Consider the following 144179-nt stretch of genomic DNA (forward strand, 5'->3'; position numbering starts at 1 on the left):
TAGTATGGTAACTGTTTCTGTGAACCTAACCTGGTTGGGAGCAGGTTTTCTTCAGGAAACTCAGAGTTTGGCTCTGTCTCCTCCCTCTAGGCTATAAAACCCTCATTCGACATACATAAATTATAATGTATGTGAAGTCAGCATCATGTTAGGGATATAGCTAATGCACATTAAAAAAGCCACTGAATGATCTTTCATTAGTTTAATATTTAAAATATGATTGAAGTGAGGTTCAGCCATGAGCCTGTTCTGCCTGAGCCGCACCTTTGAATGATGTTCTGGTATTTTATTTTTAACTGCTTCCATGTACGTTTTTCTCCCGTTGGATTGCTCCTAAATTAATATACATTTTAGCTTCGGGTCCTGATTAAGTATTAAATAGACCAGTTCAAACCAGTTCAAGCATTTACTCGAGCAGCAGTTTCTTCCCACGCCGCTTCTCTCTCTTTTGCAGCTGCAGCCGTGTTACTTTATTTTTCTTAAAACATGCTCATATTCGCTTAACGTCCGCATGAGGATTTCGAACTCCACTGGTGTGACGTAGGAGGACCTCTTTTTGTGTACCGTTGCCATGGTGAATCGTGGTATCGGGGCTCCATTAATGCTGGCTTTTTATAGTCAGCGTGCACGCACTTAACTCCGGCTGAACCTACTCAGAGTTGATTGAACTAACTCTGATCAGCTGTTCTGGAACCTAAAACTCAGAGTTTCCTATTTCAGAGTAGATCAACTCAGAGTTCAGGGTTAGACTGAGGGTTTGTTGAACCTCCTTTGTGAAATGGACCCCAGGTCTGTCTCAGAAATCTAGTAAATCTCACATGTTGGACAGAAGGGTTAGTCATTAAGATCCTTTAACCACAGAGACCTTCTTTATAAAATTCTCTCTGTCACAGACAATAAATACTGATTAACCTAACTGATAAACATTTAACCTCAGAAATCTGCTGTACTTCAATAAAGATATCTCAGCACAGAGTTTTTGTTGTTGATTGAATTCATATGGTGCTCTCAGCTACGTTTTTATGCATGACATAATATTTATTTTATTTCAATTACTTGGCAATTGCCGTTAAAGGGATAGTTCGGATTTTTTGACCCCCAGTTGTATGATATACATGCCAGTAGTGTAGCAGTTGCAAAGCTATTTGCTCACTCACCGAGTCCCGTGGTCGGACTTCTGTCCGGTTCCGAACGTAAAAAAAGTAGTTCCGGTGAGATGCCAGGGTCATGAAACCAAAAAGTTTTACCCTAAAAAAACAACACGGAGGCAAAGGTGATCCATTTTCAACACAAAACCACCCTCCGCGGATTTCATATACCGCGCCGTTTTTTTGGCACTATTTTCTCTCTCGAACAATCCAGTATCACTACGCCTGCGGCAGGCCGGTCTCTCAGGTGACGTGATCCATCAGCTGTTTTGGAGAGAACACGCTGGAATTGTAACTTGGCAGAGGACGTTTGTTGTCACAGAGGAGATACTAGTCAAAATGGTGCAAATTTGTGATTTTCCAGGCTGCAGTAACAAAAATATTCCACCGCACGTATTTCATCGTTTTCCCGAGGATCGTGCCCTACGAGAACTTTGGCTTGTTGCAGTCGGGTTGAGCATACGTACCAAGGCGATGAGGGTAAAAAACACTTCGCGTGCAGCAGCGCGCACTTCACCGAAGAAGATTATGTCCCTCCACGCCCAGGACAGAAGAAAATGCATATCTTGAAGAGCACGGCGGTGCCCACACCCCAGGTAAGAGAAACTAGGTAATACTAACGTGTGTTTGTGCGTGTGTATAAGTAAACATATTTGCATATGTGTATTAACAAGTTACATTCTATCTTATAATATTCCGTACAATCATTGTTTTAAAAGGTATGCACTTCTGTTGTTCTTGATAAGAATCTCTTGAGGGACCTGAGTCAAATTACTTTATTCAAGCACACTGGTAAGTTGGAATAAGCTTATGAATATTGTGTGGACCGTGCCTGACGTATTTATTCCCAAAACGATTAGCTCTCCCAGTGACATCGAGACTAAAAAGCTAAGAGCTGGAATCATTTCCAAACATTCCAATGCTTCAATCAGAGAAGGACATGTCAGAGAAATGTCACATACACTGCAGGAGAAAACGCAGATTATGTTGCCTGGTCTTTGAGCCAACAATTGATCAGCAAATGTACTGTATAAAACTAAAAGATTTTGGAGGCTTTGAAATGTTATGTGTGAGGCTGTTATAGAAATGTGCATGACAAATGTCTAAATAAAATCTGTTGTTTCAGGGGATCTTCAGGTTTTCCACAGCGCTATGCTGAAGTATGCTGAGAAGAGGAGGCACTTCCAATACATCACCATGCAGGCACGAATGCAACTGAGTGTTATTGACCACAGGATACTACTCGGGCTGGTAAGCATGAAAGATGAAGCAAAAAAGGTAGCTTCAATTTGTATGGTTTTTTTGTATAATGGACTTGGATTACATCTAGTCAGTTATCAGTTGTACTAACTTCCAACTGATGGTTATTTTTATTCCCCCAGGGAAAGAAAAATACAATGTGTTTCACTCCAAGCAATCAAGTCAATGGGTTGCAAGGAAGCTCTATGTGCCAACCTCTCAGAGTTTCAGGAAAGACTTGGTGCAGCGTGTCATCCAACAGCGACTTGACAAGAACATCAAGCTTGGAGATAAGCAGTTCAACATCCATCCTCCTGTCAACATACCGGCCAATATAGCTCCAACTCCAAAGCCAGACAAGGATGATCTGGTGGCACACCATGCAACACGATTTCGAGGCAAATAGGGACCTGTTTGAGACTTTTTAGCTCACAGAAAGTAAGCCCAAACCAAAGTTTTGCTGCTCTCTTCTGTCAGAGACGTCTCACTTCAGTTGTTGTTTGTGAATAACAAATTGCCCATTTGGATGCTGCTTATTTATATATGTTTATACATATAGAAATTATATATATTTATATATTTGTTTTTTAATAATTGTGTACTTTTGTACAAAAGCAGCATGCACTATAGTTATATAGTTATGGGAGAGAATGTTTGAAACTCAGAGATGTAAATAGTTATATTCTTTATTTTTGTCTGCAATTTTATTTACAAAAACTTTTTTGTCCAACCATTAGTCTTCCAGGCTTACATTTGGTTCACAATGCCTGAAAATTATTTTTTAACAATTGAAAATATATAGATAGGTGCTTTCAATTTGTGTGTTTCTTAAAAATAAAATTAAATATATTCTAAAGAAAAAGGAAACATGCGTCTTTCAGGCTAACACTCAACTTTTAAAAATGAACTTGCCAAATCAGATTTCAACACAACTAAAACAAACCCAGTGCTTCCTCTGACTCTTTGAAGCCTACATATTGTCCATTTGGTGATGGATATGTCTGTCTTATGGTGTCCACCACACATGAAGGAAGAACTCTCCTATTGCCTTTTCCCAGCTGTTCTCCTTTTAGGGCCCATTCAAGCACGATCCGATAGCCAACCAGCCTGTATTGTCTGAAAAATAAAACAACATAACATGTTTAGTCTGAGCATACTGTATGTAAAATGCTAAATGGTCAGTTACAAGCATATGTAAGACGTATTTATGATTGACAGGTTGAGTTGAGTTGAGTTGTAGTATAGATAGATAGATATCTATAGATATATAGATATATTGAAGTATAGATAGATAATGTACTTTATTTATCCCCAAACTGGGAAATTGTGGGTAGTATTAGGATTATATAGCCTACTTAGTGATCAATTCATATTGACAGAAAATAAGTTACATTATAACAGAACAATAAGTTACATCATAATATTATATTCTATTATATCATAATCACAAAGACAAACAAGCCAACACAATTGTATAATATTCTATATCAGTATTCAATAACAGTGTAGTAAATATTCACCACCTAAGACTCAGCCTCCACGAATACCCTCATGGATACTAACGAATTCCATGATTGTTGTCATAAGAGATGATCATAACAACACTTACTCTAAAGACAGCTGTCCGTCGGGTCCAGCTGGCCTGGGACGCCTCTTCCAGTTCATTTTGGGTATGTGGAAAAAGGTCTGCAAAACGCCAGCATTCAGGAGCGAGGTGGTTTGTGATACAGGTAGAAGCAGATGCGCTGGCTTCCTCTGAGATTGAGAGATCTTTCTGCGGCATGACCAGCTCCCATTCCCGACAGCAGTAGCTCTCCAACTCGGTGGGCATTGGCTGGCACTTCCCACAGGTGCACCACCAGTTTTCATGCAGTCTATCTCTCGTTTCAGCGGGCCCCTCATCTGCTTGCACAGCTTCTGTCTCTCTCCTTTCTCTCTCTGCCCGTTCTAAGTCCATCTGACGAAGTTCAGCATCCGTATATCCAGGTTCATACAGATATCCCTTTGGATCCGTAGTAAAAGGTAAATCTTCTTCATCACTTTCATAGTCCGACATGTTTACTACTTACGTGAATGGGTCAGAATCAACGTGAAATAGCTGTTAGGTCGGCTTACCTGAGAGACCGGCCTGCCGCAGGCGTAGTGATACTGGATTGTTCGAGAGAGAAAATAGTGCCAAAAAAACGGCGCGGTATATGAAATCCGCGGAGGGTGGTTTTGTGTTGAAAATGGATCACCTTTGCCTCCGTGTTGTTTTTTTAGGGTAAAACTTTTTGGTTTCATGACCCTGGCATCTCACCGGAACTACTTTTTTTACGTTCGGAACCGGACAGAAGTCCGACCACGGGACTCGGTGAGTGAGCAAATAGCTTTGCATCTGCTACACTACTGGCATGTATATCATACAACTGGGGGTCATAAAATCCGAACTATCCCTTTAATGTTGACATGAGCTGTTTAAATTGAAATGGATAGGTTTATTTTGAAAGAGACCGGAAGTGAGTTACAGTGCGGCGGCAGCAGCATCTTGATGGTCCGGTTTCCAGTCATTCGCCCTCTGACGAGGACAGAAGCTACTAGCTGTTAGCCTTTAGCTGTTAGGTAGCGGTGTGAAGAAGTCCACAAGGAAACCAGACGTCCGTGTACAGTCTGAGGTACTGTCACTATGTGTGTGTGTGTGTGTGTGTGTGTGTGTGTAGTTTTATAATGAATGATGAAGCTAAGTTAGCTAAGTTAGCTAAGTTGAACTTTGGACAGCAGGCTCATATTGGTTTTATTTCCTCTCTCAGGTGTTCTTTTTGCTCTCACCTCTCAAACATGTGACTTAATGTGACATTAGTTCCTTTTTTTCATTTAAACAGTTAATTTATTGATTTATTATCAGTTAATATTAACTCTGTATTATTTTTTAGTAACGTTTTATGGTTTAAGACAAGTAATGATACTGAATTCAAACTTGAATGTGACTGAAATTGTTTTTGGCTCCTATTACCAATAGTCAGGAACAATTAATTTTTTTTCTGTAATATATTTCAGAGATGTGTGAATTTATACTGTCACTCTGTACATGCTCTCTGCTCTTGTATATGGACTGTACTGATATAGCGCTTTTCTAGTCACAAAGCGCTTTTACACTATGGGACTTTCTCAAACCGGACCCTCCCAACTCACTCCATCCCAAAGTGAACTCTGTGTGACGTCACACTCACAGCTGAACGGAGCACCCTTCGTTTAGGTGAAGGGATTAAATACAGCGCAGAGCTTTGAGACAAACTCCCCTCACTCAGATGGAGACAGGAAATGCGTGTAATCATGGTTTCATGTCACACGGAGAATAAATGCTGTGTAAATACCAGAGAGGCAGAGTCATGAAAATTCAGGAGGAACATAAACTTAGAGCTTCCTTGGTGATATTTCTTATCTATAAATAAATATTTAATCTGATGTTGATGACCTGCTGAGTTTTTACAGCCTGTTAAAACACTTTAAACTTTTCACTTGGGTCATTTCTAGAAAAGGGTTTATTAGATCCTGAATATAACGTTCACTGTAAGATGCTGAAGTCAGTTTATTATTTCATGTTCATCTTATCTAAAGTAGTTATCATTTGTACGGGTGATAACACAGAACTTTAGTTTACGTCTCTCATTTCATGACCATCATAACACAGCGTTGCACCTGGTCAGTAAGTCAGCATCGGTGCAGACTTGCTGGTAGAGAGTTTAACAGCCCACTCCACACTCAGAGGTTTGGGACAGCACTCAATGTCGCAGTGCCTCCATGCGAGCGGGCAAACGGAGTGGAAGTGTGTAGGGAGTGGTTTGAGAAAGGCCCCACATGTCACATGCTCCCTTTTACACCCACATTCACACACTGATGGGAAACTCCTATAAGGATCTATGATTGATACACCAAGGCATAGCCTGTGGTGTATGAATGTCCATGCCTATCCATACTTATGGCTTCAAGAGTGTCTTGCCCATAGACACTTCAACATACGACTGTAGCAGTCAGGGATCGAACCCCCAACCTTCCGATTGAGAGATGACCGACTACCACTGAGCCACTGGTGGACTCAGCTGACTGTGTTCAGTCAGTCCACTAATAATCCAGAATAAAATCACATTATGTATAAAACATTACATCACTGACTACATGATACAGATAGCATGTTATTTATGTACTATAGACTCTAAACATTTTCTGTAGCCTGAATAAAAAAAAATAGAATCATAAACATGATAAAATGCCTGTTAACAGATGCTCATGTCTGACAGAGAACCCGTCTAACAGAGAACCCGTCTGACAGAAGAAACTGTCTGACAGAGAACAAGTCTGACAGAGAACCCATCTGACAGGAGAACCCGTCTGACAGAGAAGCTGTCTGACAGAGAACCTGTCTGACAGAAGAACCGGTCTGACAGAGATCCCACCTGACAGAGAACCTGTCTGACAGAAGAAACCATCTGACAGAGAACCCATCTGACAGGAGAACCCGTCTGACAGAGAAGCTGTCTGACAGAGAACCTGTCTGACAGAAGAACCGGTCTGACAGAGATCCCACCTGACAGAGAACCTGTCTGACAGAAGAAACCATCTGACAGAGAACCCATCTGACAGAGAACCCATCTGACGGAGAACCCGTGTGTGACCTGTGTATGTGTGTGTGTTCGGTGTAGATGCCAGGTGCTGGTCCATGGGTGTGAGCAGACTGGATATATTCTACAGACGGCTGCTCCTCACCAAACTCTTCATCGGAGGATGGGGGAAGCCTGAAGACCTGAAAAGGCAAAGAACCAGAAAACATGTTATTGACAGAATAACGCTAATGTACAGAACAGAAAACGTGTTACAGAATAACTCTAATGTACAGAACCGAAAACATGTTATAGACAGAAAAACGCTAATGTACAGAACAGAAAACATGTCATATATAGAATAACATAACACTAGTGTACAGAACCAGAGAACATATTATAGACAGAATTACACTAAAGTACAGAACAGAAAACATGTTCTAGACAGAATAATGCTAATGTACAGAACAGAAAAGATGTAATTTACAGAATAACGTAACACTAGTGTACAGAACCAGAGAACATATTATAGACAGAATCACACTAATGTACAGAACAGAAAACATGTTCTAGACAGAATAATGCTAATGTACAGAACAGAAAAGATGTAATTTACAGAATAACATAACACTAGTGTACAGAACCAGAGAACATATTATAGACAGAATCACACTAATGTACAGAACAGAAAACATGTTCAAGACAGAATAATGCTAATGTACAGAACAGAAAAGATGTAATTTACAGAATAACATAACACTAATGTACAGAACAGAAAACGTCATAATGCTAATGTACAGAACCAGAAAACATGTTATAGACAGAATAACGCCAATGTACAGAACCAGAGAACATGTTATTGACAGAATAACGATAATGTACAGAACCAGAGAACATGTTATAGACAGAATAACGCTAATGTAAAGAACCAGAAAACATGTTAGAGAGAAAAACGCTAATGTACAGAACAGAAAACATGTCATATATAGAATAATATGACACTAATGTACAGAACCAGAGAACATGTTATAGACAGAAGAACACTAATGTACAGAACAGAAAACGTCATATACAGAATAACGCAAATATACAGAACAGAAAACATCTTGCAGAATAACTCTAATGTACAGAACCGAAAACATGTAATAGACAGAAAAACGCTTATGTACAGAACAGAAAACATGTCATATATAGAATAACATAACACTAGTGTACAGAACCAGAGAACATATTATAGACAGAATCACACTAATGTACAGAACACAAAACATGTTATAGACAGAATAATGCTAATGTACAGAACAGAAAAGATGTAATTTACAGAATAACATAACACTAATGTACAGAACAGAAAACGTCATAATGCTAATGTACAGAACAGAAAACATGTTCTAGACAGAATAACTCTAATGTACAGGACAGAAAATGTCGTATACAGAATAACATAACACTAATGTACAGAACAGAAAACGCCATGTACAGAATAACTCTAATGTACAGAACCAGAAAACATGTTATAGACAGAATAACGCTAACGTACAGAACAGAAAACAAGTTATAGACAGAATAACGCTAATGTACAGAACAGAAAACAAGTTATAGACAGAATAACGCTAATGTACAGAACAGAAAACATGTTATAGACCGAATAACACTAATGTAAAGAACCAGAAAACATGTCATGTACAGAATAACAACACTAATGTACAGAACCAAAAAATATGTCATGTACAAAATAACATAACAATTACAGAACCAGAGAACATGTTATAGACAGAATAACGCTAATGTACAGAACAGAAAACGTCAGAATAATGCTAATGTACAGAACCAGAAAACATGTTATATACAGAATAACGCCAATGTACAGAACCAGAGAACATGTTATTGACAGAATAACACAAATGTACAGAACACAAAACATGTTATAGACAGAATAACGCTAATGTACAGAACCAGAGAACATGTTATAGACAGAATAACGCCAATGTACAGAACCAGAGAACATGTTACTGACAGAATAACACAAATGTACAGAACACAAAACATGTTATAGACAGAAAAACGCTAATGTACAGAACCAGAAAACATGTTCTAGACAGAATAATGCTAATGTAAAGAACCAGAAAACATGTCATGTACAGAATAACAACACTAATGTACAGAACCAGAAAACGTCATATACAGAATGACATAACGCTAATGTACAGAACCAGAGAACATGTTATAGACAGAATTACGCTAATGTACAGAACCGAAAACATGTTATAGACAGAAAAACGCTAATGTACAGAACAGAAAATATGTTACAGAATAACTCTTAAGTACAGAACAGGAAACATGCCTCATACAGAATAACATAACACTAATGTATAGAACAGAAAACGTCATATACAGAATAATGCTAATGTACAGAACCAGAAAACATGTTATAGACAGAATAACACGAATGTACAGAACAGAAAACATGTTCTAGACAGAATAACACTAATGTACAGAACAGAAAACATGTTCTAGACAGAATAACATAGCACTTACAGAACCAGAGAACAGGTTATTGACAGAATAACATAACACTTAGAGAACCAGAGAACATGTTATTGTCAGAATAAGGCTAATGTACAGAACCAGAGAACAGTATCAATCACTCACAGGAAGACTTGATGAAAAAGAGAGGAACAGAGAACCCCTCTGTATATAGATATGGGCAGTGTGGAGAAACATGTCATTGTATACAGAGGAGCATGAGAGAAATGCAGGATGTTGATGTTAATCTGATGTTAATCTGATGTTTGTGTCTTACAGAATTTTTGAGTTTCGTAAGATTATTGGAGACCGAGAGAAGTGCAAATTTTTGGTGCCAGAGGATTACCCAGTTTACATAAATAAGGTTTTCCATCCGTCCTCTTTTCATTGCTCAAGACTGTAACATATATACTTACGTGGTTATAAGATATTTGTGTGTGTGTATGTGTGTGTCTTCAGACCGTGGAGCACACTGACTGTCACATCCACGATGGGTTCCTGATCTCTCCTCTGGAGCACCTGGTTCCTGGTATCCTGCCACCAGAGTCTGTCAGAGCCAGGTACAGATCCAGAATCTGTCGGAGCCCGGTATAGATCCAGAGTCTGTCGGAGCCAGGTACAGATCCAGAATCTGTCAGAGCCAGGTATAGATCCAGAGTCTGTCAGAGCCAGGTACAGATCCAGAATCTGTCAGAGCCAGGTACAGATCCAGAATTTGTCAGAGTCAGGTACAGATCCAGAATCTGTCAATCAATCAATCAATCAATCAAATTTTATTTGTATAGCGCCAAATCATAACCAGAGTTATGTCGAGACACTTTACAAAAAGAGCAGGTCTAGACCGACTCTTTGTTATGTTATTTAAAGAGAGGCCCAACATGAATCACCATGAGTAGCACTTAGCAATATTCGGCACATTGGCAAGGAAAAACTTCCTTTAACAGGCAGAAACCTTGAGCAGAACCAGACTCATGTTGAACAGCCATCTGCCTCGACTGGATGGGCTGAAAATGGGATAGAAGGAGATGCAGGATAGAGACAGGCAAAGAGAGAAACAACAACATATGTTCTTGTTACAACAACAACATATATCCTTGTTACATGAACAACAACAGACAAATACTTATGGTTACAATGCCAATAATAGTGGTAGACTTGTGTGAAGATTAGCAAAAAATAAATAAATAAATTAGCGAGAGAAGCTGAGTAATGATAAAGGCTGAGGTAATCGTAATTGTAACAGTTGAAGTCAACAGGTCTACTATTAGCATTAGCAGCAACAATAATGATACTATGGGGAAGACTGATGTTAGTAGTTGTTGCAGTCGAGCAGATCCACAGCAGCAGGTGGTCTGCAGCAACGATCCCCAGGAACCTACAGCCCTAACTATAAGCTTTATCAAAAAGGAAAGTTTTAAGTCTACGTTTAAAAGAAGAGAGGGTGTCTGCCTCCCGGACCTTGACTGGTAGATTGTTCCAGAGGAGGGGGGCCTGGTAATTGAAGGCTCTACCTCCAACACTACTCTTAGAGACTTTAGGTACCACAAGCAGGCCTGCATCCTGGGAGCGCAATGTTCTAGAGGGGTATTATGGCACTATGAGCTCTTTAAGATATGATGGTGCCTGACCATTGAGAGCTTTGTAAGTAAGAAGAAGGATTTTAAATTCAATTCTAGATTTTACAGGAAGCCAGTGCAGAGAGGCTAATACAGGAGAGATGTGATCTCTCTTCCTAGTTCTTGTCAGCACACGTGCTGCAGCATTTTGTACCAGCTGCATAGTTTTTAGTGACTTATTAGGGCAGCCTGATAGTAACGAGTTACAATAATCTAACCTGGAAGTAACGAATGCATGGCCTAGTTTTTCTGAATCGATGTGTTTGATTTTTGCTATGTTGTGAAGGTGAAAGAAGGCTGTCCTTGATATTTGTTTAATGTGGGAGATGAAGGACATATCCTGATCAAATAGAACTCCCAGATTCCTAACAGTAGTGCTGGATGCCAGGCTGATGCCATCTAGGGCAGTTATATCATTAGAGAAAGAGTCTCTAAGGTGTTTTGGGCCGAGCACAATAACTTCAGTTTTGTCTGAATTAAGTAGCAGAAAGTTTCTAGTCATCCAGATCTTCATGTCCTTAAGGCATGCTTCTAGTTTAGATAGCTGATTGGTTTCGTCTGGCTTCATTGATAAGTACAATTGAGTATCATCTGCGTAACAATGAAAATTATGATATTAACAAGAGGAAGCATATATAAGGTAAAAAGAATCGGTCCGAGCACAGAACCTTGTGGAACTCCATGACTAACTTCGGTGTGCATAGAGGACACATCATGAACATTAACAAACTGAGATTGATATGATAAATAAGATTTAAACCAACTTAATGCAGATCTTGTAATGCCAATTAAATGTTCTAGTCTCTGTAACAGGATGTGATGGTCTATCGTGTCGAAAGCGGCGCTAAGATCTAACAGGGCGAGTACAGAGAGAAGTCCTCTGTCTGAGGCAGTAAGTAGATCATTTGAAACTCCTTATCCTTCCTTAAGCAGCTTGGTTGGAATCAGGTCTAAAAGACAGATTGATGGTTTAGACGAAGATATCAGAGAATTTAGCTCAGGAAGGTCAGTTGGAGAAAAACAGTCAAGGTAAACATCAGGTTTTTGAGCAGTTTCCAAAGATAAATCTGCACCAGTTAACGGCAGGAGGTTACAAATTTTGTCTCTAATCTTTAGGATTTTGTCATTAAAGAAGCTCATGAAATGATCACTGCTGAGGCCTATAGGAATACTTGGCTCAATGGAGCTGTGACTCTCTGTCAGCCTGGCTACAGTGCTGAAAAGGTACCTGGGATTGTTTTTATTTTCTTCTATGAGGGAGGAGTAGTAGACACCTCGAGCATGCCGTAGGACATTCCTGAATTTATTAATACATTTTGCCAGATTAAACGAGACTCTTCTGTTTTGGTGGATCGCCACATTCTTTCAAATTTACGTGGCATTTGCTTCAACTTACGAGTTTCTGAGTCATACCATGGAGCTAGCCTCTGTCGTTTGATTATCTTCTTTTTTAAGGGGGCAATCGAGTCTAGAGTACTTCTCAGCAAGCCTGCAGTACTATCAGCAAACTGATCAAGCTGAGAGGGACTAACATTAGCATAAGAGCTTTCTGTAGTAAACAGATGTGGTAAAGAATTAAAAGCAGCTGGAATTGTTTCCTTAAATTTAGCTACAGCCCTATCAGACAAACATCTTGTGAGTACATTTTTGTTAACTGGAGAGTAGTCGGTTAATAGGACATCGAATGTTACTAAATTCCGATCTGATAAAAGAGGATTTTGTGGAAAGACAATTAAGTTTTCAGTTTCAAGGCCATAAGTTAGAACAAGGTCGAGGCTGTGGTTAAAGCGGTGAGTAGGCTGGTTTACACTTTGAGTGAAACCAATAGAGTCCAAAAGGGACATAAATGCCATGCTAAGACTATCATTATCAACATCTACATGAATATTGAAGTCCCCTACAATAATTATTTTATCTGAACTCAGGACTAAATCTGATAAAAACGCTGAGAATTCATTTAGAAAATCAGAGTATGCGCCAGGAGGGCGGAATACTATCACAAATAAAACAGGCTGTAAAGTTTTCTAAGCTGGGTGTGAAAAACTCAGAACAAGGCTTTCAAAAGAGCTGAAACTACGTTTTGATCTAGGGTTGATTAGAAGACTAGAACTGAAAATAGCTGCCACTCCACCACCTCTACCAGTGTCTCAAGGAATATGAGTATCAAGATGACTGGGAGGAGTGGATTCATTTAAAGGTCCCATATTATGCAAAATTCACTTTGGAATGGTTTTCTAACAATAATATGCGCCCCCTGCCTGTCTACAAACCCCCTGAAATGAGAAAAGTGTATCCTCTCCCTCTCTTGCTTGCTCCACTTTTCAGAAAATGTGTGCTGAAACAGCCCGATTGCAGCTTTTCCCTACATGACGTCATGAAGGGCAATAACACCTCCTCCAGGTTGGTGACCTCGCCCCAGATAAATGTTTGGTCTGCCCCCTGAAACTTCCTCGAGGGCGCTATTGTTTTCCTCTCGCAAACGCTGCTCCGGTAAAATAAACATGGCGAAGGTACGGGCAAAGCACGGCAGTTGCTCTGTTGTTGGCTGCACAAACGAGCACAGGAGTCTATTTTTACCTCCTTCGTCTGAAGTTATGTTGCTTTACTGTATAGGCCTACCAAGCGTGATAGCCTGTTGAATGTGGTTTTAGCATAGCAGCTAACGTAAGTTTCTGTTGGTAACATAGTTTCCTTATACTACGTTAGAACCTGTTACCACTCTGAGCCTGCCGGCGGGCCGTCATTGCAATTACTACAACATTTGCCCTGCAGCTACGATGATAACTTTATGTTGCCACTCATGTGTCACATCGTTGGAAAGCTAAGATCAAACTCAAGATTCGATTGATATTAACCATTAAAAGATCCAATCACCACAGCAGGTGCAATCAACGGCAACAGAACATAAACAAACATTTACAAAATTGACGTAACTCACTGATGAAGGCTCACTGTAATCCACTGATGCATATTATTTTCATAAATTCATCAATCAATCAATCAATCAAATTTTATTTGTATAGCGCCAAATCATAACCAGGGTTATCTCGAGACACTTTACAGAAAGAGCAGGTCTAGACCGACTCTTTGTTAAGTTATTTAAAGAGAGGCCCAACATGAATCCACCATGAGTAGCACTTAGCAATTCGGCACATTGGCAAGGAAAAACTTCCTTTTAACAGGCAGAAACCTCGAGCAGAACCAGACTCATGTTGAACAGCCATCTGCCTCGACTGGATGGGCCGAAAATGGGATAGAAGGAGATGCAGGATAGAGACAGGCAAAGAGAGCAACAACAACATATGTTCTTGTTACCACAACAACATATGTCCTTGTTACATGAACAACAACAGACACATACTTATGGTTACAATGCCAATAATAGTGGTAGACTTGTGTGAAGATTGGCTAAATAAATAAATAAATAAAATATAAATTCACTCCTGGTACATTGCTAAAGGTCCAGATGATATAATCCAGTAAAGTATTTAGTCCAAAAGCATTATTCCATCAATAACTATCCATGGATCGCCGTTCGTCATTACTAATTGGCCGTCAGAAATGCTGCATTTCCCCGTGTATTTTCTGTAATAACTTCATATTCCCTTTGAATTGCCGCTCCTTTCCGGTATCAAAGTGGACGCGAGCTTCTTAGCTTTCTATATAGGAGCTTCCATTACTGATTCTTAGCCTACAATAGCCAACCAGAGTCGATGTTGAAGGAAGGTGCTTGTCCCTCTTTGACTGAAGGCAGAGCCGGCTAATAGCAACCGAATTAGCTCATGGTACCGGAGCGCAAGCCACAACCTCTTCCAGAGGGTGGACAGGCACAGCTCATTATCATTTAAAGCTAAAGACACAGAAACAGTTTATTCTCAGTAGAGCTCAGGAGAGGAAGTTACAGGCTGGCTGAAGTCCAGGAACAAACTGGGCTTTTAGGCAACAGACTTCAAATTGACTGTTCTGGGACCTCTGAGACCTATGTGAACGTGCTGAAAAGGAGTATAATATGGGACCTTTAAGCTGACATATTCTTCCTGACGCAGCCAAGTCTCAGTTAAAGAGAGTAAATCAATATGATAATCTGATATCAGATCGTTCACTAATAGAGCTTTAGATGACAGGGATCTCATATTTAACAGACTACATTTAATTCTCATATTTTTTTGCATAACTTCGGTTGTTGTTTTAACTTTTATTTAAAAAAATGTATTTACTCCTTTTTTATTTAAGTTTGAATTAACTGTAATAAAAGGCCTGGGTTGAGAGGCAGACACAGTCTCTATAACATTAACATTGTGGCTGGGAAACTGCTCAGAGGTAAGCTCAGAGGAGTGTGTAGGACTACAGCTCTGCCTCCTGGTCTCAACTCTTGTTTGTCAGGTTTTACGACTAACAAACTTAGCCATATTACGAGACAAAAGAGCTGCACCATCCAAAGTGGGATGAATGCCGTCTCTTCCGATCAGACCAGGCTTTCTTCTTATCTTATCAAATTTACGATTATCCTTTGTCAGCAGTTTTAAATTGGACTCGATGTCGCCCGCTCTGGCCCCAGGAATACATTTCACTATGGCCGCTGGCTTTGCTAGCTTCACGTTTCTGACTATGGAGGAGCTGCCAATAACCAGAGTTGGTTTCTCAGCGGGTGTGTCGCTGAGTGGGGAAAACTTGTTTGAAACGTGAAGTGGTTGGTGGTGAACCGTGTGCTTCGTCTTGCGGCTATGCTTCCTTCTGAGAGTAACCCAGCCACTGCATCCCAGCTGCTCGGGAGTTGCCGGGGGAGAAGCTACTGGCCCTGGGGGCTTGCTGCTGACTACAGCAGCTAGCGATGCTTGGTTTTCCAAGGTGCGGAGCCGCGTCTCTAATTCCGTGATCCTTGCCTCCATAGCTCCAAAAATACTACATTTAATACAAGTACCCTTATCCGTAAAGTAGGTCGAGGTAGAGCTAAACATCTGACACACCGAACAGGGCAGATTAGGAGAGCAAGAGGGAGAAGGAGAAGCCATTTCAATGGATTAAGCTAGCTGCTAAGCTAACGGCTAAGTGAGTATAAAGTTAAGGGTTTAGCAGATATGACGCTAATGCAACAATGAGAGCGCTTGATGAAAACTAGTGTCCGTTTAAGTACACAGCAGCTGAATAACCGCAGTGATGATAATTACAGCAGATTAATCGATTTAGCTCGAGCTCTAGCAACAACTACAAACAGCACAGGACAACACAATAGCAGCGAGAAAACAGGAAATGACGCAATACGCTCACCTGAAGCAATACCCTCCTGTTTGCCTCTTGTCAGAGCCAGGGGCAGATCCAGAGTCTGTCAGAGCCAGGGGCAGATCCAGAGTCTGTCAGAGCCAGGTACAGATTTAGAGTCTGTCGGAGCCAGGTACAGATCCAGAGTCTGTCAGAGCCAGGTACAGATTTAAAGTCTGTCAGAGCCAGGGGCAGATCCAGAGTCTGTCAGACCCAGGTACAGATCCAGAGTCTGTCAGAGCCAAGTACAGATTTAGAGTCTGTCAGAGCCAGGTACATATCCTCCAGAGTCTGTCAGAGCCAGGTATAGATCCAGAGTCTGTCAGAGCCAGGTACAGATCCAGAGTCTGTCAGAGCCAGGTACAGATCCAGAGTCTGTCAGAGCCAGGTACAGATCCTCCAGAGTCTTTTAGAGCCAGGTATAGATCCAGAGTCTGTCAGAGCCAGGTATAGATCCACCCGAGTCTGTCTGTGACCTTTCACTTGTCTGTAACCTGTGACCTTTGAACTGTATGTAACCTGTGACCTGTTTGATGTTTGAGGTTCCAGTTCATCGTTCCTAAGCAGTGGAAGAACAACAGACCAGTATGTATCCATCTGGCTGGAACAGGAGACCACGTAAGACTCTTTAAACCCGATCCCCCCCAAATTATTTTGATGTGAAGTTGATCCTCTCTGACTGTGTGTGTGTGTGTGTGTGTGTGTGTGTGTGTGTGTGTGTGTGTGTGTGTGTGTGTGTGTGTGCGTGTAGTTTTTCTGGCGTCGAAGGAACCTGATGGCTCGTCCGATGATCAAAGAAGCAGGAATGGCTTCACTGCTTTTGGAAAATCCTTATTATATCCTTTAATACCAGGATCCAGATAAATACTGGATTCTGATTGGCGGGTGTCAATGGATACCTTCTCAGGTGTGAATCTGTGTACTCACTTTCACATTAATGTCCTGGCTACTTACAGTAATGGCATGTATCTGAAATGAAAAGAAAAGAGAGATACTTTAGTTATTTAAACACTAATTCACTAAAGGATTTCGCAACTAATGCGGCCACTTCTACAAAAAGCTCCTAATTCCCAAACACCAGTACTAACAGCACTGCGCAGTTCGAGTGAAACAATACCCTCTGCAGAGAGCTGATGGTAACTGCAGCACAATATTAAAAGGGCTGTCGCATTCAGAGTTTCCACCTTTTTCTGACAAAAAAAAAAGTAAATGTCTGTAAATACAATCTGTTAATAATAAACAATATGGCGTGCAGCCCTACAATATAACAACCGCAAATGCAATGTGCGCATGTGCAATATTCACATCGCAGGACATGCGATATTGAAGAAAATTATGTGAAATATGTCAACCTTCTACTTTATTGTTGCTCGTTGCAAAACAAAAACTCACCAGTTTCTCGTTTTCAATTACTAATCTACAGGTAAAGTCTGTCTGATATCACATTAGTTAGTATGGAGTGGAGCTCTTCAACAGACCACATAGGGAACTGGCTGAGCAGCAGAGAGTTTGTCACCTGCCTGTAAACTGTAAACAAGCACGAAAACTCACATCTCCTGCTTCCTGTGGACACACACAACTTCACACCATGTGTGTGCTGCAGGTGTAGCCACTAAAAGTAAACTCTCGTGGCACATCTGCTCCATGAACGGCCCTTTTATGTAACCACAGTGTTAACCAGCAGCAGCATGAGCAACTGGCCTCACAACCGCAGACCACGTGTAACGACACCAGCCCAGGACCTCCACATCCAGCATCTTCACCTCCAAGATCGTCTGAGACCAGCCACCCAGACAGCTGCTGCAACAATCGGTTTGCATAACCAAAGAATTTCTGCACAAACTGTCAGAAGCCGTCTCAGGGAAGCTCATCTGCATGCTCGTCGTCCAGATCGGGGTCTCGACCTGACTGCAGTTCGTCGTCGTAACCGACTTGAGTGGGCAAATGCTCACATTTGATGGCGTCTGGCACTTTGGAGAGGTGTTCTCTTCACGGATGAATCCCAGTTTTCACTGTACAGGGCAGATGGCAGACAGCGTGTATGGCGTTGTGTGGGTGAGCAGTTTGCTGATGTCAACGTTGTGAATCGACTGGCCCATGGTGGCGGTGGGGTTATGGTATGGGCAGGCGTATGTTATGGACAACGAACACAGGTGCATTTTATTGATGGCATTTGGAATGCACAGAGATACCGTGACGAAATCCTGAGGCCCATTGTTGTGCCATTCATCCACGACCATCACCTCATGTTGCAACATGATAATGCACGGCCCCATGTTGCAAGGATCTGTACACAATTCCTGGAAGCTGAAAACATCCCAGTTCTTGCATGGCCAGCATACTCACCGGACATGTCACACATTGAGCATGTTTGGCATGCTCTGGATCGGCGTATACGACAGCGTATTCCAGTTCCTGCCAATATCCAGCAACTTGGCACAGCCATTGAAGAGGAGTGGACCAACATTCCACAGGCCACAAACAACAACCTGATCAGCTCTATGCGAAGGAGATGTGTTGCACTGCGTGAGGCAAATGGTGGTCACACCAGATACTGACTGGTTTTCTGACCCCCCCCGGACCCCCCCAATACAGTAAAACTGCACATTTTAGAGTGGCCTTTTATTGTGGCCAGCCTCAGCATCTTGATATGCCACACCTGTGAGGTGGATGGATTATCTCGGCAAAGGAGAAGTGCTCACTAACACAGATTTAGACCAATTTGTGAACAATATTTGAAAGAAATAGGCCTTTTGTGTACATAGAAAAAGTCTTAGATCTTTGAGTTCAGCTCATGAAAAATGGGAGCAAAAACAAAAGGGTTGCGTTTATATTTTTGTTCAGTGTATATCCTAATACTTGTTTTTTCCCATTCTGTGCAGCCCTAATATATTGTCATTATTGTTCTAATCAGGACATCAATCTGGCTGTCCGAGACTTAACCCCAGCACACATGGGCACACTTTGTCCACATGTGGAGACAGCCGTCACGCATGAGTAGGCAGGGATGTGGATTTCCGGGACGGCAAGTGTTCTGGTTTCCGTTTGTCGTAAGCTTGTCGTCCGTGTACTACTGACCAATCATGTATCAGCGGGCTGTGGCGTATGCAGGACAAACAGTCCGTGTAGTAAGCAAAAGCAGGCGGAACATAATCTACCGTAATGACATCCCGGCTCCCAGCAGCATGATCTTACAACGATTTAGCTTCTTATTAATCTCTATAAACAGACATTGCATGCTAACAGCTAACAATCTGTTCTAAATCTAAAATTCCACTTGAGATAAATTTCCTGACACAGTGTCACGAAAGTCGTTCAGTATTTTGATTTGCCGACTTCCTTGAACGCATCAGATATGATGGATCTGACCTCCGTTCAACAAAGGAGCATTAAAAAAGTTTTCTTCTCCTCTTGAGGACAGACCTGACGAGGCTTCATTTTGACTTTTTACTAATCTGCATCATGATGTTGAAATTTGGGCAAAGGTAAGACCCATTTATTAAAGTAAATCACAAGAAGGACGGGTTCTTTTTTCTGTATACGGTGCAGCACTCAGAAAAGTAGGTAATTTATCACTAACCGCTGGCTACATGCACCGGCATGTTCACCGGTGTCCCCAGAGGCTATATCGTTGTCGGACTACAGCCGATGGGATCCAAGATGGCAGAAAGAGAAACTAGCAAAACACCTGTCGAGTCTGGGCTGGTTGAGGATGGTGCCTGGGACACACAAGCTGCAGGAACACTGCCCCTCTGAACTTACTGAAAATGTTGATCACATCAGCATCATCTCACATACCTCTTTCTTTCTTTCTTTCTTTCTTTCCTGCTTCAATTAATTGCATATTTGGGGGCCTTAACTGGCCCCAAAAATAGCAATATCACCACCTACTAGAAACAGGAAATTACATGTTTTACACTTTGATGTAGGCGGGTTCACACCAGTCTTTAGTCCAATTGAACTTAAGCGTTTAGGTTGGTGTGAACGCCGGAATCAAACTCTGGTGTGGAGCAAACAACCAGACCACTCGAAAAGATGGATCTCGTTCCTTTTCCAAATGAACCACGGTCCAGTTTAATACTGGTGTGAACATAAACAGAGTTAAAGTTGGTCCAAATACAGGGGCCAAACCAAAACACTGCGCATTGTGGGTTCTTAACGGGTGCTGACACTGGCAGAGACAGACACGCAACGAGATGAGTAGAGGACAGACGGGGAGTGACGAGGATGTCGAACTGTTGAACGGTGTCGGTTAAAAGTTAAAAAAAAAAAAAAAAAAAAAAAGTGGAAATTCTGACCAATCAGAGAGCAGTTTTTTTCGCACATTAAAACTTTTGATCTGCTGGTAAAAGCTGCTGTGTGAACACAAACCAAACTCGAGGCAAAATGCAACATTATAACAGTTTGGTCTTTGATTTGGACCAAAGAACCAGACCTTAGGTGTTAATGCGCCCTTACTCTGATGAACACATTCACCTCAGATGTGGTCAGAAAAGCCTTCAGACCTTGGTGATGCTTTAATTTAAAGACGACGAGTTTTTGATGAAGGCCGGGTCCCAGGCGGACTTCGATGAAGTTGCCGAAACTCTCATCTACAATGTGCAATCTGCTTCAATTTCACACGAACCCTGGACAAATCTACAGACTATATTTATATTAGGTCATAGTCATAGCGTAAGCCTTGCTAGACAACATCAGAAACACATTTAACAGATTAAACTAATTATAAACATTCAGCACATTATAAACATAAACAAACACATTATAAACATTCAGCACATTATAAGCATTAAAGACATAAACACACATTCAACACATTATAAACATTAAACACATTATAAACTTTAAATACGTTATAAACTTAAACATTAAACACATTATGCTCAAATTCCAAAGAATCCGTCTCCGGCGCGTTCCGTGTGCGCCGCGACCTCCGGAGTGGATCACCCCCATTCAAGTCAATGATCGTGATTCCACAGCAAACGTCCCAGAAGCATCTCTCCGCTCTACTCTACTAAAGATACGCGTCGGGTCTATTTTTGACGGAGGCTGCTTCAAGCATGTGTCAAGCTTAACAGAGCAGATCGTTCCAAACTGCTTTCTCTGCTTTAATAACAACAACACACTCTTGAAAAAAGAACACTTTTAATTAAGTAGTGTTTACAGCCATGGTAGAAGCACAAAAATCACGGAATGATATCCAAAAAGGCAGATAATCAACCTCGGAGGTGCAAACTGAACTGTTGTTTGTGTAAACTCTGTGTAACACTGATGGTATCTCGCGAATCCAGCTGCTTGGGCCAGCGCTCTGCTGTTCTGCTGCTCTGCAGATCAGACACGCTTCCTGTGGGGGAGGGCTTGCGCCGTCTGACGGAACAGAACCGCGGCACAGACGGAACGCGACGGACACGGATCCTGTGGGATCCAGGCGTTATAAACCTTATAAACATTAAAAACATAAACTTGTCAACATCAAAGACATAAACATTAAACACATTATAAACATCAAACGTAAACATTACTAACACATTATTAACATGAAATACATCATAAACCTGAAACACAATAAACACATTATAAACATTAAACATGTTATAAACAAACAAACATTAAAGACATTAAACCCATTATAAACTTTAACAAACACATTATAAACATAAACACATGATATACATCAAACACATAAACATTAAACACATTATTAACATAAACATTAAACACATAAACAAACAAACAAACATTAAACACATCATAAACATCAAACACATTATAAAGATTAAACATAAACATTAAACACAAACATTAAACACAAACATTAAACACATTGTAAACATTCAACACATTATAAACAAACAAAAACATTAAACGCATTATAAACATTAAACACATTATAAACAAACACATTTGTATCTTTCGTTTCCTGATCAGTTTGTTTCTTAACGACCTTCACATGGATATCGTAAACCCAAAGACCAGCTGTAAGTTCACCCCCCTGACACTTCATTGATTAATTGATTTGGCATATATGTTTTGGACAGAAGTAAATATGTGAGCCTTTATATACCCAGGTGTTTAAAGTCTGAGTGTAAACAAGTAGTGTGTATTCAGGAGGTCCAGTCTGAAGAATGTGTCCGACCTGTTTGTGATGGGAGGCGCTCTGATCCTGGAGTCCACCGTGCTGCTGCGTTGGCTGCAGAGGGAAGGATACTGGCCTTTGGGCATGACCGGCATCTCTATGGGAGGATACGTGAGTCCATTTATTCTGATGTTTTATTCATTCAAACATTTTAATATCCTTCTATTAAACACACATTTGCTATGTATGAGCCAATATATTATATATTTTTATTTGTGACATCATGATCATTAACCCCTGTGTTTTTTTACCGTTGATTATGCGATTTCTGTCCTCCTGGGTCAATTTTGACCCGGTCTGGTTTTGTCACGCTCACTGGTGCTGGAAAAGGAGAACCCAAAAGCACGACAATCAGGCAGGCAGGTTGAAAGGGAAGATCCGTTTATTCAGTCCAAAAAACAGGCAGAGTCAAAACCGGGAGATCAGTCAATCAGGCAAACAAATCCGACAAGGGGCAGGCAGGTATCCGAAGTCCAATAAGGCAAAAACAGGGTCAGCACTAGAAGGCAGAATAGAAAATACTGGAAAGCTTGGCAAAAATACACACAAGGCAATCTGGCAGGGATCAAGTGAAAATGACTAGAATATATACTGAGGGACTAATGACCAAATCGACTGCAGGTGAGAAAATGGGCGGGGAAAACCAGGTGAGGGAAATGAGATGATTGCATGGCAGGGAAGAAAGGCAGGATCTGAAATGACAGGAGAGTTAGTGATAAGACATGAACCAAATAAGAAAAAACAAACTAAGAGTTAGTGTAACTATGTTACAGAACCCCCCCCTCTAGGGACGGCTCCTGCCGTCCCACTCGGTTGATCAGGATGAGCCAGGTGGAAGTCTGTGATGAGAGCTGGGTCCAGGATGCTGCGAGTGGGGACCCACGAGCGTTCTTCTGGGCCGTAACCCTCCCAGTCAACCAGATACTGCACTCCCCTACCACGTCGCCTGGATTTGAGGAGACGACGGACAGTGTACGCAGGTGCCCCATCAATAAGCCGGGGGGGTGGTGGGGGTTTGGAGGGGGGCAGAAGTGGACTCTCATTGACAGGTTTGACCTTGGAAACATGGAATGTTGGGTTAATCCTCATGGATGATGGAAGGCGAAGACGGACAGCCACAGGATTGATTATTTTAGAGATCGGGAACGGGCCCACAAAACGGGGAGCCAACTTCTTGGAGTCCACTCTGAGGGGAAGATCCCGTGTTGACAGCCAGACGCGTTGTCCTGGGGAGTACCGGGGTGCAGGATTGCGATGACGATTGGCCGATCGTTGGTAACGGTCGGAAGAGCGCAGGAGTGTGGAGCGGGCCTGCATCCAAGTGCGCCGACACCGTCGGACGTACGCCTGAACTGAGGGAACGCTGGCTTCACGTTCCTGTTCTGGAAAGAGCGGTGGTTGGTACCCCCGGGAGCATTGGAAGGGTGAAAGACCAGTGGCTGAACTGGGCAGGGTATTATGAGCGTACTCAATCCATAGGAGCTGCTCAGACCAGGAGGAGGGGTTGCGGGAAGTAAGGCAGCGCAGTGCTGTCTCCATCTCTTGATTCATGCGTTCTGCTTGACCGTTGGATTGTGGGTGGAAACCAGATGACAAACTGACAGTAGCCCCCAGCATCCTGCAAAACTCGGACCAAAAGTGAGAGGTGAATTGTGGTCCCCGGTCAGAGACCACATCACATGGGAGACCATGCAGCCGGAACACATGTTGCAACAAAACTTCAGCCATTTCCTTGGCAGTGGGTAATTTGGGTAAGGGAATGAGCATGGCCGCTTTGGAAAAGCGATCAATAACAGTGAGTATAACTGTGTTACCGTTTGAAGGTGGTAGGCCGGTGACAAAGTCCAAAGCAATGTGAGACCAGGGACGGCGAGGAACTGGCAGCGGATGAAGGAGACCGGATGGAGCTTGGTGAGAGCTCTTATGTTGAGAACAGACATGGCAGGCAGCAACAAATTCCCTGGAGTCCCTTTCCATGGAAGACCACCAGAAGCGCTGTCGAAGCAGGGCTAAAGTGCGTCTCACCCCAGGATGGCAAGCCAGACGAGAAGAGTGCCCCCACTGGAGGACCTCAGAACGGAGACTGTCTGGAACAAACAATCGGTTCTCTGGACAAGCACTAGGAGCAGGGTGTTCAGTGTGGGAGCGTTTTACCTTATTCTCCACCTCCCAGGTTACCGCTCCGATGACGCATGCAGAGGAGGGGATACCTTCAGGCTGGGATGGGGAATCCTCTGACTGGAACTGACGGGACAGAGCATCGGGCTTGACATTTTTGGAACCTGGTCTGTATGAGAGAGAGAAGTCAAAACGGTTGAAGAAGAGAGCCCACCTAGCTTGACGAGAGTTCAGTCTCTTGGCCGATCGGATGTATTCAAGGTTTTTGTGGTCAGTCCAAACCACAAATGGTTGCTCCGCCCCCTCCAACCAGTGTCTCCATTCCTCCAGTGCAAGCTTGACTGCCAACAGCTCCCGGTTCCCAATGTCATAATTCCTCTCCGCTGGGTCCAGTTTCCGGGAGAAGAAAGCACATGGGTGGACTTTCTGGTCCTCAACCGACCGCTGAGAAAGAACTGCCCCGACACCGGTGTCTGAGGCATCCACCTCCACAACAAACTGGCGAGCAGGATCTGGGAAGATGAGAATAGGAGCAGAGGTGAAGTGTGACTTCAACTCACCAAAAGCCGCTTCAGCCACGGAGGACCACCGGAAGGGCTCACTGAGGGAGGTGAGAGCAGTGAGGGGAGCTGCCACTGAACTGTAGTTTCGAATGAACCTTCAATAGAAGTTGGCAAATCCCAGGAAGCGTTGAAGCTCCTTGCGTGTGGATGGAGTTGGCCAGTCAGTGACTGCTTTGGTTTTGACCGGGTCCATCCGGATGTTGCCAGCGTTGATGATGAAACCCAGGAAGGATACCTCTGAAGCGTGAAACTCACACTTCTCCGCTTTAACAAAGAGCTGGTTCTCCAAGAGCCTCTGGAGGACTTGACGTACATGCACCACATGCTCCTGCCTGGACTTAGAAAAAATGAGAATGTCATCCAGATACACGAAAACAGACACATTGAGCAGATCCCGCAGAACATCATTGACTAATCCCTGGAAGACTGTAGGGGCATTAGTGAGACCAAACGGCATGACCAAATATTCATAATGACCACTAGGAGTATTAAAGGCCGTCTTCCACTCATCACCCTCCCTGATTCTCACCAAGTGATAAGCGTTGCGGAGGTCAAGTTTGGAGAAAATGGTAGCCCCTTGTAGCCGTTCAAAAGCAGAGGAAATTAATGGAAGAGGGTACCTGTTTTTTATGGTAATGTCATTAAGTCCCCTAAAGTCAATGCAAGGTCGCAAGGTCTTGTCCTTTTTGTCCACAAAAAAAAATCCTGCTCCAGCGGGAGATGATGATGGTCGTATGATCCCTGCCACCAGGGAATCATTGATGTACTTTTCCATAGTCTTAGTCTCAGGGACTGATAAGGAGAAGAGTCGCCCTCTAGGGGGGAATGTACCTGGGAGGAGGTCAATGGCACAATCATAAGGGCGATGCGGTGGCAAAGAGGTGGCCCGGGCCTTGTTAAAAACCTCCTTCAGATCCAGGTAATCCTTAGGAACTTGTGACAGGTCTGGAAACTCAGAGGGGACAGTCAAACCAGAAGCAGATGACAGGGCAGACTTCAAACAAATAGCGTGACAATGATTACTCCACTGCAGTATAGTCCCTGAAGGCCAGTCAATGTGTGGATTATGTCTCCTAAGCCACGGAAACCCCAAAATGACAGATTGTTGTGGAGCATTGATCAGGTGAAAAGAAAGAGTCTCAGTGTGATTACCTGAAATGGTCATTTGAAGGGGAGTAGATCGATGAGTAACCCGGAAAAGGAGACGACCATCCAAGGCTGAGGCGTCGATAGGCTCCTCCAGGACCACCTGACCAAGACCCAGCTGGGAGGCAAGAGTTATGTCCAACAGGCTTTCATCCGCACCAGAGTCAATGAGGGCTGAGACAGTCTGATAATTCCCCGAACAGAAAAGCTTTACCTGAACCAAAGACCGAGAGGGCGTTTCAGAGTTCATAATCCGGCTCACCAGCGCCCTCTGGATGACTGGTGAGCCATGTCTTTTACTGGACAAGAAGAGGCGAAATGGCCGTCCTGACCACAGTACAGACACCTGTTCTCCCGTAGGCGGCGCTGTCGTTCTGCTGTAGACAGCCGTGTCCTGCCCAGCTGCATCGGCTCAGAAGCGTCACACGGAGCGTTCATGTGCTGCTCAGAAGGAAGCCCCGGAGGGTGGGATGGCTGGTTGAATCGCGCAGGTGAAGCAGCGGACTGAACTCTCTCCCTCCGCCGCTCCCGCAGACGACCGTCTATGCGGATAGAGAGAGAGACAAGTGCGTCCAAATCAGCAGGAAGATCACGGGCCGCCAGCTCGTCTTTGATGTCGTCTGAGAGGCCGTTGTAGAAAGCATCGAAGAGCGAGGCAGCGTTCCAGTTACTTTCGGCTGCTACAGTACGGAACTCGATAGAGTAATTGGACACAGACCTGCCTCCCTGCGTCAGGTTAAACAAACCCCGAGTGACCTCTCTTCCTGGTGTGACATGGTCGAAAACTTTCCGCAGCTCGTCGGAGAACAGCTTGACAGATGAGCAGATGGCGGATTGCTTCTCCCACTCTGCGGTTCCCCAGTCTCTAGCTCTGCCGGTAAGCAGAGAGACAATATACGCTACCCTGGACCTTTCTGTGGAAAAGGCGGAAGGCTGGAGTTCAAAGACGAGGGAACACTGCACAAGGAACGGCCGGCAGGAACCCGGAGCTCCGGAGTAACGTTCCGGAGGAGGTAAACGAGCATCCGACACCGGAGGAGTCTGGACAGGAGGGCTGACAGACGATGCAGGGTCCAGACCACTTTCCGACAGAGAGAGCCTTTGGAGATGTTCCTGAATGCTGCTCATGCTCCTCTCATGACGAGCCGCCATCTCCTGCAGACCGTCTGAAACAGAGGTAAATTGTTCGTCGTGGCGCTGAAGAGCGCTTGCCTGTGCTCTCAACTCATTGCGGATTGAGTCAGCGTCGGCTGGGTTCATAGTGGCCAGATTGTTCTGTCACGCTCACTGGTGCTGGAAAAGGAGAACCCAAAAGCACGACAATCAGGCAGGCAGGTTGAAAGGGAAGATCCGTTTATTCAGTCCAAAAAACAGGCAGAGTCAAAACCGGGAGATCAGTCAATCAGGCAAACAAATCCGACAAGGGGGCAGGCAGGTATCCGAAGTCCAATAAGGCAAAAACATTGTCAGCACTAGAAGGCAGAATAGAAAATACTGGAAAGCTTGGCAAAAATACACACAAGGCAATCTGGCAGGGATCAAGTAAAAATGACTAGAATATATACTGAGGGACTAATGACCAAATGGACTGCAGGTGAGAAAATGGGCGGGGAAAACCAGGTGAGGGAAATGAGATGATTGCATGGCAGGGAAGAAAGGCAGGATCTGAAATGACAGGAGAGTTAGTGATAAGACATGAACCAAATAAGAAAAAACAAACTAAGAGTTAGTGTAACTATGTTACAGGTTTGGCTGTTTATAAAGCGAAGAGTATAAAATATCACCTTTTTTTTTTTTTTTACCACTTTTTAGCCAGGTTCATTTCAAATCATTCTAACCAGCTTTTTTCACTTCTTTTTAGAAGTTACGGTCAATATGCCCTATTTACATTAAATTATTCCTTATTTTTTAGTTGAAAAACGCAATAATTTTGAAATATTTTGACTATAATTATGATCAGAGGAGCATATGATGATGGATTATCACCGACTGGTATGTCAATGTTTAGTCAGGATATTGTTTGAAAACCATTTTTAATTTTTTAATGGCAGCAGATAATCACACTTGTTGTTGGAGCCTTTTGGAGAAGTTTTTGAATTAAGAAAGGAAAATTATAAGAATATTATTTGGGTTAAATTCTGATAATTTGAATGTTTGAATATAATTATTATTTGGTATAACTCTGGTATTTTGATTGAGTTTGATTATTTAGAAGATAGAAACTTACCTGGTGTGTGACATATTCGCTCCTCCTGGAGTCTGCGTCCTGAGAGCGCTGACAGGTGGCTTTAAATTAGGTGTGTGTTCTGTCTGTTGTGGGTTAGATTGCGGCGAGCAACAGTTTTTTCGACTACATCGTTGATGAAAAGTAAATCCTGTGTTTGATTATGCTTAATTTTATTGGAAAAGTCAGAGTCAGAGTTTGTCATTAATAAATTATGTTTTGATTATTGCAGCCAATATATCGTGCGTTCTTTATGTAAAAGTGTGTGTCAGTAACTCCTCATCTAACCTTAGGTGGCTAATATAATTGTTTGATAGCCAATTCACTTGTTGTCCTCCCCGGGTCAAAATTGTAACACTTGTATTTGGAATTTATGGTCAATATACCTCATTTACATGAAATTATACTTTGTTTTTGTGTCAGATTTAGCTGAAATTTTGAATTATTTTGACTATAGTTATGATCAGATGAACATGTGTTGATGAATTATCATTGACAGGTCTATGTCAAAGTTTATCCAGAATATTGTTTTGAAAATATTTTAATGGCAGCACATAATGACACTTGTTGCCCTCCCGGGTCAAAATTGACCCAGTCTGGTTTGTGACAAGCATAAAGTATAAATTATCACCTTTTTAGGCAACTTCATTCCAAGTCATTATTAGTAATTACCAAGTTTTACACGTATTTTTAGAATTTAAAGTATGTCAATGGACCGCATTCAAATGAAATTCTACTGCTCGTTTTTGAGTAAAATAAGCAGAAATTATTGATAATTTTGGCTGTAGGATGTAGAATATTCACAGGTCAAAACTGACGATTAAATTTTATATTTACAATATACTGTAAACATTTATTTCAAAAACTATTCACCTGTAAAAACTCTTTCTTTTCAAAATAGTTTCAATTAATTTAAATACAAACTCAAAAACACAGAAAAACAATCCCAGTGAATGGGCCTTCACTTGCATGATTGGGAGTGTGTTGTTGTAATGGTGGGTTTTTGCAAATATATGTGTTACATTTTTAGCAGGGTAGAATTGGCACCTCCTGTGGGTACGGTGGCCAACAAGGGCAATCCCATAAAGCATTTCCATTAGAGCCAATAAGTCAAAAACACAGACATACACTAAGTCCGAACAAGAGTCAAGAATGATAACGTGCTGCAAATCCAAATCCAGAAAACACATGCAAAAGCTGCAAATTTAGTCAACACAACGTAAGTGCTCCAGTCCTGTAGGGGGCGCTCAGAATAGTGGCTTATTATTGACGGGAGAGAGAGGGAGGCATGAAATTCTTGATTATCTGCAGCTAAGAGGGGGCTTTATTACCCGTTGTCCGGCTCTGAGCGCAGGGGAGTGTTGATGTTTACACGTCAAACTAGCACAGGAGCTTCGGACCGCCGGGAGTTTGGAGTTGTGAGGCTTGCGGGGGGAGACAGGGCGGGCAGGCCCATTTGACATCAGGGAAGCTTTCTTGCTAGGTTTGGCTCCTGACATCCTGGGGCTGCCCCCACTGAACTCCACACTCAGCTTCATCGGAGATTGGAACTAACCAATGCACAACATTGCTCTGCCATCCCCACCTACTACATCTTTCTGGGTGTCAGAGTCCAGGTCTGACTCATTGTAAATCTCCTTGGTATTGTAACAGAAACGTTACCCCCTGTCATCAAACTCCACCACCATTCTCCACTGAGTCCCCCTCCCCAGCCCTGAGAACTTTAACTTCAACTTCCGAAGTTCCTGTGCTAGTTAGAGAAGTAAACATCAATATTTCACTGTGCTCAGAGTCCTGACACGAGGCAGAATCAGCTAATAGCACCACTAGCTATAAGGCTAACTGAGATCTGTAGCTAATGGAAGTTGTACTTAGCGTTATTGTGTATGTACACTATGTGTTCTGATACTCAATAAATTCACTGCCTCGTCCTCCTTTTTCTGTCCCGTCAATAATAAACCTGTTACACTGAGCACCCCTGACAGGACTGGAGCACTTCAGTTATGTTGGCTAGATTGGTAGTGTTTTTCTTTAGTGTGTATTCTGGGTTTGTGTGTTTGTTTTTTGTTTGTTTTTTTAATTTTATTTTGTGCAATGTGATTGCATCTACAGGCAGTAAGACAAAATTAGATATGTAGACACTTAGAAGATTATGGTAAATTATCATTTCCACAGAGAAGACAGAAAGATTAAAAAACAGTATCTAGTACCAATATTAGAGTCTCTCATATTCATATTAATTAAATTAGACTCTTTATTATTTTTCAGTTTCAAAAGATGGCTACTGGAAGGAGCCATAACAAAAGTATATATACAGTAATGTGTAAAGGTTTTAGGCAGGTGTGACAAAATGCTGTAAACTAAGAATGCTTTCAAAAATGGAAGTGTTCATAGTTAATTTCAATCAATGAACAAAATGCAGTGAATGAACAGAAGAGAAATCTAAATTAAATCAGTATTTGGTGTGACCACCCTTTGCCTTCAAACCAGCATCAATTCTTCTAGGTACACTTGCACACAGTTTCTGAAGGAACTCGGCTGGTAGGTTGTTCCAAACATCTTGGAGAACTAACCACAGATCTTCTGTGGATGTAGGCTTCCTCAAATCCTTCTGTCTCTTCATGTAATCCCAGACAGACTCCGTGATGTTGAGATCAGGGCTCTGTGGGGGCCATACCATCACTTCCAGGACTTCTTGTTCTTCTTCACGCTGAAGATAGTTCTTAATGACATTGGCTGTATGTTTGGGGTTGTTGTCCTGCTACAGAATACATTTGGGGCCAATTATACGCCTCCCTGATGGTATTGCATGATGGATAAGTATCTGCCTGTATTTCTCAGCATTGAGGACACCATTAATCCTGACCAAATCTCCAACTCCATTTGCAGAAATGCAGCCCCAAACTTGCAAGGAACCTCCACCATGCTTCACTGTTGGCTGCAGACACTCATTATTGTCGCGCTCTCCACCCCTTCCGCGAACAAACTGCCTTCTGCTACAGCCAAATATTTCACTTTTTTTTTTTGAAACTTTTTATTTATTTTGCTTTTTTCTTACATAAACAAAGTCAACTGCACAACAATGCAGTAGCAATAGGGGAGGTAAAAATAAAAATGAAATAAAATTGAGGAATAAAATAAATAATAAGTGGAGGTGGGGTACACCACTCTTGTTACAGCTTTTTCCACTGTCTATTTGGTCTGTTGAGTATTAGACCCTTCTTTTTTCATATACACAGTCCAGTTGTGCCACTGTTGGTCCAGGGTCCCTGCTTTCATTCTGAGGTAATAAGTCAGCCGTTCCATCGAGTAAATCTCCTCAACAATTCCCAGCCACTGTCCTGGGCTTGGAGGGTCAGTTTTCAGCCAGTTTTTTGTTATGGCCTTTTTACATGCCAAGATCAGTATTTTGAAAAGATACAGGTCCTTCTTTTTAATAGTTCCTTCTGGGATCAGACCCAGGTACATTATCCGGGGGTCTCTGGGTATCTTGTAGGAAAAAATTTCTTCAAGAATCTGAACCACTCTGTCCCAGAACCCCTGCAATTTTACACAAGTCCAGAAAACATGTGTGTGATTGGCACTCTGCCCGCATTGTCTCCAGCATTGCTGCTGTTCACCTAATTGTTTATTTTTGATGTGTGGTGTGATGAAGAAGCGAATTAAATTCTTCCATCCAAACTCCCTCCACCTTTTAGAGCTGGTGGAAGTTTGCTGAGTTCTGCACATAGAATGCCAATCACTTTTGGACAGTTTAATATTCAGTTCTAACTCCCATTTCAATTTCACATACAATGAGTTTCTTCCATTTTGTTTTTGTAGACCTCTATACAGCTTAGAGACAATCTTTACAGGAGTACATTTATATGCCTTGGTAAATATTTCAATCACTTCGTTTCCTTCTGCCGAAACTCCTCTTTTGATCTCTGTCTCATAGAAATGTCTTAGCTGTAAGTATCTGAACAGGTCACCATTATCTAAATCAAATTCTCTTTTGAGTTTTTCAAAGGATTTGAAAGTTTTCCCCTCTAGGAGTGTACACATCGCTGTAATCCCCTTGTCTCTCCACCTTGCAAATGTGATGTCAGTTTCTCCGGGACTAAATTGAGAAGTTTGAGAAGGCCAAATTAGAAGTTTACTATCTCCTTCTAATTTATATTTTTTAACTATCTTGTACCAATTGTTTAATGCATTCTCCAAAATTAAATTTTCTCCCTTATAGTCTGTATGTTCTTTCCCACCTAGCCTGGTTTGAGGTTGAAGATTAACCATGTTCAATTCAATGTGTTTCCACTTAGCTTGGTACTCCGGAGAGCACCAGTAGACAAAGTATCTCATCTGGGCAGCATAGTAGTATTCCCTTAAATTTGGTACTGCAAGACCTCCATGCTCTCTGTCAATTTGAAGTGTTTTAAATCTTACCCTTGGTCTTGCTCCAGCCCATATAAACCTTGATAATTGTTTGTCCCACATTGAAAACTGTGAATCTGGGATTCTGACAGGTAAAGACAAAAAGAGGTACAACAACCTTGGCAGCACATTCATTTTCACTGCCTCAATCCTAGAAGTAAAGTCTAACCCCAGTGTGGACCATTTTTTAATATCCTCCTGTATCTTATCATTTATTATTTTGTAGTTTATTTCATATATTTTATCAAGCTTCTGACTAATCAACACACCCAGGTATTTTATGGATTTTGCATCCCACTTCATTTTATATTTCAGCCTAATGTCTTTACTTAGAGTGTAATTAAAAGAGAGTAATTGTGTTTTAGCTATGTTCAATTTATAACCTGACTTTTGACCATACTCGTCTAAAGTCTCCATGAGATTAGGCAGTGTTAAGTCAGGATTCTGGAGATAGATGATAATGTCATCCGCAAAGAATCCTATTACATGGTCCTCATTTGCTATGTTAATTCCTCTCAACTCTTTGTTTTGTCTGATATTCTGTGCTAGAGGCTCTATGAATATCGCAAAAAGTGCGGGGCTAAGACAGCAACCCTGGCGAGTGCCTCTATGTAGTTTAAAGCTGCCTGATAGATGGCCATTGATTTTTATCCTAGCAGTAGGTTCCCTATAAAGAGCCTGTATGCACCTGACAAATTGACTATTAAAGCCCAGCCTCTCTAGCACTCGGTACAGAAAGAGCCAACAGACCCTATCAAAGGCCTTTTCCGCGTCTAAACTGACCAGAACTGCACTTAGATGTTTTTTATTAATCTGTTCTATAATATGTAAAGTTCGTCTGATGTTGTCTTGAGTTTGACGTCCTTTTATAAACCCTGTCTGATCCTCATTAATTAAGTCAGGCAGGAGATGTTCAATTCTTTTAGAGATAATAGATGTAAACAACTTGTAATCTACGTTTAATATAGAGATTGGATGGTATGATTCACAATTTTCTTTATTCTTCCCTTCTTTTGGAATGACTGATATAACGGCTTCTTTCCATGATGGTGGTGCAACGGCTTTTGTTAGAGTCCAGTTAAATGATTCTAACATACTAGGAGCGAGGTCTTCTTTAAAAATCTTATACCATTCATTCGGGAAGCCATCACTTCCAGGACATTTATTTGCTTTCAATTTACTGATAGCACTGTCCAGTTCTGTCTTTGTGATGGGAGCAATTAAATTATCATTTTGAAATTTTCCTATGGAGGGGAGATCTAATGATGACAAATATTGTACAATGTTTTCTTCATCCACAGTCTTGGGCTGTGAGTATAGAGTTTCATAGTAATTTTGAAAAACTTTATGGATTTCATCTGGCTCATAAGTTATTCTATTAGTTGTAGGGTCTCTAATTTTATGTAATGTATTTTTTATTTGTTGAGCCCTAAGGCGTTTGGCTAGAATTTTTGTTGCTTTTGAGCCTGCCTCGTAGAAGCTTTGTTTGGTGAATCTCAGTTTCTTTTCCAATTCCTCGTTCAGAATATTATTTATTTGGTCTTTTAATTCTTTAATCTGGTTTTTCAACCCTTGGTCCCCTTCTTTTGATTGTTGCTTCTCTAATTTTCTCAACGTTTTCTCTAGTTCATCATATTTTGACCTCTTCAACTTTTTTAGAAAGACTGTTCTTGAAATGAGTCTCCCTCTCATTATTGCTTTAACTGTGTCCCAAACAATAGTTGGATCCACTTGACCTTGTCATATTATCTTTTATGCATTCCTTGATTTCTTCTTTAATCTCCTTAACAGTGCTTTCCTTATTTAGAACACTGATATTTAGTCTCCATAGTGTGCACTTCTGTCTGTCGTTCAGATGTATAGTTAAATAGATTACATTATGGTCTGATATATCTGCTGTTCCTATGGAACATTCTCTCACTCTATGTCTATCAGTAACATTCATCAAAAAGAAGTCTATTCTGGAATGAACACGGTGAGTAGCTGAGTAATGGGTATAGTCTTTTTCAGATGCATGAAGGTTCCTCCAGACATCGAACATTCCTGTTTCTCGAATTAACAAGTTGAGATCTCTTGACTTAAGACATTTAGATCTTTTTATACTTGTTGTGTCTATAGAGTGGTTCAGGACTGTGTTCCAGTCCCCTGCACAGACTAATACTCCTTCACTTTCAGAGGTTAATATGTGAAATAGAGACTTAAGAAATTTTCTATCACTCTCTGGAGGGGCATATATATTAGCAAATGTGACAAGGATGTTATCAATCCTTCCTTTAATAATTATATATCTACCCTGTGCATCGCTCTTTTCCATAATTAATTCAAAATTAAGACTGTTAGAAATCAGAGTAGCAACACCTCTTTTCCGGCTGTTTTCACATGAACTAAAAAAAGAGTTTAAATATCCAAACTTTTTCAACTTCTCATGTTCGTTTTTGGGCATATGAGTCTCTTGGAGAAATATGATTTGCACCTTTTCTTTTTTCATTTTAGCAAGTACCTTACTTCTCTTTACAGGGTTACTCAGGCCATTCACATTTAAGGAAGCACATTTCAGATTATGTGACCCGATCATGTATACTCTTCAAAGTAAGCAAGCAAGTGTCCCCACAAAACAAACTCTTAACTTGAACTGCAACTAGAAAAAATAAACATGAACGTGAACAGACCTCCAAGGATGAGAGGGGGTCTTCACCCCCCTCAACTGCGACCCCGTTGGTGGGTCGAGGGAGCAGCCTCTCACTCTGAGAGGGCCCAATGTTAAGGGTGGTCAAAGAGTCAGAAACCAATGTCTCTACCATCCTACTAGTCCAACTATTACTTTGTAGAAAAGGATGCCACCTCTCCCAGGCGTTTGATGCTCTGTATAGAGCTTCAGAGGAAAAAAAGAAAAAGAAAAAAGAACCACTCAAATGAGAGTCTTGAATTTAAGTTTTCATACCGGTAATGCAAAGTCCGTGCTCATAAATCCTCGGTTTGTCCTCTCTGGTACTCCCGAAGTTTTTCCCTCGCTCTCCGGGCCGCCGCAGTCCCCTTCTCCCGACGCCCAGCTGCCTGCTGCCATCCCATCAGCTCCAGAAGCCGTGTCTCCGGGAGGCTCTCTCCTTCGGTCGGCTCCGGCTCTTCCACGGGGAAGCCGCGCTTCTTCAGCTCTCTCTGTGCCTCCTGTGCGGTGCTGTATGTGCGGACTCCGGTGGTCCAGTGGATCCGCATGCTTGTGTACGGTGTCTGGAAGCGGATACCTTTTACTTTTAGGGCTTTTTTGATTGCATTATATTCCTTGCGCTTTTTAACTATCTCCGATGCATAATCATGATCGAAGTAGATGAATCTTTCCCCCAGTTGTATTTTCTTCTTTTTCCAAGCTTCTCTCAGTATCAGCTCCTTAGTGGTAAACTCCAAGAAGTTGACAAGAATGGGTCTCGGGGGTGCATCGGGTCGGGGTCGGGGCGCCAGAGTCCGGTGAGCCCGCTGTATTTTGAGGTCCATGTTTTGAGATGCTGGCAGCTCGCTTTTAATGAATTTCTCTACAAACTTTAGTACCGAGTCTCCCTCTTCCTCCTCCGCCACCCCGAAGATGCGTATGTTGTTTCTTCTCGACCGGGATTCTAAGTCCGTTACTTTTTTCTGCAGGGATCTGTGTTGTTTGAGGTACGTACAGAGCGTCTCCGTTGCCTCTTCGGTCCATCCTTCCACCTGCTCCACCCGGGACTCTGCCTCGTCCACGCGGTCCGACAGGCTCTGCACTGCCGTTGTCAGATTATCAAGTTTCCCGTTGACTTCTTGCCTCAGTCGAGTAATTTCCTGTTTCAGACAATCATTGTCCTCCTTCATATCATTTTTTAGTGCATTAATCGCTCTAATGACATCTCCGGAGTCTGCGTTTGTAGCGGGATTTTTCTGGTTCACCGCTGTGCCGCTACGAGTGTTAGCTTGGGCTAGTCCGGTGTTGCTAGCATTCGGCGTCGAGTTGTTTTTTTCTTGTGCTTTTGGCATTTTTTCTTTTTTCTTTTGGTCTTTGGTGGTTCTTCTTCTACTCGTCGTGCCCTTGCTCAAATAAATACGGATTTTTCGAGTTGCTAGACGAGTAATATTTACTAGGCCTGGGAGAGCGACTCCACAGTACGTCTTACTCCGCCATCAGCCAAACCGGAAGCCCAATATTTCACATTTTGACTCATCAGTCCAGAACACCTGCTGCCATTTCTCTGCACCCCAGTTCCTATGTTTTTGTGCATAGTTGAGTGGCTTGGCCTTGTTTCCATGTCAGAGGCTTTTTGGCTGCAACTCTTCCATGAAGACCACTTGTGGCCAGGCTTCTCCAGACAGTAGATGGGTGTACCTGGGTCCCACTGGTTTCTGCCAGTTCTGAGCTGATGGCACTGCTGGACATCTTCCCATTTGGAAGGGAAATAAGCTTGATGTGTTTTAAATCTGCTGCGCTAAGTTTCCTTGGCCGACCACTGTGTCTACGATCCTCAACGTTGCCCATTTCTTTGTGCTTCTTCAAAAGAGCTTGAACAGCACATCTTGAAACCCCAGTGTGCTTTGAAATCTTTGTCTGGGAGAGACCTTGCTGATTTAGTAGAACTACCTTGTGTCTTGTTGCTGTGCTCAGTCTTGCCATGGTGTCTGACCTGTGACATGGAACTGTCTTCCACAACCTCACCTTGCTAGCAGAGTTTGGCTGTTCCTCAGCCAGTTTTAAGCCTCCTACACAGCTGTTTCTGTTTTAGTTAATGACTGTGTTTCAACCTACATGTGAAATTGATGATCATTAGCACCTGTTTGGTATAATTGGTTGATCATACACCTGACTATAATCCTACAAAATCCCTGACTTTGTGCAAATGTACCTCTAAGAATTGCTGCTGGTTTGAGAGCAAAGCGTAGTAACACCAAATATTGATTTAATTTAGATTTTTCATTTGTTCGCTCACTGATCAGTTTGTAAAGCGTTCTTAGTTTACAGTATTTTTTCACATCTGCCTAAAACTTTTGCACAGTACTGTACATACAGAGAGAAAGAGGAAAAATAAAACAAATAGGCCTAAGTAGATATCAAGTAGCATTTTGGCTTCACATATGAACAAATAATTACAGTGAAGGATTTAGACACAAAACATAAATACATACGTATATATATATATATATATATATACATATATATAAAAAAAGAAATTACAATTTCACAATTGAAATATGTTGATGTTCCTTCAATTCAACAATTAAACATTTTAACAAAATCAGGTCTTAACGGTTTGACATATAGCACCCATTTTTCCCTGTGTGATAAGAATATGTTCAACTGTAGATTTAAAGAAAAAGTAACTTTTTCCATCCTATACATTGTTACATCTGTCCAATTATCTATTATAGGTCCAACATGCAACATCCATCTGCTGCCAGCAAAATACCTATTAAATATTTGTCAATACCTTTTACTTCAGGGGAGATATAGCCTAAATATATGGTTTTGAAATCAAAAGTTATTTGTTCTTTAAAAATGGTCTGAATTGCAGCTTGGCAGCCACAATTTCTACAGCAGTGAGGGCTTCTATTATCATACTGTGCCTTCCAATAGGGAGTGATAAAAAAACGAACATTTTTCCAGCAAAACTTCTTCCATGCGTGAGACTTTGTGCTTCTCGACTGAAATGTACAGATATCTTGCCACTCTTCATCTGATATTGTCAGATCATCTTCCTTCTCTTATTTTCCTTTTATATATTTTGAGGCTTTTATGTAGTTGGGAGATGATGCCTCTTTTAACATCTGATTTATATGCATTTATGAATAGTTGGACAAAGGTTCTACCGGCTTATTTTCCTTTTTGAGTTTCTGGATGTAATATTACTATATATAATAATATAATTTAAGTTTGAAAGCACACAATCATCAAATTTTTGGGTTATAAAATCTTAGTCATACGCACACCAACTCAAAATTTTCACGTCATCTTCTAATTTATTTATTTTATCACTGTTTTTCACACCTTCAGAACAGATTTTACCCAGGGATTTTCTAGCCCATATATGTATCTTTGCAGGTTTCTATCTGATAGTACCACTTGTATATGAAGTCTTGAGGCAGAACCACACTAAGTATTTGAACGATTCGGTTTTTCATTTCAATGGATATTTGTTTTTAAGATTTTCAGAAAGATTTAAATTGTATGTAAGAATTTCCGTTTTTCCTATATTTAGTTAATAGCCCGATAGAGATTCATCACTTCTGGGAGAGATCTTTCTGGGTTTTTTTAAATATAAAAGAACATCGTCTGAATAACTAGCTATTTTATGTTCTATGCCAGCGGTCCCCAAACGGCAGACCTATTTATAGTTTTGACAAATGCATCTATTTTAACCTGCGCAGCTTTTTTGTCTTTGCGGTAGTGATATGGGGGTCCAGGAAACTCGCAGACCAATGCATTCGTTGTAAATCATCACATGTGATGCTACTCAGCCAATCAAATCTGTCACTCAGATTAACATCGCGACTGACCCGGTGGGTGTGTGAGAATACAGATACAGACTGAAGAGCCAGTCGACAAGAGAGTTACAGAGACACAGTGGGAGAAAATAAGTGAGTAAGGGAAAGGTAGACATGGCGTGCTCTAAAATGAGAGCAGTAGAGAAAACCTTTTTTCTTTTAAGACTGGACAGACTCGTATATGTTCCGTCACAGTGGCGATAATTAAACGTGACATTGTCTGACACTGTCACTCCGTTTGTCTCTGTTAACAGAGACTCCAGGCTGCAGTTTAGTTCAAACTCTTCACTCATAAACCTGAGAGTTACACAGAGCTACATCAGGCTTCATCATCATGACTAGTTTTCCTCTTATTTCCGCAGTTCTGTTCTTATATGTTCCGGTATGTGCCCTCTCTCTCTCCCTCTCACTCTCTCCAGCAGTCCGTCAGTGTACAGTGCTTTTAAATGTTATTTATTTCATTGTCATTGCCTGTTTTAAAACTCACTATGACTCACCATGAGAAAAAGTCTAACTGCAGCTGCTTTTTCGGCAAAACATAAAATTAAATTTGGCAAAAATAAAATAAAATATAAAGTGAATCCCCCTATTATGGTCAAATCTTGATCATTGTGTCAGGAGGCAGAGAGATAGCAGCTTAAGTGAAGAGGTAAAGCTGTCTCTGTCTTTCATCTGATTTCTGCATGGACAACATTATACCACACTGTGAATATGGCTCTTTAAATCCTGCTCGAATGTGAAGGACAATATGCAATGTGCGCTTTATATCGTCCTATGTTTGGCACTTGTGTGTAAATCCTGTCTGATCATTGTGAATTAAACTAGGGAGGAATTCTTCCATCCTCCTAGCCATTATAGAAGTGTATATACGATAATCAACATTAAGGATCGAAAACAGTCGGTATGAGCTGCACTCAGACTTGTCCTTTCCTTCTTTAGGTATTACAGATATTATTGCCTCTTTCCAAGTAGGGGGATTATTTGCCTTCTTAAGTGCCCAGTTGTATGTGGTTAGTAACATAGGTATGAGTTCCTTTTTAAATGCTTTGTGCTAGGGATGCACTGATACCGATACCAGTATCAGGTATCGGGCGGTATTGGAGCAGTACTCGTATTCGTACTCGTAAAACTACGATGAGTACCGCACCCGTAAACCACTTAACAGCTTGACGTTAGCCTCCCATTAATTAAGCGAGTAGGCCGAGAAGTAAAGTTGAGTGTTAAAATGTCAGCAACAGTTGTAGTTGCATCATTCTGTCGATTTCCTTTGTTACAGTCAGAAAGTGAGGAGCATCTCATGAAAATGAAAAATGTTTTTAAAATCATTATGAGAACTGTAATATTATTAAATACATATCGGTACTCTGTATCGGCAAGTACCCAAATGTAAGTACTTGTACTTGGTCTGAAAAAAGTGGTATTAGTGCATCCCTGCTTGGTACCACTCAGTTGTATAGCCGTGGCTTCCTGGTGATTTGTTCGGTTTTAGTTTGTGAATTGCTTCTATTAATTCTTTTTCAGTTATTTCTGCAATCAGGACACTACTCTGGTCTTCAGTCAGATCTGGTAGTTCTAGAGACTCCAAAAAGGAGTCAATCTGGTCCTCATCCACGGAGGCACTAGAAGAAAGCCGTTTATAGAAGGATTCAAAGCCTGGATCTTATCCTGCCTGCTCTCTATGGTGTTTTTGTTGAAATCTCTATCATAGGTTACAATGTTACAATGTTACTTTCATTAACAATGTTAATTCATTTAGCCGATGCTTTTGTCCAAAGCGAAGTACATCTGAGAGTTAATACAACACAAGCAACGATCAAGACAGGAGGGAACGAAGTCAGTAAGAGCTAACACACAGCTTCAAGTGTGATCTGACACTGGTGTTGACAGGAAGTGTATAGGGCGTTTTTAATAATAATCATCATCACTAGCAACATCAAGTGGACGGAGTGTAGACCTAGATGAGGGTGTTAAGGTAGGCAGGAGCCGTTTTTCTTGCTGTTTGGTGAGCAGGCAACAGGGATTGAATTTGATGCGAGTGGCGACTGGAAGCCAGTGGAGGGATATGAACAGTGGGGTGACGTGCCGTTTTGGGTTGATTGAAGACTAGTCACGCTGCTGCGTTCTGGATCAATGTGCATGCAGGAAGGAGGAGGGAGTTGCAGTAATCAATGCGTGATATCACAAGAGCCTGTACCAGCGGTTGTGTTGCATTATCTGAAAGGTAGGGTCTGATCTTCCTGATGCTGTACAGGGTAAATCGACATGACCGAGCAATCGAGGCCACATGAACCTTAAATGTTAGCTGGCCTGGGTTGGGGGGCAGACACAGTCTCTATAACATTAACATTGTGGCTGGGAAACTGCTCACAGGGAAGCTCAGAGGAGTGTGAAGGACTATAGCTCTGCCTCCTGGTCTCAACTCTGGTTTGTCAGGTTTTACGACTAACAAACTTAGCCATATTACGAGACAAAAGATGTGCTGGGCACCACCTCGACAGCCAGCGGTTGAATGATGACATGCGGCTATACATGTCATCACTCGTCAAAATGAGCAGGGGTCCAAAGAAAACTACGGAGTCCAACATCGTCTTTGTAAATGCACTCACCGACTCAACATTAATTTTAGTGACTTCCGATTGGCGTAACCGGGAGTCATTAACGTTGACATGAATAATAATCTTACCATATTTACGATTATCCTTTGTCAGCAGTTTTAAATTGGACTCGATGTCGCCCGCTCTGGCCCCAGGAATACATTTCACTATGGCCGCTGGCTTCGCTAACTTCACGTTTCTGACTATGGAGCTGCCAATAACCAGAGTCGGTTTCTCAGCGTGTGTGTCGCTGAGTGCGGAAAACTTGTTTGAAACGTGAAGTGGTTGGTGGTGGACCGTGTGCTTCATCTTGCGGCTATGCTTCCTTCTGAGAGTAACCCAGCCACTGCATCCCGGCTGCTCGGGAGTTGCCGGGGGAGAAGCTACGCTAGGTCGGCCCGCACCGGCTACTGGCCCTGGGGGCTTGCTGCTGACTACAGCAGCTAGCGATGTTTTGTTTTCCAAGGTGCGGAGCCGCGTCTCTAATTCCGTGATCCTCACCTCCATAGCTCCAAAAATACTACATTTCATACAAGTACCCTTATCCGTAAAGGAGGTCGAGGTAGAGCTAAACATCTGACACACTGAACAGGGCAGATCAGGAGAGCAGGAGGGAGAAGGAGAAGCCATTTCAATGGATTAAGCTAGCTGCTAAGCTAACGGCTAAGTGAGTACAAAGTTAAGGGTTTAGCAGATATGACGCTAATGCAACAACGAGAGTGCTTGATGAAAACTAGTGTCTGTTTAAGTACACAGCAGCTGAATAACCGCAGTGATGATAATTACAGCAGATTAATCGATTTAGCTCTAGCAACAACTACAAATAGCACAGGACAACACAGTAGCAGCAAGAAAACAGGAAATGACGCAATACGCTCACCTGACGCAATACGCTCACACCAGGGATGACAAGGAGCTCAGTCTTGGATAGTTGGTTGTTTCTACAATTTTCTTGCTAAAACTTTTGTAAATTTAGAGCCATTCTCATAATATCTTTGCTTAGTGAAAAGCACATTTTTCTCTATTTCTTGTGTATTTATCATTTAATTTCTAATTTTCTTTATTTCAGTCAGACAACTCGCGTTGTTATAGTCTGAAATGTTTATTGCAGCATAACATAGCTCATGTTTGGCGTCTAGGCTCCGACCTCATCACTCCTCGCTGATTTATTTTACATGCAGAAATTGAGGAGTGATGAGATAATATCTTAAACCCCCTATTCGGAGCCTGCAGGTGGATGCTGGGGTGGTGGTGGGGCTGAAATTAAGAGCGCAGTACTGGTGCAGGGCAGCGATGGCAATGACAGAGCAGAGGGACAGACAGGATCTTGCAGCTTAAATATACTCCAATTGGGAGGAAGTGTTTGTCAGGTGATGTGGAAGTGACGTATATAAATTATTAAATCAGTGCAGCTTGAGTTGTCTGCCTGAACTTGCTCGCAGGCGTTGCTCCATTTGTTGTAGTATCCTTGCGTCTTGACTCTGTGCGTGACAAACCTCTAGCTGCTTCAACTGAATTTGCAACACAGGTAATTTTTTTGATGTAACTTTTTTTTAAGTGAGGTTACAGCTATTATTTTACCTCTTAGTACAGCCTTTGCTGCATCCCATAGCATAGGTGGGGAAATCTCTCCGTTATCGTTTTCTTTTATGTACATTTGCATGTCATTAATCTTTTTTTTTTTTAAATGAGGGTCGTTAAGAAGGCCAGAGTTAAACCTCCATGTAGTATTTCTGTTTGAGTGTTCCCCACATTAACTATTACATAAACAGGGGCATGGTCACTTAAATCTATTGTTCCAATATCTGCATCTATAATCTTTGATCTATCTTTACTGAAAATAATGAAGTAATCAGTTCTGCTGTATACCTTGTGGGGGGCAGAATAGTATGTATACTGCCTTGTATTTGGACACATTTCTCTCCATATGTCTATTAAACCTGTCTTTAATTACTTTTTCATGTGCCATATTCTCTGTTAGACAACTCAAACTGGAAAAACAAAACTGCTACAAACAATCTCTCTGGTAGAACATAGAAACCAAAACACAAACATATCAAACTGTCCAAATTTGAAAAAAACGTTAATTTGACAAACTTTAGCTTCCAAAATAAACGATTCTGTGAAATGACCCTTTCACTGGCCAGAAAAAAGCTTTGGAGGGAAAGCCTCTCTAAACAATTGCAAGAGTAGGGCCCTCCATAGCAGCTCTGTCCATATGTCGTACACGTCCGTCACAAATGTCCGACTTACTTTACAGTTCGTACTTTAAGGAAAACTGAGGGAGAAAGTATCTTTTGTTCTTCTGTCTTAGAAATTGTTGAAAGAAAGATTCAAAAAAAGATTGCACCAGGCATCATAATTTAGTTTTTCTTGTCTTACATTATACTATTGCTAATTTTCTCATGCCTACGGGTGCGTTTAAGAATTGAGAACATTTTCGTGGTCCCTTGTATGTAGAGTTGCATTTCAGTTATTTGTATCTTGCTTTTTAACGGTGGATTGTCTCCTGTAAGCCTGAAGTTTGTCTCTCATGTCCGCACTCCTGGATGAACCTCCAGTCACGTCCCGTCCTCATAGAAGACGGACAGTCTGGCCGGGTAGGGGGTCTGGAAGCGGATCTTTTTCTCCTTCAACACTTGTTTCGCTTCATTTTACCCTTTCGCTTGTTCAGTATCATGGCAGGGTAATCATGATTGAAGAAGATTCTCTGGTTGTTAAAGGGCGAATTCGCCAATTTTCAACCTCAGTCCTATCATGCTGTTATGGGGAGCTAATGCCATAATGGTACAACAAAAGTACAATTTCGCTCTGTGCCTCTGGAGGACGTTATCAGCTTCTCTGGAAAACCTCGGCCAGACGTAAAACGCGTCATCTGGCAGACTCCGGGGAGCTAGCTAAACTACACTTCCTCAATCCAGGACGTCCGCCCCCTTTGATCGCCTGCAGCAATCAATGTCCTTGATTGGTAACGGGGAGTGTTTCACTCCAGCGTCTCTTTTCCTCTTAGTCTCCTTAAACTCCGGTACAACCAATGTGAACACCATGATGCTCTGTTTTAGTTTTGTTTGTAGATATATTTGGTGAGACTCTAAGGGGGGAATTCACCAAAGGATTGCACGGCTTTTGTGCCGGCTAAACCTGAAAATGACATTAAGACTCTGCCTCATACTCCAATGCACCCCAAAGTGCGCTGCAGAGCGAACAGCAACTGTGTGCCCCAAAACCGTTTGTGCATATTTCAATGAGTCATGTTCTGCAACCATTCAGGGCAAATTTCTCCCTTTTTCATTGCCTCGTAAAGCACCTAGTTCACAAACGCCAGGACGAACAGCAGGTGGTAGGAGCTGCGGTGCAGTATTATTAGGGCTGTCATTAGGGAGTTTACACTGATCGTGACGACAATTCCACCTTTTGTGTGATCAAAAAATGAATTTGTCTGTAAAAACAATCTGTTCGTAATATTTTGTCATTATTATTAGAATCGGGAGACCAATCAGTCCGGGGCTATGCGAGGCTCAACCTTGGCACACTTTGTCCACATGTCCGGAGCTGTTACGCAGGAAGGGGATTATTATATGGATGGACTATATGCTGCTGCTGCGCGCTCGTTTTAAAAACATAAAGCTGCGTTACAGAGAGTAATAATAAATGCCCCCTCCTCTCCCGTCTCCTCGTCGATCTGTGCATGCAGTTGAGGTCCATCAGTGTGCACGCAGCTGAGAGGGCAGCACCGCACAGCAGAGAGCGGAGCTGCAGACAGCTTCTCTCCACAATCAGACACAAAACAAGAGCAAACTGCACGGAGCTGCCAAACTTTATGGGCGAGTTTGCGTCTAAATATCATCAGGGCAATGTGCTTTGTGAATCAGACCTTGAGACGAGTGAATGTTTACCAACTGTTCTGGTCGAAAGAAAGAACATAACAAACTTCCCTATGTAGGGCGTGGTCGCCTTCAATATGGAGTTCCATAGTCGGGGGAATGTCAAGTTTGTCACGGATGTGACCTTCCCTCTTGGTCGACGAGCTTATCCTCGTTTTGAGTTTGGACTTTTAGCATGTTTCTCATCACATGCTCCATTGTTGCAGTCTCGTTTCCACCTTGTTGATACGGTCTTCTGCTCCCATTCTTTAGTTTGTTTTGTTTTGTTTTGTTTGTCTTTAATGTCATCCAGCTGACAATTGTTCTCTTTTCTTAAATCTTGAATTTCTTGCAGAATTCTCTCAAAATTCACTTTTAGACTTTTCGTTGCACCTCTGCTTTCCGCCATCTTTCCCGTTATTAGGACACGGCTCTGCACCTCGTGGTTCTTCGTGGTCCTCGTGTAACTCTGGCATGTTCTTCTTACTATTATCCCTGGTTTCCATCCTTATCCTGCTACCAGACTGATTTTATTACTTGGTAAGATTAAATCCTGAATTAGCAGGATTAGCATCATTTTCAGCATTGTTCTCTAATTCACTTTGTCTTCCACTTCTTTAGATTCATCCTGGTCATGTTCCTCTTCAGCAGGGTTCAAACGAAGTCAAGAACCTCTGATACAGTGTAGCGCCTCTTCATTGTCACTCGTCAGACTGAGTGAAATTATCAAAAAGCTGAGAGTTTTATCGTTTTTTGTTGTTTGTTGTTGTCCTAACCCCCCCGTAGGGAAAGGCACATCAAAGGTCAGACAAGAACAGGTTTACACAGCTGCAGCCTTAAAGTCATGTGTGTGTCTTTGTGTGTCTGTGTGCGTGTTTGTGTGTGTGCATACATGTGTTCTGCTCGAGAGCACAATAGTGTCATCCATTGCTTCATTGCACCAACTAGGTGGGTCTCAGCTTCTGTTTGAGTGTGTGTGTGTGTGTGTGTGTTTGTGTGTTTGTTGTTGTTGTTGTCGTCTTGTCCACAACTTTGATATATGTGTGTGTAAGTGTGTGTGTATAAGTTCATCTGCTGGAAAGCCCAATTGTGTGACCCATTGCCCCATGGCACCACCGGGTCAAATTTGACCCGGGAGGAGCACAAATGCTACAAACTTGAATAAAACACCCATAATGCAGTGTAATTATTGATCATGACTGGTATGTGCACTGAGCATAGCAGGGAACCTTCCTTTTGGGGCAATTAGATGAAAGAAACCCATAGTTATGATACAAAGAAGTTTGAAAACCGGTCAAATTTGACCCCGAGGACAACATAAAGGTCAAAGCACTTTTAAAAGGATCCTTCTGTCACATATTTTTGTACTGGTGTGTAGATGGCATCTCTGGCAGTGACGAACTGGCCGAAGCCGATCCCTCTGGTTCCCTGTCTGTCCTGGTCCACGGCATCCAGCGTCTTCACCACGGTAACACCCTCACATGATCAGTGAGGTCACTTTCTGTTATTAATGCAGTGTTACAGTTAATGTTATAACCTGGCAGTGTGATAAAGCTGCTGTCAGCTGTGACGGAGCGGCTCCATCACTGACTGTCGGCAGCGCGCACTCAGACACACTCACACAGACACACATGCACATGCACACACCAAATGTTTCCCTCTCCATCAGTGTCTCTAATCTTCCAGTAAAACTCACTATTATCCGTCTTCTTCCTTCTACCCTTCTGTTTCTGTAGCACGACCAAGGGTGCACACTTGGAAGTTCTACTGTCAACCTTAGCAGACATTTACACAGCATTAGGTTTCCTTACCTCGAGGTGCGCTGCATATTAACGTCGCCATGCGCCGTATGTGAGTTTGGTGAGAGAGACAGAGCGTCCCATTTCCAGATATTAAATATCCCGATATGCTGCACGCTCATGTCTCATCTTTTGTTTGTTTCATATCTATATTTGCCAAATATGTTGTTTTAGTTTGATTAAGATGGTTATTAAAATGTATAAAATCTTATTATAAAATGTGTTAAAAGTTTAAAAGCTCATGGCATATGAAATAATAAGATAATACATTTATGGTAAAAAATTATGTTTTTAATAACACCCAGTGGGAGGGGCTTCAAGTATATCAGAATCTGCCTTGGACTTTAGAAGTCAGTCTGGAGTTTGTTACAGAGGAGGTAACTGCTGAGAGAACTGTTTTTGCATTGCTGCTATTTTTTGTGATTTTTGGAGGAGTTTGAGAGAGAACCCCGCAACATCAGCTCTCATCTCCTCTGCAGCCTGAAGATCACAGACAAAGAAACATAAATCATGTTTACTGTAACTCTCTGTGTGTGTGTGTGTGTGTGTGTGTGTGTGTGTGTGTGTGTGTGTGTGTGTGTGTGTGTGTGTGTGTGTGTGTGTGTGTGCGTGCGCGTGCGCAGGGTGTGCTCAGTCGAGCTGTGAACTGGACGGAGCTGGAGAAGCAGTATGCTGTAAACTCAGTGTATGAAGAGGAGATCATTAAGCTGCTGGAGTACTGCGGGGTGAGTTCACATCTGAGTCTGAACCTCTCTTTATCATCAGGTCAAACAGAGCATGCTGTCCTTCACTTTGACTCCTTTAGTCTTTGAAGACGTGATTATCATCAGGTCTAACAGTTGGTGGATCTTTGTGCTGCCCTTCAGGCTGACTCCTTTAAGATGGGTCCAGACTTCCTGAAGGATCCAGGGTCTCTGGAGGGTCTGCTGGATCTGTCTGCAGAGGACGGAGCGTCAGAGGTACAGAAAGGTGGACGGGGCCTGCTGATTGGTAGAGACCATGTCGACCATTTGTTATCCTCAGTAAGCAGCAGTGGGACCAGAGTGGACTCTATACAGAGGTAATCAATATAAGTTAATACAATACAAGAGACTCAGTGTGTTCAGTCTATAAAAGCACAGCTTCATTCATATTCACAGTGTAGTTTAATGAACATGCCTCAGAAACATTATCACACAGTCAATCTTTAATATGTAAATCGCAGTAGTTATTCTGCGTCACAGTCGAGCACCTGCAGGGCATCACTACACTACTCGGGTTCAGATCCCAATCACCTCCTCCAGAGTCCAGATTCCCCTATAGTCTCTGGGCCGAAGCTTTTCTAGCTGACATGTCAAAGTGTTGAACAACTAATGAATGATCCTTTGTTGATTTTATTCAGCTCATTAATTTTATTACTGTGTTAGATCTCAGTCCAGTGAATCTGTGACTTCATGTAGGTTTAATCTATGAACTTTATTTCCATTTTCAGAAGCATTCATGCAAACACTCTGCAGGGGAAGAAGACGGATTTAAACAAATGCTGTCGGCCATCTTTACACAGAGAGTCAATCAGCTTCATGAAGGGGGTGATGGACGAGTGCACTCACATGGCCAACTTCTCTGGTAATTCTTATCAGACATGACAAATGATACTGATACTCCTCTAGTTATAACTTGAACAAATGCTCAGTGTGTCCATGAAAGCAGACTTCTGTTTGGTTTCCACTGATGGAAAAAAAAAAAATCACTGAATTGGATGAATTGTTTTCAGATTTTTGAGACATCCAGAACTTTTGACGGACAAAATAATACCAGAGGAAGTTTTCTTCTTCTCTGCTTTCTAATGAGATACAAACATTGTGTTGAGCGGCTCCTTCAAGCACGCCCTTCCCCTGCATCACACACCTAATGGGCAACATGGCAGAGCCTTTAAAATAATATGGTGTAAACTCATGGCTGACTCGCACAGCAGGAAGGGGTTCAGTACGTCCGTCTGTCTGTCCGGTACGGGCTGCGCAGAGAGTCCACAGGGTTCTTAATCTGTCTCTACAATCAGATTCATCCCTCCATAACACCGGTGTGTCTGGCTTTGGGTTGCAAAGATGTCCTGAAAAACAAGAGGTCTCACTCTGGACAATAAACTTTGTATATAAAACTGAAATGAGGTCTCACTCTGGACATATTTATAAAGATTGATAGTGAACACAGGAGAAAGAGAAATTACATCTGGTGGTTTTGGCGTTGCTGTTGCACCGTCTCTGTTGTATAATACACTGTGAGTAAACTGACTTGTGTGGTGTTTTTTGGCTGCTGTTTAACTTGCTGGTGTACTTTTGTTTTGGGTTGGAGGATCTGCCGACTCCTCTGTAGGTTTGCTTTTGTAAATTTATCACCGTATTACTTTGACAGACTGAGCCTGACTGGCACCCTGGCTGCTGTGTTTGAATGTCAAATAAATGTTCTGTCCTCTGTCCCTCTCAGTCCCAGTGGATACCAGTCTGATCATTGTGGTCCAGGCCAAAGAGGACGCCTACATCCCTCGAACGGGTGTCCTCAGCCTGCAGGAGATCTGGCCCGGCTGTGAGGTCCGGTATCTGAATGGGGGACACATCAGTGCGTACCTGTTCAAACAGAACGTCTTCAGGTAAACCAGGGCCCAAAGGGGGGGTCTCCATTCGTCGTGCTTCCTCTGGCTGTTGTTTTACCCTGTTCACTGTGCAGCACTTTGGTAAACCTTGTTGTTTTTTAAAATGTGCTCCATAAATCAAGTGGATTGGATTACAGTTCACGTTTGTGTTGTTTTTGCAGACAGGCCATATACGATGCATTCAACAGATTCTGTGTCAAGTATCCTAACCTGCACTAACCATCAGACCTGGACATGCACCAGCACCAGGAGCTGAACCAGGACCTAGACATGATCCAGAACTAGGACCTGCAGCTGTCCACAGACCAGAACTTCAGCAGTCTGACAGTTAAGATCTTTTTACTGAAACATGAAGTTTCTGACTGAACAGGTCAGAGGGACTGTGTGTGTGTGTGTGTGTGTGTGTGTGTGTGTGTGTGTTTTGCACTGATTCCAATGGTTCCACTGGTTCACCAGACTGACCGTGTGACTGTAATATTATAATATAATATAATAATATCACTGATATCATCTCAGTAACTGTTGTGTTGTTACTAACTGCAGTACTTGATGAATAAAAGCTGAAAGTTTGACGTATACATACAGAAATATCAGGAATATATAATAATAATAAAGGCTTTTTGTTTTATGATAACATTTTTATGTTTCAATCCTCACAGATCCCCCACAGACTGAAACATCTTTTTTTCAGTGTTTTAATTTTTTTTTTCTGACTGTTTAAAAAGTGCTTTGTCCTCCTCAGTTCATGTGCCATTCTTGTTTTCATTCTGTAGTTTTTCTCATTGTGTAGTTTTCTGTTGTGCTGTTTCTGACAACAGATCAGTTCATATCAGGAACAGTTTATCCGGATTTATATCTCCACATTTATATCATTTCTAATGTAAACAGGTGAAATGATTTTTATAGAAACAGACGCTCTCATAAAGTTTTGCTGCAGATTAAAAACACATTTTTCTTCCTGTTGACAAATGTCATGTAGAAACCAATGCAGCAGTTTACTGATGATCTTCTTCTCCGTGCCAAAAAAACTATTAAAACTCATCAATGAGACACAATGTTGTTGTTTCATCGCCATGCACACACTTCACTAAGAAGCTGTTTAAACTTTATCTTAATATGTTTTAGAGATTCTTAGACAGACTTTTGTAAAATATACAGTATATAAAAAGTTATACTTTAAGTAATTTTTATGATTTTATTGGGGTATTTTGCCTTTTAATACTGAGAAATCAGATATTGTATGTGAATGTTGAAGATGATGCAAACAAAGTTTAGATTTCACAATATGTCCTAAAAAAAAAGGTGAATGCTAAATATTTTCAAAAAAACAAACTTTTTTTACCAAAAACATGTTTCATGAAAACACCAGAAAGTTCCTTTAAATCACCAGTGTAACTCAGAACATTGATTTTTAGTTGACATGAATCAAACTTTGGATGATGCTACTTTTTGTAATGTTGATCTGCAGCTGATACTGACAAATATATAGATATGTAATAAATGTTTTTATGAAGTCTTTGATCAGAACCTGTTGATGAAGACAGACAGTGGCCTCTGAAAACTCGGCTGTTGAACTGTTTTTACTGAACACACTCTCTTGCTGCAGACAATCTGTGATCAATAAATGTATCCTGCTGTCATGTGTCTGTATATGTTTACTTCATAATAATGTTCTGCCTGTAATAAATAAAAGTGTCATCACTCATGAATCAAGACTAAAAATAAAAGCAGTGAAACAACCTTTAAACTATGAAAGTAGCGACAGAAGCGTCTCTGAGCTTCATTTGGTGGGAAAACACTGTCAGATTAGGTTAGCCTATGTAAGCTTTATGTTATACCCCTTTCCCACCAAAATTGCCGATCCCCTCGGATCAGAGGAAGCCCTCACCTCACTGTCTTGCCAGTGTTGCTGCATCTTGCACGAAACAAAGAACAAATTTGCCGATGTATCAAAGAGTATGGAAGCTAAGAGACGAAACAGTGCTGCTTTTTTAAAAACAGACACTAGATGGCTTTGTGGTTGCACTGCCGCCATTTTGGCCTGAAAACGAACCTGCTAACAAACAGCCTAGTAGCTAGTAGTAATTCCTTTTAAAAACTGTGGGTCCTATCCATAGAAATCATATTAATTTTGACGGATATGTCAGTAATTACAATGGGCTTAATAAATATAGTAGCCGAATTGAATTATTGCAAAATAATAATTGGATAACTTCTCTTTGTCCATAAGGACGGGCTATGGCGGGAGGACACACCACTTACCCCAGTCCAAACATCAAATCAAATCAAATCAAATCAAATTTTATTTGTATAGCGCCAAATCATAACACACTTTACAAAAAGAGCAGGGGTCCGTTTCACAAAGCAGGTTCAACAAACTCTGAGTCTAACCCTGAACTCGAGTTGATCTACTTTGAGATAGGAAACTCTGAGTTTTCGGTTCCAGAACAGCTGATCAGAGTTAGTTCAATCAACTCAGAGTAGGTTCACCCGGAGTTAAGTGCGTGCACGCTGACTGTAAAAAGCCAGCATTAATGGAGCCCCGATACCACGATTCACCATGGCAACGGTACACAAAAAGAGGTCCTCCTACATCACACCAGTGGAGCTCGAAATCCTCATGCGGACGTTCAGCGAATACGAGCATGTTTTTAGAAAAATAAAGTAACACGGCTGCAGCTGCAAAAGAGAGAGAAGCGGCGTGGGAAGAAACTACTGCTCGAGTAAATTTGCAAGTTTGAACTGGTCTATTTATTTAATACTTAATCACGACCGGAAGCTAAAATTTATATTAATTTAGGAGCAATCCAGCGGGAGTAAAAAACATACATGGAAGCACTTAAATCATATTTTAAATATTAAACTAATGAAATATCATTCAGTGGCTGTTTTAATGTGCATTAGCTTTATCCCTTACATGATGCTGACTTCACATACATTATAATTCATGTTGATTAAATTGAATGTGTTAGTAAAAAAAAAAAAAATCCAATAACTTACGGCGTCTTATTTGAGTGGTGGTGGAAAATCTAAAAATGATGACTTTGACACAGATTTGTCTCTTGATTTTTTTAATCATAATTAGAAAAGACTTTTGCAAAGCGGTCAGAGCAGCACAGATATGCACAATTCTTCTTTTAATTCGGTAACTGCTCAAACACACGCGTGAGACGGGCTGAATGAATGAGGAAGTCGAATGAGGGTTTTTTGTATTCTAGAGGGAGGAGACAGAGCGAAACTCTGAGTTTCCTGAAGAAAACCTGCTCGTGACCAGGTTAGGTTCATAGAGTCTGTTACTACGGTAACTGACCGAGAGCTTAAGTTACCTCCCTTTGTGAAACGGAAAACTCAGAGTTTCCCTCATTTCAGGGTTAACAGACTCAGAGTTTTCAATAAACCTGCTTTGTGAAACGGACCCCAGGTCTAGACCGACTCTTTGTTATGTTATTTAAAGAGAGGCCCAACACGAATCACCATGAGTAGCACTTAGCAATATTCTGCACATTGGCAGAAAAACTTCCTTTTAACAGGCAGAAACCTCGAGCAGAACCAGACTCATGTTGAACAGCCATCTGCCTCGACTGGATGGGCCGAAAATGGGATAGAAGGAGATGCAGGATAGAGACAGGCAAAGAGAGCAACAACAACATATGTTCTTGTTACAACAACAACATATGTCCTTGTTACATGAACAACAACAGACACATACTTATGGTTACAATGCCAATAATAGTGGTAGACTAGGGTGAAGATTAGCAAAATAAATAAATAAATAAATTAGTGAGAGAAGCAGAGTAATGATAAAGGCTGAGGTAATCAACAGGTCTACTATTAGCATTAGCAGCACCAATAATGATACTATGGGGAAGGCTGATGTTAGTACTTGTTGCAGTCGAGCAGGTCCACAGCAGCAGGTGAAGAGAGAGAGCATCAGAGCATCAGCTTTTGGTGAAAATGTTTACCCAATCCCTGTAGTGTCTTTATATTTAATGTTATGAACATTAGCCCTGAAGTAATCAATAGATTGTTTCTGTTTTGTTAAAACGTAATGATAACTTCTGCATCTCAATAACCACATAATTTATCCATTCAAGGAGAGTTAACGTTAACATTGCTGATGTTAAACAATACAAGGCCGGCTACTGAACCTACTAGACTACTGCCTTTACTTACCTGGTACATTTTCCTGCTGGGAAACTGTCTATTTTTGATGAACCCATTTAACTTCATATTTACCTGTTGTGGTAGCTTTCTGCCCATACGGGTACTCTAGGTAAGAGTGCTGTATCTTGGGTGAAAAAAAAGTGACTTGACTTGCCTTAACTAAGAACTCAACTTAACTTGACTTGACATAGGGGTGACTCAAACCAGCCTTCGCGGAGCACCAGATACCAGGTGACGTGTGTGAGCGTATTGCGTCAGGTGAGCGTATTGCGTCATTTCCTGTTTTCTCGCTGCTACTGTGTTGTTCTGTGCTGTTTGTAGCTGCTGCTAGAGCTCGAGCTAAATCGATTATTCTGCTGTAATTATCATCACTGTGGTTACTCAGCTGCTGTGTACTTAAACAGACACTAGTTTTCATCAAGCACTCTCGTTGTTGCATTAGCGTCATATCTGCTAAACCCTTAACTTTATACTCGCTTAGCCGTTAGCTTAGCAGCTAGCTTAATCCATTGAAATGGCTTCTCCTTCTCCCTCCTGCTCTCCTGATCTGCCCTGTTCGGTGTGTCAGATGTTTAGCTCTACCTCGACCTCCTTTACGGATAAGGGTACTTGTATGAAATGTAGTATTTTTGGAGCTATGGAGGTGAGGATCACGGAATTGGAGACGCGGCTCCGCACCTTGGAAAACCAAGCATCGCTAGCTGCTGTATTTAGCAGCAAGCCCCCAGGTCCAGTAGCCGGTGCGGGCCGACCTAGCGTAGCTTCTCCCCCGGCAACTCCCAAGCAGCCGGGATGCAGTGGCTGGATTACTCTCAGAGGGAAGCATAGCCGCAAGACGAAGCACACGGTTCACCACCAACCACTTCACGTTTCGAACAAGTTTTCCCCACTCAGCGACACACCCGCTGAGAAACCAACTCTGGTTATTGGCAGCTCCATAGTCAGAAACGTGAAGTTAGCGAAGCCAGCGGCCATAGTGAAATGTATTCCTGGGGCCAGAGCGGGCGACATCGAGTCAAATTTAAAACTGCTGACAAAGGATAATCGTAAATTTGATAAGATTGTAATTCATGTCGGCGTTAATGACTCCCGGTTACGTCAATCGGAAGTCACTAAAATTAATGTTGAGTCGGTGTGTGCATTTGCAAAGACGATGTCGGACTCCGTAGTTTTCTCTGGACCCCTGCCCAATCTGACGAGTGATGACATGTATAGCCGCATGTCATCATTCAACCGCCGGCTGTCGAGGTGGTGCCCAGCAAACGATGTGGGCTTCATAGATAACTGGCAGACATTCTGGGGAAAGCCTGGTCTTATCGGAAGAGACGGCATTCATCCCACTTTGGATGGTGCAGCTCTTTTGTCTCGTAATATGGCTAAGTTTGTTAGTCGTAAAACCTGACAAACCAGAGTTGAGACCAGGAGGCAGAGCTGTAGTCCTACACACTCCTCTGAGCTTCCCTGTGAGCAGTTTCCCAGCCACAACGTTAATGCAATAGAGACTGTGTCTGCCCCCCAACCCAGGCCTTTTATTACAGTTAATTCAAACTCAAATAAAAAGGGAATAAGTCAAAAAAATTTAATACAAATTAAAACAACAACCAAAGTTATGCCAAAAAATATGAGAATTAAATGTGGTCTGTTAAATATCAGATCCCTGTCATCTAAAGCTCTATTAGTGAACGATCTGATATCAGATTATCATATTGATTTACTCTCTTTAACTGAGACTTGGCTGTGTCAGGAAGAATATGTCAGCTTAAATGAATCCACTCCTCCCAGTCATCTTAATACTCATATTCCTCGAGACACTGGTCGAGGTGGTGGAGTGGCAGCTATCTTCAGTTCTAGTCTTCTAATCAACCCTAGACCAAAACTTAGTTTCAGCTCTTTTGAAAGCCTTGTTCTGAGTTTTTCACACCCAGCTTGGAAAACTTTACAGCCTGTTTTATTTGTGATAGTATACCGCCCTCCTGGCGCATACTCTGATTTTCTAACTGAATTCTCAGAGTTTTTATCAGATTTAGTCCTGAGTTCAGATAAAATAATTATTGTAGGGGACTTCAATATTCATGTAGATGTTGATAATGATAGTCTTAGCATGGCATTTATGTCCCTTTTGGACTCTATTGGTTTCACTCAAAGTGTAAACCAGCCTACTCACCGCTTTAACCACACCCTCCATCTTGTTCTAGCTTATGGCCTTGAAACCGAAAACTTAATTGTCTTCCCACAAAATCCTCTTTTATCAGATCACTATTTAGTAACATTCGATGTCCTATCAACCGACTACTCTGCAGTTAACAAAAATGTACTCACAAGATGTTTGTCTGATAGGACTGTAGCTAAATTTAAGGAAACAATTCCAGCTGCTTCTAATTCTTTACCACATCTGTTTACTACAGAAAGCTCTTATGCTAATGTTAGTCCCTCTCAGCTTGATCAGTTTGTTGATAGTACTGCAGGTTTGCTGAGAAGTACTCTAGACTCGATTGCCCCCTTCAAAAAGAAGATTATTAAATGACAGAGGCTAGCTCCATGGTATGACTCAGAAACTCGTAACTTGAAGCAAATTTCGCGTAAATTTGAAAGAATGTGGCGATCCACCAAAACAGAAGAGTCTCGTTTGCTCTGGCAAAATAGTCTTAATAAATACAGGAAGGCCCTACGGCATGCTCGAGGTGTCTACTACTCCTCCCTCATAGAAGAAAATAAAAACAATCCCAGGTACCTTTTCAGCACTGTAGCCAGGCTGACAGAGAGTCACAGCTCCACTGAGCCAAGTATTCCTATAGGCCTCAGCAGTGATGATTTCATGAGCTTCTTTAATGACAAAATCCTAAAGATTAGAGACAAAATTTGTAACCTCCTGCCGTTAACTGGTGCAGATGTATCTTTGGAAACTGCTCAAAAACCTGATGTTTACCTTGACTGTTTTTCTCCAATTGACCTTCCTGAGCTAAATTCTGATATCTTCGTCTAAACCATCAACCTGTCTTTTAGACCCGATTCCAACCAAGCTGCTTAAGGAAGTCTTTCCCTCAATTAGCACTTCTTTACTAGATATGATCAATATGTCTTTATGACTTTCTTCATAACAACAGTTTATTTGAGGACTTTCAGTCAGGATTTAGAGTCCACCACAGCACTGAGACAGCACTTGTGCGAGTTTCAAATGATCTATTTACTGCTTCAGACAGAGGACTTCTCTCTGTACTTGTCCTGTTAGATCTTAGTGCCCATTTCGACACGATAGACCATCACATCCTGTTACAGAGACTAGAACATTTAATTGGCATTACAGTATCTGCACTAAGTTGGTTTAAATCTTATTTATCAGATCGATCTCAGTTTGTTAATGTTCATGATGTGTCCTCTATGCACACCAAAGTAGGTCATGGAGTTCCACAAGGTTCTGTGCTCTGACCGATTTTTTTTACCTTGTATATGCTTCCTCTTGGTAATATCATGAGGAAACACTCCATTAATTTTCATTGTTATGCAGATGATACTCAATTATACTTATCTAATAAAGCCAGACGAAACCAATCAGCTATCTAAACTAGAAGCATGCCTTAAAGACATAGAGATCTGGATGGCTAGAAACTTTCTGTTACTTAATTCAGACAAAACTGAAGTTATTGTGCTCGGCCCAAAACACCTTAGAGATTCTTTCTCTAATGATATAACTGCCCTAGATGGCATCAGCCTGGCATCCAGCACTACTGTTAGGAATCTGGGAGTTCTATTTGATCAGGATATGTTCTTCATCTCCCACATAAAACAAATATCAAGGACAGCCTTCTTTCATCTTCGCAACATAGCAAAAATCAGACACATCTTGTCTCAAAACGATGCAGAAAAACTAGTCCATGCATTCGTTACTTCCAGGTTGGATTATTGTAACTCATTACTATCAGGCTGGCCCAATTAATCACTAAAAACTCTGCAGCTGGTACAAAATGCTGCAGCACGTGTGCTGACAAGAACTAGGAAGAGAGATCACATCTCTCCTGTATTAGCCTCTCTGCACTGGCTTCCTGTAAAATCTAGAATTGAATTTAAAATCCTTCTTTTCTCTTAATGGTCAGGCACCATCATATCTTAAAGAGCTCATAGTGCCATATAACCCCTCTAGAACATTGCACTCCCAGGATGCAGGCCTGCTTGTGGTACCTAAAGTCTCTAAGAGTAGTGTTGGAGGTAGAGCCTTCAATTACCAGGCCCCCCTCCTCTGGAACAATCTACCAGTCAAGGTCCGGGAGGCAGACACCCTCTCTTCTTTTAAGAGTAGACTTAAAACTTTCCTCTTTGATAAAGCTTATAGTTAGGGCTGGCTCAGGCTTGGACTAGCCCATAGTTATGCTGCTATAGGTTTAGACTGCCGGGGGGATCTGATACACCAAGCTTCTCTCTCTCTCTCTCTCTCTCTCTGTGTTTCTCTGTGTCTCTCTCTCTCCCACTCTCCCTCTCTCTCTCTCCCTCAGTCATATTAATGCAGCTCATTAACTCTATATCTTCTGGTCCCATTAACATTACTAATCATATATCTTCTCGGGAGTTCTTGTGCTCCCTTGTCTTGAAGGTTCCTGGGGATCGTTGCTGCAGACCACCTGCTGCTGTGGACCTGCTCGACTGCAACAACTACTAACATCAGCCTTCCCCATAGTATCATTATTGTTGCTGCTAATGCTAATAGTAGACCTGTTGACTTCAACTGTTACAATTACGATTACCTCAGCCTTTATCATTACTCGGCTTCTCGTGCTAATTTATTTATTTTGCTAATCTTCATACTAGTCTACCACTATTATTGGCATTGTAACCATAAGTATGTGTCTGTTGTTGTTCATGTAACAAGGACATATGTTGTTGTTGTAACAAGAACTTATGTTGTTGTTTCTCTCTTTGCCTGTCTCTATCCGGCATCTCCTTCTATCCCATTTTCCCAAGTGCTACTCACGGTGATTCATGTTGGGCCTCTCTTTAAATAACATAACAAACAGTCGGTCTAGACCTGCTCTTTTTGTAAAGTGTCTCGAGATAACTCTGGTTATGATTTGGCGCTATACAAATAAAATTTGATTGATTAATTTGATTTATGAATGTATTGAAGTTGATTGGCAATGAAGTAGTGGAGAAAGTTTGGAGCTCCTAGACCTCCTTGGCTTTTAGAGTTCTGTAAAGTGGCTTGTTTGATTCGGGGTGTCTTGTTTTTCCAGTAGAATTTCCACTTGTGGTGGATATTTTTTGTTTGGATTCCTGTGATGCTTATTTTTTGGCGGATGGCTGCTGCAAGTGGTTTGATAAATATAGCGAGTAAAGATGGAGAGAGTGGGCATCCTTGCCTTGTTACCCTGTGCAAAGTGAAGCGTTGTGATATTAGTCCGTTGGTGATGATTGTGGCCATTGGTGTTATGTACAGAATCCTCACCCAGTGAATAAATGATTCATTGAAACCAAATTTTTTTGATGCGCTAAATAAAAATTCCCAGTTGACTTTGTTGAATGCGTTTTCTGCATCAAGTGAAACAATGGCTGTTGGTGAGTTTGTGTGCGATGTGTAATGTATTAAGTTGAATAGCCTGCGTAGGTTATTAGATGAGTGTCTTCCTTTGATAAAGCCAGTTTGGTCTGCATGGATGATGGATGGAGTAACTGTTTCAATTCGGGATGGTAGAGCTTTGCTAATAATCTTTGTGTCTGTGTTGATGAGTGATAGTGGCTGATAGCTTGATGGGGAGGTGGGGTCTTTATCAGGTTTCAGTAAAAGAGAGATTGTAGCAGTGTTCATGTCTATTGAAAGTTTAGATTTTTTTTTAATTTCAGCTGTTAATCTGTTGAAAACGGGGGCTAGGATGTTCCAAAAGTGTTTGTAGAACTCAGCAGGGAAGCCATCAGGACCTGGTGATTTATTGTTAGGCATGAGTTTGAGTGCATTGTGGAATCCTGTTATTGTAAATGGTTGTTCCAGTGTATTTGCTTGTTCTTTGGTAAGTTCAGGTAAGTCAATGTCATTTAGGAATATGTCAATATCTTCTTGGCTTGGGTTATGTGCTGATGAGTATAGATTAGTATAAAAGTCTTGGAATGTCTTATTTATTTCTTCTGGTGTATGGATGAGCTTCCCTGTTGAGTTTATGACAGTTGAGATTGTTGTTTTTTCTTTGTTGCGCTTGATTTGGTTGGCCAGGTATTTTCCAGATTTATTGCTGTGTTCGAAGTTTTCTATCTGAGTCTGTGTATGAGGAATTTAGTTTTTCGAATTATGTGTTCATTCAATTGTAATTTGTATTTCCTTAAGTCATTTTGGATTTGTGCTGTTGGATTATTTGCGTTGATGTTTTCTAGTTCTTTAATCTTTTGTTCTAAGTACATTTCCTGTTCGTTGTTTTTTTTTCTTCTTATGTGTGGAGTATGATATGATTTTTTCTCTTAATACTGCTTTCCCTGTTTCCCAAAGTAGTAATGGTGCTATTTCCATTAAATCATTTATTTCAAGGAAGGATGCCCACTCTTTTAATATAATTATCAAAGTTTGAGTCTTTAAGAAGGGATGTATTAAATCGCAAAAATGGTTTGCGAGAATGGTTAATATTCCAGGTGAGAGAGACGGGAGCATGGTCACTAATGGTAATGGGGTGTATTAGTATGTCTGAAAGTTGTGAAATAATTGAGTTACTGGTTTAAAAAAAAATCTATCCAAGAATGTGAGTGATGAACTGGAGAATAAAATGAAAATTCTCTAGCAGACGGATGTTTTAATCGCCAACCATCGCCAAGACAAAAATCACCCATGAACTGTTTAATAGTTTCTGTAGTTGGGCAGTTTCGTGTGGTGTTTGACATTTTAGATCTGTCTAATGCTGGGTTTATGACGGTGTTGAAATCTCCTCCGATTAGTATTGGAGCATCAGACAGGTTGGAGAGAGCAGTGAAAAAGGTGTGAAAAAAGGATGGGTCGTCATTGTTTGGGCCGTAGATAGATGCAATAGTGACTTTGCTGTTGTAAATTGTGATGTTTATAATAATAAATCGTCCCTCAGGATCTGTGATGGTGTTGTTATGAATAAATGAGGTATTTTTGTTTATTAAAATTGCTACCCTTCTTTGCCTGGAGTTGAAATGAGAGGAGAAGATTTGACTGAATTGTGGTGTTACTAGTTTATGATGGTCAGAGTCAGATGTATGAGTTTCTTGTAGGAGGCATATGTCTGCCTGTAATTTGTTTATGTGATTGAGTACCTTGAGTCTTTTTGCCCGTGAACCAATTCCACGGATGTTCCAAGTGACAAATTTAAGTGAGTTCATAGTGAAAAAATGTGGGAGTCTGTTGTTTGAGCGCTATCGTGTTTGTGTGTGTTTGTGTATTTGTGTGTGTGTGTGTGTGCGTGTGTGTGTGTGTGTGTGTGTGTGGGAAAGAGAGAATGAGTGGGTTGGGGGGTCTGGAGACAGAGAGAGACAAGAGAGAAAACAAATACATAGAAAACAGAAAGACATAAAAGAAAACAAAAAATAATAAACGTTCAGTGCTAAGGTGCCAAGTGAGACCAAAGTGCAATTTCATTCATACATCAATCAATCAATCAAATTTTATTTGTATAGCGCCAAATCATAACCAGGGTTATCTCGAGACACTTTACAGAAAGAGCAGGTCTAGACCGACTCTTTGTTAAGTTATTTAAAGAGAGGCCCAACATGAATCCACCATGAGTAGCACTTAGCAATATTCGGCACATTGGCAAGGAAAAGCTTCCTTTTAACAGGCAGAAACCTCGAGCAGAACCAGACTCATGTTGAACAGCCATCTGCCTCGACTGGATGGGCCGAAAATGGGATAGAAGGAGATGCAGGATAGAGACAGGCAAAGAGAGCAACAACAACATATGTTCTTGTTACCACAACAACATATGTCCTTGTTACATGAACAACAACAGACACATACTTATGGTTACAATGCCAATAATAGTGGTAGACTAGGGTGAAGATTGGCTAAATAAATAAATAAATAAATAAATTAGCGAGAGAAGCAGAGTAATGATAAAGGCTAAGGTAATCGTAATTGTAACAGTTGAAGTCAACAGGTCTACTATTAGCATTAGCAGCAACAATAATGATACTATGGGGAAGGCTGATGTTAGTAGTTGTTGCAGTCGAGCAGGTCCACAGCAGCAGGTGGTCTGCAGCAACGATCCCCAGGAACCTTCAAGACAAGGGAGCACAAGAACTCCCGGGAAGATATGTGACTAGTTTTTCTGCATCGTTTTGAGACAAGATGTGTCTGATTTTTGCTATGTTGCGAAGATGAAAGAAGGCTGTCCTTGATATTTGTTTTATGTGGGAGATTAAGGACATATCCTGATCAAATAGAACTCCCAGATTCCTAACAGTAGTGCTGGATGCCAGGCTGATGCCATCTAGGGCAGCTATATCATTAGAGAAAGAATCTCTAAGGTGTTTTGGGCCGAGCACAATAACTTCAGTTTTGTCTGAATTAAGTAGCAGAAAGTTTCTAGTCATCCAGATCTTCATGTCCTTAAGGCATGCTTCTAGTTTAGATAGCTGATTGGTTTCGTCTGGCTTCATAGATAAGTATAATTGAGTATCATCTGCATAACAATGAAAATTAATGGAGTGTTTCCTCATGATATTACCCAGAGGAAGCATATATAAGGTAAAAAGAATCGGTCAGAGCACAGAACCTTGTGGAACTCCATGACTAACTTTGGTGTGCATAGAGGACACATCATGAACATTAACAAACTGAGATCAATCTGATAAATAAGATTTAAACCAACTTAGTGCAGATCCTGTAATGCCAATTAAATGTTCTAATCTCTGTAACAGGATGTGATGGTCTATCGTGTCGAAAGCGGCACTAAGATCTAACAGGACGAGTACAGAGAGAAGTCCTCTGTCTGAAGCAGTAAGTAGATCATTTGAAACTCGCACAAGGGCTGTCTCAGTGCTATGGTGGACTCTAAATCCTGACTGAAAGTCCTCAAATAAACTGTTGTTATGAAGAAAGTCACATAATTGATTAGCGACTGCTTTCTCAAGGATCTTTGAGATAAAAGGAAGGTTCGATATAGGTCTATAGTTAGCTAAGGTGCCTGAATCTAGGGTAGGCTTTTTAAGAAGTGGCTTAATTACAGCTAGTTTAAAAGACTGGGGTACATAGCCCGTCGATAAAGACATATTGATCATATCTAGTAAAGAAGTGCTAATTGAGGGAAAGACTTCCTTAAACAGCTTGGTTGGAATCGGGTCTAAAAGACAGGTTGATGGTTTAGACGAAGATATCAGAATTTAGCTCAGGAAGGTCAATTGGAGAAAAACAGTCAAGGTAAACATCAGGTTTTTGAGCAGTTTCCAAAGATATATCTGCACCAGTTAACGGCAGGAGGTTACAAATTTTGTCTCTAATCTTTAGGATTTTGTCATTAAAGAAGCTCATGAAATCATCACTGCTGAGGCCTATAGGAATACTTGGCTCAGTGGAGCTGTGACTCTCTGTCAGCCTGGCTACAGTGCTGAAAAGGTACCTGGGATTGTTTTTATTTTCTTCTATGAGGGAGGAGTAGTAGACACCTCGAGCATGCCGTAGGGCCTTCCTGTATTTATTAAGACTATTTTGCCAGAGCAAACGAGACTCTTCTGTTTTGGTGGATCGCCACATTCTTTCAAATTTACGCGAAATTTGCTTCAAGTTACGAGTTTCTGAGTCATACCATGGAGCTAGCCTCTGTCGTTTAATAATCTTCTTTTTGAAGGGGGCAATCGAGTCTAGAGTACTTCTCAGCAAACCTGCAGTACTATCAACAAACTGATCAAGCTGAGAGGGACTAACATTAGCATAAGAGCTTTCTGTAGTAAACAGATGTGGTAAAGAATTAAAAGCAGCTGGAATTGTTTCCTTAAATTTAGCTACAGTCCTATCAGACAAACATCTTGTGAGTACATTTTTGTTAACTGGAGAGTAGTCGGTTAATAGGACATCGAATGTTACTAAATAGTGATCTGATAAAAGAGGATTTTGTGGGAAGACAATTAAGTTTTCGGTTTCAAGGCCATAAACTAGAACAAGGTGGAGGGTGTGGTTAAAGCGGTGAGTAGGCTGGTTTACACTTTGAGTGAAACCAATAGAGTCCAAAAGGGACATAAATGCCATGCTAAGACTATCATTATCAACATTTACATGAATATTGAAGTCCCCTACAATAATTATTTTATCTGAACTCAGGACTAAATCTGATAAAAACTCTGAGAATTCAGTTAGAAAATCAGAGTATGCGCCAGGAGGGCGGTAAACTATCACAAATAAAACAGGCTGTAAAGTCCGGAAAAGACAACTCTTTTCCGGAGGACTATTTCACAAAACCTAGATAGCAAATTAAGCTGGCGTTTTCCACCTATCCTGGCTGAATTTAGTCAGGACTCGGTTTCATGAAAGTGGTGGCACCTAAATTACCATGGAGATTTATTTTGTTCAGCTAGCCTGCTCCAGACCAGGCTAACAGCCAGGCTTGATTAATTCTGGTACCAGTTATCAGCTCAGTCAGCAGTCACTGCGATTGGAAACCAATATATGAATGTGAGCAGGAAACTTCTAGTAATCCCAGCGAGCGTTTTCCGCTGAGAAGGCGTTCAAACTGGTTCAGTTTTTTCACCGAATATTTGAACACGTTGATTATGATTTAACGTTTATGTTAAGACCAGATTTCACCGATCAGGTTTCTGTCACAAGATTCATCACACATTCACACAAATATTACCTGCAATTTTCAAGTCTCATAGCAGCTAAAATTAATATATTAAGTGAGCAGTGCATCACAGTCACCAATGACTTTTTTTTGCATAATGGGCTTACTTGGATTTGTTCCCACAAAAACTATATTCACCCCGAGCACTCAAACCTGTCAACTACCAAATTGTTTATGGTATTTAATGTCCGGCAGGTAATGAAGGACCTCAGCATCCACAGCCGAAGTACCTGGGCATGCTGTCTTTTCTTTTCTTCTTCAGTGGAAAATGTTCAAAACTGTTCCTGGTGTTCTGAACCTTCTTGTTAACATCACACAGCCCATAAAGCGCCATGTCAATGATTTTTTTTTATTAACATTAAAATGTGTTGAAATGACGTCTTTGTGTAGACCGGATTACACCCAATGCTGCAAATGATGTTGGAGTAACGCCGCTACAATCGTCACGTTCGTCACCTTTCATTGCTTAAATGGTAAATTGCGCATTATATACATATGTAGCTACATGGTCAAAATATATTCTAGCATGGTGGATGAGTGGTTGTAATTATATTGTAGCAAATTTCCTGAATAACAGGTCAGGCAAATGACGAGTAATTCTTCTCGAGCATGTTTGTTTTTTAAGATTATTTTTTTGGCTTTTGCCTTTATTTGATAGGAAATACAGGCTGAAGACAGGAACTGTTGGGAACAGAGAGTGGGGGATGACATGGACCAAATGATCAGCAGACAGGGAGTCGAGCCTGTGATCAGTGAGTCGAGGACTGTGGCGTCTGTACATGGGGTGCCTGCTCTACCGACTGAGCTAAACCAGCGCCCCCATGTTATAACTATAACGAAAAACATCAGACAAAATTATTATTAGAGGTTTAATTTGCCTAAACACATCAGAAAGGATCTTTAAAGGTCAATTTTCTGTTAATGACCATATACTGAACTTTTATTTGATTGTGATCGATTTTACATTAACTTTTCAATAAATTGCCACATTTTGTAAAACACAGAAAAACCGTGTTTAAACATTTAAGAGTTTATTTTCACTTTGAGACTTTTATTTTGTAGCTTGTTTACGTGTGTGAGGTGGAGCCGGATGTGACGTCCGCTCTGCTGTGTACAGCTGATCGGAGCAGAGTCAGATCTTCGTCATTAATGTTGTTGTTATTAATGTGAACATCTGGAGCACACAGCAGCACGCGCCGCGGACTTTCAGAGGGAACCTGCAGCGCGTGCAGCTGACACCTGGGACACGTCACGAGGCCTGTTACCTATTTGTTTAGGTTATTACATCACCAAGGCCTGGCTGCGATGCTAGGCTAACGAGCTAGCTGACACCGTTGGCACGATTCATAAAGTGCTGCGTTCAGGGTCGATGACGGTCTGCGGACAGACGGATTTTAACTAAGCTAAGCTAACAGCTGTGGGGAAGTCTTTGCGTAGTGTGTATACAGACAGGCAGGCAGACAAACAGGCAGGCGGTCTCAGGATGTGGCTTAGACTGTTTTCCCTGCTCCAGTGTGTGTTCTGTATGTAGACTGAATGTAGTGAGACGATAAAGTGTATAGTGGTTCTGTAGCTTGGTCTCACACAGACTCAGACTCACGGTCTCAGACGGTCTCAGGTCCAGGATGAGGCTCCGCCTGTTCTCTATCCTACAAGGGGGTCTGTATTTAGACTGACATAGAAGACTGACAGGCAGTCATACGGTCTGTGCTTAGGTGGTCTCAGAGGGTCTCAGGTGTCAGCAGGTCTTAGCAGGTCCCTGACGGTCTCAGGTCCAGGATGTGGCTCCGCCTCTTCTTCCTGCTGCTGTACTTCCTGTTGCTTTTCACACTGGCAAGGATCTTTGAGGCAGTGGTCTGGTATGAGACAGGGATGTTCTCCACGCAGCTGGTAGACCCGGTCTCTCTGAGTTACAAGAAGCTGAAGACGATCCTGGAGACTCGGGGGCTGGGCTACTCTGGACTTGCCGAGAAGAAGGATGTGAGCGAGCTGGTGGAGAAATCAGGTACGAGTTTTTGACCTTTGACCTGCATACAGATCAGCCATGAGGGGTCACTGATGACTAAAGGTGGGAGAAATAATCGGTAATCGTGATTCTTCCTTTTGTGATTCTGCATCCATGCACATAATTCAAGATGGATTTTCTTTGTCCACTTTTCTGGGCTTTGAATCTGTTAATTTTGCTGGTATCGTGTGTCAGTTAAAACCCTCTAATTGTCAGTAACTGAAGGTAATTCTATTGACTAGTTTTTAACCATGTGTAGGTGTAACAACAATACTTAGCAATGTTAGGTGAACTGGTGTTAAAATAATTCAGATCACCATGTATTGAATGTTACTGAATAAAAAATTGTGATGCACCGAGAATCATTTAATAATCAAATCGTAGCCCTGATAATCACTGGTGATTTCTCCCCTACTGGTGACACGTCAGAGATAATAACTTTAAAAACACAATCATAAAGGGTCAAAGTTCACAACAGACAAATTATCTTTACACTGTATGAAGATGCTTTCTGTAGTAACTTTAAAATGTTAAAGGTAAAAACGAAAACACTAGCTGTTTGAATGTGTTTATTTATTTTTAAATTTCATCAATGCAAAGCCAGTGACAACAAATAAATTCATACAAATCACTAACAAAAGGTGCTTGTATTGTGTACGTCCCCCTTTTGCCGCCATAACATATAACTGGGATAAGGGGAGATGGTATTTAATAAGAAGAGAAAAATGACCTCTGATCTGGCCCTGAGGACAGGGAGGCACCGGGGCAGATCTCAGGAAGGACAGCTGGATGTGGGCAGAGTTTTTTTTTTTGTTTTTTTGTTTTTTGTTTTTTTGTGGGGGGGGGGGGGGTTGTTTCTTTTTCCTCTGTTTCCATTACCTCTCTCCTGTCTTTTCCCCCCCTTCTCTACTGTGATTTTTATGCTATTGTCTGCTTTAGGCCGCTACCAGACCCGTAGGAGGTAGCTGGCCTGTTGCAGCTCAGATCTACCTTGAGAGCAGACACTCCCCTAACCCTAACTCTCCAGGTGGGGTCTACGCATCTGTGACTCACAAGAGGCTGTCTGTGAGGAGAGGGGTCGGGCAGGGATCAGGTCCTCTGATTTCAGGCTGTCCTAACCCAGTCCAGTACCCTGAGTACCTCCCTGGCCCCAGGGCCATGCAAGAGGAAGTCACATAATTGTGAAATTATGGTAATAATAATAATAATAATAATGATAATACATGTGACATGATAGGCAAGTTTATTTTTATGTAGAAGAAACACATCATAAAACATAAAACAAGTGAAGATAAACTAAAAACAGCTTAAACAGAAGCCAAAATATAAAAAGATAAGAGTTAAAGCTACAGTGCAGATATAAATAATTAGAACAGTTAATAAAATAAATGTATTAAAATAGTTAAATAAAAAGCAGCCGTGAACAGGTGAGGCTTGATTTAAAAGAAGTGAGTGTTTCAGCAGACCTGCATGTTTCTGGGAGTTTGTTCCAGATATACGGAGCATAAAAACTGAATGCTGCTTCTCCATGTTTGGTTCTGACTCTGGGGACAGAAAGCAGACCTGTCCCTGACGACCTGAGTGGTCTGGATGGTTCGTACTGTGTCAGTAGTAGTAGTAGTAGTAGTATTTTGGCCCTTGAGTGTTCAGCGCTTTGTAAACCAGCAGAAGTATTTTGAAGTCTATTCTCTGACAGACAGGGAGCCAGTGTAAAGACCTCAGAACTGGAGTGATGTGATCTACTTTCTTGGTCTTAATGAGGACTCTAGCAGCACCGTTCTGAATCAGCTGCAGTTGTCTGATTGATTTTTTAGGGAGACCTGTAAAGACACTGTTACAGTAATCGAGTCGACTGAAGATAAATGCATAGACCAGTTTTTCTAGATCCTGCTGAGACATAAGTCCTTTAATCCTGGATATATTCTTGAGGTGGTAGTAGGCCGACTTTGTAATTGTTTTAATGTGGCTTTGAAAATTCAGGTCTGAGTCATTGATACATAAAACCAAAACAGAAAAAAAATAATAATAATAATAATGAAGGAAAAAAAAAATAGCTGACTTGATTGGGACATTGTGTGGTGAGGTTTAGTGTGATTGTATATTTAAGTTGTGTATTGCTGAGCTTTTGGTACATGAACTGAAAAAGATGATATATCTTGATATAGTCTCAATATAGTGACTCAATATGGACTTGAAAATAAATTAAAAAGATAACCAGCAGATAAGACAGCCCCCAATAATATTAACAATTAATTATAATAATTATCATAAGTCATCATCAAAAAAATACAAAAAAAAAGATTTCAATAATGGTGGTAATAATGATAATAACAATCTTAATGATGAAAATAATTATTGTAACAATATAATTGAGTTAGTAAAAGGAGAAAGGAATAAAAAATAATGTTAGGTAATCATTATTAATAAGGTAATAATGATCATTTGCAAGCAGTTTAGAGCATGAGTGACAATTACAACCAAATTAAATTAAAAAGAAAACATATAAACAATGAGCGTAATAATAGTAATAAAAATAAATAAATACATAGTAATATTAATAATAATAGTAATAGTGGTTATTATGATAATTTGTAGTAATAACACTAACCATGAAGGTATTCATAATAATGACAATAATGATAATAATAATAATAATAATAATTCACCAGTAGATTAGAGGAGATTTGGAGGAAACACATCTTATTGATGAAAATAATTATTGTAATAATATACTTGAAGTGAAAGACAGAGAAAAAAAAAGATTTAAAAAAGTAGATTAAGTTGGAGTTTCATAGAGTAATAATGATCATTTGCAAGCAGTTTAGAGCAGGAGTGATTATAACAACCATTCATTCATAAACATATGAACAATGATCACAATAATAATAATAAGAATTAAAATAATAAAAAATAAATAGTAGTAATAATAATAGTAAAAGTAATTATGTGTAGTAATAACATCAACCATGAAGGTATTGATAATGATAATAATAATAATAACAATAATAAAAATAGTAATAATACTAATAATTAACAAAAAAATATTTTTACCACCATCAAAATAATGTTAATGATAATAATAATAGTGATAATAATAATAATAATATTCCATGTTATAATAGCCTGTTTTAACTAGTTGAATCATAATAATAATAAAAACAATAATTATAGTCACCATAATAGTATATTTATTTAACAGTACTAACAGCATTACTATCACGGAATACCTTCTTCCGCTGCCTTATCAGCGGCCCGGCTATGGGCCCATCACAAAATGGAGAGAAGAGAAATAAGGCAGAATTTCAGTCTGTTACGTTTGTTTTTAAATGAATGTTAGAAACCGTAATCGTGCGTTTGTCTGTGTAAATGGACACTAATCTACCGGAAGCACATCGTCAGCATTGCACAACAAACGGATACTCCGCAGTGAAAATGAGTAATGTTTATCCCAAAGAAGACTGGAGATGTTTCAACTTCCTGTAATTCATTACATGAGCTACACAAGCCGCGGCATTGGCTGGTTGCCCCCAGTGATGTTTTCACAGCGCATGCCGTGCTTGATAACATTTGACCCAACTCATCGATGATGAAATTCGTTGCCAACTATTTTAATGATCGATTTTAATCGATTTTATCGATTACTTGTTGAAGCCCTACAGTGATATGCTGCCAGAATTGTTTAATTGGTGTGCAGTCCCATATGGCATGCATGTAACTGTCTATGGTGTTATGTGTGCAGTGCGAACAATTTCTGAATCTATAAAACCCATTTTAAACATTCTTTCCCCTGTGTAATGTACTCTATGAATAATTTTGTGTTGAATAAGTTGTATGCTTGTGTTGGTGGATACTGAGAAGATGTTTTTCCATATTTGGGTCTAGAAGTCGGCATCAGGGATGATTTGAATGTCTTGCTCCCATTTTGCTGATGGGACAGACAGTGTTAAATCGGATGTGGAAATTAACTTGTAGATTTTGGATAGTAGTTTTTTTTCTGTTGGTGATGTTAATCAGGTCTGATGTTAGCAGAGGAAGTTCTAAGTTGCTTGATTTAATGTTGATTTTAGCTTGAATAGAGCATTTGATCTGTTGATATTCTAAGAAGTGATTTTCCCCAATGCCGTACTTCTGGACCAAGCGAGGTAATGAGACCAAGGTGTTGTTATGGAAGATCAGTTTGAGGTGCGTGATACCTTTACTGACCCATGATGTGATGTTTAGTGTTTTTTTGTTCATTAAGAAGTCAGGGTGGACTTCTGGTTACGCAATGGCGAGGTAGGCTGCACGACACCAGAGCTCCCGATAGACCAACGTGAAAATATCCCCAAAACTCGAAATTGTGAAAGTTGTGCAACTATTTTAAATGAGTTGGGAACGGAGACAGAAGGGTCAGAAAACTCAAGAGTACTTTCAACAAAAACACTGAGAAAGACGAGGTGGACGACACTGTTGTTACTGGCAAACAAGAAGAAGATGGCTACCATGACAATACCGTCCTAGCTAGCTGTGACACAGGGATCCGCTCTGGGCTAGAAAACATCAGCAAAGAGATCAGAGGCCTGAAATCAGAAATAAGGGATGATTTCAACGCATTTGGGCAAGCTCTGAGGAGCGATGTAAAAAAGGACTTAGATAATCTTAAACACGATATTTATCAGAGACTTGCTTCCCTCGTCACCGAACAGCAGCGGCAGGGTGAAAGAGTGGAGGAAGCAGAAACGCGCTTGGAGAAGCTGGAAAACTGGGCTCTGGAAGCTAATGACGCTCTTATCCTCTCCCATAAACACCCAAAAAATCTACAAGAAAAGCTCACTGATCTGGAATCTAGATCGAGGAGAAACAATATCCGAATATACGGTGTGGCAGAAGGGGAAGAGGGGGAGTCCGTTGTTAACTTTGTTGGAAACCTTGTCAAAAGTGAACTTAAACTACAGATTGATTTTAATCTGCACATTCAGAGAGCGCACCGATCTCTGGCATCAAACTTGCATTTGGAGCCATGCCAAGACCAATTATCGTGAACTTCCTTGAATTTTCCAACAAGGAGAGGATCTTGAGAGAGGCTTGGAGCAAGAAAATGGGAAATGGAAAAGAATGGGAAACAAAACTCCCTCATTTGACCATGACTATGCTACTGAGAATGTCCAAAAGAGAAAGGAATACATCACTGCTAAAAGAGTCTCAAAAGAAAAAGGCATCCGGTTGCAGACACCCTTTACCAAGATGCAGATTTTTTGGGGATTCGGGAACCCGGACCTACAGCACTGCGAAGGAGGTAAAGGAGGAATTGGTGGTACACGGGCTTATGGAGGTGGCTCCGGCTACCACAGCGGAGGATTCGACACCGGAGTCTCGGCTCCGTGCAGCGATAGAGTGGCGGCGCAAGGAGGGGACCAGGAGATACAACACAGCAGCGGAACTTCGAGCAAAGGGAAAGTTACAAGAATTTCAACGATCCTCTGATAAATAACTGATGAAGCAGGTCATTATAAGTTTTTGTCTATTAGAGTTCTGTGTTTGTTAGTTTTATCCCGAAGAAAAAACGTTGGACTCATTTAGGATGACTGGGAAAGTCATTCCTATATTAGGGCCCTCTTTATTTAAGAGGCTTTTCCCCCGATCTCCCAACGGGATCAATATAGAGGAGGGTAAGAAAACTACTTTTGTTTTTGGAGGTCAGCTGTTCATTTTGTTGTTCTTATTCTATACCAATGTTCTGGTAATGTTTGTGGGATCACTGTTTTTATTATTTTTCTTAGTCCATTAAGATAACACAATTCAACAGTGTGAAGATAGCGTCCCTTAATGTCAAAGGTTTAAATAACCCTATCAAAAGATCAAAGGTACTAGCTAAGTTGAAGAAAGAAAAAACTCGTGATATATTTACAAGAAAAACATTTCTCACAACAAGAGCATCATAAACTGAAAAAAATTGGATATAAAAATGCCTATTTTAGCTCATACAAGAAGGGTCCTAAAAGAGGAGTTGCAATATTAATAACCCAACTCAGTTAATTTTGAAATGATTAAAGAAATAAGTGATAAGGAGGGGCGATATGTAATTGTTAAAGGGAAAATTAAGAATAACCTTATTACTTTGGTTAATGTTTATGTGCTACCTAATAGTGACAAAACGTTTATAAGGTTATTGTTTGAAAACATAGCTTCGGAAAATGAAGGAATAATCATTTGCGCAGGAGATTTCAATCTTATCCTAAATACTAACCTTGATACAACTAACAGTAAGAGAAATAAGACTCCTCTCTCCAGTCTTGTCTGTACCTCTTTAACAGAACTTGGGATGTTCGACGTATGGAGGGAACTTCATCCTCTAGAGAGAGACTACACACACTTTTCTGCTCCTCATTCAGTGTACTCTAGAATAGATTATTTTTTTATGAACACAATTGACAGACATAGAATAGAAGATTGTAGTATCGCTGTGACTGATCTATCTGATCACAGTTATAATGTATCTCAATGTTAACCTTAACATGAGAAAAAATAATTCATTGTGGAGCCTAAATGTGGGCATGCTGAATAATCAGAAAATTAAAGAAGAAATTAGAAAAGAAATAATAAACTGTGTTGAAGAGAACAAAGATAGCCCCGTAGATTGTACAGTATTGTGGGACACTGTTAAAGCGGGTATGAGGGGTAGATTAATATCAAGAACGGCATACCAAAAAAAAATCAAAGAGGAAAACTACAAGGAGCTGGTCAGTAAATTAAGAACACTTGAACAACAACATAAAAACAACAAAGATAAGGCAACTTTACAAAATATCTCATTGATAAGAAAAGAAATAGATGACATTCTTGCTAATGAGATTGAGAAAAAACTAAGATTCATGAAGCAAACCTATTATGAGTCGGGATTTAAAGCCACTAAACATTTAGCAAGACATCTTAAGACACAGCAGGCCTCTAATACAATACACAAAATTAGAGACCCCCCATACAAATCAATTATTGTATAAACATGATCATGGTTTTCAGGAATTACTATAAAAATCTTTATACGCAGCCCCCAATAAAAGAAGATCAAACGATGAAAGCATTCCTCAACTCATTGGACTTACCTGCTATAGGCCAATCACAAAATAAGAGATTAGTTTCAAACATTACTAAGAAAGAATTAGACGATGCTATCAGCAAGTTAAAATCAAATAAAGCAGCAGGCAGTGATGGATTTCCGAATGAATGGTATAAAACATTTAGAGAAGAGTTAACTCCTCTACTGCTTAACTCCTTTAATCAAACGCTCAGTCAGGGAAAGCTTCCTCCATCATGGAAAGATGCTATCATTTCAGTTATCCCGAAAGAGGGTAAAAATAAAGAATCCTGTGAATCATATAGGCCCATCTCAATTCTAAATGTCGACGAAGAGGTTTGAAGGCTTCATGTCAGATTTAATAGACGAGGACCAATCAGGGTTCATCAAAGGCAGACAGACCCAGGATAATATTAGGCGTACTCTACATATAATAGATCAGATTCAAAAGCAGGGAAAACCTGCAGTCTTAGTTAGCCTCGACGCAGAAAATGCCTTGATTGTGTAAGCTGGAAGTTTCTTTACCAGGTTTTAGAGAGGTTTGGTTTTTAAAAAAAAATCAATACAATGTATCCAAACTCTTTATCAGGAGCCCACAGCCAGGATAAAAATCAATGGTCACTTAACTGATTGATTCACTTTAAATCGTGGTACTCTTCAAGGATGCTGTTTAAGCCCCATTTTGTTCGCAATCTTTATTGAGCCACTGGCACACATGATCAGACAGAGTAACACTCTGAAAGGGATTAACATAACTGAGCAGGAACATATTATAGAGCTTTTTGCAGACAATGTTGTTGTTATTCTTAAAGACCCAGATAGAACTTTTCCTAACCTTGTGACAATCCTAGAAGACTTTGGTCAGCACTCTGGTTATAAAGTAAGTAAGTGGTAAGTCCTACCATTAACTATTCTCCTAAGCAAGAAATAAGAGATAAATATAACATAGATTGGAAGAAAACATCATTTAAATATTTAGGTGTGGTGATCGCGAAAGACCTTGATAAAACATCAGAAATAAACTATAACCAGCTGAATAACAACATCCAGAAAGATATTAGACGCTGGTCAGCTTTTAATTTGGACTTCGGTACACGAATGGAGGTAATTAAGATGAACCTGTTGCCAAGACTGTTATACTTATTTCAATCTATTCCTAACATGGTTCCAGAGTCACAGTTCAGATCCTGGGACAAATTGATATCAAGATTTGTTTGGGCTGGTAAGAGACCATGGGTATAAAACGCTCTTCAATCAATCAATCAATCAATCAATTTTTATTTGTACAACGCCTAATCATAACCAGAGTTATCTCGAGGCACTTTACAAAAAGAGCAGGTCTAGACCGACTCTTTATGTTATTTAAAGAGAGGCCCAACATGAATCACCATGAGTAGCACTTAGCAATATTCGGCACATTGGCAAGGAAAAGCTTCCTTTTAACAGGCAGAAACCTCAAGCAGAACCAGACTCATGTTGAACAGCCGTCTGCCTCGACTGGATGGGCCGAAAATGGGATAGAAGGAGATGCAGGATAGAGACAGGCAAAGAGAGAAACAACAACATATGTTCTTGTTACAACAACAACATATGTCCTTGTTACATGAATAACAACAGACACATACTTATGGTTACATGCCAATAATAGTGGTAGACTAGGGTGAAGATTAGCAAAATAAATAAATTAGCGAGAGAAACAGAGTAATGATAAAGGCTGAGGTAATCGTAATTGTAACAGTTGAAGTCAACAGGTCTACTATTGGCATTAGCAGCAACAATAATGATACTATGGGGAAGGCTGATGTTAGTAGTTGTTGCAGTCGAGCAGGTCCACAGCAGCAGGTGGTCTGCAGCAACGATCCCCAGGAACCTTCAAGACAAGGGAGCACAAGAACTCCCGGGAAGATATATGGTTAGTAATGTTAATGGGACCAGAAGATACAGAGTTAATGAGCTGCATTAATATGACTGAGAGAGAGAGAGAGAGGGATAGAGAGAGAGAGAGTGGGAGAGAGACAGAGAGAGAGAGAGAGAGAGAGAGAGACAGAGAAACACAGAGATAGAGAGAGAGAGGAGCTTGGTGTGTCAGACCCCCGTGGCAGTCTAAACCTATAGCAGCATAACTATGGGCTAGTCCCAGACTTGAGCCAGCCCTAACTATAAGCTTTATCAAAGAGGAAAGTTTTAAGTCTACTCTTAAAAGTAGAGAGGGTGTCTGCCTCCTAGACCTTGACTGGTAGATTGTTCCAGAGGAGGGGGGCCTGGTAATTGAAGGCTCTACCTCCCACACTACTCTTAGGGACTTTAGGTACCACAAGCAGACCTGCATCCTTGGAGTGCAATGTTCTAGAGGGGTATTATGGCACTATGAGCTCTTTAAGATATGATGGTGCCTGACCATTGAGAGCTTTGTAAGTAAGAAGAAGGATTTTAAATTCAATTCTAAATTTTACAGGAAGCCAGTGCAGAGAGGCTAATACAGGACAGATGTGATCTCTCTTCCTAGTTCTTGTCAGCACACGTGCTGCAGCATTTTGTACCAGCTGCATAGTTTTTAGTGACTTATTAGGGCAGCCTGATAGTAACGAGTTACAATAATCCAACCTGGAAGTAACGTATGCATGGACTAGTTTTTCTGCATTGTTTTGAGACAAGATGTGTCTGATTTTTGCTATGTTGCAAAGCTGAAAGAAGGCTGTCCTTGATATTTGTTTTATGTGGGAGATGAAGGACATATCCTGATCAAATAGAACTCCCAGATTCCTAACAGTAGTGCTGGATGCCAGGCTGATGCCATCTAGGGCAGTTATATCATTAGAGAAAGAATCTCTAAAGTGTTTTTTGTGCCGAGCACAATAACTCCAGATCTTTATGTCCTTTAGGCGTGCTTCTAGTTTAGATAGCTGATTGGTTTCGTCTGGCTTCATAGATGAGTATAAATGAGTATCATCTGCATAACAATGAAAATTAATGGAGTGTTTTCTCATGATATCACCAAGAGGAAGCATATATAAGCTAAAAAGAATCGGTCAGAGCACAGAACCTTGTGGAACTCCATGACTAACTTTGGTGTGGTGAGGACACATCATGAACATTAACAAACTGAGATCGATCTGATAAATAAGATTTAAACCAACTTAATGCAGATCCTGTAATGCCAATTAAATGTTCTAGTCTCTGTAACAGGATGTGATGGTCTATCGTGTCGAAAGCGGCACTAAGATCTAACAGGACGAGTACAGAGAGAAGTCCTCTGTCTGAAGCAGTAAATAGATCATTTGAAACTCGCACAAGTGCTGTCTCAGTGCTATGGTGGACTCTAAATCCTGACTGAAAGTCCTCAAATAAACTGTTGTTATGAAGAAAGTCACATAATTGATTAGCGACTGCTTTCTCAAGGATCTTTGAGATAAAAGGAAGGTTAGATATAGGTCTATAGTTAGCTAAGGTGCCTGAATCAAGGGTAAGCTTTTTAAGAAGTGGCTTAATTATAGCTAGTTTAAAAGACTGGGGTACATAGCCCGTCGATAAAGACATATTGATCATATCTAGTAAAGAAGTGCTAATTGAGGGAAAGACTTCCTTAAACAGCTTGGTTGGAATCGGGTCTAAAAGACAGGTTGATGGTTTATAAAAAGATATCAGAGAATTTAGCTCAGGAAGGTCAATTGGAGAAAAACAGTCAAGGTAAACATCAGGTTTTTGAGCAGTTTCCAAAGATATATCTGCACCAGTTAACGGCAGGAGGTTACAAATTTTGTCTCTAATCTTTAGGATTTTGTCATTAAATGAAATCGTCACTGCTGAGGCCTATAGGAATACTTGGCTCAGTGGAGCTGTGACTCTCTGTCAGTCTGGCTACAGTGCTGAAAAGGTACCTGGGATTGTTTTTATGTTCTTCTGTGAAAGAGGAGTAGTAGACTCCTCGAGCATGCCGTAGGGCCTTCCTGTATTTATTAAGACTATTTTGCCAGAGTAAACGAGACTCTTCTGTTTTGGTGGATCGCCACATTCTTTCAAATTTACGCGACATTTGCTTCAAGTTATGAGTTCCTGAGTCATACCATGGAGCTAGCCTCTGTCGTTTAATAATCTTCTTTTTTAAGGGGGCAATCGAACCTAGAGTACTTCTCAGCAAACCTGCAGTACTATCTGCAGTACAAACTGATCAAGCTGAGAGGGACTAACATTAGCATAAGAGCTTTCTGTAGTAAACAGATGTGGTAAAGAATTAAAAGCAGCTGGAATTGTTTCCTTAAATTTAGCTACAGTCCTATCAGACAAACATCTTGTGAGTACATTTTTGTTAACTGGAGAGTAGTCAGTTAATAGGACATCGATTTACTGATTACTAAATAGTGATCTGATAAAAGAGGATTTTGTGATAATTACAGCAGATTAATCGATTTAGCTCGAGCTCTAGCAACAGCTACAAACAGCACAGGACAACACTGTAGCAGCGAGAAAACAGGAAATGATGCAATACGCTCACCTGACACAATACGCTCACACCGCTCTTGTTACATAAAAAGGGGGGTGGGTTATGTCTGCCTAACTTGAGGCAGTATTTTTATGCAGCTCAAATGACATTCCTGGTCGGTGCATGTTGCCCTTTTTACCAGGCAAGATGGAAGGACATAGAAATTAATATTGAATCTTCCCTACTTCAAACATCAAAATAAGTGAGGAGGGCAATCCAGTTGTAGATATTTTGGTAGAAGCATACAGAGAGAATAAAAAGAAAACTACTAGATACTGCTCATTGCCTCTAAAATATATATACAAAATGGAAAAAATGACTTTTTCTCTAAGACTTAAAGGAGTATCCTTTAATAAAAAGTGGGAGAAATGGACGGACTTTGTCTCTAAGGAGCATGACGCTATCTTCTTGTGACTCTATTGAACATTAATGGACTTCAACTGGAAATGTATTATCTTCAAACTTGATGTGCCCCAACTATGTTTTACTTCTTGTTTTTGTCTTTGTTCTGTCATGGAGTTTTTTTCTTTATAAATTTAAAATTTGACTAAATAAAGAGTATTAAAAAAAGAAGTTGTTCCAGATGGGAGTGTGTTTGGTGGGTGAGAATGTGGTGTTAGCTATTTGGTGAAATTTCCACCAGGCTGTCAGAGCTGTAGCTATGGTAGGGTTTTTTGTAAACATGGGTGGTGTGTGATGGAGCGGCTTATGAATGGTACATCTGAAATATGGATTTCTTTACACATTGTTTGTTCTACATCTATCCAGAAGTTGTCAGATTGATTAGGGTTGGAGTTGATTAGCAATGAAATAATGGAGAAAGTTAGGAGCTTCCAGACCTCCTTGGGTTTTGGATTTTTTTCTAGTGGCTAGTTTGATTCGGGGTGTCTCGTTTTTCCAGTAGAATTTCGTAGTGATGGAGTCTAAGTATTTGAACCAGGAGGTTGGTGGTTTAGTCGGAATTATTGAACTACAGGTAGTTTATCATGGGTAGTATCGTCATTTTAATTGTAGCAATTCTGCCTATAAGGAATATTGCTAGATTCATCCAACGTTGCAGGTTGTCCTCTATTGTTTTGAGTATCGTCTGATTTTATGACATATATTCATGACAGATATTCATCGAGCTTTACTGATGTACATCTACAACAGAGACTGATCACAGCACTGAAGCCTTGTACCTGTTGTACTTATAAGATATGAAATTAAACTTTAAACCGCTTTAAACTGTGATTTTATATATATTTTTATTTACTCTATAAGTCTGTTTGATACAACTGAGAGAATAAGTCTGTTATAAATACATGTAATGTAACACACAGGTGATATTATAGTCAGTATGTGGTGCTCTAATGATAGAGCAGTGATATTATAGTCAGTATGTGGTGCTGATGATGGAGCAGTGATATTATAGTCAGTATGTGGTGCTGATGATGGAGCAGTAATATTACAGACTTCAGTTGTCCTTCCTGCATCCGGCAGCTGCAGGTCAGTGGATTTCCAGCTGGATTAACTTTTTCTTTCTAAAATCAGAGTTTCTCTGAGTTTGTAAAATATGCCGATCAGCTGATTATTGCACAGACCGGTACCAGGCGAAATCTCTTTTTCACACCTTTACCTGCAAAACTTGCAGGACTTAGTGGTATTTGTGATTATTGATCAGTAAAATAAAACTTCATTTAAAGTCATCTTATTGGGGTGCTGGTTTAGCTCAGTCGGTAGAGCAGGTGTCCCATATACCGTGGCTACAGTCCTCACTGTAACTTTTATGCACTGATCGCAGGTTCGACTTCCTGTCTGCCGATCATTTGGTGCATTTCATCCGCCTCTCTCTACTACCCACATTTCTTGTCTATCTAAAAAATAAGCCAAAAAGTAATCTTTAAAAAGAAAAATGAAGTGATCTTATTAAGTATTTAGTTCTAAATACTTCAGTGGTCTCAGTGAGACCAATGGAAAGTTTCTCTAATGAAGGATGACTATAGTTTGTGTTTGTTATAATCAGGGTTTGTATAATTTGTCTTCTTTACTTTACATTGATGACCCTCTGGCCCTGCCCCCCTCAGGTGAGCTGACTCATGGCGAGCTGTACTCGGCAATGAGGAAGGAGACGGAGCAGACGGAGGCCGGAGACTTGAGCAGCACAAACTTCAGCGGAGAGATGCACTTCTACGAGTTAGTGGAGGACACAAAAGACGGGATCTGGCTCGTCCAGGTAAAAACACCTATAACAGCAGTTAACCACAGGTCTGAAAAATACTCGTGGTGGTAGCTGGCGTACAGTGGTGGATAACATGCCTTAAAAGCCATACTTGAGTAAAAGTACAGATATTGTTGGAATTTGGTAGGAGCAATTTGGTTATTAATAAGAAATATTATTAATAATAATTATGATTATTAATATGAATAAAAGACTATCAGTCGGGATGATGGGGGCACCACCCTGGGATCAGGGAATAATAACCAAAAAGAAGAAAAATCTGTCTCAATATTACACATAATCAATATTTTCAATTAATAGTGGAATGTATGAATCTGAGCATTGACCTTCGCAACCAGCCATAATCACAATGTAAATACACAATTAATCAAAAAAATCTTCTCTTTTAATTATAAATAGAATTCGTTAAACGAGCAGCACCAATCAAAATCAATGTCACTGAATCAAACAAATTACTATCAAATCTAAACTAAGAGCAGTTATTTACAAAGCACAAAGCAGACGCACACGTGTGTGTGTGTGTGTGTGTGTGTGTGTGTGAGAAAGAGAGAGAGCGAGTGAGTGGGGGTGCAGAGAGAGAGGACAAGATGGCGGCGCTCCCACAAAAGTGGTCGCTATTGTGGCCTGGCCTTATAAACTACACAAGATGGCGTGGAAAGCTAAGCTTTGTGCTCACACGATCTGTACCTTTAAGGTGTGTGTGAGTTACAATGGCGGGTGTGTGTGAGTGCATATGTGCGTATGTCAGTTAGTACAAAGGAGGAGAAAGATATCCCGGTGAGGCGAAACAAAGCAGCTCGAACTAGCCGCAGTTCATTAACAAGTTTCAACACACTTTCTAAGCTATCTCTGCCCAGACAGAAGCCTCTTACTTGAGATCACTCTTGGTAGTGATCAGCGTGTTTTGTCCAGTGTTCAGCACGATCCTCGCCGTGATCCTCAGCGCGAACAAAGGTGGATTCGTGAGAGGATTCGGGCAGACTGTCCATGCAGGTAAAGAGGAAAACAGCCGGAGTCGACGAGCTTCTGGTGGTGGAGGAGATGTTGTCTGTGTCGGCCCTTCTGCAGGTGACGAGAGGCGGTGCAGCGATGCGTTATGTTAAGTTACTTAGAAAAAGTAGGAACTTTTAAAAACTGTCTCTGTTTAATCAGTGTGGAGGTGATTGCGTGCTGGTGCAGTTAAAATTAACTTGAACAAGAAAAATGACCTCCCACAGGACTCAAGTCGCTGTGGAAAGGCTAACGCCTCTTTGTTGGAGCCGCATGGTGAGGTCCCAACAATATCAAACCAGAAAATTAGTTTGGTAGAGGTAAAGGTCAGCTATTCTAATATTACCTGAGTAAAAGTCTCATCTTCTTTTATTATTTATTTTATCTTTTTTGTACTTAAGTATCAAAAGTATTTTTTTCATAATTGTACTTAAGTATTGAAATTAAAAGTACAAGTACATGATGTTAATAAAAAAGAAAGTGGTCAAAATTTTCAAGAGTTATTAACTTATTTCTTTACTGTAAACCACCTTCAAAGATGGATTCACTTGAAGAAAAACAAGGTCTTCACAACTTATGATCACATTTTTTGGATAATCAACTTCTATTTTGATGCTATTTATGCACTCTGGGCCCTTATTTACATTCAGAACACGTCTTCATCATGTACAATAATGGTTAGGGTTGGGGTTGGGCAGAGGGGCGGGGGACGTAGCGAGTGGTTAAGCGAGAGAGATACATGTAAAGGGTCGGCATTACCTGTTGGCAAATACGTGTGACCTTTAACAATATTTAGATTTATTCAATATTTCTATTAATTTCATGTAACATTCTCTGTAACAAATACAGGACAAACCTCTCAATTAAAAGGAGAAATCAACTGAAATGAATGTTTTAAATAGGGATGCAACGATTACAGATTTTGATGGTATGATTATAGTCTGAGGAATAATCACAGTTTCACAATTATTATGCATTAATTCATTTCACAACATTACTAATGTATAAAATCACATGGACATTCTTCGAAATGTTAATGTGTTATTAATAATATAAGATTGTCATCAAACTGTCGTCCATGCCTCTTTTAATCATCCATTTTTAATAATTAATCTGATCTTACATCCTGGCTATTGTTGTTTGTTTGTTTGTTTGTTTGAAGTTTAAGTTAAAATGATAGAAATGAATTGAGAACATGTCATGCAATGATATTATTATTGATAAATGAACTGCAATGTATTAAATCCCATGTTATAGTGCTGGAAGTCTACAAGCTCCTGATGTCATGTTAGTGTTTCACACCTGATATATTAACCTACAATGCCTAGTGTTCACTTCACACTGATGGTAGGAAGCAACAGCATTGATTAGTGACACCTTTATATTTAATTCCCTACCAAAAAATGTTTCATCGCAATATGTAACGTTAAATCACTCAGATATCATTTTGGGCCTGTAGCGCTGGGTGGTGATCCCACAGATGCTGCATCAAGTTTGATGTGTTTGACGCTTTAGCCGCAACCTTTTTTCTGTCAGGTTGTGCAGTCGGGGGATTCGTCGTGTTGAATAACTCCCTGGCCCTTCTTGGTGTACCCGAAATGCCCCCACACTGCCGAAAAACACTCCTCCGATCACAGTTAGGCAGTTTAACATCCATCAGATGTGATTATCAGATAAAGTGACCACATACAGATCACATGTTCTCCTCAGCTGAAGGCCAAGGTGAGTAAATACATAAATAGGGCCACACCTGTGAGCTAGTTCAGGCAGACACCTCAAGCTGCACTGATTTGATAATTGATATGCGTCACTTCCACAGTCGCCTGACAAACACTTCCTCCCAATTGGCAGTCTATTTAAGCTGCAAGACTTCCAATCTCTCTCTCTGCTCTGTCATTGCCATCGCTGCCCTGCACCAGTATTGCGCTCTTACTTTCAGCCCCAGCATCCACCTGCAGGCTCCGATAGGGGGTTTAGGGTTTATCTCATCACTCCTCAATTTCTGCATGTAAAATGAATCGGAGGACTGATGAGGTCGGAGCCTAGACACCAAAAACAAGCTATGTTCTGCTGTTCTGAGTTGACTGAAATTCATAAACTTCCCTCAAAGTATCTTAGCCGGAAAAATTTTAATTCATTCAAACACTGGGTCCAGTGTCTGACCTGGTCTGGTCTCTACCTGGTCTGGTCTCTGGCCAGGTCTGGTCTCTGACCTGGTCTTGTCTCCATGTGTTTCTGCAGGTCATCGCTCAGGACCGGGACGCTCTGCTCAGTCAGTCCAACTGGGGGAAGATGGTGCAGAAAGTGTCCCAGTTTGGGATCAGAACTGGAACCTTTAACTGCTCTAATGACCACAGGTGAGAATCCTTCCTCATCTTCAAGACACAGACACACACACACACAAACACACACACCAGAATAAGGTTTATTTATCTACAATCATTGGACCACTTCTTTTGGACTCCTTAAATTATGGTCTAGACACTAGAACTTTTCATCGAGACCAATATACATTGCTTATTTCAGTACTGCTCAAAAAAGGTAAACCTCCTCTAAAATGTGGCAGTTACAGACCGATATCCCTTATTACAACAGAATTTGAGCTCTTCACTAAAGTTTGAGTTTAAAGATTGGAGCCATACGTAAGTAAACTAATTCATCATGACCAAACAGGATTTCTAGTAGAAAGGCTTTTCATAGAGTTGGTTGAGGCAGTTCTTCAAGCATTTGGATTTCATAGAAATTGTATATCAATGATAAAAACCCTTTATACCAAATTTTTTTGCAGTTGTTCAAACAGATAACATCCTGTCTAAACCATTTCCCCTCCAGCATGGTACCCGTTCAAGGCTGCCCGCTTTCTCCATTACTCTTTGCTCTATCATTGGGCCCAGGAAATAAGATGAAATACCAGTATCAGTGAACTGATAAAAATAAACAATTATTTTTTATATTTTTGAAAGCATTCTTAGTTACAGCATTTTCACACCTGCCCAAAACTTTTGCACAGTACTTCATATATCTAATAAAATGGTGACACTTTTACAGTCCTTGAAATAATGTAAAAATATTGATTATTTAAAATATGTGTGTAATTGTTGATAATTGAGTCAGTACAAAATCATAACAAAGCGATCTGAGGACCCTTTTACAAACAGAGCAGGTCTGTCATCCTCTGTGTTATATTATTAACAGAGACCACCTGGAGCAGAACCAGACTCATGGAGAACACATATCTAAAGAGAGCATCCCCCGGCAGTCTAAACCTATAGCAGCATAACTGTGGGCTGGTCCCAGCCTGAGCCAGCCCTAACCATAAGCTTTATCAAAGAGGAAAGTTTTAAGTCTACTCTTAAAAGTAGAGAGGGTGTCTGCCTCCTAGACCTTGACTGGTAGATTGTTCCAGAGGAGGGAGGCCTGATAATTGAAGGCTCTACCTCCCACACTACTCTTTGAGACTTTAGGTATCACAAGCAGGCCTGCATCCTGGGATCGCAATGTTCAAGAGGGATAATATGGCACTATGAGCTCTTTAAGATATGATGGTGCTTGACCATTGAGAGCTTTGTAAGTAAGAAGATTTTAAATTCTACTCTAGATTTTACAGGAAGCCAGTGCAGAGAGGCTAATACAGGAGAGATGTGATCTCTCTTCCTAGTTCTTGTCAGCACACGTGCTGCAGCATTTTGTACCAGCTGCAGAGTTTTTAGTGACTTATTAGAGCAGCCTGATAGTAACGAGTTACAATAATCCAGCCTGGAAGTAATGAATGCATGGACTAGTTTTTCTGCATCGTGTTGAGACAAGATGTGTCTGATGTTTGTTGCGAAGCTGAAAGAAGGCTGTCCTTGATATTTGTTTTATGTGGGAGATGAAGGACATATCCTGATCAAATAGAACTCCCAGATTCCTAACAGTAGTGCTGGATGCCAGGCTGATACCATCTAGTGCAGCTATATCATTAGAGAAATAATCTCTAAGGTGTTTGGGGCCGAGCACAATAACTTCAGTTTGTCTGAATTAAGTAGCAGAAAGTTTCTAGTCATCCAGATCTTTATGTCCTTAAGGCATGCTTCTAGTTTAGATAGCTGATTGGTTTCGTCTGGCTTCATAGATAAGTATAATTGAGTATCATCTGCATAACAATGAAAATTAATGGAGTGTTTCCTCATGATATTACCCAGAGGAAGCATATATAAGGTAAAAAGAATCGGTCCGAGCACAGAACCTTGTGGAACTCCATGACTAACTTTGGTGTGCATAGAGGACACATCATGAACATTAACAAACTGAGATCGATCTGATAAATAAGATTTAAACCAACTTAATGCAGATCCTGTAATGCCAATTAAATGTTCTAGTCTCTGTAACAGGATGTGATGGTCTATCGTGTCGAAAGCGGCACTAAGATCTAACAGGACGAGTACAGAGAGAAGTCCTCTGTCCGAAGCAGTAAGTAGATCATTTGAAACTCGCACAAGTGCTGTCTCAGTGCTATGGTGGACTCTAAATCCTGACTGAAAGTCCTCAAATAAACTGTTGTTATGAAGAAAGTCACATAATTGATTAGCGACTGCTTTCTCAAGGATCTTTGAGATAAAAGGAAGGTTAGATATAGGTCTATAGTTAGTTAAGGTCTAAGGTCTTGTGTATGCTTTCTCTTTCTTTAGAAACCAACTTTTACCTAATCTGTTTGTAAACAAGTAGTTTGTGCGTTAGAGTGAGTCTGCATGAAAATAAGGGACAGATCACAAGTATTGATCCAATAAGAGACGGTTTACATTATCTTGAATTCACACATTCTCTTTTCTCTCTCTCTCTGTCTCCCTTTGCATCACTCTATCATCTGTTCATGTTTTTTATGATAGAAATGGTGAATGTGATAATTTGCTTAATGAGTGAGGAAGTGAGATCTGGTCATGTGATCACTGGACACACATTCTAACTCCAAGCGTCATTGATCCCAGCTTGTTCATGTCATGTGTGAACAGTCTGTGAGAGCTCATGTCTGGGAAACAGGCCTGTTGATGATGTCATCACTAGTTTGTGTCATCAGAACAGTCTCTGAGTATCTTATCTTTCAGCTGATTGGTCCTCCAGACAAACCCCTGTGTGTGATCCTGACCAGGTTCCTCTTTGCTCCGCCCCTCAGGTCATGTATGCGGCGCGGCTGGCAGCGCTCCACCCTCATCATGTCAGTGCCTCAAACGTCAGCGTCGAAGGGAAAAGTCATGCTCAGAGAATACGATGGTCGCCGCATTGAGACAGAACATATCTTCCGCTGGATGACCTCACATGTGTCTCAGCGAATCAAAACTCTGCGTCGGTCTGAGCAGCTGGTGGAGGAGTGGCGCTCTGACTCCGCCCACCCAGTGAAAATGTTTTTGTTCGCATGTCTGTCGCAGCCACCCGCCTTCTTCTCTGCGCTGTCCGTCAAGTTCACCGGCAGGATCGACTTCATCTTTGTTGACATCCGTCACTGGGACAACCACAGCAGCCTATCAGAGATTGGCGTGACTCAGAGCCCCGCCTACATCCTCAAGATGCCTGAGGGCATATATCGCTATGGCAACAGGTGATGATTGGGCATGAAAATAATGAACAATAATTGTTTACAGAAAGAAATACACCAGTCTCATTCCCCATTCCCTCGCCCCACAGTACAGGGGAGTTCCTGTCCCTGGTTGCCATGGATACGTTCCTGCGGTCCTTGCAGCCGGAGGTCAACGATCTGTTTGTTCTGAGTCTGGTTCTGATCAACCTGCTCGCCTGGATGGACCTCTTCATCACTCAGGTCATTTCCTGTTTTTCAGAGTCAGTGATGAACATTATTGATCAATTAATTGATGACCTGTTTGTAATTCATCGACAGGGAGCAACAGTGAAACGATTTGTGGTTCTGATTCGAACTCTTGGAACCTACAACTCCATCCTGCTTGTGTCCTGGCTTCCTGTTCTGGTAGGGAATCACTTAAGATGTTTTTAATCAATAAAAGACTCGTAACAAAGTTATTGATGAACCCTTCTTGTTGAAAAAACACAGAACCTTGACCTGATTCTTTTAACTTTAACCCTAACACATGAACTTTTAACTATTACTTACGTCTAACTTAAAGGCCCTGGAAACTCGGCCTGAAATAGCAAAAATGCATATCTGATATCAGAGTTGAGTGTGTCATAAAGCATCCACAAAAATCTGAGTGAAAATAAATGTTCAGAACCACTAGAAAATCTTGAAAAATAGCTCATTAGGCTGTTCAGACCATTTCTCAGGACTGTGTAGGCTTGGCCGATCCCATGTTGATTGGCACCTGCCGGGGTCCGCCTGTCCCCGTTCTCATGGCAACTGTCAACACAACAATGGCGCATGGGAAAGCAGTGTTTCCTCTAGGACTTTCAGCAGCAGGGTAGAGAGTTTGTTGTAACACCCAGGTATTAATTAATTACAGGCTTTGTAATCAATTAATTTCAATTAATCTCATACATCAATAATTTCTGTGAGAAGCACATCACATGTAGACTGACCCTCTTTCTAGATGGTTATTTGGTTATTTCTTACTTCCACACTTTAATTGTTCTCTCTTCTTCACCTCATTAAGTTTTAATTTACAAACTACTTTAATCTGATCACTTTGCTTCAGTCCCCCCTAACACACCTGCAGCTGTGCTCTCTGCACCACTACTGGCCCCGCCCCCTCTTTCTGTCTGTCTCTCTGTCTGCTGTGTTGACTGTCTTCATCAGCAGTCTGTCATTAAGTCACAAGAGTTACATATTTTCTCTCGCAATTCAGTTCTCACAACACGTGAGCCGCATGTGCACGAGGGATGTTATTAATGACGTAGCGATCAAAACGATCGATTGTTACCAAATGACATCATCTTTTATATATATTTATTTTTTCAGTATGATATTGTGCAGCTCGCTGGAGGGAGATCACCAGGGAGCTGAGAGTTTGATACTGAGCGCACAGCTGATAGAGGCACGTGGATTGTTTACACTGCATGTTAGAACTGCACATGTATGCCAATGTCAGCGATGCGGAGCAGACCCTCTTTTGCCGTTAGAAGTAATCTGGTTCCGCTGTTTATTTGGTTGCCAAGACTTCACGAGTTCACTGTTTCAGTGCTCTTCCTCAATGAGAAGAGGATCGATGATCGTTGATTTGAAGCGAAAATCTCCAAAGAGTCGTTTAATTACAACTTCTGAAGCAGCGGCTGCAACAATTCACTAAATGTATGTGGTGGAAACACTGCTGCTTCTCGAAGTCCGCTGCATTTACAAAATAAAAGAATGACACGTTGTCATCTCAAATGGTGGATGTGCACCGGGGACAGCACACACAGTCATGATGGGAAAAAGGTGATCGTTGGGTAACTGCAGCAGGTATGTGCAGAGAAGTTCAGGGTATGTGGACAGGAGTTAGCTCAGACTCAGAGAGGAAGATTGATTGCAAGCCGAGAAGTGTTATTGCACCTGTGAGGGTGGGACAACTGCGGTTGATTGGTTCACAGAAATTTATGACGTTATAAATATCATACATAACCACGCCTAATTTAACCCCAGCGTCAGGGAAGTAACAAAGAAGGAATGGCAATAACTCGAGTTTGGATTAAAACTAATTTCTAAAACTTTTAAGATGCTTACTAGGATGTACATAAGACCATACATTACACCATTAGAAGGATTTTGTGGATTTGGGTTTACAGGGGCTTTAACTTTTTCTACTAATTATGATGGCATCATTGGAACACAGTATTCGTCAAAGCTAAATAACAGAATTTCTTTTTTTATTTAACCTTTATTTAACCATTTAGCCTCTGAGTCTTCACAAGTTTCTCCACTTGCGGCTTGAAAGTATTTATACATGTGAACCACCTCTATTTCATTTCCTTCCAGTGTGGACACTGAGGGAATCATTTGTGGCCACTTCCTAGAATTTGAAAACAACATTAGCTTAGTCTTGTCTGCATTAAGAACAAGCTTCAGGTGAAGTAATGTGTGCTGGACAGCTTTTTGCAAGGATTCAATAGCCTGAACAAGAGTTGATCGACAAAAGTAAATAACTGTCATCAGCATAAAAATGCAAATAAGCATCTGACACATTTAGACCCAGATCATTGATATAAATAATGAATAAAAGGGAACCTAATACTGAACCCTGCGGCAAACCCCTTGTGGACAGTAACAAATTCAGAACACAGACCATCATAATTAGTCCTATTACTGAGATTATTTGTAAACCAAGCGACTGCATGCTCCGAGAGTCCCGAATGAAGGAGTCTAAGCTTTAAAATATCATGGTCAACAGTGTCAAACGCTTTTTTTTCTGAAGCCTGATTGATACTTGGATCAGATGACATTGGTATATAAAAACTCCTTTACTTGCTCACTTACAAGAGTTTCAAGAATTTTGGCCAGCACTGATAGATTAGATATTGGTCTGTAATTAGTTAAAATTGCTGGGTCACCCCCTTTTAAAAAGGGAGAATAAAAGCTGATTTCCATACAGAGGGAATTTAATTTTTTTCCACTTTGAGGTTAAAAAGGATTGTAATAGGCTCTGCTATGAAATCAGCTGCCAGTTCCAAAAAGTAAGGATCTATTAAATCAGGTCCAGAAGATTTTCTATGATCTAAAGCTTTAAGGGCTTTATGAACTTCCTGAACTAAGAAAAGTACAAAATTGAAAGGCTCACCAGTGTACATTGGGAGGTCTGTGAAGGGTTTCACAGAGACAGCTCCCACTGAGTCAAACAAAGAGATATAAAATAACAAAGATATAAAATGCTTATTAAAACAATTAAATACCTCCATTCTATCATAGACAGGAGCAGAATCCTTTGAGAGCTTTTACTCACAGGAAGAGAACCTTCCAGAACTTCTGCGGATTTTTAAGGTTCTCGGTGGTGACAGACAAATAGTATTCTGATTTGGCTTTCTTAATAAAAGAAGAGCATTTATTTCTTAGTAGTCTGAAAACAAACCAATCAGTGTTAGAGCTTGCCTTTGCCCAAGCCAGGTTACGCTCATGAATAGTATCTGCCAGCTCTGGGGAGAACCAGGGGTTTTCACGCATCTTTACCCTGTATCTCCTTAAGAGGGCATGTTTATTTACAATTTGCATATAACTTTCCCTAAAGTATTTCCAAGATATCTCTACATCAGGGATCAGTCCTATTTTCTTCCAATCAGTATTAAACACTTTGATGAACAAGCCTATCATCACGATTTGTCTAAGATTCCTCCTATAAATAATATGAGCTTTAGATTTGGGTACCTTAGTGTTTCTAATAGCAGCAACAACACAGTGGTCACTTAAGTCATTGCAGAAGACACCCAGAGATGAGAATTTATGAGGAACATTAATCAAAATCAAATCAAGGTGGCCTTCTCAGGGCTTTTAAGGTTTGGCCAGGTGGGTAAATTGACCAACTGGGTAAGAATCACAGAAAGATTTAAAATCATCAGAAACTGATTAAGCCAGTCCCATTTCAGATCACCAGCTAAAACTAGTTCACTATAATTCAGTCTGAACAAAAGATGCTTTAAAGATTGTAGTGCTTCCTTGGAGGCAGATGGAGGCCTGTAGCACCCAACAGTTATACAAAGGCCCTGAACGATTTCCACATAAAGTGCCAAACATTCCAGCTGTTTGTAGATGGATTCAAACAGAACAATCGAGGCATCAAATCTAACCTAAGTAGCAACACCTCCACCTTTCTTAGGTCTGTCGGTACGATAAACATTGTATCCATTCATGTTCATATCAACATCAGCAATAGATTTAGTCAGCCATGTTTCAGAAATAACAACAATATCTTCATCTGTTGATTTAACCCAAATCCTGACCAGGTCCATCTTGGATAATAAGCTGCGCACATTTAGATGAACAATTTTAAGACCAGACAAAGATTTAAAATCAGATGGTGTTTGGATGCACTGCAACTCAGGACCAGGGTTAGGTTCCACATTACCAGATAAGTGTAATAATAAGACGATCAACAATCTCTGCCTCGTAACATTACAAGTTGAAACAGACATTTGATATGTTGAAACCAAGCAAGATCTCGTGAAGTAAGTATACAAAGCTAGAAGGCTTTGAAGTTGAGGTAAATCTCTGGGCAGGTCGGATGATAAGTTCATGTCCTGTGCTGAATGAATTGGAGGTTGCACAGGTTGTACAGCAGCCATAGCCAAGGGGCATCCATGAGCAGTGTCCCGCAGGCTAAACACATTGTTTGACGTACTCACCCAGGAACGATCGCTTGCCCCCAAGTCCCACTCAGTTTGTAAACATAATAATAAAATCATGAGAAATGCCATTGTCCACAACTCTCAGCACTTATTACGTAGATTGAAAAGATATCAGCACGCTGCACTGGCCTCAGAATGGTGAAGAAGGCTTCAACAGACAGCACAGGCCCCAGCACATGGCAGATGGCCTCAGCACGCAGCCAAATCCAAAAATGTCCAGTGTAGCTGAGCGGCTGCCGCAACTCCAGGCTAGAAACAAACCACGCTGCAGCAGGTGATAGGTCCCTGTGCTGCCGACTTGCCGTATATCCTGTTATCGTGCCGCTCTCACAGTTCTAGGCTGTAGGCGAGCCACACTGCAGCCGATCCTCGGGTCTCCAGTTAGCCACAACAAGAGGACAGGCCTCAGAGCAGATGGAGCAGGCCACAAAAGCAGCTCACAAAAAAATAACAGGGTAAACAGGCCACAGTCCCAAAAACTTGCAAAATACTTAAAGTAAATTAGCAGACAGCAACATAAAAACCTTTTTCAAGAATGAAAATGGCACTAAAATCCATTTAAATCCGTTTAAAACACACAAACAATAAACAGACAAAAGGACATGCTGCCATAACAATATAGTATATAAAAAAAAGTATATAAAATCAGAATCAGAAGTACTTTATTAAGTACGGGGGGGGGGGGGGAATTCAGGCCTTACAGTTGCTCTGACACAGATAGCAGAGAGATATATATGGCATAAAATAGAAGTAAGAAAAAATGTCAAATATGTGCATTATACACTCACCGGCCACTACATTAGGTACACCTGAAAAATCTAATGCAGCGGTCCCCAAACGGCGGACCGCGAGCCGGATCCGGACCCAACTGCCGTGGTCTCTGGACCCGGACCTATTTACAGTTTTGACAAGCGCATTTATTTTACCTGCGCAGCTTTTTTGTCTTTGCGGTAGTGATATGGGGGTCCAGGAATCTCGCAGACCAATGAATTCGTCGTAAATCATTACACTTGACGCTGCTCAGCCAATCAAATCTGTCACTCAGATCACGACTGACCCAGTGGGTGTGTGAGAATACAGATACAGACTGAAGAGCCAGCTGACAAGAGAGTTATAGAGACACAGTGGGAGAAAATTAGTGAGTTAGGGAAAAGTAGACATGGCGTGCTCTAAAATGAGAGCAGCAGAGAAAACCGAGCTTTTAAGACTGGACATACTTATACCTGCTCCGTCACAGTGGCGATTATTAAACGTGACAATGTCTGACACTGTCACTCCGTTTGTCTCTGTTAACAGAGACTCCAGGCTGCAGTTTAGTTCAAACACTTTATTGAAACCTGAGATTTACACAGAGCTACATCAGGCTTCATCATCATGACTAGTTTTCCTCTTATTTCCGCAGTTCTGTTCTTATATGTACCAGTATGCGCCCTCTCTCTCTCTCTCCCCCTCGCTCTCGCTCTCTCCAGCAGTCCGTCAGTGTACAGTGCGTTTAAATGTTATTTATTTCATAGTTATCGTCTGTTTTAAAACTCACCATGAGAAAAAGTCTAACTGCAGCTGCTTTTCAGCAACACATAAAATAAAATTTGCCTAAAATAAAATATAAAGTTAATCCCCTTATTATGGTCAAATCTTGATCATTCTTTCAGGAGGCAGAGAGATAGCAGCTTAAGTAAAGAGGTAAAGCTGTCTCTCTCTTTCATTTGATTTCTGCATGGACAACATTATACTACCAGTAGTACCAGACATTATATTATTTGTTTTCATTTACAAATAAAGACACTTCCATCACAAACTGGGGCATAAAATAAACCAAAAATACAGGAAATAAAGGTTTTGACACTCAAAATGTCCTTACCAATATTGAAGTATTCATGATTATTATTGTTAAATTATGACAGCTCTGTGTAAAAGTTATAATAAGCATTGTTGTAAAAAACTATTTAGCCTAATTGTATTTTCTTTATTTGATTTGATAGATGTTCAAAATGTATAAATGTATGGTACTGAATCATAACGCAGGTCAGACTTTATGATGTTCTGGACCTTTGCTTCAGAAAATATTCTCTAACTGGACCTCTTTCAAGTTTAATTGAGTACCCCTGATCTAATGTATTCCAATACACCAGCTCAGCCATAACATTTGCTTTTATGTTGCCTGTCATGTACAGGCTTTTTTCTAAGCTTTCATAGAGTTGTTAATTCAATGATATGTTAGCATGAAGGTCATAACTGGTTTTGGGGCTGTACTGAGCTGCATTAAATTCAGAGGTGTTTCTAATATTCTGGCCCCCTCATGTATGTAAATAGGGAGGACAAAAGATTAGAGACACATCTCAGTATTATTAAGTTCGGTACAACAGCACCTTTAACTGTGGCCTCAGTAATAAACATCATTGAATTTACACACTTCCGATTCTCAACAAAACAAAAGTCAACAAAAACTAAACTTCATACAAGCAGAATCCATGGCAGTGCTGTTGTATTGAACTGCATTACATTTTTCAGGTGTACCTAATGAAGTGGCCGGTGAGTGTATATACCATGAATAAGAGATAAAGATTAAATGCTGAGAAGTGGATCCATGGTGATTTAAATATGAATGCCAGAATTAAATATAATTAAATACATTACATAGTAAATGAACAAACGGTGACATTAGTTACAAAAAGGGAGGTTTACGAACGACCAACAGCTGTTTTTAGAACGTTTACAGAAAAGCAGTAAAGTCCTTATTTAGACCGGGGTGTTTTGTAGCACTGTAATTTGTAAATCTAAAATGCTTCCCGTTGGTTTAGTTTCTTTTGTCTGTCACATTTTCATGTGGAGGACGGATGTGGTCATTGCCAAAAACTTGTAATGCCTTTGTGTTCTGCTAGTCTGTCCTGCAAATGTCTTTTTGTACTGTATGTAGTGACAAATACCAGTCTCTCTTTTGTTTGTTTGTGAGCCTTTCTTTGTAGTAAAGTATGTCTGTACAGGTGTTTGGCTCTGGTGTATGCTTTCTGTAGGGTAGTATTTTTATTGCCCTGTTCCTAAAAGCGTGACACCATTTCCTCGATTTGGCCTCAAACTCCTTTTCCTGGTCACAAATTATCCTCACTCGTTGGAACTGACCATTAGGTACATTCTCTTTGAGCCACTTGGGATGGATGCTCCTGGTATATACAGTAGTATGGTGTTTCTGTCTGGTTTCCTAAATATAGATGGATGTTAAGTCCCTTGGCTGTCCTTAGAGATCATAAGATCAAAAAAATGTATGCTCTCCTTACTGTAATCTAGAGACAGCTCGATGTTAGGGTGAATAACGTTCAAAAAACCATGGAAAGCTTGTAGCTCTGCCTCTGACCCAGACCAAAATAAACAGACATCATCATTATACCGTAGATAATGTGCTAAAGAAAACTATTCGTTTCATTGATAAACACGAAGTCTTCTTACTATTTACCCAGGTACAGACCTGCATAAGAAGGACTATAGCAAGCCCCCACAGCACATCCTTTGGTCTGTTTAAATACTTTGTCCTGAAAAATGGAAATGTTGTCCATTCTGTCAGTGACGATAAGAAATTATTGGATGGCTTTTACTTGGTGAAAATGAATTGTGATGAGTAAGTGCTGCTAGGCCCTGTTTGTGTGCTATGGTTGTGTACAATGATTCAACATCCAACATTTTCAGTAGTGTCCTGAACATTCATTGGAAGTGAAGGTGGAAATGGTTGTATAAAATAGTCAGTATACTTTGACACTGGTTCAGTAAGGCTGTCATTGCCTGACATCACAGGTCTAACTGGGGGATTAACCACACATTAATGTACTTTCGGAAGCATGTAGAAAGACGCTATATGAATCTTAGTTCAGCTTCTGAATCATTTTCCTTTGCTTCACAAGCATATCTCTTTGTTCTACTTTGAGTTCCTCAAAGCCTCAGTTGGATTATGTGTCAAAGGTTGGTAAAACTCGGTGTCATTTAGTTAACGCGGAGCCACTTTGACATCCATGTCCTTACCCCAATCCACAATAGCACCACCTTTGTCTGCTGTCTTAGTTACAATTTCATCATGGGCCCATGCCAATACAATAACGGCATTTTAATTGTTTAAAGAGAGTGCCTTGGAGTTTTCTTCTTTTTTTTGGCTACATGTATCCCTTTCCAAAGAGCACCTCAAGCTTACTCAATTTGAGTCCAGGATGCACTCCTTCCCTGAGGTTGTTTTTTTTTTTTTTGTCATTACTACTAACTGTTGGGTTGAATTGATAAATATTGATTTCTAATCACTGATTGATGGCCCCCAGGCTCTGCTGCAGCTGCCCTACCTGGACGCTCTGTACGGCTATAGTCTGAAGCTGCTCCGCTACGCTGACACCACATCGCTGGCCAGTCTGGTGAGAGCAGACTGGACCTTTTACTCGTCCCACCCAGCTCTCTTCCTGTCCACATACCTCGCCCATGGCCTGCTGGTTGACTACTTCGAGAAGAAACGCCGCTGTGGCATCAGAAGTCAGGAAGACAGCACCACCAATCTGGAGTGGCTAGCCAGTCTGTGGGACTGGTACACCTCCTACCTGCTCCACCCGATTGCCTCGCTGCAGCAGGTCCCCTCCGACCACTCAGACTGGGAAGAGGATCCAAACTTTTTATTGGAGCGTCTGGCGTTTCCTGATCTTTGGCTCCACCCATTAGTAAACATGGACTACATTAAAGGCCTGCCCACCTGGAGGTTCAGAGCTCAGAGCAAGGCAGAGGGGGGGGGGTCTGATGAAGAGCTGGATAAAGAGACTGATGCTTCACGTTCAGACTCAGAGAGCAGCGAGCAGACAGATGAATCACATGACAGAGGTCCCAGTAGACCTCCACACAGCAGTAGGATCCTCCGGAGATCGTCATCAGCCGAGGACAGCAACACACACACTGACCCTGCAGCATCATGCTATCGTTATGGAAACAGAGACTCACCATCCGCTGATAGGCTGCTGGAGCAACAGCCCTGTGATTGGTCGGTGTGGCCATGTGACGTGCTGCACTGCTCAGAGTGTGTGGTGTGTCTGGAGAACTTTGTGAACCAGGAGCTGCTGATGGGTCTGCCCTGTGGCCACGCCTTTCACCAGCAGTGCATCATGGTCTGGCTAGCATCGGGCCGACACTGCTGCCCTGTGTGTCGCTGGCCGAGTTACAAGAAGAGACAGCAGAGGGCAGCACGGAGCAGTTCAGATGAACACTCTCTTCAGGACTGATGAAACTGAATCTTCTTCCTCTCTGTTCTCACTGTTAAGTGACTCTGAACCTGTTTAGTCTTGACTCTTAGCCTGTTAGCATCACAGCTAGCTTAGCACAGATCAGCTCAGCTGAAAAGACCTGCAGGACTGATTAAACTGAATCTTCTTCCCTTTGTGTCTCCTCTTTACTGTCACTGTTTCTTGACTCTGAATCTGTCTGTGAACTGAGTCAAAAATCATTACAACCTGCTCAGCACCAACTCACTGAGCAATGACTCTGTTAGCATTAAAGCTAGCCTAGCACCTGTTACCTTTACAGCCTGCTCAAGGGGACAAGGGGGGAATAAATGTGGTGCTATTCAGTAGGTGTGATGAACGTGATGTCGTTGTGTCCGTATGGAAGCCCAGTCACCATTGGTTCCTGTAGAGAGTAAAAACCTGATCACACAGAAATTAAGTCAAAGTGAACTTCTTAGTGCAATAAAAACCTGTTTGTAGTTCTGATTTTTTTTTTCCAGAACTGAGAGACTGTTCAGAAAAATCAGAGTATCTGAGTTTGTCCCATGCTGCTGTGAAATGAAGGACAACAAGCTAACTGCATCACACTTACTATATCAAGCTAACTACATTAACCTACTTTATCAAGCCTACAACATTAAGCTAAATACATCAAGCTAACTACATCCAGCTAACTATGTGAAGCTTACTGCTTAAAACTTAAATGCATCAAGCTAAATATGCCAAGCTAATTGCATCAAACAAATTACACAAGCTAACTCTGTCAGGCTAACTGCATCAAGCTAACTGTGTCAAGCTAACTGCATCAGTGAACTGCATCATTTTAATAACATCAAGCATAACTGCATTAAGCTAACACATCTCTTTTATTACATCAAGCTAACTATATGAGGCTAACTACATGTATCACATATACACATTGCTCCATCCTGTATCACTGACGGTGATTGGTGACATGTCTGTGTATTGTATTCAGATCTTAATCTTTCTCTGTTGAGCCCTCTGATGTATCAGTCAGCACAACATGATCAATATGATTGAAATGAATTAATTCTAAAGATATGAAAAGAAAACTCAGCAGAATGTTTGATTATGTATTTTGATCAAGAGAGAATTTGTTTAAACCAAGTTTCCTGCTGTTCATTCGTTTCTTTTTTTTAAATGAGCTGTACGTTTTCACTATGGACACAAACATACAGTTGTTATAAGCTTTGTTTTTAGATGATTATACAAAGAACAGTTCACTGCTCACAGTGTAGATAGAGAATACAATGAGCCATGTGACATATGCAGCAGTGTGTGTTCTGTATCACGTTTACACATTTAACTAACCTGCTGCTTCTGACCAGTTTGAAGAGCACTAAACTAGAAATGATAATGAAAAATATTTATTTCAGCCCTACACTGAATCTCAGAGGGTGATGTAATGTGATCAGGAAACTTTTGTCCTAACATCCCTCACATTTAAAGGCTACTCGCTCTGATCTTCTTTTATTGGTGACTTTAAAGATGGAGCTACTAGATTGTCTAACCTGATGCAGGGTAGCAGTACTGAGACCAGAACTGGGATCAGTCAGCCTTTATTCTGAGGGTTATGCTTTATTCCTAACCCTCACCCCGAGTACAGATCAGTTTTTCATGTTGGTCTAATAAAGGAAAACAGGAAATGTAAAAAGGTTGCCAAAGGTTGTATGATGAACATTTATCCTTTATTTGTCCTCCTGATGTCTGCCTAGACTCATCAGAATAATAATCCTGTGAGCTCAAACATGGACCACTGAATGTTTGAGGATTTAAAAAAGTAATCAGTTAGCGATGCACTGATAAGTACTTTAGATAAATAGTTGGTCAGATGACTGTGTGTAATGAAAATGTTGCTTATAGTGATAAACTCAGATAATTATCACTTTAATTTTATACTCTGCTCTCATCAACATAGGAAACACTACCGGCCCAGCAGCTAAACAGCTTTAACTATAAAAACCTTTACTTTTAAGAAGTTAAACATTTCATTATAAACTTTTGATTATATAACTTCAACTCTAAAACATTTGATTATAAAGTTTCAAAATTGTGGGGCTGAAAAGTCACATACAAACAACTTCATCAAGACGATTAGTATCACTTACTGTCAAATGCATCATCCAAGCAAAACAATGTTCCAACAGAATAATCTATACTACCTGCCCAGCAGTTCAGTTATTGGTAGCCATACCGTACACTTCCTGTTCACAAACCTCACAGAGTGATGATTTGTAAGATGTGATTTAAGCATTAAAGCAACTATAACATTACAATATTTTTTTTATCATAATATAATAACAATTAGATGTTATATCATGATACTCATATTTATTACAAGTACCCCTTCAGGGTGAGACAAAACCCTGGGTTTCATTCCGCGATTACAACCTGCTCACTATACATTGTCCTCCTCATTACACGTTTTTTCAATTACAGAATCAATGATTATATTTCCATTTTCAGTTTAAAAATAGTCTGTTACACTCACAGTGAGAGCTGCATCAATAGCAACAGTTTACCCTGTAGCCTTCTTACAATGAGCTAACCTAGTTGTAATTACTCACATTAAAATGAGCTAACCTAGCTGTGATCTGCCCCACAGCTTGCCTATAAAGCACTCGTGTTGGCATGAAATCACTGATTGTTTGATCTCCGCCTGAGTCAGGGTGCTGTGTGTGTGTGAACAATCAAGAGTGTTTGAAAAGAGTTTGTGTGGGTTAAACAGCAGTTAGTCCGCTTACCTGTGCAAGTCGGGGCATCTGTCTTCGGGCAGCCCCCCTGGATTGCTGTTTCCCCATCAAGTAGTGAGAGAAAGACTTCAGTAGTGTTGATTCCCTTACCGCCGTATTGCTTGTGGTATCGTGAGCTAACACGCCCATTATCGAGCCGGCGGTCCTCTGGCTGCCGGCTGCGAGAATCCTCAGTCATCAATCAATCAATCAATCAATCAATCAAATTTTATTTGTATAGCGCAACCATAACCAGAGTTATCTCGAGACACTTTACAAAAAGAGCAGAGCTAGACAGACTCTTTGTTATGTTATTTAAAGAGATGCCCAACATGAATCACCATGAGTAGTACTTAGCAATATTCGGCACATTGGCAGAAAAAACTTCCTTTTAACAGGCAGAAACCTCGAGCAGAACCAGACTCATGTTGAACATCCATCTGCCTCAACTAGATGGGCCGAGAATGGGATAGAAGGAGATGCAGGATAGAGACAGGCAAAGAGAGCAACAACAACATATGTTCTTGTTACCACAACATACTTATGGTAACAACATACTTATGGTAACAATGCCAATAATAGTGGTACAGTAGTGTGAAAATTAACAAAAAATAAATTAGCACGAGAAGCAAACTAATGATAAAGGCTGTAGTAATCGTAATTGTAACAGTTGAAGTCAACAGGTCTACTATTAGCCTTTGCAGCAACAATAATGATACTATGGGGAAGACTGATGTTAGTAGTTGTTGCAGTCAAGCAGGTCCACAGCAGCAGGTGGTCTGCAGCAACGATCCCCAGGAACCTACAAGACAAGGGAGCACAGACACTCCCGGGAAGATATGTGGTTAGTAATGTCAATGGGACCAGAAGATACAGATTTAATGAGCTGCATTAATATGACAGAGAGAGAGAGGGAGAGAGACAGAGAGAGGGAGAAAGAGAGAGGAGCTTGGTGTGTCAGAAGTCGCTCACTTCTATAGGCTGGGAGACTGGGGGATAATAAAAATGGTGACGCACCGAATTAAGATGGCGGCTCCCAGCGAGGTCGGCATGAGTGAGCGTCCGTGGCTGCCCCAGCCATTAACACAGTTAGTCCGCGGTTGCTAATACCCCTCGGATCTGGCTCCTCTTGGTGTGGATCGCCTCCATCTCCGGATTCTCTTCCAAGGAATACGGCGATTCCAGGACAAGGCCGGTACCGGAGGTAAACTCCGACTACGTCGGAGAAGTTGTTTCTTTCTGTGTGCGTCCAAAGATTGTTTACGACCGGTGAGAGGTCTCACTCGATAGCTCGGGGGAGCGAACATGGCACCCGAGTGAGTGGACAGGAGGGCTCACTCCTGGGGAAAAATTGGACACTAAACGGCGGTGAAACGAATTGCCCTGGTGAAATAAATTGGGAACGGGTTATTTTTGGTTTGTTTATGGACTGTGAAAGAGGACACTAGACACATTATGTTGCCTGTAAAGGACATCTTTTGTTGAATTGTTTTTGGCTGTGTTTATGCTCAATATATTCTGTTAATAAGCTGTGTTGCTGGATTTGCCTCTTATTTATGTTGTGGCTTGTTTCATGTGTTTGTTGACTGTACTGCATGACTGGGTACTTCCGGGTCTGAGCAAGGAACTGTGGTATCCGGGTGGCGGTTTGAATATAATAACGCAATAACAATAAAACATTGTCGGTAGAAATACCGGCTGGCACCCCAAAAGAAATCATCAAAACCGCTACAATCTGCCTCCCGGACCCTGACTGGTAGCTTGTTCCAGAGGAGGGGGGCCTGATAATTGAAGGCTCTACCTCCCACACTACTCTTTGAGACATTAGGTACCACAAGCAGGCCTGCATCCTGGGAGCGCAATGTTCTTGAGGGGTAATATGGCACTATGAGCTCTTTAAGATATGATGGTGCCTGACCATTAAGAGCTTTGTAAGTAAGAAGAAGGATTTTAAATTCAGTTCTAGATTTTACAGGAAGCCAGTGCAGAGAGGCTAATACAGGAGAGATGTGATCTCTCTTCCTAGTTCTTGTCAGCACACGTGCTGCAGCATTTTGTACCAGCTGAAGAGTTTTTAGTGACTTATTAGATCAGCCTGATAGTAATGAGTTACAATAATCCAGCCTGGAAGTTACGAATGCATGGACTTGTTTTTCTGCATCGTGTTGAGACAGGATGTGTCTGATGTTTGTTGTGAAGGTGAAAGAAGGCTGTCCTTGATATTTGTTTTATGTGGGAGGTGAAGGACATATCCTGATCAAATAGAACTCCCAGATTCCTAACAGTACTGCTGGATGCCAGGCTGATGCCATCTAGGGCAGCTATATCATTAGAGAAAGAATCTCATGGATGACTTCAGTGATTTGGAGTTGGATGCTAGCCTCCATTCAATTGTTGAGGACTTCTCATGCTCTTCATCACCTTCATCACCCCCGGAGCAGGCAGACGTACCTGTTGAACTGCAGGAGGAAGAGGACGAGGGGAGAAGATGAATTTTTCGTCTCTGCAATAAGGCCATATATGTTTGAGTCTTTGGTGCCTGCAGAGAACAGCAGTGGTGCTGAGGCTCAACCTGACCCACGAGAGCATCTTGATGCGTCTCAATGGTAACGTTCCTCTAGAATAAATTATTTAGCTATTATTGGACTGACTACCTAACGTTACAATCGATCTAAATGGTTGGCTGTATTTATTCCAATAGTATAGCAGTGATTAGCTATCTTGGCTAACGTTACAAAGTTGAATAGTTAGCAACATACATGCTTGAACGCACATTTGCCACTGACCATGCACAAACATACCGGTATGCATAGGTAACTTGGTTATTGATAACAAAGGATAGATCCATGAGAACCCGTTCTATGTGCATTTTAAACTTTCAGTGTTTCCTCTAAGGTTATATTAATTTCCATACATTTCACAGTGGTGGGTCACCACAGCAAGAACATCAGCTATAACTGCTAGCGACAGCCTATATGGAAATTATAATCAAGCTCCACATTCCTAACTTGCCAAAACAGACCTATGTCCACTGCTTAGAAATTGTGTTTTAATCATGATCAAGTATCCACATTATAACAGTTTTAATGCTAGCTACAACCAGCACTACAACAAAAACTAACACCAAAGCAGTGATGGAAGCTCAATCAACACCTAAAAATACCCGCTCGTTGTTGAATCACTGCTCTTTGAATAAAAGCGTCCACAAAGTGGCATAGCCTACAGTATGATATATTTTGTCATTGTGGCTTTGACAAGTCTTACTTTCTGCCCTGCTTATCTTAGCCACCTGTTATTAAGAGTTATTTGCAGTGTTGTTTCACACTAATTAGTGAAAGCCCTGACATCATTGCCTATGCTTCTCATCCAGGTGTTCCTGTGGCTTCTGCCAGAACATGGCTTCAGCCACTGAAAAGTTGTGCTGTAGGGAGGTTAGAAAGGTTTGTGGTTAGAGCAGGATGAGTGTCAGTGAAGAGAACCTCATCATTTATATGTAGGTTGTTGACAGACTGTTTAGGCCTAGGCCTGTGTCCACAAACAAAAACACACATAGCTACCCTCCATTACAAACTACACCATCACTGCCCTGCTGTATATCCTCCCATTTTGCAAGTCTGAATGTATACAGGAGAGTAGGACTAAAGATAGGTAATACTATCCATGCTCAGGCAAAACAATGTTAAATAGGATAAGTGCTGAACACTGAGCATAGTTGCAGAATATTGATTTTGCTCTCTTATACATGTTATGGACAAATGTGCAGAGGCAGACCCACAGCCTGGTGCATGACCCAACACCCAGGCTTTGAAGCAGTATGCCTCAATCCATGGGTTCCCCAAGTGGAGCTTGCATCCATGGTCCAGTACTATGGGGACTTTGATCAGGACCAATTCACAGAGGAGGAGTAAGTAAAAATGACAATGTATGACTGTAGCCATTGTTGTCAGCTTTGACTTTGTATCATTTACTTTTACTATGTTGTAATAATCTAAATGCTGCAATGTTTTGTAAGAAAAGCAACTTCTCTATTTAGCAACATATCCACTTGACTCTTTCAAATTTCATGTATTTACTATATGCATGAAAATGTCGGTGATTCTCTGTTTAGACGTTATCGGCACACAGTGTACCACATCTTTGTGAGATGGTGTTGGGGCTACCTGGGAAGAGACATCCGTGTGGTGATCCCATCTTGTATCGTCATGAGGACCAGGGCTGCCTTCCCATCAGACGGATATGCTGGCTTCAGGCTGCCTCCATTACATAGATAATAATTTTCTTATATAATATTTTAATGTAACTTTTAAAAAAATATTTCATTTAATAAATCCATAAAAATGACACAAGACTTGCATTATTTCACAGTAAAGACATTTTATTTATTTTTCATTGTATGTATGTATAAATACATATATATACACACACATATATGTATGTATAAATGTGTATATATAAATGTATATATATTTATAAAAAATAAACCCCACTTATTGTCGGTGCATCTAGACCAGTGTCTCTGAAATGGGGATATGTGTATCCCTAGGGGTACTTTGGAGTACTGCTTGGGGTGTGTGAGATTAAGTGAAAACTCCTTCCAAGGAGTTTTAAGGCTAAGTTCTAAATTAGAAGGCCTGGTAGAGGCCAGGATTGAAGGCCACCTCCTCCAAAAGCAGCCTCTGCAGTGTGTCCACATAGTCTATAGGGGAAAAAAAGGAATATGGTAATGTCAATGTAGATGTAGATGTAATGTCCTCATGTCCCTTAGAAAAAAAAACTGCAACAATTAAAACAACGACTGAACAATGTTGTTCCAGGAGGCTGACACGTTTCATACACAGGCTATGTAACTTAATGTATGTGGGAGCAGTCTTTACATTGTATAGAGAGTATTCTCCTTTGTACTTCGGCCATCTGACCCTGACCACAGCTTCCCCATCCAAATTGCACGCCTGGCCACGGTCCGCATTTTCGTTATAGTGGATAGTGGCAAGGAGCAATCTACACATTATATTAAAAAAGGAGCGAATTAGGGGGGTGGAAGTCATGCTTATAACCCTACTGTTTGCAGGCAGTCTAAGATAGAAGATAAACCAAAATGGCACTGAATATGGTGTGATCTTTGTTCTTAATAGGATTTTTTTTTTTAAATGTGTGTGATAAAAGAAGGGAAGATGCTATTCTCAAGCTGGTACATTGTGTGTTGCCACAAACATGAGCAGAACCTGACATTCAAAATTTTCCAGAATAGACTGTATTTCACGAAACGCAAAATAATTATTATAAATAATTGCCTGTCCTGCACAACATTCCCATGAATGCGAATGCCACATTCTTGGGAGCAAATCTCAAGATCAGGCTATGAAAGCTTTCAATTGAGGAGGTCTGGTGGTGAGGACTCAGGTGCGAGATGTCCTTGAGAAGTCTTGCCTGCAGCATCAGGTCGCAGAACTTCTCACAAGCTTTGGTGCCTGTAATAGATCAACAGAACAAGCAAAGACAGGACAATGAGTGTGTAAATGTTGACTTATTGGTCTAATAAGAAATAATAAAAACATTGGTCCTGATTAAGCAATATAATGGCAAAGAGGCATCCCATTAACAATAACATCACAGGTGCCTCATTGTTTACAATCACATTATATCCTTTGTTGTGGCCTGTCAGATTATCACATTCTAGTGTAAGTACAGAAACCTATGCTTACTTGGCTTTAACCATGCTCGTTCGTCAAGAGGTGGGTGAGCATAGTCAGGAAACAGCTCACTGTCATGTTGGTGGACATTCTGGACGTGGTTAGTAATAGACCTCCACTTCGCCACAGCTTCTTGTCCTGTCTTGGAGAAGGAGGCGCACCAGTAGAGGTGGTTCACAGTACTCTTCCTCCAGCACAGAACCTCTCCACAGTTCCACTCCTTCCCAAGAGCATCTATCTTCTTGGAGAGACCTTATTCAATAAGCAGGAGAGAAAATTAATTATATGTTTTAAGCATGTAATTCAATTCCCTTAACTTCACAACACAATGGAAAAAGACATATCCTTGAATTTTTAAATCATAGCTACAATACCCTCAAAACTTTGACATAAAACCATGTATTGATTGTGTGCTTTGACTGTAACTGGTCAAAGTGTAGTTAGGCAGAGGTGAAATACAATTTGAGATCAAGGTAGTTTCTTGTGTTAATGCTTAGTAGAAAAATATAGAAAACAGTAAGTATTGTGTAACCATTTGCCATTTCCATTAACAGTTGCCACTACATGGTTAAATAGCAAGTGCTGAAAAGGAAAGTACCTGTAGACACATGCCAAGTGTCAAAGTAATGCTCTATGTCAGGTAGCTGCTCCCTCAGGTATTTTTGCGCCAAAGGATGGCGATCCGTTACAATAGCTGCAATCTTCAAACCTGCAGATTCCAGGAACTCCAGACTCCTCAGGAATCCCTCTCTCTCCATCCGAGGACTACTGCCTACCTCATTACTATTAAATAAAAAATATTTGCGTTAACCCTGAGACAACTTGGGTATGTGAGTTACCAGTTGATAACAGCCATAGTAATAGAAAATAGAAATAACAAGTACAAACCTGCTGAATCAGCTCTCATGTCACCACCCAAGGTGATGGGCTTTCCTGACTGCTTTGCCCTTTCTGTGACCTGCTGCTACTCAGCCCTCCACTGCCAGAGGATGGCTGGTTGGAGGAAAGCTCGCTGGTGATTGAAGTAGGTCTGGGGACACATGCACTCCAGACGCAGCGATGACAGTACCTGAAAAACAGCCCGACACATTCTTTACCACACTTAGCCACACCATCAAAATCTCATGATACTGAACCATATTCCATGCAGAGTATACCAAATATAAATTAAAAATATACAGTATATAGGGAAAAAAATAAAACCTTGTGAATCTGAACATAAGAAGCCCCATTGAAGGCCACTGCAGCTGACAGCTGAAGATTGCCAGCTGGGATGTTACCGATAAAGGGCTGGCTTTTCCACAGTTTTTTGTGGTGGCAGTGAGAACATACCTGTGTGTGATAATTCAGCAACATGATGTATGTAAACAACAGCCTGTTTAAATTTAAAATATGTAAACCTGTGTTAATACTATTTTGTCTGTAGTAAGGTGTAGACAGTATCTGCATTTGGTTTATCATCCCTGCGCGCACACGCACACAGTACTACAGCCTACCTTTCACGGTCCTCTTGTGTCACATCAGGCCCATAGGTAGAATCCTGAGGCTCCTTTGTGCAGCAGAATTCGTTTGCACTGGAGTAGAACGTGCTGTGCTGTGCTGGCCTCACGAGGCCTTTTGAGAGGAGTTGACGTAAAGAATGGTTGTTCGGAGTTTGCGGCGGCGTCAAAATTGTCTATGGAGCACCCAAGAGGTCTTACTTGAATTGCTAACGTTAAACCACACACAAATAAAAGATGTGCCATTTTAAGACAATATAAAACATTCAACTTAGCTTGCTAGATAACAAACTATTAGCTAACACTTGTTAATGTAATACTACCTTTACTCCGTCTTTTCTGCTTCGGAGTTGGGCAACACACTTGAGTGGAAGTGATCTTCATGCTCGGACCATATTGGCACCCTACATCTCATGTCAGTGGCTGGTGGATAATGTAAAGTTTTTGCTAACATTACAACAACACAACCATTATATATTGCGTGAAGTCAAGTTAACAGTACAGTAAATACTACAGTAAGCCAACATTATTGGGAAGTTAGCCTAAAGTACTTATTTTGAAAGGTGAGGCCCCGACGGTGTAAACCGACGGGGTGGCAGTATCCAACAGGGACAGCGCGGCGAAGCCCATTGTATGCTCCATATAATTAAAGAAGCAGTCCACTGTAAAATGCCTGTAACATAATCTGGAGCTGTGACAAATACCACTTTCCTCGAAGTGAATAAATTAAATCCAGTTGTGTTCTCCACAGCGCTGTAGCTAGCTAACTGACTGAGCGTTCTTGGCACTCTGTGGGCTAAATGTTGCAGATTGATTGAAAGGGGGATGTCATGATGTTATTGGTTGAAATTATGTGGTGCTGGGGCGCTGTTTAGCTCAGTCGGTAGAGTAGGCGCCCCATTTACAGAGGCTACAGTCCTCGTCGCACTGATCGCAGGCTCGACTCCCGGTCTGCCGATCATTTGTGCATGTCATCCCCCACTCTCTACTCCCAACATTTCCTGTCTATCTTCAGCTGTCCTATAAAAATAAAGCCAAAAGGCCAAAAAAATAATCTTTAAAAAAAAAAAAAAAAGAAATTATGTGGTTCTTACCTACGTAGGCACCCCTGAGATTTTGTTTTACTGGAAGAAAAAATGATTTTGATATAAGAATATGAAGAAATGGATTTTCTGTATTTTTTTTTGCCTATATTGTCAAATAGATGCACAATATTACCGGGGATGTGATATAAAAGGATTAAAATTACATTTTTCATTTCACCTTGACTTCAAATTTAGCTACAGCCCTATCAGACAAACATCTTGTGAGTTCATTTTTGTTAACTGGAGAGTAGTTGGTTAATAGGACATCGAATGTTACTAAATAGTGATCTGATAAAAGAGGATTTTGTGGAAAGACAATTAAGTTTTCAGTTTCAAGGCCATAAGCTAGAACAAAGTGGAGGGTGTGGTTAAAGCAGTGAGTAGGCTGGTTTACACTTTGAGTGAAACCAATGAATATTGAAGTCCCCTACAATAATTATTTTATCTGAACTCAGGACTAAATCTGATAAAAACTCTGAGAATTCAGTTAGAAAATCAGAGTATGGGCCAGGAAGGCGGTATACTATCACAAATAAAACAGGCTGAAAAGTTTTCCAAGCTGGGTGTGAAAAACTCAAAACAAGACTTTCAAAAAAGCTGAAACTAAGTTTTTGTCTAGGGTTGATTAGAAGACTAGAACTGAAGATAGCTGCCACTCCACCACCTTGACCAGTGTCTCGAGGAATATGAGTATTAAGATGACTGGGAGGAGTGGATTCATTTAAGCTGACATATTCTTCCTGACACAGCCAAGTCTCAGTTAAAGAGAGTAAATCAATATGATAATCTGATATCAGATCGTTTACTAATAGAGCTTTAGATGACAGGGATCTGATATTTTTCAGACCACATTTCATTCTCATTGGCATTTCAATTTTTTGTCATAACTTGGGTTGTTGTTTTAATTTTTATAACATTTTTTTTATTTACTCCTTTTTTATTTAAGTTTGAATTAACTGTAATAAAAGGCCTGGGTTGGGGGGCAGACACAGTCTCTATAACATTAACATTGTGGCTGGGAAACTGTTCACAGGGAAGCTCAGAGGAGTGTGTCGGACTACAGCTCTGCCTCCTGGTCTCAACTCTGGTTTGTCAGGTTTTACGACTAACAAACTTCGTCATATTACGAGACAAAAGAGCTGCACCATCCAAAGTGGGATAAATGCTGTCTCTTCCGATCAGACCAGGCTTTCCCCAGAATCTCTGCCAGTTATCTATGTCGCCCACATCGTTTGCTGGGCACCACCTCGACAGCCAGCAGTTGAATGATGACATGCGGCTATACATGTCATCACTCGTCAGATTGGGCAGGGGTCCAGAGAAAACTACGGAGTCCGACATCATCTTTGCAAATGCAGACACCGACTCAACATTAATTCTATTGACTTCCTATCGGCGTAACCGGGAGTCATTAACGCCGACATGAATAACAATCTTATCATATTTACGATTATCCTTTGTCAGCAGTTTTGAATTGGACTCGATGTCGCCTGCTCTGGCCCCAGGAATACATTTCACTATGGCTGCTGGCTTCGCTAACAACACGTTTCTGACTATGGAGCTGCCAATAACTAGAGTTGGTTTCTCAGCGTGTGTGTGGCTGAGTGGGTAAACTTGTTTGAAACGTGAAGTGGTTGGTGGTGAACTGTGTGCTTCGTCTTGCGGCTATGCTTCCTTCTGAGAGTAACCCAGCCATTGCATCCCGGCTGCTCGGGAGTTGCCGGGGGAGAAGCTACGCTAGGTCGGCCCGCACCGGCTACTGGCCCTGGGGGCTTGCTGCTGACTACAGCAGCTAGCGATGCTTTGTTTTCCAAGGTGCGGAGCCGCGTCTCTAATTCTGTGATCCTTGCCTCCATAGCTCCAAAAATACTACATTTAATACATGTACCCTTATCCGTAAAGGAGGTCGAGGTAGAACTAAACATCTGACACACCGAACAGAGCAGATCAGGAGAGCAAGAGGGAGAAGGAGAAGCCATTTCAATGGATTAAGCTAGCTGCTAAACTAACAACTAAGTGAGTATAAAGTTAAGGGTTCAGCAGATGTGTCGCGAATGCAACAACGAGAGTGCTTGATGAAAACTAGTGTCTGTTTAAGTACACAGCGACTGAATACCGTAGTGATGACAATTACAGCAGATTAATCGATTTAGCTCGAGCTCTAGCAACAGCTACAAACAGCACAGGACAACACAGTAGCAGCACAGTAGCAGCGAGAAAACAGGAAATGACCCAATATGCTCACCGTAGTACGTAGGCACATTGGTCTCATGCACTGACTGTTTTATCTTGTCTGCAAGTACTAGAGAAGCCCGTTGTTGCTTTTTTTGCAGCAAAGCGAACAGGGCCTCTTCCTTCTGAGAAAGCCTGTGGGGTGCTTCCCCGAGTGGATCAAGCCCTCACTCCACTGTTTTTCTCCTCCGGCTCTATTCTCAGCAAAGCCACCTGCCCTAGCGAGAATTGCAGGGTTATGGATGGCCCACTGGCCAAGATTCACAGAGCTATGGCTGTACAGACCCGTCTGGCTAACTCTTTGGCTATTCTGTCCCTCTACCTATCAAATTCAGGAAGGTTCGGGGGATCCCAGTCTTGGCAGGGAGCTCCAGGCGGCTTCTACATGCCTCTCCTCGGCGTGAAGGGCAGGCAGAGGCAGCAGGCAACGCTTTACCGTCCTTTTGGGTTGTTAGACGCCACTTGTGGGATAGAGACTGCTTGCTTAAAGTGCTGGTGGAACCCTCTGCTATGTGTGGGTCACATGCCATTAACTTGTTACAGCAGGCACAGGAAGGTCGCTGCTGTGCAAAGGAAGTTTCAGGGGGCTTAACTAGGCGTTAGGATTCCAGCTGCACTCTCAGGTTGGGTGGGGACTCTGCCTTCGCCTCATACATTGTAACCTTGGTTCTCTGAGTGAAGAGACTATCTCCAGCTCTTAGGCCGCTCGGAAATCAGTAATTTCACACCGACACGGGTGCTTTATGGGCAAGCCGTGGGCCGTGACTGGTCAAGCTGGTGTGTCTTATATTTATATTCACGGACCCTGACAAGCAGGGGGCTCATTCCCCGTACATATGGAATATGTAACGGAGTGGAGATAGTCTCTTCACTCAGAGAACCAAGGTTACAATGTAAGCGAACGGTCATCAAAGTGCTGTTCCCAGGATAGGGAGTAAAATATGTCATCCAGGTAAACAAAGCAGATGCTGCCTCTTAGTTCTCCCAGTGTCATCAGCCTTTGAAAGGTTGCAGGTGTATTAGGCCAAATGGCATCACCTTGAACTGGTAGAGTCCATTTGGGCAGTTAAAGGCTGTTTTTTCCCTGCTTTTTTCATCACACAGGCACTGCAGGTAACCGTTGTTACCTCGATGGTCTATGGTGGAGAAAACAACTAAGCCCACAAGTGAGTTCAGAATGTCTTGTATGGTTGGCAGAGGTTATGTATCTGTGTATGTTACTACATTAAGTTTGATGTAATTAACACAAAACCTGTGGCTTCCCATCCTTTTTAGAAATATGGACCACAGGTGATGCCCAAGCTTAAAATTATGGTTTAATGATTTCTGCTGCTAGCATTTCCTCCTTCATCACCTTCAGTTTCACTGATGAGACTCGGTAAGATTTCTGTTTAATTGGGATGTCCTGAGTAACAAATATTTTGTGTGTCAAAACATTTGTTCGGCACAATGAGGAGGTGCACACATTTTTTGCAGAAGGTTGCAGACCTGAATCTTCCCCTGTCTGTCCAACTGTGCTCTCTCCAATGGCAGCGGCTGGTGTTAAAGTTGTTAGTGTCCTCCTCAAAACAATATTTTTTTGGGGTGTTGTTTCTGAACCAGTACAAATTCTGTCCAACATCCATTTGCAGCTCACTGTGACTTAAGAAGTCAACTCCCAGTACTGCCTAAAATTTAAGGCTCTGAGATGAAAGCACCACTACTGGCAAAGCACAGATGTGATCCTGCGGTTTCACCCTAACATGCTGCCATCCCAATGGCCATCTCTCACCCCAGTCAGCCAAATACAGCGGTTTTCCATCCCTGGGGCATACATTTCTGTCCACTTGCTCTGTTGCCTGCTATACGTCCCAATTTAGAAGCGTGGAGGATGAACCTGAATCTACCATAACCCTACCACTCACTGAGCCAACTGTTATAGGAACAACAAGCTGGCAAGGAAGAGGTCTTGAAGCAGAGAAGGGAAAATGTGCCTTCCCTGGCTGCTGATGTGACACTGCATGTATCATGGGATTGCTGCTGGTGGATGGTCTGTACGGAGGTGGAGGATGGTAAGTAGGCTTGTGATTTTTTCCTTTTATTAGATGTGAAACTTTGTGTTGAATGTGTTCCTTTACAGTGCCAACAGAAAGGCTGGGCAGGTCTTGCAGCTGCAGGATTAGAAGGAGGTATGCATAGGGCTGTAGTGGGTGTCCCTGCAGTCTGAGACCTACTGATGGGAGGGGAAAATTTCCGACATGACTCTTGCTGTAATCGCTTTTATCGTTTTTTTTCCTACTGCTGGGCAAGCCTGACCATGGCATCCACTGTTTTGACCCCACTACTCCTCAGCTGGCTAGCCAACTGTGGGCATATGTTTTTCAGTATGAGCTGGATCTTGGATGTTCTTGGGCAAGACACTGAACCCCACATTGCTCAATGTGTGTGTGAATGGGTGAATGTGAGTGTTCGGAAGACTGGAAAAGTGCTATATAAGTACAGTTTATTTACCATTTACCATAATATCTGGTTTCCACAGCTGGCAGAGTGCCCTGGACATGAAATCAAAGTTCCAGTTGCTTTCATCCTCCCCTTTCACTCATGTCCTTATCTGCTCCTCCAGTTCATCCATATAATCCTCTGAAAGAAAGGCTGACAGAAACTTAAATCCAAAGTCTCACCACATCCCGCTGGTCACGAGCTGTACCGAACAGGACATTACATAGAGTGGCAAGAAGTTCCTCATCTTAGAGAGGGTTCAAAGCCAGGTAATCCCGACACTGTTCCAAGTACATCAGAGGGTCAGTACTATTTCCAATATTTCCAAAACTTGGAAACTGCAGCTTAACTGGGCTTTTCCCTGATAACCTCTTCCTCAGGTCACTCGGGATTGGGGACCCTGTCAGACATGGATAAGGCTCAGGACCACAATCTGAAATCTGCAGTTGCAGCTGAGCCTGAACTGGAGGAAGGAAGGCAGAGGTAGGTGGAGGTGGAATGGTGGTGGTTTGCACTGCAGATGAGTGCAATGGAGGGTGGGAGGTTCACCAGGTTTGTTCCATTAATACACTAGGTTCCTCAACCACACTGTCCAATCTCTCATTAAATGTTGCCATTTCTTCCTGCAGATGTGTGATGGCTGCCACCATTAGGTGGCTGTATGGTGATGATGGAGCCTCCACTTGTGTGTCCACTTTGTCCTGAGATCCTGAGTTGTTTAAAGAGATACTTAATTTGTTGCTGTCCGTGTTACTGCATCCCAGGGAAGGCATGTTTAAGCATTCAGTTCCTTATCTCCCTGTTGGACAGATGCTGCGACCTAAGGCAGTGGGCCAGACCCCCTGGTGGTGTTGTTTTCTCCACGGTCCTTTTTTGTTGTTTTGTTGGTGTGCAGTGTCATGGGTGATTACTTTATGAACCCTTCCCCCTTTTGGTTCCCTGCCTCCATAGTAAGCCCCAGCCCTTTCCTAAACTCCTCTGCCTAAGTGCTGAATTTAATTGTCACTATCGTAGCACAACCGAATACCTAGTGTGGCAAACTTTAGCATTATGTTTTCATATATTTGGATTATTTTGTGTTAAATAAACAATAAAAAAATTAAATATTTTATTTGTAACCGTCTCTTGCCCAGTGGTATTTAATATTGAGTAGTAGTATTTAACATGTAATACATTAAAATATGAATAACAAAAATAATACTTTTAAGAAATACATAAGCTCATTAAACATAAATAAAGAGAAAATAAACAATAACATTTGAGAAATAAGCTCATTAAACATAGCAAAGATAGCAAAATAAAACAATAGTTAAAACATTAGAACAATAAATAAACTGATAAAACATATACATCAAAATTAACAAACAATTAAAGTAACATTTGCAAAAAAAAAATCATTATACATAAAAAAGATAGCAAAGAAAATCTAAATAAAATTTGAGAAATAAATCAACTCAATAAATATAACAATAATAATAACATTAAACTAATTAAAAAGCTCATGAACATGAAAAATAAAATATAATAAGAATACAATACATAATAATTCAATACATAATACAAGACATAAATACAATAGATAATAATACAATACATAATAATGCAATACATAAATACAATACATAATAATACAATACATGAAATGGTCTAAAATACATAAGTTAATAACTATTTACATAAAATTACATAACATTTAATTACATGAACATATAAACAAACAATTCAAAAGTGATGTGATTTTCTGTGTATTTGTTGTTAAACAAGTACACCATTTCCCTAAAACCTACAGCCATCAGAGGTCTAAACTTTTTCTGTCTTTTATGGGAAGGTTCTTGGTGATTCAGGTCATGGTAATCCTAAATTTAATCCAAAAGTTAACTGGGCTTGATTAAAGTAGTGAAAATGTTTCACCTGTCATCTAAAAGCCTTTTTCAGTTGTAGACTGACTGGTGGACCCAGCTTGAAATCCAAGCCTTCCACCTGCCAGCTGGACCCCCTCCCCACAACCCTGGTCAAATCCTGCCTATCCTCTCTGCTTCCACTTTGTTCTACCATCATCCACTCTTCATTGTCTGCCAGTTCCGTCCCCTCACTTTTCAAAACTGCAGCTGTCACTCCAATTCTGAAAAAACCTGGCTCAGATCCCAACGACTACAATAACCTCCGCCCTATCTCCAACTTACCTTTCATCTCCAAAGTCCTTGAAAAATTGTCTCTTCTCAACTCCACGCCCATCTCACCCACAACAGCCTCTATGAGCCCTTTCAATCTGGTTTCCGTCCCCGTCACAGCACAAAATCCCGCATTAAAATCACCAACCATCTTCTCATTGCAGTTGATACCGGTTCACTCTCCATCCTCATCCTCCTTGATCTGAGTGCAGCCTTCGACACTATCTCCCACCCCATCCTCCTCAGTAGACTCTCCTCCATTGGCATCACTCACACCCCCCTTCACTGGTTCCGCTCCTACGTCACACCCTACAGGTGTGCCCCAGGGCTCTGTCCTGGGGCCCCTCCTCTTCATCACTTACCTCCTCCCCCTCGGCCTTATCCTCCGCAAATGCAACATTCATTTCCACTGCTTCGCGGATGACACCCAGCTCTACCTCTCCTGCAAACCAAATTCCATAATCCCACCACCTTCCCTTTCCTCCTGCCTTTCTGAAATAAAATCCTGGTTCACCTCAAACTTCTTAAAATTAAACAGCAATAAAACAGAAATTCTTCTCATCGGCACAAAATCCACCCTATCTAAAGTTGACAGTTTTTCACTCTCCATAGAGCACCTCAGTTTCCCCCTCCCCTCAGATTAAGAGTCTGGGTGTCATCCTCGACAGTACTCTATCTTTCCAATCCCACATTAATAACGTCACCCGGTCCGCTTACTTCCACTTACTTAATATCAACCGTCTCCGGCCCTCCCTCACTCCCCACACCTCTGCCATTCTTGTCCACAGCCTCGTCACCTCCCGCCTCGATTATTGTAACTCCCTTCTCTTCGGCCTCCCCCAGAAAGCCCTCCACAAACTTCAGCTTGTCCAGAACTCTGCCGCCCGGATCATCAGAACACCTTCTTCCCACCACATCACCCCCATCCTACAGCTACTCCACTGGCTCCCTATCACCGAACGAATCACCTACAAAATCCTTCTGTATACATTCAAATCTATTCACAACCTCGCCCCTCCCTACCCTCCGACCTCCTGCACATTGCCACTCCATCCCGCACCCTCCGGTCTTCCTCCTCCATCCACCTCACTGTACCCCCTGCCCGCCTCAGCACCATGGGGGGCAGAGCTTTCAGCCTCTCTGACCTCCAAAATTGTACCACCCTCCCCATCTTTAAAACTAAACTCAAAACTCATCTGTTCTTATGCCTCCAACATATTGTGTTGTTTTCACATACACATGATCAATTAGTGTGCCTCTCTCTGTAGTGGGCTGTGTCACTGCCTGAACAAATCCTCTTTCTGTAAGAAATGTGCAGACTGTTGATGATTTCAAAATGTCATCATTGAAATCTCCCATGAGAGCAATAGTGTTACTTACTGGATTAAAGTGAACAAGCAACTTGCCGAGATACTCCTTAAACAAGGACATGGGATAAGAGGGTGGTCGTTAAATGAGCGCAAGTACTATGTCTAAAGTAAAATACTTGTAAACCAAGCATTCCAAATTCACATGTGGTACATTTATTATGTCAAAAGCCACATTGTCTGCACTATACATGCCAACACCTCCATGTTGTTGGGCTTGCAATGAAATCAATGCTGGGTTGTTGCTGGTGTACGATAAACCTTGTGGACAGCTTTGAAAACTGTAACCATCAATCTTTATTGTTTCTAATCAAATCCCCCACATGTGCAGTCAAATTCTGCACATTCATCAGAAACACTTTAAAGGCATCTGTATGTGTGTGGTTTGTTCTGTCTTCAATTAAGAATGGGGGCATACCGTCTATAGCCTCTTTAATGTCATCTTTACAGTATGTGGCTTTATCTGCAAAGTCTTGGATCCAACCCTGACAAACTCCGAACGCGACTTAAGGCCATGTACGCCTGTCCTGCAGAAAATATCTTTTTATCAACAGTAATGCCTTGAACTTTATGGACTGTGCAGGCCCAAGCAAGTTTAAGTGGAAATTGCCTTCGCCATCCACCTTTATCAGTTACCCTCTCTTCTTCTGGTTGGATACATGTAGAACCCATTAAATCTCTTGAAACACTTGCAGATTGTTTCCTTCTCTGTGCACCAACAACCTCATCATCAAACTTCACATGCACTTTCACAGGAAAGTTTTTACCATCACTGGTAACAATGTGAGTTACAGTTCCACATACACCATTTACAAGACCATCCAAAATGTCCACATTTTTACAGAGCATAACACGGGCGTCTTTTGCCAAAGCCAGTGTTTCCTCTAGAGATGTGTTATACATTTTGCAATGGTGTGTGCGTAATAACTCCAGATTGTTTTTTGCTATTTACAAAATCCTGTGCCTGTATCTCAATATATTCAGGACGAGTCTTCAATAGTTGCTGGATGTTATGCTCATTTACTTGTTTATTTGTTGGAAATATGTGTAAAGCTGAGGTGGCTTCACCAGTTTCTCAACGCTTCAGTGTCTTAATGTCATTGGACTCCCTTTTGATTGAGTTCTAACCCTGTTTAACAACTCTGCAAACACATGATCATTGCTTCATACTGAATAGCCTTTATTAAATGGGCCTCTCCTGTGCCAGCACCGCCTGTGATAAATACAGGTAACGGGTCAGGTTTTTTTCCTGTGATTTTGTTTACGCACCATTGTCGAATTTGATAAAACACCTACAACTGTGTCTCATTCAGAGAACTAATCAAAGCCAAACCATCTCTTCTGCTCATAATGTTATTTCTTTTTTTCTAAATGTGCAACTTGTTTATTACTAAGTGCTACATTTGGAATGTTTTTCGACATCAACAATGGTCATGTTCAGTTTAGTAATGGCTCCAGACACTCAGTCAAGTGAGTGTCTGGAGCCATTACTAAACTGAACATGATCATTCATGTAAAACTGCTCAAATGTTTCACAGTTTGGAGGTTTTAGCTGCACATCTGCATGGTAGGGAAGAAACAACTGCATGATGCGTAACAAACAACTGCTGGTTGTGAAATTGTTCTTTTTGTGACAAATCCACAATCATTTTTTAATTTAATTCTGCTCTGTGATTTTTTGTTTTTACTCAAAATGCGAAACTCTGAAACAAAAGTTGCCATGCACACATCACTCAGAACTTCAGGCCTGTTCTTATAGCAGTCGACTAAACTAGTCATCCACATGTCCTCTGAAGTAAGATCATGTGATGATGCCTTTTGTTTTAACACATTTAAAGGCAAACTCATTTTCACGACGTTGTCCCCTGTTGGCACAAACACAACCTTTCTTGAACATTCTTTCAGATGCATGCCAGTTAACCTATACACCGCCTCTTGAGCACTCACATCTCTCTTGCGAAGATACACACTGCCTAGATTTTTCATTGCATCCTTTGCACTAAGGTTTTTTATCTTTGGAAGCTTCTCTTTGGGCATTCCCTAACAACAATCCTATCTCTCTTTCTGCTTTTGAAATGTAAGATATAATGTTATGTTTTTCTTTTGACATGTTTTTGAATGATGTTTTGAATGCTGCTGCACAGACATCACTTTTTCCAATAGCTCCTTGCCTTGTGATGGTAATTCACATATTACATATTTATCAATAAATTCTACAACTTCTTCATCTGTGTTTTTATCCATCTGTGGGGCATTCTCTATCCAAAACAAGCTATGAACATGAGGTGAGCCACGTTGCTGAAATTCTACCCTATAAAAGTAGTCCTTAATTTTACCTATAGGCTAAGCTGGAGACATGAGAACCTCCCTCAGAAAACAATGCCAGCGGAAATCAAACATTCTTGCTGCAGTGACTGGATTGCGATGCAATAGGTCACACCTGTCTGCCCACTCTAACTCTTCAATGGTCTGTGTTCTACCTTCCTGTTTCAAAATACTGTAGTGAAGATTTTGCCAACGCATATCAGCAGAAGAAAAGGAACAAAACCAGGTAGGAATACCAAGCTGACGAACGCAAGCCAACAACTCACGCTGTGCTCCCTGACAAAAAGCTGGAGTACCTCTAAGAGGTTGTAGAAAACGATAACCATCGTCAAACTCCAATAACTTTTTCAAAGATTCTTCATCTTCAAGTAGATCAGCACAAACTCTTTGTGGAGTAGGATCTGCTTTTCCTTTTCTTAATGCTATTTATACATTTGACAAAACCTTTTCTACCTCAGACATGTACTGAGCAAAGAATATGTATATAATTTTCTGCAAACCTACCATCAGCATTTAAAATACCATCAACGTACTGATCTAACGCTTCCTGCCCTATGTCAACTGGCATGAGACACATATCCTGAAACATACAGTGCTGCTGTCTATCATGCAAAAGCTCATCTTGAGCTTCATCAGCAGCTGGTTTGCCATTTCTGCTTTATTATCACTGTCCTTTTCTACAACCTCATCCTCTTGTTGCCTACAAAACTCATTTAACCATTCTTCATTGAACTCTACATCTTTATAAAGTACATTCGTCTGTTTTAGATATTGCAAAGCTTGCCTAACATGCATAGTGTCCATATTCATAATGACCCTTATAAGTAAGCTTACGCTTCAATTTTACAAGCAACAAAGACCCTTCCATATTGGAACCGGGCAATAAATTGTCAGTATGCACAATATTCGCTGGAACACAAGTGACAGGTCCATGAACTCTGTTTTGTCCACTTTTAGGCAATGCTAACATTTTCATAAACGGAATATGCAGAGCTATTAAATGTTGTTCTAAGCTATTCAAACATGCCAATTGTGGTGGAATGGGATCAAGTTGTTTACTACACTTTCAGCTGGCACTTCACCAGGCCTGGCCCAAACCAATTTGGCGCCCTAGGCAAGATTTTAGGTGGCGCCCCCCTTGCATCGCAGTAAATTCCACTGCTAGTGTACATATACTCACAATAAACTGAGAAGCTTTGTCTTGGACAATCTTTTATTTAAAGAAAGCAATTGCCCAATCAAAATACTTAGAATTTGAAAGAAAGAAATACAAAAAAATAGGAAATTAATATATGAAATACAATATAAATAGCTTAGATAAAGTATAAGATTTAAATACCCATAAAATAAAAAGTGTAAACAAGTGATATAAAATAGATTATAAATACAATAAAAATTAGGCACTGCACAAAATAAGAAACCAGTATTGACAAAAAATTACAAGGATTTAAATAAAAAGGGGATCAAAAAGGGGATCTTACAAAGACCTCTAGTGGTGCTTTTTGGTACTGCATTAACTTGAATGACTTAAAAACTACACCACCACCTCCTCAACCTCACATCACCTGCTACAGCTTTACTCTCCTTGTCTTTCTTGCAGCAAAGTCATCAACAACATCATCATATGACAACTGATTTGAGACCACATGGTTTATGCTTATGATGGCAAGTCCACTGAGACGTTCTTGCATCATAGTAGATCTCAGGTAAGTTTTAATCAGTTTGAGCTTAGAGAAGCTTCTTTCAGCAGCAGCCACTGTAACAGGAAGAGTGGCAGAGATTCTCAAAGCAACCCACATGTTGGGGTAAATTTCTGCCAGCTTCTTCTCATGCAGGAAGGTCAAGAGTTCCATGTTTGTCACATTCTTTGATGGCAATGGTGGAAAATTCTGCATTTCTTTTGCAAGTTCTGTGCCATCAATGTCTGGCTGGCTGTCATGGGTCAGAGCAGTACTTAGGGTTTGACACTGCTGTAGCAGGACCTCTTCTTCTAAGTTGGGGAAAATGAGGAGCACACCAAACTTGTTATTCACCTCTCCAAGATTCTGAAATCTCTCATCAGGTGAAGAGATGGCAGTATACACAACCACATTAAAAAATGTGGTTTCTATTTTTCGCAGTGCATCTTGTATGGGCTCATCTGGAGACTCATAGCCAGAGTGCCTTTTTGTGGTTCTCAACCGCTTTTGTTTGAGTACAGCCTCCACATTCATCTCGTCACACATCTCCTTTGCAATTGTCTGTGCATCAGAAAATCCAGTGTTTCTGTAACTGGTGAGGGAATCTCTGGTTTTCTTCAGCAAGTCGACAGCCACATCAAGCTGCATGGAGGGCGACTGCATCAGTTTACTGACATACTGGATCTTGCTGAGAATGTCATACCATGAGCGTATTGCGTCAGGTGAGCGTATTGCGTCATTGCGTCATTTCCTGTTTTCTCGCTGCTACTGTGTTGTTCTGTGCTGTTTGTAGCTGCTGCTAGAGCTCGAGCTAAATCGATTAATCTGCTGTAGTTATCATCACTGTGGTTATTCAGCTGCTGTGTACTTTAACAGACACTAGTTTTCATCAAGCACTCTCGTTGTTGCATTAGCGTCATATCTGCTAAACCCTTAACTTTATACTCGCTTAGCCGTTAGCTTAGCAGCTAGCTTAATCAATTGAAATGTCTTCTCCTTCTCCCTCCTGCTCTCCTGGTCTGCCCTGTTCGGTGTGTCAGATGTTTAGCTCTACCTCGACCTCCTTTACGGATAAGGGTACTTGTATGAAATGTAGTATTTTTGGAGCTATGGAGGCGAGGATCACGGAATTAGAGACGCGGCTCCGCACCTTGGAAAACCAAGCATCGCTAGCTGCTGTAATCAGCAGCAAGCCCCCAGGGCCAGTAGCCGGTGCGGGCCGACCTAGCGTAGCTTCTCCCCCGGCAACTCCCGAGCCGTCGGGATGCAGTGGCTGGGTTACTCTCAGAGGGAAGCATAGCCGCAAGACGAAGCACACGGTTCACCACCAACCACTTCACGTTTCGAACAAGTTTTCCCCACTCAGCGACACACCCGCTGAGAAACCAACTCTGGTTATTGGCAGCTCCATAGTCAGAAACGTGAAGTTAGCGAAGCCAGCGGCCATAGTGAAATGTATTCCTGGGGCCAGAGCGGGCGACATCCAGTCAAATTTAAAACTGCTGACAAAGGATAATCGTAAATTTGATAAGATTGTAATTCATGTCGGCGTTAATGACTCCCGGTTACGTCAATCGGAAGTCACTAAAATTAATGTTGAGTCGGTGTGTGCATTTGCAAAGACGATGTCGGACTCCGTAGTTTTCTCTGGACCCCTGCCCAATCTGACGAGTGATGACATGTATAGCCGCATGTCATCATTCAACCGCTGGCTGTCGAGGTGGTGCCCAGCAAACGATGTGGGCTTCATAGATAACTGGCAGACATTCTGGGGAAAGCCTGGTCTTATCGGAAGAGACGGCATTCATCCCACTTTGGATGGTGCAGCTCTTTTGTCTCGTAATATGGCTAAGTTTGTTAGTCGTAAAACCTGACAAATCAGAGTTGAGACCAGGAGGCAGAGCTGTAGTCCTACACACTCCTCTGAGCTTCCCTGTGAGCAGTTTCCCAGCCACAATGTTAATGTTATAGAGACTGTGTCTGCCCCCCAACCCAGGCCTTTTATTACAGTTAATTCAAACTCAAATAAAAAAGGAGTAAATCAAAAAAATTTAATAAAAATTAAAACAACAACCAAAGTTATGCCAAAAAATATGAGAATTAAATGTGGTCTGTTAAATATCAGATCCCTGTCATCTAAAGCTCTATTAGTGAACGATCTGATATCAGATTATCATATTGATTTACTCTCTTTAACTGAGACTTGGCTGTGTCAGGAAGAATATGTCAGCTTAAATGAATCCACTCCTCCCAGTCATCTTAATACTCATACTCCTCGAGACACTGGTCGAGGTGGTGGAGTGGCAGCTATTTTCAGTTCTAGTCTTCTAATCAACCCTAGACCAAAACTTAGTTTCAGCTCTTTTGAAAGCCTTGTTCTGAGTTTTTCACACCCAGCTTGGAAAACTTTACAGCCTGTTTTATTTGTGATAGTATACCGCCCTCCTGGCGCATACTCTGATTTTCTAACTGAATTCTCAGAGTTTTTATCAGATTTAGTCCTGAGTTCAGATAAATTAATTATTGTAGGGGACTTCAATATTCATGTAGATGTTGATAATGATAGTCTTAGCATGGCATTTATGTCCCTTTTGGACTCTATTGGTTTCACTCAAAGTGTAAACCAGCCTACTCACCGCTTTAACCACACCCTCGACCTTGTTCTAGCTTATGGCCTTGAAACCGAAAACTTAATTGTCTTCCCACAAAATCCTCTTTTATCAGATCACTATTTAGTAACATTCGATGTCCTATTAACCGACTACTCTCCAGTTAACAAAAATGTACTCACAAGATGTTTGTCTGATAGGACTGTAGCTAAATTTAAGGAAACAATTCCAGCTGCTTCTAATTCTTTACCACATCTGTTTACTACAGAAAGCTCTTATGCTAATGTTAGTCCCTCTCAGCTTGATCAGTTTGTTGATAGTACTGCAGGTTTGCTGAGAAGTACTCTAGACTCGATTGCCCCCTTAAAAAATAAGATTATTAAACGACAGAGGCTAGCTCCATGGTATGACTCAGAAACTCGTAACTTGAAGCAAATTTCGCGTAAATTTGAAAGAATGTGGCGATCCACCAAAACAGAAGAGTCTCGTTTGCTCTGGCAAAATAGTCTTAATAAATACAGGAAGGCCCTACGGCATGCTCGAGGTGTCTACTACTCCTCCCTCATAGAAGAAAATAAAAACAATCCCAGGTACCTTTTCAGCACTGTAGCCAGGCTGACAGAGAGTCACAGCTCCACTGAGCCAAGTATTCCTACAGGCCTCAGCAGTGACGATTTCATGAGCTTCTTTAATGACAAAATCCTAAAGATAAGAGACAAAATTTGTAACCTCCGGCCGTTAACTGGTGCAGATGTATCTTTGGAAACTGCTCAAAAACCTGATGTTTACCTTGACTGTTTTTCTCCAATTGACCTTCCTGAGCTAAATTCTCTGATATCTTCGTCTAAACCATCAACCTGTCTTTTAGACCCGATTCCAACCAAGCTGCTTAAGGAAGTCTTTCCCTCAATTAGCACTTCTTTACTAGATATGATCAATATGTCTTTATCGACGGGCTATGTACCCCAGTCTTTTAAACTAGCTGTAATTAAGCCACTTCTTAAAAAGCCTACCCTAGATTCAGGCACCTTAGCTAACTATAGACCTATATCTAACCTTCCTTTTATCTCAAAGATCCTTGAGAAAGCAGTCGCTAATCAATTATGTGACTTTCTTCATAACAACAGTTTATTTGAGGACTTTCAGTCAGGATTTAGAGTCCACCATAGCACTGAGACAGCACTTGTGCGAGTTTCAAATGATCTACTTACTGCTTCAGACAGAGGACTTCTCTCTGTACTCGTCCTGTTAGATCTTAGTGCCGCTTTCGACACGATAGACCATCACATCCTGTTACAGAGATTAGAACATTTAATTGGCATTACAGGATCTGCACTAAGTTGGTTTAAATCTTATCTATCAGATCGATCTCAGTTTGTTAATGTTCATGATGTGTCCTCTATGCAAACCAAAGTTAGTCATGGAGTTCCACAAGGTTCTGTGCTCGGACCGATTCTTTTTACCTTATATATGCTTCCTCTGGGTAATATCATGAGGAAACACTCCATTAATTTTCATTGTTATGCAGATGATACTCAATTATACTTGTCTATGAAGCCAGATGAAACCAATCAGCTATCTAAACTAGAAGCATGCCTTAAGGACATAAAGATCTGGATGACTAGAAACTTTCTGCTACTTAATTCAGACAAAACTGAAGTTATTGTGCTCGGCCCAAAACACCTTAGAGACTCTTTCTCTAATGATATAGCTGCCCTAGATGGCATCAGCCTGGCATCCAGCACTACTGTTAGGAATCTGGGAGTTCTATTTGATCAGGATATGTCCTTCATCTCCCACATAAAACAAATATCAAGGACAGCCTTCTTTCATCTTCGCAACATAGCAAAAATCAGACACATCTTGTCTCAAAACGATGCAGAAAAACTAGTCCATGCATTCGTTACTTCCAGGTTGGATTATTGTAACTCGTTACTATCAGGCTGCCCTAATAAGTCACTAAAAACTATGCAGCTGGTACAAAATGCTGCAGCACGTGTGCTGACAAGAACTAGGAAGAGAGATCACATCTCTCCTGTATTAGCCTCTCTGCACTGGCTTCCTGTAAAATCTAGAATAGAATTTAAAATCCTTCTTCTTACTTACAAAGCTCTTAATGGTCAGGCACCATCATATCTTAAAGAGCTCATAGTGCCATATTACCCCTCTAGAACATTGCGCTCCCAGGATGCAGGCCTGCTTGTGGTACCTAAAGTCTCTAAGAGTAGTGTTGGAGGTAGAGCCTTCAATTACCAGGCCCCCCTCCTCTGGAACAATCTACCAGTCAAGGTCTGGGAGGCAGACACCCTCTCTTCTTTTAAGAGTAGACTTAAAACTTTCCTCTTTGATAAAGCTTATAGTTAGGGCTGGCTCAGGCTTGGACTAGCCCATAGTTATGCTGCTACAGGTTTAGACTGCCGGGGGGATCTGACACACCAAGCTTCTCTCTCTCTCTCTCTCTGACTCTCTGACTCTCTCTCTCTCTCTCTCTCTTCCTCTCTCTCTTCCTCTCTCTCTGACTCTCTCTCTCTCTCTATCTGTCATATTAATGCAGCTCATTAACTCTGTATTTTCTGGTCCCATTAACATTACTAACCACATATCTTCCCGGGAGTTCTTGTGCTCCCTTGTCTTGAAGGTTCCTGAGGATCGTTGCTGCAGACCACCTGCTGCTGTGGACCTGCTCGACTGCAACAACTACTAACATCAGCCTTCCCCATAGTATCATTATTGTTGCTGCTAATGCTAATAGTAGACCTGTTGACTTCAACTGTTACAATTACGATTACCTCAGCCTTTATCATTGCTCTGCTTCTCTCGCTAATTTATTTATTTATTTATTTATTTAGCCAATCTTCACCCTAGTCTACCACTATTATTGGCATTGTAACCATAAGTATGTGTCTGTTGTTGTTCATGTAACAAGGACATATGTTGTTGTGGTAACAAGAACATATGTTGTTGTTGCTCTCTTTGCCTGTCTCTATCCTGCATCTCCTTCTATCCCATTTTCGGCCCATCCAGTCGAGGCAGATGGCTGTTCAACATGAGTCTGGTTCTGCTCGAGGTTTCTGCCTGTTAAAAGGAAGTTTTTCCTTGCCAATGTGCCGAATTGCTAAGTGCTACTCATGGTGGATTGATGTTGGGCCTCTCTTTAAATAACTTAACAATGAGTAGGTCTAGACCTGCTCTTTCTGTAAAGTGTCTCGAGATAACCCTGGTTATGATTTGGCGCTATACAAATAAAATTTGATTGATTGATTGATTTGATATAGCTGTACAAATGCAAAAGCGCTATGATCCAATCTCCTCAGCCAAAGACTGGGCTTCAACTCTCACCACAGGGTCTGCAGTCGTTTCCCTCACCTCCAGAAGAGCCTCTCTGACTTGCCTAGCCTGATACCTTACTGCCTCACTGCTTTTTATCCTGCTTTCCCATCTTGTCTCAGCCCATGATTTCAGAGTGATTTTAACATATTTCAGGAGGACATCCCACCTATGGGTGGAGGCTGAGAAGAGCTTGAATAACTTTGTTAAATGCCCAAAGTAGCCAAGGGCATCTGGTGAGCTTTTTGCAGCATCAGCTACTATGAAATTTAAAGTGTGGGCACCACATGGGACAAAAAAAGCTCTTGAGTTCAGCTGAAGCAACCTTACATGAACGCCTTTATTTTTTCCCTTCATGTCGGCGCCGTTGTCATAGGACTGGCCTCTGCAGTCCTCAAATGGGATATTAAGTTCCTCTAGCCTTTTTAGGATTAGAGATGTCAAATGTTCTCCTGTTGACTCCTCTGGAACAAGGAAGCCCAAGAAATGCTCTTTAACTTGAGGTATGTCTTCTTGTGACACTATCCTGACTATGACAGAGAGCTGTTCCTTATGACTCAGATCAGGGGTGCAATATAAAATGATGGAGAAATACTTGGATGTTTTGATCTCTTTCACAATGTGTTCTATTATTTTAGAACTGATGGAGTCTATCAGTTCATTTTGGATTGTTTTGCCCAGATAATGTACATGACTGCCAGCTCCACTTTCCACCCTACTAATATGCTGCTTCATCACTGGATCAAATTTGGACATAAGCTCCACCTCTTTCAGAAAACGTCCATTGTCTGGTTTATTTAATGTGTCTGTGGACCCCCTAAAAGCCTATAAGCAGATGTCAATAAAAATGGAAACAAATTTAACATTATAACATCTGCTGAATAGATCTAATATTTACACGTTTCCCTGAGGAAGGTAAGGTGGGAGTAGTTACATTACTATTTTCCATAACAGCTTAGGCCCTTCCATAACATTAACTAACAACTCAGCTGGGGCGCCAGCAACCTAGCTATTTGATTAGCAAACCATGTTATGCTAATGGTTAACGACGTTATCATCGTTCTGCAACAGACAAATAATGTCATGACATCATAATTACTGTAACGTTACCTCTGTCTTTGTCTCGTTTTTCCTCCTCTTCTTTTCTTTTTTTCTCCCCTGGGCACCAGGCAGTTATGGAAGTTTAGACATTTTGTCGAGCTTGGGGGTTACGTCAAAAAGCGACCATCCCCCCCAGGTAGCAGGTACAGTTCAATTAGTCGGAGAAGGAGGGGGGGCCGTCTTAGGAAAGTAACGTATCATCACTATTATTATTAGTATTACTATTTAATAGGCTTTGCTATACAGTTAAATTAATGTGGTTTATTATTTTCTTATTAACACATAATAATACCAACTAGTTTTAAGTTACACTTTTTTTCTTCCCCCATTTGTGGCGCCCCCTGGATTGACGGCGCCCTTAGCATTTGCTTATACTGTCTTGCCACCCCGGTTGGCAAGACAGTGGTCTGCATCTTCTTCATTATTCACCAACACACAACGCAGAGGGTATAGCAGCAGGGCGTGTCAGGCCAGATCGGCTACAGTGGTGCCGTGACCCGGATCCACACTGCCCCAGACTGGTTCATCATCAGCTTCTGGAGCCATGGATCAACACCAGCTTGGTCACCAGAGGCTGCTACGTGTCACACATGACATCAATGAACTTTTGAGTTTTGGAAGTTTAGAGTTTAGAAAAAAAAAAATTAAAAGGTTGTTCATTACCAGTTTAAAGGGGTAAATTTGTCATTGTGTTACACTTTATTGTGTACAGTTAAGTGTTGAAAACGTGGTTGAAAATGACATGTTACTGTTAAAATGGATGAGGACAAAGTGTCAGCTGAAAGTTTTAGTCTTGGTATTGGAAGAGGTAGATCTTTGGGGGATTGCCGGTTACACCAGCTCGAAACACAAATATTACAGGCTGTCAAGCTTTCTGTTCGACTCGCATACGAATTCACACAGCTTCTAGTCCTCAGCAGGGTGATGCTCTTTCTTTCTTCTCAGGTGCAACTGACCCAGCACTGACTGACTTGATAACACACATTGCACAGCAGGTGGGACAAACTATAGGAGATCAGTTAAAGGGGGAATGCAGAGATGGGAGTGTGGGTGGCGCCAAGCTCAGAGCAGTACAGGCCAGTTACCCAGTGACTCCACTTACTTCAACTTGACCAAGTTAGTCCTGCAGTCAGATGTTAAGAGCCTCCAGTCTTCAGAGGGGATGGGTCAGACAAGAACACAGTGTGTGAGTGGGAAGAATTGGTGAAAACATACTTCAAGAAACAAGCCACACCACTGGGAGAGCAGTATTCTGAGCTAATGTCCATGTTAATGGGCAAAGCTAAAGACATTGTAAGAATAACTCTGAGAAGCAGCCCTTCACTAAAGCCTCAGGAGAACCCAGAAGTCATCTACAGCATCCTCAGACAGCATATTGGTGAGGTGACTTATTCATGTATGCATATGGCTGATTTCTACAGCACAGTCCCCGTCGCCAGAGAAACCCCTTTAGAGTACTGGGTTCGGTTAAATAAGGCAGTTGATGCAGCAGAGGAGGGCTTGAGAAGGCTGGGAAGAAACATTTAGGACCCTTGCCAGGAGGCTGCTATGATGTTTGTTAAAGACTGCCCAGATCCGACCCTCGCTGCAGTCCTCAAATTCAAAGCACCAGATAAGTGGACAGCCAGTGAGATTCAAGAGCACATCGATCGTTACCAAATTGAAACAAGAGAATAGATGCTTTCCAAATCAAAACACCCAAAATCTGTCCCAGTTTATGTCCAGTAAGTCATTTTGATCGTGCACTATCACAGAAAAACCAGGGCACAGGCAAACAGATTCCCCCTGCCCAAAGTTACCAGAGATCCTGTAGGGTCTGCCAGTCTCCTGAACATTCCACCCTTGTACACTGCAGGCAGAAATGCCTATGCCTGGCATGTTTTGAGCCAAATCATATAAAAAGAAACTGCCCTCGTCACCTGCCTGATCGAAGTCAGCGTGCCCCTCAACCAGCTCCAACCATCCCCAACTCTCAGCCTTTAAACTAACTGGTCCGCATTGGATGAGGGGATGTGTTGGGACTAATGAAGAGACTTTCGGCAGTGATGGTATCGTACAGCACTACATCAAAGCATGCGCAGCTGCTCCAGCCGGTGCTAAAGTAACTGTCCAAAGTACGCAGAGAGTGGGGCCATTTGATGAACTGTTTTAAACCCCTGTCAGCATGAACGATACATTTACGTGCAGGGGATGCTTGACTCTGGTTCCATGGCCTGCACACTCAGTGAGTAAGTGGAGCAGAAGATGTTGAGTGACAATGTACTCTCAGAACCCATTTCCTTGGCCCAAGAAATTGTGCTGGTGGGCTGTGGTGGAGCACTCAGCAAGCCCAAATGCATGTACGAGGTGGAAATGAAACTATGGAGAAACCTGTATGTTACAATCCTTGTTGTGCCAGGCCAACATGATGATTTGATCATAGGCACAAATGGAATCAGATTTCTCATGCACCAACTGAAGATAACCAGTGACTATTGGCGTCTTGTCCCCAGTGGCAGTCTTCTCCCTGACTGTGAGCAGTTTCTTGACCTCATGGCAAACTCATCCAGGAGGAGAGGCGAGGAGCTCCCAGACAAGATTGGCACAGTCAAGCTCCAACAGTCAGTCACTCTACTGGCAAGGCAAGAACACTGTGTGGGGTAAGCTGCCAAATAATGTTCCTATGTCACCAGGAAGCACAGTGATTGTTGAACCCACTTCATCCAAGTCCATACCACGCAATATCATGGTTGGCCGCATCATCACGCTTCTCTGGGGGGATAGATGGGTTCCCATGAAAGTCACTAACATGTCAAACAAGCCTGTCACTCTGAAGAGAAACAGTAAGTTGGCGGATGTGTACCCTTGTCTAGCTGTTGAGGATTTTGAAGTTTTCCAGGGCACCAACCAACCTGAAACAGTTAAGCTGGAGGAAAGATGTGACAGGACTACAGTTTGCCTCTCCTCTTGTGTTAGTGTGGAAAAAGGATGGCAGTTTGAGAATCTGCACTGACTTCAGGTGGTTAAATGTGAGGACCCTCAAGGACGCACACCCACTGCCGCATCAGTCAGACTGCCTTGCTGCTTTGGGTGGAAACACCTACTTCAGTACGATTGACCTGACCTCCAGGTTCTATAACATCCCGATGGCGGAGGAAGAAACAAAATACACTGCATTTACAACCCCAATGGGATTGTATGAGTACAACAGGATGTCACAGGGTCTGTGCAATAGCCCTGTCTCATCCATGCGAATGATGATCAGCATATTCGGCGATCTGAATTTCAGCAGTCTGTTGTGCTATCTTGATGATTTGCTTGTGTTTGCTCCAACTGAGAAGGAAGCTGTGGAGAGGCTAGAGGTTGTATTCCTCCTCAACTTTAAACTGAGCCCAAAAAAATGTCACCTGATGCGATCCTCAGTCAAATTTTTGGGTCATATCATAGATGGCAATAGAATGTATATGTGTAATAGAGTGGATCCAGCGAAGATCAAGGTCATAGCTAAGATGTCAAGGGCTGATGGAAGATGATGGCTGCACACCACCAGTGAAGAGGATAAAATCTTTCCTCGGTATGGTATTTTACTACCAGCACTTTATTCCAAGTTGTTCTGCCATAGCTACGCCACCATCGCTCTCACTGCTGGACAATAGAGGAAAGGAAAATGCAAATGCTTGCTCATACAGGAAACTCAAACCTTCAGATTGGACTAGTGAATGTGATGCAGCTCTGTCCAACCTTAAAGAGTGTCTCTTAAACTGTGTTGTCCTTACACACCCAGACTTCTCGCTGCCTCTGATTCTGTCCATTGATGCCTCGCTAGATGGGCTTGGCACAGTATTGTCACAAGACAAGCTGGACAAGAGAAGGCTCGCCCCATCACTTTTGCCAGTAAGACCCTGAGCAGTTCTCAGAATGAATACCCAGCCCACAGACTTGAATTTCTAGCCCTAAAATGGAGTGTGTGTGAGAAACTTAGCCATTGGTTAAATGGTCATCCTTTTACAGTACGGACTGATAACAACCCTCTTACTTACGTCATGACAAAGCCCAAGCTTGACGCTTGTGAGCAACGTTGGGTGTCCAAGCTTGCTCCTTACACATTCGACCTGAAGCAATACCTGGTACAAAAAACACGGTGGCTGATGCTCTCAGCAGAGATCCCTTCGCGACAACAATTGGTCATTGGCTCATCACAGAGCAATACAGCCACCTTCTTGCTGAGGCTGAAGAGGTCAGCTACGATGGCATCCAAGACACCTTTCGCTTTAAGGTTCAGTGTCATTGGGTAAGGAAACCACCTCGTGGCCTTGTGAAGACAGCTGGTCCTCTCAAACTTTGTTGTGATACTGTGGCTGTTAAGGCTCTTCTGGATGTTCATGACCAGGGGCTGCTGAAACCAGGGCTGTGGAGTTATTTCAGTCTGTCCAAGATCTGCTGTCATCAGGGCAAGACTCACTTCCTGTATTCACGTTGGAGGAGCTTCAGCGCAGCCAAGAGCTTGACCCTACCATCTCAAAGATCATACCATTTGTGTTTCGGAGGAGACTGAAAGGTTTAATCGGACACTTGGCAGTACGCTCAGATCTTTGCCCCTCAAAGAGAAACAAAAGTGGCCTCAACAAATACAGACTTTTACATTTGGATTTAATGCAACAGTGCATGAAACCACAGGATATGCCCTATTCCAGATTATGTTTAGTTGCATCCCAAGGCTCCCTGTGGATGTGATGTTCAAATAGGTGCTGCACGATCCAGTGGTTGTTGATCATAAAAGCTACGTGAACACACTTATGTCACATCTCCATAAGGCAGCCAGAATCGCCCTAAAACATGCTATCAAAGAACAAGACAAACAAGCAAGGGGGTACAATAAGAAAGTAAAAGGCACTCACCTGCATGTGGGAGACAGAGTACTGTCTTTGCAAACAAGTGTGAAAGAGGAAAGAAAAAGCTGGCTGACAAATGGGATGCAAAAGTGTACACAGTCAAAGACAGAAATCTGCAGACTCACACATACAAGCTAGAGGACAACGAAGGCAACACAAAAGTGGTGCATCGAAATTTGGTCCTGGACATTAGTTTCTTGCCCGTGGTCACAACTGAAGGAGAATTGTGTGACACTGAGTCAGAGGATGGGTCAAGAATGACAGACTCCCTGGATTTGTTTGAGGAGGAGAATACAGAGAGTAGGACAAGTGCATGGGTAATGGGTGAAGCAGCGGACGGTGAGAGTCAGGAGACACTGAGTGAAGGAACATCAGAACTGGACCAGTCCAGCCAGGGTGCTCCAGAGATGGACTGCGAGGAGCCCTCTGCAGACGATCTGAACCAGCGTTTTCCCAGTGGACACAACAACCCTGGCAGAGACAGTGAGCTTGACAGTTTAGCTGTAAGACCTGACCCAGACTCCCCCCCATGTCAGCTGTACTTTCAGACATAGACACCCAGTCCCATTTAGTAGACACTGGTGATGACACGGAGACTCAGTCACAACTAGCAGAAACACATTACAAGACAGACATTAGGGTATACCAAAGAGACTTAGGTCAGGACACAAGCCCACAAGTGCACTCCTCAACAGACACAGAGCATGTGGTAAGGACAAGAGTAGGCTGAGTCAGTAAAAGGGTCAATCGTCTCATTGAGTCCATGGTTCAAAAGCCTTTCGGCTTCAAGGGTTTCAAGTTCAGTTAGTAGGAGATCTCAGTCGCTTCTTGCACTGTTTTAAAGGGTGCAAGAGTGCTTTTGGTCTTTTGCAAATGTGATTTTTTTTATTAGAAATTTTAGGGACATTGTGGATATAGTAATGGATGTACTTTATGTGTTCAGAGACGGAAGGGAGGTACATGGTGTAAAAGGCAGCATGTTGATTTAAGAGAGACCAAGGCCTGATCCCCCTTGTGTTTACTTTGAACCTACTGTATAAAGTAGTTAGTTTATACAGCTGATAATGGTAAACCTTAGAGTTTTCAATGAACCCTCAACTGGTGTTTGCATTCCATATCCATTGTCCCAGTGCTTTGATTGATTTCAGAGTTATGGTCTGGATTTTGGTGAAATCTAGGAGGGGTGAATGTAACCCGTGTTTATGTAATAGATTTATATTTCACCAAAAATCCATTTGTTCCAATTGTGTTAATGAGCTTATCATAATATGCATCTGTTTCTCTGTGAATTCTTATTTTGGGTAGCTCTTATTTTGACAATGGTATTTTATTTTGTCGGCTGGGTTTTCTGGTCGCTCCTCACTTCCTGTGTATTCGCGGTATTCTCCTTAGTCGGCTAAATGCGCTCCGGAGGATAGGTGAGACTATGCAAATGCTCCCTCCATTGCCGTGTAAAATGTGATTAAAAACACTGAATAAAGGTGCAAACAGTATTTTGTTCAGGACACGAACTTTAGTCTATTGCGGTAAGAATGTTATTTCACTGTGTAAATGTGTTTTGATCGAGTACAGCAGTTTTGTTTAACTTGTTAACTTGCCGTTTTCAAGCTAGGCTATACGGCGCACAAGTATGGTTTTCATGCGTTCGCTGTTTTCTCCCTGTCTCCCTTTAAAGGTTCACATGTAGAACCAGGGATTGTGAAGCTGCTGTGCTGATATTATTGTGTTATACACAGGTATGTGAGCTCCCTATGTATTATTTTATTTTGTAAATGTATTTTGTACTTTTGTAATTTTGATATTTCTTGGTTATCCCCATACGGTATATGTCTTTGTATGCTGTATGTTAATAATAGTTTATAACTAATCCATACAGTATAAAAATTGCCGCTGGTAGAAAATGTACTTGTCAAAGTGAACTCCAATCAAATTGTATCCGACCCTCTTAAAATAAATGCGGTGTTTGAATCATATTATTCTTCTATGTACAAATCGCAACCCACTGATGAGAATAAGATGGAATCCTTTTTGAATAACCTTATCTTCCCAATTATTGACCCTGAGGGAAAAAAACAAACTTGAGAAACCCATAGAACTTCAAGAAATTGTTACAGCTATCAGATCTTTACGTAACGGGAAGGCGCTAGGCCAGGACAGCTATGTGGCGGACTTTTATTAAGACTTTTTAAGAAATTTAGTGACAAATTAGCCCCAACTCTGGTTTTTAATGAATCCTTAGAAAACGGTACTTTACCACTGTCACTCACACAAGCAACTATAACACTCCTCTTAAAAAAAAGTTGAAGAACCCAGTTATTGTGGGTCTTACCGCCCCATTTCCCTTCTAAATCAAGAACCCAAAATCTTAGCCAAAGATTTAGCGCAACGTCTCAGATAACGTCGCAGATAATTTCAGTAGACCAGACAGGCTCTATTTGTTCTCCAATATTAGGAAACTTTTAGACATCATTCATACGTCGAACGACCTACTCCATCCAGAAGTAGTTGTCTCCCTGGATGCGGAGAAGGCATTCGACTGAATAGAGTGTCCTTACCTTTTCTCAGCCCTACAACGATTCGGTTTTGGAGATACAATTGTTAGTTGGATTCAATTATCATATTCAAATCCACGTGCCAGTGTAAATACTAACGCATTGCACTCATCTTTCTTTCACCTTTCAAGAGGGACAAGGCAAGGATGCCCACTGTCGCCGTTGCTCTTTGCAATCGCAGTTGAGCCCTTAAAGGTCCCATGTTATGCAAAATTTACTTTGGAATGGTTTTCTAACAATAATATGCAACCGCTGCCTGTCTACAAATCCCCCCGAAATGAGACAAGTCTATCCTCTCCCTTTCTTGCTTGCTCCACTTTTCAGAAAATGCGTGCTGAAACAGCCCAATTTCGGCTTTTCCCTACATGACGTCAATAAGGGCAATAACACCTCCTCCAGGTTGGTGACCCCGCCCCAGATAAATGTTTGGTCTGCCCCCTAAAACTTCCTCGCGGGCGCTATTTTTTTTCCTCTCACAAACGCTGCTCCGGTAAAATAAACATGGCGAAGGTACGGGCAAAGCATGGCAGTTGCTCCGTTGTTGGCTGCACAAATGAGCACAGGAGTCTATTTTTACCTCCTTTGTCTGAGGTTATGTTGCTTTACTGTATAGGCCTACCGAGCGTGATAGCCTGTTGAATGTGGTTTTAGCATAGCAGCTAACATAAGTTTCTGTTGGTAACATAGTTTCCTTATACTACGTTAAAACCTGTTACCACTCATCGCGATTACTACAACATTTGCCCTGCAGCTACGATGATAACTTTATGTTGCCACTCATGTGTCACATCGTTGGAAAGCTACGATCAAACTCAAGATTCGGTTGATATTAACCATTAAAAGATCCAATCACCACAGCGGGTGCAATCAACGGCAACAGAACATAAACAAACATTTACAAAATTGACGTAACTCACTGATGAAGGCTCACTGTAATCCACTGATGCATATTATTTTCATAAATTCACTCCTGGTACATTGCTAAAGGTCCAGATGATATAATCCAGTAAAGTATTTAGTCCAAAAGCATTATTCCATCATAAGTATCCATGGATAGCCGTTCGTCGTTACTAATCAGCCGTCAGAAATGCTGCATTTCCCCATGTATTTACTGTAATAACTTCATATTCCCTTTGAATTGCCGCTCCGTTCCGGTATTAAAGTGGAGGCGAGCTTCTTAGCTTTTCTCATTTGAACCAATAGGAGCTTCCATTACTGATTCTCAGCCTACAATAGCCAACCAGAGTCGGTGTTGAAGGAAGGTGCCTGTCCCTCTTTGACTGAAGGCAGAGCCGGCCAATAGCACCCGAATTAGCGCATGGTACCGGAGCACAAGCCACAACCTCTTCCAGAGAGGGGCGTGAACGGGGCGTGGACAAGCACAGCTCATTATCATTTAAAGCTACAGACACAGAAACAGCTTATTCTCAGTAGAGCTCAGTAGAGGGAGTTACAGGCTGGCTGAAGTCCAGGAACAAACTTGGTTTTTAGGCAACAGACTTCAAATTGACTGTTCTGGGACCTCTGAGACCTGTGTGAACTTGCTGAAAAGGAGTATAATATGGGACCTTTAAAGCTCTTAAAGCATCACCCAACATTTTGGGGCATGAGCCTTATACACTATGCCATGCCCATAGTGTATAAGGCTTCCCTATACGCTGATGACCTTTAGCTTTATATAGAAGACCCGAAGCACTCTATTCCATTTTGGATCTTTTTCTGGTTATAAGTTGAATTTTGAAGAGTGAATGTTTTCAGATCAATTCCCCAGCTCTACAGATTCACCAAATATATTCCTTTTCAATTATCTCATTCTGGTTTTAAATACTTGGCCATTAAAATTACTCGGACACTACCATCTCTTTATAAAGCCAATTTTGTACCATTACTAAACAATATGAAATCTGATTTTCAACGCTGGAGCAATCTGCCCTTATCATTGGCAGGAAGAGTGCAATGTGTAAAAATGGCTATTCTCCCTATATTTCTGTACACATTTGTGTACAGTGTCTTCCAATCTTCCTGCCCAAAAAGTTTTTCAGGAATATAGACCAACTTATATCAGGTTTTATTTGGAGTAATAAAGCTCCTAGAATTGGCAAAACCATACAACAGAAAAAAAGGACTGAGGACTGTGGTCAAAATGTTCTGTCTCTCCCGACCCATATGATCAATCCTGTGCCTGCTGAGTGTGGGCCTGTATCTACAGGGGTCCCACCAACAGAGGTTTGGTATCTAGAACTCAATTGGCTTATGTTCTCTCAGGCTCCCCCCCCACAACTTGGGTTCCAGCTCACTCAGCTTGTTGTATGGCTCATTTCTTATGGGCCTTGCGGGCTGGGGAGCATTTCTCGTTACATGTTCATCCGATTTTCAAAAATTCTACTGTCTAATTGGACATTCCTTCAACGTGATCAAACTGACTAAAGTCAGTCACTCAATCTTCCCCCACTTAATCAACCCCGGTGTCAGAGTCCATGTAAGCCTAACTGTAAATAATCATGCTACTGTAACATAAAGGTTACTCCCTGTCGTCAAACTCCACCATCAATCTTCACTGAGTAGTATCCTGTTCCTGTATTTCCAGCACGTTTAAGTAATGCATTTCTTTTGGCTGTTTGCAACAACTCTGGGGAGACGAAAAAATGGCCCAAAGTTAGCTGGTCTGCATGGCAGATTTGGACATTATAATTACAGTTATGTTATCATTATTGAAATGGCAATCAGATATGAATAATAATGCAGTTAACTCATTGTCTAATAACAAAAAAGGGAAAGGTTGGTATTTCAGATTAAAAATTAACTATTGGCATTCAAGACTATACACAGGAGTAGTGAACAGAGGAATGAAAATAGTATGAATGTAGTAGAGATATGCTAAAATGCCAACCAAAGAAAAACACAATTTAATTATATTAAATTTTTTGTTTTTTGTTTCAGGCCCCCCCTTTTCTCTCTGGGGAGAATGCACCTCAATAGCAGTAACAGGCTATATAACGACAGAGGATGCTGGAACCAGGAGAGCAGAGGCCGGCATCAAAGGTAAGCTGTGATGTATATTTCAGTGTTTCAGCTATTTATCTTTGCATTTTCTACTTTTTTTATCCAGGTTGATGACTTGTGGTCATTCACAAATACAGAAAATAAATTATATGTACAAGGCCACCTTATTAATTTATTTTATAGTTAAATAGTAAATGTTAAATTTAACATTTAGATTTAGATATAATATTTAGAATGTTTTTATATAAATGTGCTTGATAAAACTAAATATTTAGCTAATATGGAAATTCACACTGCCGGTTAGTGGAAGTACACCAAAATAAAAGGTTGAGCGCAAGCCGCCTCTAACCAACAATGACTGAAGCCTGTGTGACTCCATGCGCTCCTCAGTCTGTTGCCAGCTAATTAGCCCAACACATTGGAAAGGCCATTTTGGCTTTAATTCAGGATTTGAGCAATGCAACAGCATCCACGACAGACAGAACTCGGTAAGTGATAAGTTTGTTTTTTAACTTTCACGTTTTCTAACATGCTATCCAATGTTAGCATGTAAAGTTAGCTAACGTTAACTCAGTACAGGTTAGCTTTGCTGGGTTAGCCCATGTATTGTCTCAGTGGGTGTGTGAGAATACAGATACAGACTGAAGAGCCAGCCGACAAGAGAGTTACAGAGACACAGTGGGAGAAAATTAGTGAGTTAGGGAAAAGTAGACATGGCGTGCTCTAAAATGAAAGCAGTAGAGAAAACCGAGCTTTTAAGACTGGACATACTCGTACCTGCTCCGTCACAGTGGCGATTATTAAACGTGACAATGTCTGACACTGTCACTCCGTTTGTCTCTGTTAACAGAGACTCCAGGCTGCAGTTTAGTTCAAACACTTTATTGATAAACCTGAGATTTACACAGAGCTACATCAGGCTTCATCATCATGACTAGTTTTCCTCTTATTTCCGCAGTTCTGTTCTTATATGTACCAGTATGTGCCCTCTCTCTCTCTCAGACTCTCAACTGCAGCTGCTTTTCAGCAAAACATAAAAAGAAATTTGGCTAAAATAAAATATAAAGTGAATCCCCCTACTATGGTCAAATCTTGATAATTCTTTCAGGAGGCAGAGAGATAGCAGCTTAAGTAAAGAGGTAAAGCTGTCTCTCTCTTTCATTTGATTTCTGCATGGACAACATTATACTACCAGTAGTACCAGACATTATATTATTTGTTTTCATTTACAAATAAAGACACTTCCATCACAAACTGGGGCATAAAATAAACCAAAAATACTGGAAATAAAGGTTTTGACACTCAAAATGTCCTTACCAATATTGAAGTATTCATGATTATTATTGTTAAATTATGACAGCTCTGTATAAAAGTTATAATAAGCATTGTTGTAAAAAAACTATTTAGCCTAATTGTATTTTCTTTATTTGATTTGATAGATGTTCAAAATGTATAAATGTATGGTACTGAATCATAACGCAGGTCAGACTTTATGATGTTCCGGACCTTTGCTTCAGAAAATATTCTCTAACTGGACCTCTTTCAAGTTTAATTGAGTACCCCTGATCTAATCAAATCAAATCAAATCAAACTTTATTTATATAGCACCTTTCATGCAAAAAGAATGCAACACAAAGTGCTTCACAGAAAAATTCAAATCATATCACTAGAATTAAAAACATATCAAAATAATACAAATACTGGAAACTTGCCCCTCCCGACCCACCCGCAGAGGCACACATACACTTTATCACACACACAGACAGACACACATGTACACGTATGCACATACACACTCACACACATACACCCACCCACACACACGCACGCACTCAGGATAAAACATGGTAGAGAGACATGGCAGGACACTGAGGAACAGGTGAGGAAAACGCCACCTATGGGAGCCATCCGCATCGGGAGGGGTCACAGTCTACGCCCGCAGGGAGTGCCACCCACAGAGACCACCCCGACCCGGAAAGACCGGGATAGACTCCGCACAAGGTGCAGAGCTTACCCGGTCCTCCGGGCCTGAGGGATCTCCAGGACAACGTCCCCGCGGGCAGACCAGACACAACTCCCAGTGTGGAGGGCTCCCATGAGGAAACACTGGAGCTAAAAAGTAAAAGGCTAAAAGACAATAAGATAGGCTGAGATAAATGTAAGAAATAAAATGATAAAAATAGAAAAAATAAGATAAAAGCAATAAAGTGCAAAAAGAATTAACAATAAATCAATAAAATTATTAGATATTAAAAATAGAATAAAATAGTTAAAAGACCAGGATAAATCAGTCAAAAGCCAAGTTGAAAAAGTGAGTCTTGAGCTTCTTTTTAAAAATATCAACAGTCTCTGTGGTCCTGATGCTCTCCGGCAGGCTGTTCCACAAGTGTGGGCCACAGTAACTGAATGCTGCCTCACCGTGGGTTTTTGTTCTAACTTTAGGAATGACTAAAAGGCCGGTGCCGGAGGACCTCTGGGTCCGCGAGGGTTGATATGGTAAAAGCAGTTCAGATAGATAAGATGGCGCAAGACCATTAAGACACTTAAAAACTAATAAAATAACCTTAAAATCGATCCTGAAACACACGGGGAGCCAATGCAGCGACTTTAAAACTGGTGTAATGTGCTCCCGCCCTCTGGTCCTCGTCAGCACACGTGCGGCTGAGTTTTGTAGCAATTGTAAGTTCGAGATAGTCTTTTTGGGAAGACCAGAGAGCAGGGCATTACAATAGTCTAAACGACAAGAGATAAAAGCATGCATCAGCACCTCCATGTTAGCCTGAGAGAGAAACGGGCGGACTCTGGCAATATTCTTAAGATGATAAAAACCTGTTTTTGTTAAGTTTTTAATGTGTGGGATAAAAGTGAGCTCAGAGTCAAAAATGACGCCCAGATTCTTTAAGTATTGTGATAGTTTAAAATCCTGCAGTTTTGGTAAAAGTTTCTCTCTCTTGCCTTCAGGACCAATGATTAAAACTTCTGTTTTGTCCTGGTTGAGCTGTAGGAAATTCTCTGCCATCCATGACTTGATATCTAAAATACAGTTTAAAAGGGTATCAATAGGCCCTGTGTCATCAGGAGACACGGCAATGTACAGCTGCGTGTCATCAGCGTAGCTGTGAAAATTGATGCCGTGCCTCCTGATGATGTCCCCAAGTGGAAGCATATAAAGATTAAAAAGAATTGGACCTAAAATTGACCCTTGGGGCACCCCACACCTAATTTCATGTGTTCTAGAGGAACATGTATCCATACTTACAGAGAACGATCGATCTGTGAGATAAGAACTGAACCAATTAAAAACAGTACTGGAGAGGCCGACCAGGTTCCTGAGTCTTTTTAATAAAATGTGATGGTCTACTGTGTCAAAGGCGGCGCTTAGATCCAGTAGAACCAAGACTGTGAGTTTCTGTGAGTCTGCGTCACACCTGATGTCATTTAAAATCTTTAAAAGGGCTGTCTCAGTACTGTGGTTCATCCTAAAACCAGATTGATGCTTCTCTAAAATATTGTTTCTATTTAAAAAGTCATTTAGTTGCTTAAAAACCAGTTTTTCTAAAATTTTACTTAAAAACGGTAAGTTGGATACAGGTCGGTAATTATTAAAAATGTTAGGATCTAAATTGCTCTTCTTCAGAAGGGGCTTCACTACTGCCGTTTTGAAGGCAGCGGGGAAGACACCCGTCTGAAGAGAGCAATTTACTATATTTAAAATCTGTTCCTCAAAGAATCAATAAAATGTCTTTAAAAGTGATGTGGGAATTGGATCTAAAAGGCAGGTTGTTGGGTTTACCTGGGAGAAAACTCGACCAAGTGTCCTTGCATCAACCAGGGCAAAACTCTCCAGTGTTTCGTCGGATAAAAGCGAAAAGTGTCCAGGTGTGATAAAAGTTACATTCTGATGTGCTAAAAGACTGGATCTGATGTCGTCGATTTTACTTCTGAAGTGGTCTGCAAAGTCCTCGCAGAGGGCGTCTGTTGGTGACTCTGAGGATTTTTTAAAATTGGTGTTGGTTAAAAGATCGAAGGTGGAGAAAATAAATTTGGGGTTATTTTTGTTGTCTGTGATGAGTTTTGAGAAATGGGATATTCTTGCCTGTTTGACTGTTTTATTGTACGATTTGAGATGTTCACGAAATATCAGATAATGTACTGTTAGTTTATTTTTTCTCCACCTTCTCTCCGCACTCCTGCATTGTCTTTTCGATTTTTTTATTTCCTCATTTCTCCACGGGGGTAAAGGTTTTGTTTTTATTGTTTTTGTTAAAAGTGGAGCCACAGAGTCCAAAGCTAATTTTAATTTCCAGTTAAAATTGTCAGCAATAAAATCACAGGGTGCAGGTAAGATTTCAGCAGGAGTGCTCTGTAAAATCTCGATAAAATTTGCAGCCACCTCAGAAGTTATGTAGCGTTTCCTCACTGTTCTCATCGGGGCCTCCTGGTGGTTAAAACTGGCAATGTTAAAATACACACAGTAGTGGTCGGACACAGCCAGGTCAACAACAGAGGACACACCAGTGGAGAGGCCATAGGTTATGACCAGGTCCAGGGTGTGTCCTCTGTTGTGAGTCGGCTGTGTCACGTGCTGGTTAAAATCCATACAATTTAAAAGGTTTAAAAATTCTCTGGACAGTGGGTCCGAGATGTTGTCGACGTGTAAGTTAAAATCGCCAGTTATTAAAATTCTATTGTATGTGGTGTGTATGATCGATAAAAGCTCTGAAAATTCACTGATAAAAGAAGTGGAGTAATGGGGTGGTCTGTAAACAGTGATGCAGAGAATAGGAGGACTGCCAAAAACAAAGGCGTGATACTCAAATGACGAGTAACTGTTAAAAGAAACTTCCTTTGATGTTAATGTGTTTTTTAAAATGGATGCAGTTCCCCCTCCTCTCTTACCTCCCCTGATAGAAAATAAAAAGTTAAAATTTGGTGGGCAAGCCTCGGTGAGAACAACTGGTGCCTCTGTGCCAAGCCATGTCTCTGTTAAAAGAATCCCATCTAACTTGCTGTCTAAAATCAGGTCATTTATAATAAAAGTTCTGTTTAAAAGAGAGCGTACGTTCAGCACGGCCAGGTTAATGTTCGTGCTGAACGTATGCTCATGACCACAGGGAGGTGAAATGTCAACATATGCAAGATTGTCTCTGTTAAAACCACTCTGTGTGTGTGCCCGGTGAAAACGTCTGCCTGTAATGGTCTGAATGGGAAAAATGTCCGGTGGGGGTGGTAGAGGTAACTGGGACCTGTAGGGGGAGCTAGTGAGTGGGAAGGAACTGTGAGCAGCTGGTGTTGTGGACGGAGAAGAAGAAGGAGGCTCAGGTACAGGGGTGTGCAATGTAAATAGTCAATCACGTGGAGTGTATCGGACAACATACTGCATGTTAGCCCTTAACATCGAGCTGCCCAGACTGTTAGGGTGGACGCCGTCATTCCTGTAAAAGGAGGGACGGTTCCAAAACAGATTAAAGTTGTCCATAAAAACAAAGTTGTGAGCTCCGCAGGCGAACCGGAGTCAGGTGTTGAGGTTGCGGAGCCTGCTAAAACACTCATCCCCGCGGGAAAGCGTTGGCAGGGGGCCACTGATAAAAAAAAGCCTTCCCACAGTTTTTTAAAAGGCTAAAAAGGTCGTTGAAATCCCTTTTTGTCAACTCCGATTGCTGACGATTCGAGTCATTGCAGCCCACATGGATTATCACCCGTTTTATGGAGGATGGAAGTGAGTGCAGCAACTCGGGTAGTTTCTCCCGGATGCCCTGGACTATGGCTCCAGGAAAACAGTGTGTAGTGGCATTAAAAAAGCGAATGTTCCTGGTGATGCTGTCCCCCACTATCAAAGTGGTCGGGGGGAGAAGGGGACGAAGAGGAGACAGGTGGGAGGACCTACGTGAGGACGGTGCACCCCCCACAGTGCGTGGCCGGGCAGACGA

At 41.3% G+C, this 144179-nt stretch overlaps 2 protein-coding genes across 3 annotated transcripts; both read left to right on the forward strand.

Annotated features, from left to right (window-relative positions):
* Nucleotides 1–4951: 4951 nt before the first annotated feature.
* On the forward strand, nucleotides 4952–52073 carry abhd18 (abhydrolase domain containing 18). The gene is made up of 14 exons (XM_069670027.1): nucleotides 4952–5041; nucleotides 7067–7175; nucleotides 9770–9854; nucleotides 9950–10050; nucleotides 16908–16983; nucleotides 17117–17201; nucleotides 22316–22343; nucleotides 22474–22612; nucleotides 47290–47379; nucleotides 48334–48435; nucleotides 48577–48770; nucleotides 49182–49315; nucleotides 50174–50336; nucleotides 50501–52073. Exons 2-14 carry the CDS (start codon nucleotides 7084–7086, stop codon nucleotides 50556–50558), a joined length of 1347 nt encoding a protein of 448 aa, XP_069526128.1. The 5' UTR covers nucleotides 4952–5041; nucleotides 7067–7083; the 3' UTR covers nucleotides 50559–52073.
* A 14305-nt stretch (nucleotides 52074–66378) lies between these two features.
* On the forward strand, nucleotides 66379–98635 carry rnf103 (ring finger protein 103). 2 transcript variants are annotated; one of them, XM_069669541.1, is made up of 7 exons: nucleotides 66379–67271; nucleotides 80872–81020; nucleotides 84258–84373; nucleotides 87169–87591; nucleotides 87678–87810; nucleotides 87889–87975; nucleotides 96569–98635. In XM_069669541.1, exons 1-7 carry the CDS (start codon nucleotides 67046–67048, stop codon nucleotides 97505–97507), a joined length of 2073 nt encoding a protein of 690 aa, XP_069525642.1. In that variant the 5' UTR covers nucleotides 66379–67045; the 3' UTR covers nucleotides 97508–98635. The 2 variants fall into 2 exon arrangements, with proteins under 2 accessions (XP_069525642.1, XP_069525641.1); XM_069669540.1 differs by having other exon boundaries at nucleotides 87678–87975.
* The last annotated feature ends 45544 nt before the right edge of the window (nucleotides 98636–144179 follow it).

Source organism: Semicossyphus pulcher, unplaced genomic scaffold, assembly GCF_022749685.1.
Source record: "Semicossyphus pulcher isolate SPU_LCO1_2020_fin unplaced genomic scaffold, fSemPul1.0.p SCAF_2, whole genome shotgun sequence".
Classification (NCBI taxonomy): Eukaryota; Metazoa; Chordata; class Actinopteri; order Labriformes; family Labridae; genus Semicossyphus; species Semicossyphus pulcher.

Excerpts from the sequence above, each read along its gene's own strand:
- rnf103 (XM_069669540.1), top strand. The coding sequence starts at position 67,046 with ATGTGGCTCCGCCTCTTCTTCCTGCTGCTGTACTTCCTGTTGCTTTTC. Across the intron at positions 67,272-80,871 it reads CGAGCTGGTGGAGAAATCAG|GTGAGCTGACTCATGGCGAG; the intron begins GTACGAGTTTTT and ends TGCCCCCCTCAG. Across the intron at positions 87,976-96,568 it reads TGTCCTGGCTTCCTGTTCTG|GCTCTGCTGCAGCTGCCCTA; the intron begins GTAGGGAATCAC and ends GATGGCCCCCAG.
- abhd18 (XM_069670027.1), top strand. The coding sequence starts at position 7,084 with ATGGGTGTGAGCAGACTGGATATATTCTACAGACGGCTGCTCCTCACC. Across the intron at positions 9,855-9,949 it reads ACCCAGTTTACATAAATAAG|ACCGTGGAGCACACTGACTG; the intron begins GTTTTCCATCCG and ends GTGTGTCTTCAG. Across the intron at positions 48,436-48,576 it reads AGCTGCTGGAGTACTGCGGG|GCTGACTCCTTTAAGATGGG; the intron begins GTGAGTTCACAT and ends GCTGCCCTTCAG.